Source organism: Ammodytes marinus (assembly GCF_949987685.1).
Source record: "Ammodytes marinus genome assembly, chromosome: 21".
Taxonomy (NCBI): Eukaryota; Metazoa; Chordata; class Actinopteri; order Uranoscopiformes; family Ammodytidae; genus Ammodytes; species Ammodytes marinus.
The window spans coordinates 20,276,225-20,419,053 of record NC_137225.1 but is presented as its reverse complement, the minus strand read 5'-3'; the positions used below and the strand labels follow the sequence as shown (position 1 = coordinate 20,419,053).

At 40.6% G+C, this 142,829-nt stretch overlaps 10 protein-coding genes across 14 annotated transcripts in view; 5 read left to right on the top strand and 5 right to left on the bottom strand.

The window, feature by feature from the left end:
- Positions 1-13,661: 13,661 nt before the first annotated feature.
- On the bottom strand, positions 13,662-20,482 carry nell3 (NELL (neural EGFL like) family member 3). The gene is made up of 5 exons (XM_080050496.1): positions 20,364-20,482; positions 19,291-19,989; positions 17,637-18,196; positions 16,948-17,014; positions 13,662-16,759 (listed from the first exon to the last, which is right to left on the bottom strand). Exons 2-5 carry the CDS (start codon positions 19,943-19,945, stop codon positions 15,228-15,230), a joined length of 2,814 nt encoding a protein of 937 aa, XP_079906622.1. The 5' UTR covers positions 19,946-19,989; positions 20,364-20,482; the 3' UTR covers positions 13,662-15,227.
- Positions 20,483-24,304: 3,822 nt separating this feature from the next.
- apbb1ip (amyloid beta (A4) precursor protein-binding, family B, member 1 interacting protein) lies at positions 24,305-49,875 on the top strand. The gene is made up of 14 exons (XM_080049963.1): positions 24,305-24,495; positions 31,970-32,029; positions 33,462-33,549; positions 34,901-35,187; positions 36,903-36,980; positions 38,957-39,116; positions 43,927-44,048; positions 45,236-45,310; positions 45,429-45,572; positions 46,044-46,154; positions 47,978-48,076; positions 48,184-48,307; positions 48,399-48,460; positions 48,900-49,875. The coding sequence occupies exons 2-14, from the start codon at positions 31,970-31,972 to the stop codon at positions 49,557-49,559; spliced, it is 2,070 nt and encodes a 689-aa protein (XP_079906089.1). The 5' UTR covers positions 24,305-24,495; the 3' UTR covers positions 49,560-49,875.
- A 502-nt stretch (positions 49,876-50,377) lies between these two features.
- Positions 50,378-55,485, bottom strand: LOC307267757 (protein adenylyltransferase SelO-like). Its single transcript, XM_080050146.1, has 20 exons — positions 55,361-55,485; positions 54,704-54,967; positions 54,497-54,615; positions 54,282-54,410; positions 53,911-53,975; positions 53,754-53,810; positions 53,517-53,615; positions 53,096-53,163; positions 52,907-52,994; positions 52,724-52,793; positions 52,374-52,446; positions 52,202-52,285; positions 51,983-52,112; positions 51,605-51,649; positions 51,425-51,506; positions 51,233-51,325; positions 50,972-51,048; positions 50,784-50,824; positions 50,615-50,694; positions 50,378-50,515 (listed from the first exon to the last, which is right to left on the bottom strand). Exons 2-20 carry the CDS (start codon positions 54,921-54,923, stop codon positions 50,393-50,395), a joined length of 1,743 nt encoding a protein of 580 aa, XP_079906272.1. The 5' UTR covers positions 54,924-54,967; positions 55,361-55,485; the 3' UTR covers positions 50,378-50,392.
- Positions 55,486-55,630: 145 nt separating this feature from the next.
- Positions 55,631-60,499, top strand: pdss1 (prenyl (decaprenyl) diphosphate synthase, subunit 1). The gene is made up of 11 exons (XM_080050152.1): positions 55,631-55,917; positions 56,587-56,642; positions 56,853-56,985; positions 57,170-57,300; positions 57,480-57,621; positions 57,724-57,835; positions 58,279-58,388; positions 58,492-58,572; positions 58,763-58,876; positions 59,025-59,105; positions 59,597-60,499. Exons 1-11 carry the CDS (start codon positions 55,762-55,764, stop codon positions 59,735-59,737), a joined length of 1,257 nt encoding a protein of 418 aa, XP_079906278.1. The 5' UTR covers positions 55,631-55,761; the 3' UTR covers positions 59,738-60,499.
- An 87-nt stretch (positions 60,500-60,586) lies between these two features.
- On the bottom strand, positions 60,587-104,470 carry abi1a (abl-interactor 1a). 5 transcript variants are annotated; one of them, XM_080050147.1, is made up of 11 exons: positions 104,278-104,470; positions 92,061-92,228; positions 79,284-79,460; positions 74,430-74,533; positions 73,591-73,743; positions 69,182-69,276; positions 68,017-68,154; positions 66,114-66,383; positions 64,194-64,280; positions 62,879-63,067; positions 60,587-62,333 (listed from the first exon to the last, which is right to left on the bottom strand). In XM_080050147.1, exons 1-11 carry the CDS (start codon positions 104,392-104,394, stop codon positions 62,158-62,160), a joined length of 1,674 nt encoding a protein of 557 aa, XP_079906273.1. In that variant the 5' UTR covers positions 104,395-104,470; the 3' UTR covers positions 60,587-62,157. The 5 variants fall into 5 exon arrangements, with proteins under 5 accessions (XP_079906273.1, XP_079906274.1, XP_079906275.1 ...); XM_080050148.1 differs by lacking the exon at positions 64,194-64,280 and having other exon boundaries at positions 60,589-62,333; XM_080050149.1 differs by lacking the exon at positions 68,017-68,154 and having other exon boundaries at positions 60,590-62,333.
- A 1,371-nt stretch (positions 104,471-105,841) lies between these two features.
- acbd5a (acyl-CoA binding domain containing 5a) lies at positions 105,842-114,349 on the top strand. The gene is made up of 13 exons (XM_080049960.1): positions 105,842-105,933; positions 106,264-106,401; positions 107,685-107,805; positions 108,449-108,521; positions 108,958-109,081; positions 109,813-110,049; positions 110,399-110,593; positions 111,116-111,210; positions 111,320-111,527; positions 111,859-112,061; positions 112,672-112,731; positions 112,877-112,986; positions 113,071-114,349. The coding sequence occupies exons 2-13, from the start codon at positions 106,305-106,307 to the stop codon at positions 113,081-113,083; spliced, it is 1,536 nt and encodes a 511-aa protein (XP_079906086.1). The 5' UTR covers positions 105,842-105,933; positions 106,264-106,304; the 3' UTR covers positions 113,084-114,349.
- Positions 114,350-114,952: 603 nt separating this feature from the next.
- On the bottom strand, positions 114,953-120,725 carry mastl (microtubule associated serine/threonine kinase-like). Its single transcript, XM_080049859.1, has 10 exons — positions 120,586-120,725; positions 120,394-120,482; positions 120,192-120,298; positions 119,919-120,078; positions 119,555-119,703; positions 118,155-119,156; positions 117,707-117,842; positions 116,492-116,605; positions 116,197-116,298; positions 114,953-115,752 (listed from the first exon to the last, which is right to left on the bottom strand). Exons 1-10 carry the CDS (start codon positions 120,720-120,722, stop codon positions 115,595-115,597), a joined length of 2,154 nt encoding a protein of 717 aa, XP_079905985.1. The 5' UTR covers positions 120,723-120,725; the 3' UTR covers positions 114,953-115,594.
- A 1,572-nt stretch (positions 120,726-122,297) lies between these two features.
- On the top strand, positions 122,298-130,060 carry LOC307267922 (ATP-dependent zinc metalloprotease YME1L1-like). Its single transcript, XM_080050402.1, has 18 exons — positions 122,298-122,498; positions 123,591-123,707; positions 124,329-124,497; positions 124,676-124,777; positions 124,875-124,984; positions 125,250-125,400; positions 125,531-125,614; positions 126,062-126,235; positions 126,371-126,523; positions 126,755-126,887; positions 126,987-127,049; positions 127,226-127,338; positions 127,557-127,712; positions 127,864-128,015; positions 128,124-128,250; positions 128,391-128,464; positions 128,861-128,947; positions 129,076-130,060. The coding sequence occupies exons 1-18, from the start codon at positions 122,463-122,465 to the stop codon at positions 129,214-129,216; spliced, it is 2,142 nt and encodes a 713-aa protein (XP_079906528.1). The 5' UTR covers positions 122,298-122,462; the 3' UTR covers positions 129,217-130,060.
- Positions 130,061-134,656: 4,596 nt separating this feature from the next.
- On the top strand, positions 134,657-141,409 carry pks1 (polyketide synthase 1; the record flags this gene model as incomplete). Its single annotated transcript, XM_080050082.1, has 6 exons — positions 134,657-134,714; positions 134,812-134,965; positions 135,055-135,215; positions 135,311-135,514; positions 135,619-135,800; positions 135,914-141,409. 6 exons carry the CDS (start codon positions 134,657-134,659, stop codon positions 141,407-141,409), a joined length of 6,255 nt encoding a protein of 2,084 aa, XP_079906208.1.
- A 1,304-nt stretch (positions 141,410-142,713) lies between these two features.
- Positions 142,714-142,829, bottom strand: part of LOC307267699 (phthioceranic/hydroxyphthioceranic acid synthase-like) — a gene marked incomplete at both ends in the record, with an annotated part of 7,874 nt that continues 7,758 nt past the window's right edge. The window contains one exon of the mRNA XM_080050081.1: positions 142,714-142,829. This exon is cut by the window's right edge and continues 5,425 nt beyond it. Within this exon, the coding sequence (XP_079906207.1) occupies positions 142,714-142,829 (116 nt within the window).

Genomic DNA, 142,829 nt, shown 5'->3' with positions numbered 1-142,829 from the left:
TAATTCCCCAAACTTTGTGAAAGGTTCCCAGATGGCTTGCCTCATCTTTTCCTCTCAAACACAGAAACACACACAGAAGATAAAGAGGAAAATACCACATGGGAATAATCGCCGTTTTTCGCTGACAAAGACTCAACCTCAGACGAGGAATTACTGTATTTGTTTTTATAAGTGACATATAGGCTATTTTCGATTTAACATCTGGGAAGCACACTATCAACTGGCTCTGAATGAAGCCGCGCAGAGGAAATGGATGGTTTTAACATTATACATACAGTATGACATGTAATTATTCACTTATTAACTGGTTCCACACAGCTGTTTAAGTTGTTTTGCATGTTGAGGTCCAAGGTAGTCCTCCGCGGCCACTGATCAATCTCTCACACCTGATTAATCCACAACAGCACCGTGTACAAACAGAGGAGGACTGATGTGCATCTTTTGAAGCTTCAGACTCTGAGCCCCTCTAGACACGATGCTAGCATGTAATCAGGTTGACAACTGTACCTAATGCTCTTCCTGTGTATAGCTGTATGTTGATAGGTTGCAGCTACCATGTGACAATGTGTTACTGTGTAACTTTCCCACAGCTAGATGGATAATTACACATGTGGGTATATTTTACAAAACCAAAATATACCCACATGTGTAAATACATGTCCTCTTATGTTTGCTTCGTGGCAAAATTGGAGAGATGAGTCCCAGATAGTGCTGTGCTGATAGCCAAAGGAGGCTGCAATGTTATTCAAATCCCACAATATGAAGCAGTTGAAGGGACGGGCAACATGCTGGTGATAATGTGTACAAGTTATCCTGATAGGGGTACTTAAATGGTACAGTCTGTAGAATGCATTAGCATTGTTCTGAACTTGATATAAATGAATTTATAAAGGCTTGAAAATCAAAGTTTTTTGTATTACCTTAGAATGAGTGTTTTATATGTACATGGGACTTGTGCATCGCGGTGTTGCACAGAGAAAAACTAAATGGCCATACTCGTTTTTGTACAGTGGGTGTCCCAAGGAAATACACCTGTTGAAAGAGGAAGTACTGTAAATAACTAAATACATCTTCACTTCATCACTTGATATTTTGGAAAAAAAACTTGAGGCCATCTTTAGTAACTAGCTTCTTCTCCTTGAAGGCCACCGTAGCTTCTGTAAACCCCTCCTAAGGGAGGGGTTAGCAAGGGAGCATAGCAATCTAAAATCTCACCACTAGATGCCGCTAAATACTCCAATACTAAACACTGTACCTTTAAGGTGAGCTTTATCCTTTGGAATGAATAATGGAAAACTGTCTGTCAGATATATGTGTTGTACAAAAACATAAAACACTACAAATGCAATTACCTATAAATGAGTAGACAAGGTCTCAATGCACACATGAAGTCATTATGTGAGCGAACAACCCACATGGGAGAGTGTAACGATCCACTGTTCTTGCTGCAGTGCCACACGGAGACAAAATGGCTTGTCAGCTCGTCCTCCATTAATTATCATCACGGAATTACCTTGTGTGTACTCTTTGACATCACATTTAGGATGCATGGTGTCGTGGGACCAAATTAATTTCAATCAACCTTGGCGGCGCGCTCGAGCTGCCTCTGCAGCAGACTTCTGCTTCCGTTATCTCCCTGACAGGAAACTCAGTCCTCCAACACAGTGTAAATAATTCCATCACACATTCAAAGTGAACCCGAGGAATAATCAAGAATAATGACTAAAAGACTAGGTCTGACATAGAGAGAGAAAGAGAGAGAGAAACAGAGAGAGAGAGAGAGAGAGAGAGAGAGAGAGAGATCACCCTGCAAACTTCTGTCCGCAGATGTTGAACAGTCCATCACCAGCAGCGTCACCTGCATGGTCTGTTCAGTGTTTTGCATCAGGCCCGACCATGTGGAGCCAATCAGAGCCCTTGTAAAGCCCCCAACACTCTAATCCTACATGTGATGACACAGACAAGAAGAGAGCTGCTCAATCCAAACACCCGGGGTTGCAGAGAGGAGAAATGTAGCAAACATGTCATAAAGTTTAAGTCCGAAAGAAGTCACTCCTCTGCCCGAAAGTCGGCGGTGATTTACGAGCAAATCCAACAGATGTTAAAATCCGTGTGGCTGCTTGGCTTTGAGTAAAAAAAGGCTTACCCAAAGCATTTTGACAGAAAGACCAAAAGGGTTTCTCGTGCTTCCATAAACGACTGAAGTCTTTTGTGAAAACAGACCGTGTGTTCGCGCGCGCGTGTGTGTGTGTGTGTGTGTGTGTGTGTCAGAGGGCGACTAAGCCGAGCCAGATGTTGCTGGTGTCTGTTGAAGCTGGTTGCGTTCACCTCGTAGTCTTTAAGAGCCATTCGTTACCTGAACCTTTAGCCCCAAAATGTCAACCCAGAAGCTGGTATGTCATCCGTTAGGGTTTGGTTTCACTCAAAAGCTGCTCACCTAACACATGAAAGCCTGGTCACCTTAGGGGAGAGGCCGCGTGCTTGGCTGACAGCACATGAAGCTGTAAAGACGATTTTTTTTCCCCTCCATATGTCGTGTTGTTTATCAGGGGGGATCCAGAAGATTGCCAACGACGCATGGATTTGTTGGTTTGGAGGTCAAAAGACATGTAAGTCATCAAGGTTTTAAGCTGCCCTAATCAGTATTTTTAAATTAGCGATGGATCAAATGTGTGATTTATAAGGGATCACGTGTAGTGACGAGCACACACTTTTCACTCTGCCCTTGCCCTCAAGCATTACAGATGGTCCAGGCAAAGTTTTTTTAACAATCTCCCAAGACATCCAAACTGATTTGAAAGGGAACTCAAGGTTTACCGAAGGACTCCTACTTCAACTTTGACCAACGGCTCTTGACGCAACTTTTAATGCACAATGTGGAATACATGACAACAATTTAGTGCGGTGCTCACTTCTGCTTTTAGCTCCAAAAAAGGACAGAAAAGCGTTGAGGCTAAAGTATGATTGTTCAGATAAGAAGTTGATACTGGAAATCCCTGGATTATGTTCTATGACAGGGAGCGTGTCCATCCTCCCCACTGTCCTTTACCTGCTACTGGGAGTATTTAGAGAACTGGTCTATTTGCCCAGTACACACACAGGTAACACTCTCTCTCACACACACACACACACACACACACACACACACTGGTAACACACACTGACACACACATACACAGACACACACACACACTAACCCAATTCATACCTGAATGTTAAAACCACAGTGGGTAGAGCATGCACGTTATTGACTCAGTACTTAGTTTACAGTTTTGAACACTCAACACGACATAGGTTGCATTGACGTTTTTTTTACAAAAAACACAAAAAAACTACATAGGTTACACTGTTGTTTTTACTTAAAACAAATTTTTTCATATAAATATTTTGCAGTCACTATGAAACTTAACACATCTCAGGGTTTAACATGAATGTGTTCCTCTGTGGTGTAGTGGCTCTATTTGCTACTGAAATTCTCAAAAATGCAAGGTTGCAAAAACACAATATAACAACATAGGCAGGGCCGCCGCTCCCTATACGCAGGGTACGCAGAGTGCGTAGGGCACCAAGTTCCTGGGGGGCTCCCAAAAAAAAAAAATTATAATTTTTTTTTTTTTTATGAAAAAGGAAAAATATATGATCCGGGGGCCCCCCAACATTGAGGTTTTTTAAAAAACTTCATGATGATCATTACATTACAAAAAATATATAAATTAGTTATGAACAGGCCCATTGTTGTTTTGTCTTAATTGTGCAACCTATCCAGGGGTGGATTACTGCACAGGCATACCAGGCACAGGCCCAGGGGCCCAAGGGCTCAGGGGGGCCCTTAGCCAGAGATACTGATAGTAACTTTTCATGTTGCATAGTCAAAGAGCTCTGTCACTGATGTCAATAACAGGGTCAATAACAGGGTCCAAAAAGGAATAGCCTAAATATAAGTATACTCATCAGAATGTAACAAGATAGAAATCATCATGGGCCCCTCAACTAGTAGGAGAGAAATACAAAGGCAAGTTAAAAACAACAGCATTACTAGCTCTGTGTAAGGGGCTCCATGAGGGGCCTTGAAGGCCCCCTCACACATACACAAATAAGCTTTCTATGTGTGAATTCTAAATTGTTCATAAAAGTAGCTATCCACCCTTTATCTGTTGAAATGGGCCCCTCCATCATAGATCATGGATCTGCAGACCAATCTACTGTACTGTTTTTACAGTTGCAGAGTAAGGAGTGCTGCCTGTTTAAGAAAAATCTGAAAAAGAATGTTCCTTCTGCATCTCAGGAGTTGATATAGCCTCTAAAATTTCCTCTCAAAGTGCACCAGATTGATGCATTTTACTTTAAAAAGGTAAAAAAAAATCCGGGGGGGCATGCCCCCGAACCCCCAACAATATCCCAAAATCCTATGGGAAACACTGACTTCCTTAATATGTTTTTGCCATTAATTGTATATATCTGTATGGAAATATCAGTGTACCTGACTGGATATTTACGAGTGGGGGGCCCTTTAAGAGTGTGTGCCCAGGGGCGCATTATCTCATAATCCGTCTATGAATTTATCACTCAATTCCTTTGCAAAGGCAGTTAGTAGGATACGAGGCAACTTTTTTCACATGGTAAGCTGTTCTTTCTATTAGTAAATGCTGTTTGCAAAAACTCATCACTACAGCAAATGTGCCAAAAAGTAGTCGCAGAGATCTTGCAAGGGCAAAAAATTTCCGCCTGCGCCCTGCGGGTGCGAGTATCTTGGTGTTTTTTTTTGTTGGGTGCGGGGGGGAGGGGGGGGGGATGGGGGCACCACTGACAATTTAAGCTTAGGGCACCCAAAAGCTTAGCAGCGGCCCTGAACATAGGTTACACTGTTGATTCTTTTATCTCAAAACGTCATAGGTTACATTGTAGTTTTTTCATATAAATATTTTGCAGTCACTATGAAACTTTACACATCTCTGGGTCTAATATGAATGTGTTCCTATATGGTGTAGTGGCTCCATTGGCGACTGATGAAGACACTGGTTGCTGGGTGCCTGGTTCAAATCCTGTCGCAGGTTTTAGGGTGTATTCACACTGGGAAAGTCCGCTAGTGCACTTGCTTTGGTCCAGACCAAATAGAGTTTTGATTTTTTTTGTTTGGTGTGGTCCACTTTCATATTGCCCCTTTTGCAAGTGAACCAGCATTACGAAGCAAAACCACACGTGATCTGAGGTCATTCATTCATTGGACAGACATTCTGGGGTGGAGAGAAACAGGAAGCACGAAGTTTAAACTGCGAAATATATATCATTGATATAATATGGGGCTAAAAATAATAAAAGGGCCTACATCTAACCTATAAATAAAGAGGAAAAACATCAAATTATTGTTGTTTCATATGGTCATAATGTGTAGCCTTATGTCAATGCCACGTTATGTGGCTTGTAGCCTACGATGTGAAACATCATTTTTACTGTATTTTTGGTGCTGGATGCGCGTCACGCGAGAAGAATAGGCTCAAGCTGACACTCAGCTGATTAAGCTGTGTATCAGCTGGGTCGGCGCAGTTCAGCTCCAAACTGACACGGGGATAGTATTGACGGTCCCGTACATGGGAAGCAAAATAAAAACACACACTTCGTGCGCAGCGTGAACCTGTTGGCACTGTGCGAGAGACGCTCCCCTCTCCTTCATCTGATCGCTGAACACATTCAGCATTTATATTGTTCTGGGCTCCCGGTCAAACCACAACTAATCTTCCTAATAATGGTGACAACAACACTTTCCCATAATGTGAAGCTGACGGCTATTTATTAAAAAAGAAAAGAAAGAAAAGGCACAGTGCCTCCTGCATTTGGGTCGGATCGAGTCCGAACAAATTCACACCACAAACGAACTGCAGCAGAGTGCGTTTGGAAACGCATCGAGACTACCTCTTCAGCTGGGTCTCGGAGCGTTTGTTTGGTCCGCACCCGAGTGCGATTGCTGTATTCACACCTGCCTGAAAGATGCGCACCGAAGGCAGAAGTGCATCTGAGTTCGTTTCAACCGAACTAAACACGGCATGTGTGAATACACCCTAAGTGACAAATGATGTTAACGTGCCGGTGACCAAAGGAAGGAATGAAACTCTCCAAAAACATAGAGCATTTCTCTGTCTGAGTAGCTCAATAGTTGAGGCCACTTGCTTATTGACCCAACGGTTGGGTGTTCAAAACTTTGTCTGGACAATGAACATTTTTCATGTCAAAAACCCAAAATAAAAGAAGAAATGAAAGCGCTCTTATAAAGGTTTCTAGCGTGGAGAGTCTCGTGGCTCATTCGGTCCTTTCAGGGCCAGGGAGCGATGCAACCACAAATTACACAAATAAATATCTTGAAAAAGATTGTCTTTGCCATTTTCTGTGTGAGGCATTTTAATCTTTAAAAAAAAATATTACAGGGGGCTCTCCATGGCACAGTGGGTAGAGCGTGCACCTTGTTGACTCAGTACTTAGTTCACAGTTTTGAACACTCAAAACGACATACATTACATTGACATTTTTTTTTACAAAAAACACAAAAACGACATAGGTTACACTGTAGTATTGAGGGCCCGTAACTTATTGTTATGCACCATACATTTTCTTATTACTTTTTCTTACTTCTTATTTCTTCCGCCACATTTTCTAACTCTATCTCCTCCCACACCGTTTCACTTAGACATTCCAAATTTTCACCGAACGTATTTTTCATAATTTTACAAATATTGTATAAAAGTCGCATTTGCTCTTTTTTAAGATAATTTACAGATTTCAACAATAAAAAGTCAAAAATTGTAAATTTTTCAGATAATTTATAAAAAGATGAAATTTGTTAATTAAAAAATATTTTTTCCAAAGTCGTAATCTTTTCATTTTTACAGATTATTTTTAAAAAAAATTAATTTTGTTATTTTTTAAAATTATTTATGAAAAGTAAAAAATGAAGTATTTGCAAATCATTTATAAATCAGTTGGTGTTGTCCGCTCTGTGTCCTCTTTGAGCTTCCGTCCATTTGTTCCCCAGTAGATGATATAATTGTTAAGATTATCTATTTTCTTTTTTAAGATATGTAAACTCTTGTATCATTTGAACATTGTGGTTCCACTTTAAAAAAAGGCAAAACTTACTTCATAGCCTATCTCCTGCATGACTTTTTTTTCTTCTTCTTCTTTCCTTTTTTGAAACATTTTCCAAAAATTATAAATTGTAAGGTATGCAAATCAAGGGAAATGAAGATAACATATGGTCCTTCACCATTCTAGGGTACAAAAAACACATTAGAACCCTAACCCAGTTTGGATGTCTCCTGAAGTTACCATATATGGTCCCTTGTGCGATAAAAGGAGGATTTTTTCATTACCAAAAGAAATGAAAACCCCAAACTTCAAAGGCAGTGTGCAGATGGCGTAAAAACTATTCCTTTCAACCGAAATTAGTCTGGTTAGAATATCTTTTCACCTGTAAATCTCCATATTCATGCTTGCTGGGCTGCATCAGCTTCAATAATATAAATGCCGGACTATTACACTTTTGTTGAAGCCTACTTTTGCCAAAGATACTATACTCTGCAGAGCCCAGTTCATTAGTCAAAGTCAGTCGTACTCATTAGCTTCTCTGACCTGGCCGTGCACCCTGCTACCTAAGCACACACTATGTTCTGATGCAGACCACTACACACACACACACACACACACCAAAATCCACTCCACTTATTGCGGTATGTGTGTGCAGAGTCATTTGTATGGATGCATTCAGTGAGATGGTTTATCTGTAAGCGCCTGCCGGAGAAAGCAATTAACCTCACGTACCACCGGGGAGTTGATATGAGCGAGAGAGCATCTCTGCGCCATTTAAATATACACCAGAGGGACTCGCTCGCTCACTCTGGACCAACCTATTATTCACCATCAGCACTTTAAATGGCCTCTTCATGAAGACAGCAAGACAGGCCTCACTCCCTATTTCACTTATACACAAGTATATTGTACACACACACACACACACACACACACACACACACACACACACACACACACACACACACACACACACACACACACACACACACACACACACACACACACACAGGTATTTATTTCCACACCCCAGACGGACTGATCCCCATGGCTCTGAAGTTTCGGATTGCCCTTGACGCAGCAATGATTAAGGTCAGCTAAAGAACAAGAAAATTAAATGCTGCATTCCTGGTGATCAGGGAATTTACCAGACAGTGGAGAGGAACTATGCGGAGCCCCTTGCCAAGTCTGGAAGAAGAGGGAGATATAGCATGTTCAGCATGATTATTTTCAATGCCAGTGTGAGTTTCGCCATGCCAAAAGAAAATCTCCTATAGAAAACAACAGAGGCTTATAATATACTATGAAAGAATCCGTTTTTCTTTAATAGACTTTGGCCCTGTTCAGTGACATAGAAAATCTAAGGAATTTAAAAAGAGCTTGGTGGTCAACTTTTTTTTCTGTTTGTCAGACAGAGAAACTTTTCACAGGCTGTTCAATATGAATCCCACTTTGTGTTTGTGGCTACTGACCTGCCAGCCCATTCCCTCATGCATCAGTGACTTCTCTAATGAGGAGAAAAGGCACCGGCGCAGATGGACGAAGGAGGGGAGGAGACTGCGACAGATGAGTGGATGTGCAAGACAAAACCCAAATACTAATAACCCAGGGATACGGATGGAGTGGTTCTGCACCTGAGACACATCTAAAGGCTGGACTTAGATTAGACAAACTACTCTCAAAGGCAAATAAATCAGAAACAATCTCAGTGTAACCTCAATGATTTCAGGGGAACAACCATATTTTTAGGAACACTGGAGACTTGGCTCTATGGATGGCAATATCTTTAGGTCGGCCCAGAGTAAAAGACTTCATAATTGTAGCAGCCAATAATGCAATAGAATGTCATAGGTTTTCAATTATTTCTGTAATAAAAGCAAAAAAAATGGATCAATACAGTATTTCTGATTCTGATTCTGATTCTGATTAGTTAATTGCCAATAGTGTATTACAATCTCTGAAACATTAACGCAGTAACTTTTTGCCCATAATGTTTGTGTGGTAAGGTCTTAAAGCCGGTATTTGAAAGAGGCACAAGTAAGGAAACGTGATATTTATAGCCAATAAATCAAACTTACATGAAGTGATATAAGTGTATTAATACATTGTCGACACCAGGGTAATACTTTACAATAAGGCACACAATATTGTAGTAACTAGAACATAATTATGCTTTATCTATTACTTAACTTACTAAAAAGAAACACGTATGTAGTAGGTAATGCATAACTATGTAGTAGTTACTAAACATTTTTTCTTTAATTAATTTAAACGTTTTGGGGTAAGTTATGCATAACTATGTAGTAGTTACTAAAAATATGTGATGTAGTAGGTAATGCATAACTACAGTTTGTTGTAGTTGCTAAAAAACATTTTTTAAAGTAGGTAATGTATAACTAACTACGTAGTAGTTGCTAAAAAAAATACAAAAAAAAACGTTGTAGTACGTAATGCATTAGTATGTAGTAGTTTCTACAATGTTGTGTAGCTTATTGTAAAGTGTTACCGGCTCCAGTTATTACATTTTTAAAGGATGTTTTAAAACCCAGCCAATACAACCAGTAGGCTAATCATTTATTACATTATAGGGAAAAAGTTATTTAGTTATTGGTTCAGAAATTTGATTATGTTGTTGGCAAGTCCCTACAATATCGGCTTTCATGACATTAAAAACTGTAAGATTATTACATTATATTACAACAATTATGGAGATGATTGCCATGACATTTTGAACAGGCATCCACGTGTCCCTGAAGAGGCGTCTGAATTACATCATAGTTCCCTGACTTCTCTTTTACCACGATGAGGTTGACATTTGTGGTTTTGAATAGACTGTCAGTACTACTATTGGATGGATTGTCAGGGGAAATTCAGACACTCATGTTCCACTCAAGATGAATAGTACATCTTTGGTCATGCCGTGAACTTTTTCTCTAGCGTCATTATCTGATCAAAATATAATTTGTCCAATACTTTGACCAGATAACCGCAAAAACTGCTCACGTCCTCTCCAGCCCAGAATGTACATCCATCATTTGTTCGGAGCACTTTGAAATACTTTGACCGCACAGAGAAGGAGCAGTGTGCAGCAACACCTCCCTTTGAACTCAAAGGAGAACATGTTATAAGCTCTCAGGGCAAACGTCATCTGGAATCCCACCAGCTGAGTGATGTAGCTCCATACTTTTGACTTTTGAACAGGAAGGCTCTCCAATTGAGGTACAAATTAAACCATTCAGTGTCCCGTCTGAAGGAATTCATGTACCTGATGTCATCTAACCAGTGCATGCACTTGGTTTTAAGATTGTGGCATAAACAGCAAAACAGAAAGACGAAAACATTATCAAATCAGGGATTGTAGGCCATTAGAACAAACTTAAAAAAAAAAAATGCTAAATTGGCTCCGACCTAAGACAGTATAAATGGACAATAGATTTAATTTCCATATTTAGGCAGTTTAGTGTAATTAATTCTCATGAGAAACCACCAAGCTGGATTTAAAAATCAACAACACCATTAAGAACTGAAATCACACCCCATAAATCCATTGTCGGGTATACCACTGTAAAACTGTGTGCGGAGGACTGCAGCATCAAAACCCAACCACATGGTCTAAACATTTCCCTGTAGACACGAGGCCTTGGCTCTTTACAGTAACATCCGCTTCTGATTAAAGCGAGCCCGTCTCCGGCTTTGTCCTTTTTAAGTCAACATCGGAGCAGACTGGGGCCAGGTTTGGGTTAGGAGGGTGTTCAGCCCCACCGCAAATCACCGCGACTACAGTCCCGCTAACATGACACCATGTTGCATTTTCCTCAGCACAAATAAACAAATGATGAAGACGCACATTTAGAGTATTAAGTTAAATAGTTTCCAAACATAAGAAGGGTTTCAGTTGTGGAAACAGTTGTGCTTTCTTGGAATGGTTAGACGTTTCTGTCGACTTGAAGTAACTTCATTGCATGTCATTGACTGTTTGAGTGAACTCCAAACACCAAAAGCCCCCATCACAAAAGCAGATAGATTCACAACAGATGCATAAGAAGATAAATGATGTCTCTTTGTTTTGCCACTGATACCCTGGCATGCAGGTCTGCAGCCCATCAAACCGCATGGGACCTTTAGAGTTTTTACATCGCAATACTAATGCATTGAATTTCTGAATTCTGAAGTTCTTTGGTTAATTAATTCACGTTGATTTAAGGCATCCAATTTGTGCCAAACTTGTATTACCCCTAGTTGTATGTCTATGTATGACAAATGAATGTATACAGTATGTAATGAATGCATCTCACATACAGCTTCAAGGGGCATGGAATTGGCTATAAAATCAATGTTTTTATATAAACACAGCTGGATCATGTGACTTTTTGTTTTGTATTTTAGCAGTTTAAGATACAGATATTTTCTTTAGGAGTTGAGTAAAAAGTGAATGAGTCATTATTGGACTCAAATTGAACAGGTATCCAGAAACCTGACGAGTGTAAATATGTAGCATTTTGCTAACAAACATGCCTTATTAACTTGTTTCTACTGCAAGAATAAAAGCTGAAAGAACGTTTCAGGTTTGGAAATACGTATAAGGTGGTTGTTTTGGATTTAAGCAATTTAAAAATTACCAGCAGGTGGGAGAAAACTCTGTGTAAACCAAGGCCACAAGAAACAAATATTTTAGAAAAATCACTCAACCGCATTGTGAAGCTTGAAAGACTAATACATTTGAAATAAATTGTCCATTACATATCTAGTAGACACAGAGCAACACATTAACGATAATTTGTTGTTGTAGGTAAATTTACGGCTTGAGCTGAGATCATTTTTGTGGGGTTTGACAAGCGAGTCGGTAATAAATACTGCTGACTGGCCGTGATTTCTGTAGTCTGGAGATTACTTGTCTCTGTGGATGCCTTCTTCTCTCTGTCTTCTTTCTGGAGCGTATCGCAAGTAGTTTTCTAATTTGCACTGTTGATCAAAGTAGCTTCTGGTTGCTCGAGCATGGAGCGGATGTGTGCTGACTGCGGTATGGACTGAGTTACTGGACAGTTGCTAGCTACAAGAAAGTGGGTAAAAAAAAAGTGGTTCAATCTTTGTCTTTCAGTGCCACCATGATTGATCTCCGTACATTAGGTCTCACTACAATCAGTGTGCCATGCCCCTAGGGTCTGTTCCATACTGTCTTTTATCTGTCTGGCTTCGATCCATTGCAGGAGAGAAATTTCTGGCACTTTACAATGGCTGCTGTACGTTTAACTTGCTGCTTTACCAGCCCCTCTTCCTTTTGGTGCTATAGGCGGGTGGCATGAAGTGAACTTATCAAAGTTTTTTCTTTTTTTGGCTGGAAAAGGGTGATGGTCTCTGGAGGCGGGGTTGACGACAGTGGAATTTGTCGACCACACAACCATTAAAAAAGGAAATAAAATAATAATAATAACTTTATTTATAGGGCACTTTCTCATTACAAAGTGCTTTACAAGGTAGAGTAAAAGCTTGTATCCTGTGATAAAATAACAGTTAAAACAGCTTGGTGTATAATATCACTAAAATTGATGTAATGAAGAAAATGCTAGAACATAAGATAAAAGCATTTTTTAAATGAACTAAAAGACAGCTCAAGGGAATCAAAAACTCAAGTAAAAGCGTGGAAGGCTCCCTGATAAAACAAATTAAATAAACATATATAAAAGGCTAAAATAAGGATCGTGGAGTTTGGAGGAATTACATAACTGGGTGATAATTCTCCGTGGCTTTGTCACCAAACGCGAGGCCCTTTCATGTTACATCACAGCCATCTGATCTGTTGTTAATATAGGAAATATTGATTAGAGCAGCTTTAAGGCTTTAAAGTTGTCATAATCCCATCTCCTCTGCAGTTTTTTCTCTCCTTCCTGCTCTGTTTCTCTGTCCCCATTTCTCTCTCTCTCTCTCTCTCTCTCTCTCTCTCTCTCTCTCTCTCTCTCTGATGTCTCTGAAAGTCTTCAAGTGCTGTGGGTCTCATTTGATCTACAGCGTCAGACATCTGGAGCACTGCAACACCTGTTTTCAATTCAGGCAACCGACAGAAACATTTGATTGTTTCTCACAAGCAGACTTTCTCTCCACTCCGCTCCCCTCCCCTCCCCTGCCTCCCTCTCATTGACTCATGGGCTATTTGTTATGTTAAAACCAACCAACAGCTCTCTTATAGGTAATAGATGGAAGAATAATTTGAACTTGATTAAGACCAATTGAGAGGAAAATACATTGTATGATTTTCCAGGTATTTATGTCTGCTATTTTGGCACCTTAGCTGCCGAATAAGGGTTGCGTTCAAATAGGTTCAGCATGTTCGAGATTACACGGAATGAGTAACGTCTGAGGGTTCAACTTTTACCCCTTTCACTTTGACTTAATGGAAAATAATAGCTGTTCTGGATTGTCGTGATAGGAGGTGATCGGTATAAAGTTAAGTTCAAGGTATTGAATTATGATTACTAGATGTGGCTGGACAGGAATGCTTTAGGTGCAAAAAAAAACAACAAGGCAAGAGTGTGTTTTTTCTGGAAAAGATATGTACATTTTATTTGGTGTTGAACAATAATGCATGCATTGACGTTCCAACAAGACGTGCAGCAATCCCAACTACAGGGAGGAGGAGGGGGGGGGAGGAGAAATCGCTAAATGTAATGAAGTGAGGCTAGAACTGAAGAATTTCAGTGGCGGATTCGCTGCCAACTCCCTGAAACACTTAATTGTGCCTAATTGTTTGGAGGACAGAACACACACAGAGGCAATTAGGAATGATATGCATGGGCAGCTATTCACAGGGAAACAGCATTTAGGCAAAAGAATGTTTTGTTCATTTATAATACTATGTGTGCAAACAAACGTATGGCATACATTGCATGTATTTGCATATCAACACTCTACTCAGTGCTTTACCATACACTTGACATTTTTCTATATTTTTCTCATGTTGGACAAATATGCATTCTACTGTATAGTACAAATATGACATATAAATATCAACATCAGATACCAACTCCTGCTTATTTAATACTTATACTATTATTTTCGTAATGATCTTCCATGACAAGCTATTCAGAGCTCTAAGGTTTTTCAATAGTTTGACATTTTGGAAATGTGGGAATGCATGTGTTTGCTTTATATGATTAGGGAAGGATCTAATATGAATATATCCTAAATGTTTATATATGAACATGACAAGAGCAGATGCTTAGCACAAAGACTGGGGACAGGGAGAAACATCAAGCCTGCTCTGTCATTTATTTTTTTCTTTTCTTTTTATGTTTGTTTATTCCATACAACAACAAAGAAAATGGTGTAAATAGGACAATTCATCATTTCAGGAGGGGTTAATTGTTTGCTCTGAGCATTTGCCAGACCAGTGAATAGACTGCAGGAAATTACTAAGTTAAGTCTTTGCCAAGAAATAGTCTGGAACCAACATGCTAACTGGCGAAAATGCTTGGATCCAAGTTTTTGAACGGATTAAACAAACGAGTTATGACCTGTTGTCTTTATGCTAAACTAAGCTAACTAGCCGCTTTTAGTGGTGTTGATATTCAAATTGAACTCTCCTCCAAAAAGAGATTGAGTGTATCTTCCAAAATGTCAAACCGCTGTTTTAAATGTCTAATATAATACAAAAGGTTTTGTTACATACAGTACGCAAGTATTAAAAATATTATACAACTTATACGCATATGAAAAAGTAGGCATGCCCAGTCAACGTGTGTGTACACAGGCACATCCTGTACATACAAACTGTATAAGCACCAATGCACATGTATGTACACACACTCACACATACTGTACACACACTCACAACCCACACAAACACATCCATCCATAAAGAATTGGTCACTGCTCAACCAGCCGAAGTACTCCAAGCAAAAGCAGTACTTACAGTAGGCTATGTAATTCATATACTCAAAAGAGATTTCACAATACAGGTTTAAACAGGTGATGAAATATACATTTAAAACAATAATATGACAAAGTATGTGTAATAGATGAATAACATTGTTTTTCATCAAGCTATATTCTTCCTTAATTTGGTAAATTGTTGAATCTGCTCTGCAATTCAATAGTGTGCAAAACTGTCTTTTTTACAAAGTGTTTCATTGACAAAGGCTTCATCCCATCTTGGGTCACACTGCAACCCAGAGGATTGAAATGTTTGTGCCGCCTTCATGTGTTATCTGGTTAACCCGTCCGCGGATACAGTCCAGAGTCACAAAGACAGCTGTGCCATTCTGGACCTGAAACGAGGCCCTCAGCCCGATGCTGGCCCACTGGCTCCCTTCAGGCATAGATCCAGACACCTGCTGAGCCAAGGGACCCGTCTGTCCGCCCTGACCTCCAACCTGCTGCAACGTCAGCTTTACAACATTGCAAGAATGTATAAGCTTCAGGTTAAGGGCTACGTTCGCCGTCCCTCTCTCGTGGAATATAAAGTTCTTACGGCTGTTGGGTTCCCCTGAGCGGGCCAAGTGAACCTGAGGTGTTTCCGGGCTGACCTGCTGGAAGAACAGCGGTTTATTCCTGACTGCTCCGGAGGGCAGACCAGTCTTGGACACAGTAGCAGTCAGGGCTGTAGACACTGCAGAGGGGATCCATATAAGGCTCATCATACTGATCCCGGTGCTGTCCCCAAAGTAGCGAACGTTGCACTGCGAGGGAGTCGTGATCTCAAAGCTAAGCGTGTCGCCACTTTCAATGCTAACGGCTCCAGAGAGGGTGATGGAGGTGTCCCTGTAGTTGACGCCCATCTTGAAGGCTTGCATCGCCTCTTGGCCGGTCCCGTTGCGGTTGGTGTAGGCGATCAGGGAGAAACCTTCTTTAATGCAGGTGTGGCCCATGGAGTAAATCGCCTGTTGAAGGACGAACTTCACGATACCACTCTCCGTGAAGCGCACGCCGCGGTTGTCGTGATTTAGAATGATCATATAAGGGTCAGACACCGAGGTTATTCGGAAAGTCGGGCGGTAGCTGGTCTGGTAGTGCGCCATCAGGGACATCTGGGCCGTCATAGCAACAGCACCGGTATCATGAGACAACCAGAGCAGGCTGAACGAGGGAGTGGTGACCTCGTAGACGTGAAGATCCTTGCTCTGGTTGCAGTGTTGATTGGGACTCTTCAGAAGGAGAGTGAAGGTGTGGTTAGGCTCCACCTCCACTCCACTGCTCACGCTGACACCCTGGAAGTACTTCCCATCAGGCTGTTCAATGCGGACCCCACTGAGGTCCTGACTTTCCTCTTCCTGGCTTCCATTGAGCCTCATTCCCACTTGAAGGAAGTTCCTGCAGCTGTGCTTGATCGCAAAGTTATGATCCAACCACACCAGACCGTGCTGCAAGAACCTCACCTGCCCTCCCTCGTTGGACAAGAGGTCGGTGGTGTCTTTGCCTCGGATGTTGAGTTGAAGCCCAGAGAAGACGTTGGTAGTAGAGGTCCGGGCATTGGGAATTGCCACATTGGCCGCCCAAGACTGGGAGAGTCGGCTCTCTGAAGTCTGGCCGCAGACAGCGTCACTGATGGCCATGCAGGGAACGGAGATGGGCTCTCCTTCACAGTCAGAACAGGCCTGGCACTCCTGCAGCTCCTGGTTGTAGAAGTAGTCGGGACCACACACACCCATCAATGCTTCTCTCTCAGAAACTCCGAGACACCTGAACCCCCCTGTGTAGTTAAAGTCCAGAAAGAAAGAAAAAAAAACAGGAGCAAAAACAGGGTCGATATTAAGTCAGTGTAAACAAAAAGCCTCAATTATTTCTGTTGTTCTCAATAGCAATGTTTCTTTTACACAACCCACTATTAGGGGATATATTGCGTTGATTATTGTTTTTATTTAAATGTGTTGAACTTACCTGGAGTATTAAGGCACTTCACTCGCTCTCCACAAATGTTTGGTAATTCAAGGCATTCATCCCTGTCCTGCAGTACATACAAATTAATATTACCATCAATAATACATTTAGAATTTTAAAAACAAGGTTCAATAGATTTTGATTGATAGCAACATAATTGCTTTCATGCTGAAGCTGATATTTTATGCTCGGTTGGTTTTCACACCTCACAGAAAACACCAATACAGGACCGCAGACAATCATGGAAAAGTTGTTGCTCCAACACTCTCAGAAAATATAGCACAATATTGTACCTTTAGGGGTTCAGCTGCTTGTCACTTGGGAAATACCCTTAACATTGGTGAACTTATTTGTACCCCTGTCTTTCATATCTACTTAATAAATGTTGATTTATTTTATTTCAAGGCTACTCAACCATTGCCTGGATATTCAGATGTACCTCAAATAAGTAGAAACCTTCAAAGAGGTTTTAGAAGAAAGACTTCCTATATATTATGTACCTTTCACTGCTTGGAAAACTTTTTTGGCTATAAAATAAGATACCTTGAGGTCCAATAAGTGTCCCTAGGAGGTACGTTAGTGTAGATTGTACCTTGGGGGACAGAAATTGACTCTGATTGTACCCTTATTTCTGACTGTGAAGGATGTGAACACATTAACCAAAACACCATATTTTCAAAGCACATTACCTGGCAAATCCTATCCGCAGAGGAAGAACACTGTGAGATCAGGAAGAATCCCGGTGGACACATGGTGCACTTCACACACTGTGCCGGTTCCCTCTGAAAATCACAGAACTCCTCTGGCCCACAGGGTGTAGGACATCCCAGCAGAGGCTGGGGGAACTGAGCCTCTCCCACTACATCCATCATCTTGGTGTCCACTTCCATCTTGTGGACGGCGTAGGACTTCTGAAGGTGGCTTCGGGCCTGGCTTTGCAGACCTGCCAGGTGGCTCTCGAAGTAGCTCTGCAGCTCATTCTGAAGGCCCTGGAAGGACACCTGTTTGACGGTGTCCGATAGGAGGCCGTATTGGGCCTTCACTACGTCCATCTGTTCGTACATGCCCCGCTGCTGCTCCAGGATCTCCCTCTGTTGGGACAGTAGCGCCTCCTGCTGGTCGGCTAGCTTCTGCTGCAGGTCACGGATGACCACCTGCTGCGCGCGCAGAACCTCCACAAACTTCTCCTGCCCCTTGGCCAGCTGGAGGTGCAAGATGAGGGCGTCTTCGGAAGGAACCTCATTCTCCCCTGTAGGAGGGAAATAATGCAGGTTTGGTTGATGGAATGGGATCAGACACACAAATATTTAGAGATATTTACATGCACTCCAATGCACATTCTGTACATCCATTTGCACTATTTCTACATAAAAATGTACTATGCTGCTAAAATATTTACTGTGTTGCTTTTCTACCTAAAATTAATTTATTCTTCTTCATATATGTACATTATATCTTTTAATGTTATGTATTTATTATTTGCAGTATGCTCTGTTCGTTGTTGTTTTGAGCACCTTGAAATTAAATGGCAATAAAAATATTCCTATTCTGATTTAGAATGTATTGTTGTTAAAAACTGCATTTGCGGAGGTGATTAAATGAGATTAAGACTGATTCGATCGGAGTCCGACTTCTGCAAAGCGTGACCACCCAGTGACCCCCGTCTATTGGTCTAGACATGGAAAGCACAATGAAAGTTTCCCTTAATGGACCAACATCAAAGCACTCCACATTTTCTGCACAATTGACTCTCAGACATTTTTCCAGTTCAGCTGCCCTAGCCGCTCTGCAGATATCATTTAGGGCTGAAGGTCAACAGAGTCTTGCTTCCATAATCCCCTCTTGTTGATCATTGGTAGATGAACCGGGTTAAAGTAGTTATTTATTTATTTATTTTTATTTATTTACCATTCCTTGTTATATTAAGCTTCTTTCCTCACTTATGATGGAATTGCATCAATTCAGTTCAAGTCATTGCTTTGGGTGTGGATGGGTGGATGAGGGGAGGGGTATTGTGTATGTGTATGTGTATGTGTGTGTGTGTGTGGGGGGGGGGGGGTATTGTATGAAGAATTTGCTTGCATGAAAAGTGCTACACATAGATTATAATCGATTGGTTGATTAATTGATTGATTGAGTGAAAGTCAATGAGCCGTATTATGCATTTGTTAAATTATAGACATATTTCTTCCAGTACCAGATTATAATTGATCAACTTCTTCTGAAGATTTCCATTCAACCAGAATATCTCGCAATATTCCAAGAAAGTTAATCATCTAAACACAACAGTTCAAATCTTATATGACAGTAATGAAGTTGATTGTGTTGATGATGGAAACAGACCTGGCTTGATGTCACATGTGAGCTGGACACCCAGAGGCGCACCGCCAAGTTCCGGCGACGGATATCCTAGCTCCGGAAAATCTCCCAGAAACTGCGCGGCTCTGTCGGACAGATGGACGGGAGGAGAGGAAAACTGGCTCGCCTCTGAACCGGCTAGACATCCCTCTCCCACACAAGACTTCGCCCGTGCTTTTGGCCGTATCCTCGGTGGCAGTCTGCACTCGATACCCTTACAGTCTCGAGTGTCATTGGTGGTGGGCTGAAATTGTTTCACAAGAGGAGCGACGCAGTCCGCATCGGTGCACCCTGCTGCGGGGGAAACTTCAGGCGCTCGTATCCGTGTGCCAACGCCGGTACTGCGGACTGGCTGGACAGCTGGATAGGCTTCCGATGCTACTCTTGGAGAGCCCGGGTGCGCGTGGTGATGTTGGCTGGTCACTACCTGCGCCGCTCGCCCTCTCTCCTGCGCTGCCTGGTTGAATTGCCTCGGAGTTCTGGAGGATCTGCTCCCCGGACAGTGCGCTCCTGTGCACGGTCTTGGATCACCGGTTTCCCCGCCGTAGCAGTGCGTCCCCCGGCAAATGTCAGCAGCAGCTTCTTGCAGTGATGCCCAAGACAGCAGCAGCAGCAACAGCACTGGTGTCACTAAAACCATTTTGCATCAGCTATCTCTCTCTCACACACACTCTCTCTCTCTCCCTGAAAAGGAAGCAAAATGAGAGTGAATATTTTCATTCACAAAACTGCTCTAAAAAATCTTGAAGTCCATTACTGATTCTCTGTAGCAGTGCAGAATGCACTGGTGTCACTAAAACCATTTTGCATAAGCTATCTCTCTCTCTCTCTCTCTCTCTCTCTCTCTCTCTCTCTCTCTCTCTCTCTCTCTCTCTCTCTCTACAAAATAAAAAAATAGTAGATCTTTCATTCACAAAACTGTTTTCTTTTTTTAAGTCTTCAAGTCCATCACTGATTATCAACCTTCTCTTTCAACTGTCAAAAGCTGAAAAACAAACTTTATCATAAGCGCTACTTGACACAGAGACTCTTGATGTGCGGCCCCTGACACAACATACCTTGAGCTCCAGGGTTTGGTGAGACTGACTTCTCCCGACTGTCAGTAAGGAATACAAACATTAGACACAAGCATCACTGCTGCTGGCTCTCTCCATGTCTGAGCCACTCTGAGGGCTACTTCTTCTTCTTCTTCTGAACTACAATGTATGTGGCATTCCTAAGACTTAATTAGCATCAGGTTTCCCCGGCCACAAATTAACCCTTCACTGTCCCTGCACTCCTATTCAGGAACTCTCCCATTGAGGTGGAAGGAGGCAGAATTAAAGATTTGTATGTAATGCTGCTTCCATTTTTAGATTAAAGGTGGAGTTAGTGATTCTGGAGAAAGCTTGTTGACAAAATCACTTTTTGTCAAAATCAGTGAATATCTCCTCACCACCTGTCATGTGCACTGAAAAAAAAGCCTAGGCTTTGTAAACCAGTATGTAAACAAGGGTTAAAGGGGGCCCAACAAAGCAGTAGCTAGCAAAATGCTTGTTTACAGAGCCTAGGCTGTATATTAACATTTTTTTAATTTTTTTACAGCACACAAACTGTACGAACAGCTAGCGGAATGTTTGTTTGACAACAAGCATCCTCCAGAATCGCTGACTCCACCTTTAATAGAAATAATGGTCTAATTGACCATTATTGAGGAAATGGTCTCAAAATGTAATGCCCAAATAATGTTCTCCAGTCTGGTCATTTCTTTCCCGATGACTGTCACTTTTCATTTCGCTCACTGTTTGACTTTCCTATGACCTTATGGCCGACTAAGTTGCAAACAAGTGACAGTGGTTTTTGTTTCGCACACCCTGAATGTTGAGACAGCTGCTGTTCCTCAACCCAGTGTCCTCCATAGTATACTGGCCTTGTCAACACAGAGCGCCCCTCTTTAGACAGAGCCGACAGAGGTCAAACTTTTGTTGTCGGGACCTATGGCAGGAGTCAGGAATGTGAAACCCACAGCTGGTTTTTGGAGCCTCTCCTACACTTTGGTTTTTTAACCACATGTCCAGTGGGAGGTTATCTGAGGCTGGTGTGTGTGTGTGCGCTGGGATGTTTGTAGTTTTGGGACAGGTTCTGATGGGATTTTCTGTTTGATTGTTCAAGCTCGGGCAGGTATGGAATACAATTTGCGCCAAAAACATATCTTTAAAAAAAAAGTGAAACATTTGACGTCATAATAACAATTAAACGACAAGTAAGCAAAATAGTCTCTTAACTTTAAATTAGAATATTTCAATCTTGATGGGAAATTCCAATCATTGTAATTGAATAATTAATTTTTTTTTACTTATCTTAAAGTGTTGAGGCATAATATCATAATGTTGATTTAGTATATCGTCACATTGACGTAATATTGTACTTATTTTTGACTTATCTGACAATTTTGCCTTTGTTTTTTCTATTTTTCCATATAACATGACCTCATAAGTTTGGCCATTTATCTTTTTGTTGTTTTAATTTCCATCATCTCTTTCTTTCTCTTTTTTTTTTTACTAGGGATACGCTTTCATATACAGGCAAGTTTGACTCATATTCATCATCTTTGTTTGTTGGATTCTGTTTGCATAATACATGTAAATCCTGCCAGGCCGAGTAGAGGGGCCTGATTGGAAACTCAAATGAGTTGCATGCATAACAAAAGATCCAGTTAACGGTTGGTTATTTTCCACAGTGGATTGGCGCTCCATAGAGAAAAAATAAGACGTGCAGGTGGGTGTCACAAACTGCTCTGTACCACCCACTGAGCTGAGGAGTGTTTGGCTTGTACAGTACATCAGAGTACACACAGAGGGCACCACAACACTCCCGTACGCATCACGTTTCACATCATCACAGTGACATATTGTCCTCCGCTGTACCAAGTTTGACAAATGCTTTATTGTTTTGCAAGGTGCCCACTGGTTTTGTCATTATCACCCCATTTGGCTTTTAGTGCAGAAAAAGCCAAAGGAAGGTATTTAGTGGTGTGTTGGAGCATGCTGGAGACATGATGGAGACTAATGGCTTTAAAATATGCCCTCTCTCTCACACCTTACCATCTGGGGCTCTGCAAAACTTCAAAACCTCGAAAAACGCTGCTGTTTGTCAAGTAGGGCTTTGTTTTGCGACCTGTAAACGGCTAAAGGGTGACTATATCACTTTGGATGTGACAGAGAAGTTACCTTTCCTAAGGTGTATTCTCATAGATGAATGAACAAATGTTCCCTAACAGGGAAATGTGATCCCTGGAACACTGTTTGAAGTTAGAAAGCTACTGGAGACAGCAGCAGGACCCACAGTTTTGTTAATAAACAAACATATTCTAGTCTTACGTTCGGTTCCATTTGCCTAAAAATTAGTTTTGTAAACTAACTGCAGGCCATAAGTGTATCAAATCTTCTCCCGTGCTTTTAGTTCATTTGAAACCCATACAATGTGATAAACGCATTAGGAAAATAACAATATTCTTGTACAGATTACAGTACAGTACGTGAGCAAAAAGAAGTTACGCATATCAACTCTGTCGGACCACCCTTGGTGAGTATAGAGTGGCTGCAAAAGACACAACAGAGCAGAAAAATCACCGCTCTGCACAACCGTTAATAAGCGTATCTATTCGAGAAATGTTTCCACCGGCCTGCAAGTGTTTAGTAGATTGCTTGGAGCCAATGGGAGGCTTGCCTTTCGGGGGTCCCATCTGTTTGTCAACCCCTGAGGGAGAAGGCGGAAATGAGTAGTGGTTCAGGACAGGACACGCGCCTGTACTACCTCAAGTGTTTGTTTCATACATCACCAGTCATGAAAGACTCGTTGCGTTCAAGGTTATTTGGTTTCCGTCCCGTGGTGTTCGGTATGATTTTGCCACAGAGAGGGTGGCCTGCCATCCCCCATTGGAGGCAGAGGAAGCAGCTCTTAAGGGGAAAAAAGGACACAGACGTGATAAAAATAGCAAAATAATGCAAATAGAAAACTAATATTTTCCTTACGGGACAGATTCAGGAGTTGAAAATGAGGCTAGCACTACAGGGAGTTGACAGAAGCCTGATAATGGGGCTCTTTGTAAACTGAATTTTTCTTTAATAAAAGATGTGAGATCTTTGTTTTCCAGCCCCCCCAGGTTCACTCAAGGAGAAATGCAAATAAATACAGCTATCTGTGTCTGCACGGTCAGATAAGAGCCAGAGGCTTTTTCATAGCTCGACAGCACGATTCCTCTTCCCCCCCCCCCCCCCCCCCCACCACCACCTCCCTCCCTGAAGATTACTGGCCTTGTTGCACCACACACCGCCAGTGTCTCAAGATACTTCCTGATTTTAAGCAGCAGTGTGTGTGTCTAAAGTGTATTCCGTATGCTTGAGTGGCCTTGAGTAGGTGTGATATAACTTATTCAAAAGTTCTTCTAGGGCCAAGTTATTCTCAGTGTATAGTGGATGGATCTTCCCTGGAGGCGACACACAGTATTTCGTCAGAAGAGTTTGCGATCGACCGGAGTTCTCAGCTGGAGTCTGGTAAACTTCAGCGGTGTGACAAGGCGCATTAGCCCCTCCTGCCTAAAGACCTGTGCTGCTGTAAATCAGTTTGCAGCATGAGGTGAATTATTAACCGAGGCCGTCACATTCCTGGTGTGCTGATTCAGCCATTCTGTCGTTCACACCCGAGACATGACTTTCTCTTCTCTCCCCCCCATCTGCTCAGGGGGCTGTCAATCAAAACCATGATTTGGAAAGTCACTCACACTCACAGCAAACTTGACTTTGACGTTTTTTTTTTTAGTTTTCTCCTGCTCTGTCCATCCACGTCTGCTGTGGCTTTTTTGAACAAAGTTGCAGATAAAAGTGGCTGTTAAAAGGGGGACGGCCCAGTGCTGGCCTAGGCAAGACGCGGGTTGTGAAAGTGTGTACAGAGAACTCAGCAGGAATGCAGTGACAGGCCCGGACCTGAACTTCCGCATTAAGCAGGAAGAAGTGAATAGTACAGAGAAAGAGAGAGAGAGAGAGACATCCACATCAACACACCCAAATCTGATTCTGTGTGACAGTTATTTGAGCTGGTGTTGAGCTTTATGAGAGAATATAATATATATGTTAAGGTGGAACTGATGTCTATGAAGCTGATATCTTGAAACTGTAACTGCCGAAAGAAGGATTTATACATTTTGAAAAGGTGAGTTTCATCTTTGTTACTTTGTACCTTCAGTTAACAGTGATCTTTCCTGTGAGTGTTCATGGCTTTGACAATTCCGTATATGAAGATGTGTTGTTCAGAGTTGATTGTGCTGTCAAAAACATGTTTTTTTATTAATCTGGAATAATAACAACGATAATGTTCATAAAACAGACTGAAAATCTTAAACTTCCTTTCAAATTTGGGATATAAATTCTCCCTTTGAAAGATTGTTGTTCTAATAGAACAAAAGTTATCACGCTAGACATTTTTGTACTCATGAGATGACACTTAATAAGGCTGCTGTACAGTGATAAGACTGTAATGTGGGGGGTATTTTAATATAAAATGGAAAAGTTAGTTCACATGTGTTATTGTCTGCTTTCCAACTGGGTGGACCCTGCTCTAATTCCAGCCTGCTGTATGACTCAATGACCACATGAAACCGATAGGGTTGGCCTCTTGTTTTACAGTTAATAGTGCTGTCAGTGTGTCCCCGATGATAGGAACATTCTGTACGTTTGGCTTTTAAGATTGAGATTCAATCACAGAAAAAAAATGGCCTGAATTGCATGATTGCAAGTGGCCATCTGGAACGACAGCGTACAAAACATTTAGTTGACGTGGTGTTTTTTCTGTTTTTTGAATGCTGTCAGGCCAGGCCAGAAAAAACTGTGTTCAGATGAGCCGTCTAGTGAGTCATGTCCAATGGGGGATTTTATGTCATAAAATATATACAAGTTTCCATGTGAATATGACCTGTTGGTGGAAATGAGTGTCCAGGTTTGATTTCAGCAAAAAGCACAAGTCGCCTTCGGCAAACACAGATATGATCTTGTGGATTTTTAAATGACAGTTATGATTCCATTTTTCATGCCCTCAGGCCAGGGCTGTACAGTGCGACAGTTTTGATCGCATTTGCTACTGAAATTGATCACGTGCGATGATGAATACAACTTCAATCGCACTCGTGCTAGTGTTGCCACCCGTCCCGTTTTTCCCAGAATTGTTCTCTTTTTTTCACCAGCTGTGACCCGTTTTTTGGGGAAAATGCCAAAACCTCATTTGATTTCCTTCCTTCGTTCAGTAGTTAAGGCCGTCTCACACGGGCCGAGGAGTTTGTTGCGCCCGCTATTGCATCGGAGAGGCGGGCGGGCAGGGGCGGTCTTAACGATCTCGGGGCCCGTTTCAAGACCCTGTGTGGGGCCCCACACTTTTTTTTTTTTTTTTTTTTAATAAATAATGCTTGTGCATGCTGCCCGCGAAAATAAAAAAGATTGTGGAAACCAGTTGGTTCATAGACGGATTATGAGATAATGGGCCCAGACTCTTTGTACCGTTTTAAAGTTAAATGCATCAGAGCAGAGGAACATTTTAATCAAATCTTGAGCTGCAGAAGGAACATTATTTTTCTTAAACAGGCACTCTTTACTCTGCAACTGTGAAAACAGTACAGTAGATTGGTCTGCAGACTCATGTTATATGATGGAGGGGCCCATTGCAACATATACAGGGTGGAAAGCTACTTTTCATGAACAGTATAGAATTTACACATAGCAAGCTTATTCCTGTTTGTGTGTGGGGGGCTTAGCTGTCCCTCATGAAGCCCCTTAGACAGAGCTAATAATGCTTTTGTTTTGCACTTGCTTTTCTATTTGTCACCTAGTTGGGGCCATGATGATTTATTTCCTTATATTTAGGCTATTCCTTGTTGGACCCTGTTATTGACATGAGTGACTGAGCTCTTTGACAATGCAACATTTAAAGTTACTATCAGTATTTCTGGCTTAGGCCCCCCCCCCCCCCCCGAGCCCTTGGGCCCCTGGGCATGGTTGCATGCAATATTATTCTCAAAGTGCACCAGATTGATGAATTTTACTTTAAAAGGTTGCATTTTTTTCTTCCGGGGCCCCCCTACAAGGTCCAGGGTCCCCACCCACCTCAGTCTCCCTATTTAGCCTATACTGTAAAAAGCACTGTAGGTGTGTATGGTTATTATAGGTCATTACACTGGTCAGTCTGAACTGGTAGCCTAATAATGGCCGAGCCCTCCGCCCCAAACATTCAAGTGTCCCTTTTTTTCCTAAATCCAAGGTGGCAACCCTAACTAGTGCGACAGCCTGCCAAATTGCAATTGGCAGGTTAGATTATTTTGTCTAAATTGCAATCAGTGCACCCCTATTAATTTTTCTACAATTATTACTGCACACACTAGGAAATAATATTAATTGAGAATCTCAAATGAGACCAAGATGACATGCTCAAAGGTAATTAGAGCGAAATACAAGGGTTAAGGTTATGCAAGTTTTCGATCATACTTTGTGTGCTACCAAATTTATTTTTGTGCTACTGATTTTTTTTGCTTGCTAGCACCAGTGCTACCACTTTAAAAAATAAGCGTACAGCCCTGCCTCAGGCGCTCTCTTACTGCTGGCAAGTCCCTTATTTGCCTATGTTACCGTACAGTACCTCCAGTCCTGTAAACACATCTGTCAAAGACTCAAGTATAGACATTTGATCTGAGTAACAGAGGGAGTTTTCTTTACATTATGGTAAAACATGCCGTGCTTACAGTTGTTGTCTGGTTTCAATTTTCTCGTCTGAAACTTGAGTTGCGAGTGTGGTCTAAAACAGAAAAAACATCTGAAACATATATGTAGATATTTGAGATTATTTAGGCCGTAATCGTTCGCTGCAGGAATGTAGAAGTCTATATATTTAGTCTTGTGTTATCCTTGTGGATACCAGAAGTACCTTGGACGTGTTTTCACAATGCACGGGCGCCAGATTTCATGCCCGAGTGTTTCCAATAATATTTATGAACGCTGATAAATCACATATTTTCTGAGCGGTTTCTGGCAAGAAAAGCGGTGCAGAGAGGCAGCGGCAACATACTTTCATGATTGTATTCCTTTCCTGCTGCTACGTACATCGTCTAAAGTTATGTGAATATGAAGCATAAGTACACATTTTTATAGAGTTATTGAAGTTAAATGACATTATCCTATCATTCTCTCCACCTCTCCTTAAAGGAGGATAATCTACAGTTGTCATCAGTTTGACCTTCATGTAAAAACATGTCCGATTAAAAGGGAAGATTGTGCTCACTTCAGAGTACTTTATGCATTGGTGATGGATCTTTGAAATGGTAATGGTCATGCCAAAAGTTCTCTTCCAACGAAAGCTTCTCCCATATTACTGATAACAATCTTTTCCGTGATTTCACAACAGACCCTTGTCAACCCGGAGCCAAAGATGTTACAGTTGAGTTTATTATTCATGGTCGTTTTTTTCCAAGGACTGCCACATTTGGGAAAATAGCTTAGCTTAGCATAAAGATAGGGGGAATTTAAATAAGCACCAGCAACTCTACAGTACAAAAGCCCAGAACGGCCATGCTTGCAATTATTGTTAATGCTGTTATCTTGTGATAACAAATTAATGAACCTGTTATCTCAAACATAAGGCCATTTTTCTCAAGATCAAAATAGATAATTCACTCCTCATCACGATAAAAAGGAGCTTTGTCTTCTCAAGATCACGAGGTGATTAATGAACATAAGAGGACAAGTCATTTTGTGATAGCGTGATATTTAACTAATGATCTTGAGATAACAGCATTTAAGATTATAAGTAATATGAGTAAAACAACCTTTTAGGTACTTTCTATCACAAGAAAATTTGCTTTATTTTCTCGAGATCACTTCCTCGGCTTCTGTACTAAAGCTGATAAACACATTATAACCCAGTAGTTTGTTCTATACTTTTGGAAAAAACAAGGTTAGCTTGGGCTAGCTTGTCCCTGTTTCCTGCCTGTGTGCTAAACTAAGCTAATCCCCTCCTAGCTGGAGCTTTAGATTTAACGGAAGGACGGATCTAGCCTCTGCAAGAAAGCAAATAAGCATCACTTTTCCTTTAAGTACAGAAATAAGCTTGACATCACATTTAAACTGGTGCCAACACCTGTGTGAATAACACCTTTTCTGCGGTTTGTCAGAGTGTGACAATGACAATGTCACACTTACAAAAAGGCCAATGACTAACACTAAGAATAACACTTCCTTCAGTTTAATGGTGACCAGCAGAGTAAGGTAACTTTGCCATTTGATTAAGATATTCAGCATTTACAGTATCTGCAGAAGAAGTTACAAAAAAACTCAGTTCTCGCACAAAAAGAGCAACGTTTGCCTCTATCAGCAGAAAGCCAGTTTGTTTTCAAGGTCTTACCAACGCTGCAATCCCCCCCTCCGACTTCTCTTTACAGTACTGGAGTTGGGAGCGCTCCATTTAATGCATTTGGCCTCTAAAGGCAGCTGCCGGCAGTGACCTGACTGACACTAATTTTATCCTTGTGTGACTTTAAAAAAATACACATTTAAAGTGGCATCGGCTGCTTGCAGTGTTTATGTTGCGTTTCTGCGTGTTTTCATGACACGAAAGGAAATGTTATACCATAGGAAGAGGAGGGGAACCGAGATAATGGAAAACAATGTATATAAATAATAGACATATACTGTACTATATATACTTTATTTTAATTTAGAATATTGAGAAAATATGCTTTAGTGTTTTATATAGACTGCCATCACTTCACAACAGGTTTTGTTCGGTCAATAATGCAGAATATCACACATGTTAACAGCAATCTATGTCCATGCAAATGACATTTTCAGACCATTTAAATTTGACATACTGTGAATAAAGAAGAAGAAAGTGAGTTTGCAGGTGGCTTTTCATGTCCCCATTTCCTCTGCTATATATTTCAACACTGCAAGTTGCAGGAAGTGTACCCTTTACCACTTCCTCTTAGGAAGCATTGGTGTAAAGCTGTAGAGGGGTGGGGACACGTGAACACATACATTGTCCTTTTACCAACATTTCTGTGACACATTAGAAATGGTGCCACTATGGAGAATACATGACTCTATTACACCCCAACCAGATAAGCCTATATTTATATTTGGCAAGTTTTTATAAGTAATCTTCCAAAAGATATCTGTGGAATCAGATTGTACATATAGTCTCTATTACAGTTTTTTTCGATTGCTAAACCACAGTGGGCACAACTGGAGCGACATGTGCAAAACTCTAACTACAGTATGCAGTGCAGCGGTTCATTCGGACCAAACTGTAGCTCGTTTTTCATTGCTTAAACACAATTTTCAAAACTCTACACCTATCTCATGGCTTAACCACAGCCTGCACAACACTGTGGATTTCCAGCACTTTTTTTCAAATGCTAACACACTGCTGCCACAACTGTAAACCACACATTCAAAACAAAATGAATGCCTAGTGCATTTCAAACACTGCAGATTGCAATTTCAACTGAAACACTAAGATGTCTTGTTTTAGACTTGTTAGTGAACATATATAGTATAAAGGGAAAGCTCAAAAAGATATATATTTTTTTGGAAATGGACCAAGGAAGACAGGTTGTTGGAGGGAGAAGAGTGGCAGTGAGAGTGTGGATGTGTGGAGGAAGACATACTGTAGAGCTGTAATGTCTGATGAAATACAGTAAGGGCTACACTGAAAACCCTGTTGTGAATCATGGTCTCTCATTGAGAGAGGCAGGGTTGAGTCTAAAGTTGCGTAATATGAATTTTCCAGCAAACAAACAGCTTAGAGTTGCATCCTTACAGTAAATGACAACATTACAGGAATTGATTTCTGTATTATAGAATATTTACACAGATAAATACTACATTTGGAAATGTTTTCAATAAAATATACAAAATGTGTATCATTGAAGCAAACTTCTGATTTTCATTTCTTTTTGTTTTCCTAAAAAAACTGGTATGTTATAAAATAAACAATTTCATGTAAAAGAATTTCACCCTTTCATCAAAGAAAATATTACGTAATTTGTGTGAAATAACTCAAGTTATTCAAGCTGTAAAGATTAAAAGTTTGTCATTTGTGTATTGGGGTTTGATGCTATGTGTTTGTACTCTGAGTGTGTTCTGAGTGACAGTGTGTGTTATCTCAATAAGGCTGGTTCATAGTGTTTGCTGCACTGAGCCTATTTCGCAGGTGAAGTGAACTATTCAGCTCCAGTGACTGTTGGTGGTGCGGACTGTAGTTAGAGTTTTGCACATTGAGCTACAGTTGTGCCCACTGTGGTTTAGCGATTGAAAAAAACTGTAAAACCTAAAACCCTCCATGCACATGCCATGTGTTAGATGTCAGAACCAGATTGATCAATTTCACATTCAAATGAGAAACATCATGTCACAGAAGTGAGTGAACTCTCGCCTGGAACACAATCAGTCACTCCTGTCTCCTCCACAGTGAGACAGTGTCTTGCTTTTGATTAAATCTCTGTACATTGGAGTTTTTTTTTCCTTTTTTTCAAATGTTGGATCTAAACGTTTGCTGAACAGATTCCAAAATGTGCTGAGTGAGAGCAGTGGGTTAAACTTTGATAACTTTGATAGATTTAGTCGGCTATGTTCAGAACAAAAAGTGAAGATTGGAGATGTTGTTATGCAAGAAATTCTCTGAAAGAGAGGGGACATCTCATTGGTTGGGTTAAACTAATTGAATTATCAGGTTTAAAACAGTGTCTAGGTTAGTGTTACACTACAAGAGAAGCCTATAAAAAAAGATGTGCATGTGGCGACAATGAGGTCTGTTTGAGATGTGCAGCATTCATAGCCCATTGATTGTTACCATAACTTTAACCATGTCAAACTCTATGTGAACCCAGCTATATCTAATTTTGCTCTGCACATAACCATATTCAACTTCAGCTCAAATGTAAGCATCTGAAGAGTTATTGTTAAACATAAGTAAGATTAAATAATATGCCGCAACCCCATCTTCTAGTGCAGACCAATTGTGTGTGCATACTTGCCAATGCATTGTTTAAGGAAGTATTTTCAGAAATATTCAAATGTTTTGTTTTTTAACATGTGGTATTTCAAATCAATTGTATTGTCATAATAAACAGGAACTTGAGAATTGTGACCTTACTTCTGAATCTGACAGAAAACACAAAAATGACACTGTATCCCACTCTCCAGTTCAACATGTGTGCAACAAGACACAACAAGTTCTGGCAAGACAAAACTGAATGCTGCAAAGTTATGCAAACATATTTCTCCTCGCTCGGTCTGTGTTGGAAGTGTTTTGCAAGAAAAGCACAGCCACAAGGCACATATTACAACAGGGTGAAGTTATGAGCAGTACCTTGTCTCACCACTGGCTTTGTCGCATGTCTGTGTATTCAACACTTGCTTCACCAGGCGGATGGATTTACCTCTTCATTCCTCACATTCCTTCGCTGTCGGTCATTTCTCTTGACAACCATATATTTCAATGAAAAGTCTGTGTTTCCATACAGCACCAATCAATACCATTAATTGATAAATGTGGCGCCCCAGAAATTGGCAATCAGTCTTGTCACATGGTAAAGTAGTTTACAGTGTGTATTTTCTGAGTGACAATTTGCTGTTTTTTCTTTAAACAGATGGACGACATTGACGCCATGTTCAGTGAAATGCTGGGGGAGATGGACCTCCTCACTCAGGTGAGCTAAGGCAGTTTGATTCAACCACTTTCCTACACTTTTTAAATACTTTAGCATTTAAGTATGTATTACTTGGTTATCTATTCTATCATTCAAACACTCTTTAGTATTGAAGTAATATTGTCTCTTATTTATGTGTGTTCTGTGTGAACTAATAACCAAATACCAGTCCTGATAGTTTGATTATAAAAAAGCTATATTGGTAAAGATTGAACACATTTTGTATTTACAGCTTATGTATAATACGTTATGGGTCTTAATTTCTTGTAGGCCTGTATTGAATCAACTGTCAGTGCAGTTTGTAAAAACATCCTAACAAACGTATAAAAAAAACCTGACAATAAACAACAAAACTAAAGAAAAAAATCACAAAGTTGAAAAATAAATACGTTTAAAAATGTACATATAATAAGTTTGTAAATATAAAGTGTTAGATGGTTCATAATGAAAAAAAAATTACACGCGTTGCTTTCAATTTGTTTAGGCCTATCAAATTCTGTGCAATAAGTTGGCACCATTTGTTCAAATTGTTGTCTCTAATATAGGTCATTGTATATATTTTTAAAGAACCTTTCATTCGATAAATATTGCAAACAACCGTTTTTTTCCCCAGCCCATGTTTAAACCCCAACTTAACCTTCAAATAGACTTCTCTTCTTTGGAGACAGATGACAAACTCACTAGAAGTCGCCATCGCTCACTGAGACACTCGACACTGGCAAGCACAACACACACAGCGGGGGGGGGAAACACTGTTTGTGGTCGCCCAACAACCGTAAATTACACTCGCGTTCGGAGGCGAGGTCAAATGGCAAACTCATAGGCCAGCTAGAGATTACGCTTTCTTTCCCCTCTCTGTGTAAGGCCCCGCTGATCACTTTGATGTTGTCACCCAACCCACCAGTCATTTTAAATCAATTCCATTTCCACAGGCTTGGCAAGGAGGAGGAGTGGGTTAACACAACACATAGAAGCCCTGTTAGGTGTAGTAGCTAAAAACAGATGTAACATTACACGTGTAAACATGATACTTTCTTACATAATGTTTGGGTAGTAGTCAAAATATTTTTTTTTGTCAAAATCAGTCAATTATCTCCTCACTCTATCTGTACAAACTGTGTGCACTGAAAAGAAATCCAGTGTTAAAACACAGCGTAGGCTCTGTAAACGGGCATGTTTCCATATACTGGGCCCCCTTTGTTTACATACCTGTTTACAGAGCCTAGGCTGTGTATTAACACAGGAATTTTTTCACACACACATACAGACAGGGAATCGTGAGGAGATGATTGATTGACTGATTTTTAAGAGTGATTTTGACAACCAACTTTCTCTACAATTGCTGACTCCATCTTTAACTCAAGGCGATGTAAAGATATTGTATCAATGCCCTTTATAAACACACTCTGCCCTTGTTCATTCTTCCCTGCAGAGTCTTGGTCAGGAAACGGTACCTCCTGCATCTCCACCCAGCATCGACAAGGAATTCAACTGCTCCTTCGGCTTCAGCGACCTCAATGGTGACTAAACCTTTTGTCTGTCGTGTGTTGGGTGTTGTAGTTGTTTTTCGATTGCATAACGACTTGCTACAGTACGCCAGTTGTGCAAGGCGGGAATCTTACACATCGCTCATCAATCATCTTGAGAAATCATCAAGATTACTTGGAGAGTTTGGTGAGTGACGCCAAGAGGTGGACGAACCGGCATTTGAGTCGCTCTGCAGTATGTCTGGCTACTGTTCAAGAGGTGATTTCAGACAAAGATTGAGGTCACTTTACGTGCTTATGACTTTGGCTCTTATGGGCTGTGAAACAAGCAGTAATAACGTTAAAGCAAGGTTAAGGCATCTGTTTTTATTATATGTCCAGTGTTGTTCCCTGTTGTCTTTCTAGTTGAAATGTCCCAGTGTACTTTAGTCTTGTCAAAGCACAAAGTGACTTCACAAAGACAGATCTACCTAAATCCAACTGAACAACAATGAATCACAAAAAAAACAGCACCATTTTCAAAACAGTCTAAACATCCACAACCAAGATATAGCAGTGCTTCCAATAGATAATGATACGTCATTCTAGCCGATCAAGAGGTTGACAAATAGACCAACATAGACATCTAGAGCCATGTCCAGAAATGCAACCTTTATAAAGAGTTAATAATGGCTGATTGACTGTTTACTGATGCTAAATCCCGGTGTAGCCATAAGCACCACCAACCTTTATCTATCCTGGAGCCCAAAGAAAGATGAATGAGGAATGAAATGAAAGAAAAACTTCGATATACTGTAGTTGCTGCGTTGCGTATTAAAAATAAAAACAGAAAAAGGAACTTGTAAAAATGAAAGCGCTTAATCTTAACGGGAAAGTACAGGCACGTTCAAAAAAAGGAACTTTAAATTAAAATGCTTCTTTTCTATGTGACATAACTTAATAGAATTTGCTCAGTGGTCAAATACTTTGAGTGTTAAAATAATACTTAAGGAGTACTTGGGCCCACTCAGAATTGGTGTTAAATCAACTCTTTCTACAGTGTTAAATCAACCCAAAAATGGAGTAAAAAATAAGAAAAGAAAATGGGGGTGTAAAGATTCAGGTTGCTTTTGAAATGAAAATCGGACGAGTACTTTAGTTTTAACACTCCATCTTCAAACTACAGACAGTTTAACATATAGCCTAGACTAGTAGGCCTACTCGGGGGGATTCTACTCAGAAAGAGCATGCACTTTCACACTGCATATTTACCCCGGGGAATTCCCTGTGTAAGCCTTCATAACACTTGATGATTATGAACCCTTTTTTCAAAATGTCAAATTCTTTAAAAAAACATACTGCAGATCAGTTTAGTCAAATAAACTGATTTTTATTTTCACACCAGAGTCCCTCAATGACCTTGAAGACACTGACTTGGACGCGCTCATGGCTGACTTGATGGCTGACATCAATGCGGCGGAAGAGAAAATTGCGTCACAGATAGACGATCTGAAGACGCCGACGCCTCCCGCCACAGACCTGCCGCCGCCGCCCACAGGCCTGAGCACCCAGCCTGCCCCCTCCCTCCCTTCCCCCACATCACCAGAGAAACGCAACAGCAGCAATGTTAGCAGCCCGGCCTCCTCTGCCGCATCCCCCTTACCACCTCCACAGGCAGCAAAGCCTTCAATGGTGAGTCAGCGAGCGTGTGTAAGGTTTGTAACATTTAAGTGAAGAAGCACCTCTGCAAATGACCTTTGAATAACCTCTCTACGGGGAACTGGTCCAAAAAATTTGAGAGTACCAATAAAGGCTTTTCACAGTAATAGAGAGTTGATTTGGGTTGCTTTGGGTTTAAGGAAAATGTCACAATGCTGGATGAAAGGCACTGAAGAAAGAGAAGTACAATTTCCAGGAATTGTTCCACACTGGGGAAGAACCTTGTTATTGCAAGCACTGGTCAATTTAAACAAAATGGTCTAAAATTTACATTTTGAAGATTATTTTACTATAACCTGTCCGTTTGCATCTGTATATTTTTCCTATACAACACACTTGAGTGGCTATTATCAATAATCAAATATCAAGTGTCATGATGACATCTACAAGCTATATATTTTACCATTCACCTGCAGTAGTGTCCTGCCTTAAAGTATAATATGCAAGAGTCACAATCTCCATTTAATTGGTGGCGTGTCTTGGTTTTATCACTCAGAGGAAGCGACATTTGAGCCCTTCGTGACAAGACGACTGCATTGCAACAAAAACCTCACCAGTTCCCAGCAGCATACTGTATATAAATCTCTGGTGAATTCCTTTTTTTTTGGTCCTTGTGGTATAGCTCTTAAAGCAGTTTTGACGGTGAGCTCATGGCGCAGTTGTTGCTGTACCGAGGCATCTGTTACAGTTAGAGAGACCGGTGAGGTGAAACAGTTGAGGGTCTGTCTGGAACAGATCAAACGCGCACAGCCATGAGGCAGGAAAACGTAACAGGATCAATAGCAAAGGTTGGAGTATAGGGGAGGTAAGTTGTGACAGTGGTGGTAGTGGTGGAGTGGTGGGGAGGGGGAGCCAGACAGGAGCTTATTGCTTTAGCAGGGCTTGTTACCTCATCCCTCTAAAGGTAAAAACACCAGCTGGGCCCAAGCAGAGAATGTGTCATTGTTAGGAGGTGTACCAGTTCATTAAAACTGCGCTGTAGGCAGGATTTTAACGTAGAAATGCAAGATTTATCAGCCAAAGAAAAGACGATCTCATCCGTATGCTTATTGAGATCCAGCTCATTTAATTCTTGAATGAATGATTACGAAATTAAATCAAAACAAAACAAAAAGTGCTACATCCACAGAAACAAACGGGCCACAGTTCCAGTGAGATCTTTTATTTCCCCTCATTAGCCTTTTGCTCATTCCGGGAACTACGCTTGTATTATTTTAGTTTTTGATTGGATACAGCAAACCGGGCTCTGTCCGACGGTAATAAATCTGCCTACAGCAGCACTTCTAAAACTCACTAATAAACATGTTTTATCTGGTTTGTTTAATGTGTGCAAAAAAAACAAAAGAGCAAAAATGACAAAAGTTGTGGTTTTTACGAGTGTTGATGTGCCAGACTATTTCTTGTGTCTCTGTGACTTCCTGGAGGCTCTGCTGGTTGCTCGGAAACTCCACAGTGACACCAAGATTCTAAAAAGTTACTGCTATTGGCCGGGAAATTGTCCGGCCCCGCCATTTATATACGATTTTGTTTTTATGTGGATTCAATAAATGAGATAATAAAGCTTTGGGAGTGTATTTCCCAAAATGTCCAATTCCACTTACACTACATTTTAACTCATGATGGATGACTATCTGTTCTTCACTATAACTCAGTTGTCTCATTACATATTCATATTGTCCTATTCCTAGGAGGAAATCGAGGCGCAGATGAAAGCAGACAAAATCAAGCTCGCTCTGGAGAAGCTCAAGGAAGCTAAAGTGAAAAAGGTAAGAGACGACCTCAGTTTGAAGTAGCTATGCTCCTCTGATCCTACATCAGCTGGCAACAGTAAACTTTAAAGACATCGTCAATTACGGCTACACGGACGTCACTGTAAAAGACGTAATGTTCCAACATAGTCCGGCTCTTTCTTTTCTTTTGGAAGAGACATCAATCACGGTAATGGATGGCCACTTTCATCCCGCCAACGTCCTGCAAGACAGTTTCCCCTCTTCGGGGTGATATGTGGACACTTTCCTCTCCTTCAAAGCAGTCAACAGCAGTGCAGACATGTGGGCTTGCTTGTCTCGGACACAAAGCTTCACACCAGGATCTGCAATTTTACACAAAACCAAACTATAGTTCCGTGCCCTTGGATGGATATCTGAGCGGAACAGGCCTGTGTGTGAAGAGACTGGAAACGTTTGTTGTTGAGAATTCATTTAAAAAAACCTACAAAAATACTCAAAACACACACAAAATGACCTAATAAGGATGGAAAATCACCACATACAAAACAATGGGAGACTCAAAATGATCACAAACCAACCACAAAGAGACACACAATGAACAAAGGCAGAGACATACCGAATATTGAGGTTCTATCCAACCACGTATGGAGACAAAGTAACCATAAATAATAAAAATGACCAAAAATATGCATTTGATTCCTTTGCTCTTATGTGTGAGGTATGGGGGCCTTTTACATGTCTGTGCCCAGGGGCCCATCATTGACTCATAATCCGGGCATGTCCGTGCCCAATGCAAACCAATATTTTCTTATCATAGATGATGTGAATACCAAGATCTAAATGTACACTCGTGGCATGGCTGATAAGTGTTATCACAGGGGAGATAGCCTTCATGGCCTGTTTCTCTGTTAGTAAAGTAATTACAAATTCTTAGAAGTCGCCTAAAAATCTTAAGAGAAAGAGCAAAACATTGCCATGTGTGTGCGGTTGCTGAGGAAACACAGACCGCTGACCACTTTCACAGGAAGATCTGGCCCTGGGTTTGTGAAAACGCAAAAGAGCAAGGTGCACTCTCTGTGGTTTGCCTGCAAAACTCAAGTTTCAGATATAAAGCCGCTGGTTCCGGGGCATGCTTTCTTCATGGATCATGTATTTTGTGGAAACCTACCTTGCATGAGGAAGTAGGCTCTACCGTAAGAGGAAGAATAACTTCATATTCAGTGACATTTTATTCGACTACATGCCACACCTGGACTGTTTTCAAGGGAAGGTCAAAACCGACATGTGACTCAACACTCCAAATCTTCTTTTGATAACATCTCTGGAACCAACGTTTTCATGACACAAGGCGAAAAAAATGCCTGACTGACCTCGGATCTGTGAAACTCCTCAGCTACCCAAAGCTGGATTTGTTTCAGTTGAGAGGAAGTGTGAAGCCATATGAGCCTGTGAGGAAAAGCACTGCTCCGCTCCAGGGCAAAATTAATCTTTGCCATCGTGTGTGTGTGTGTGTGTGTGTGTGTGTGTGTGTGTGTGTGTGTGTGTGTGTGTGTGTGTGTGTGTTGCACAGACTGCGAATAGAGAGAATTGATTCAATAGCCGAAGTAGCTCGTCAGAATCGAGTAAGATGTGTTTACGCTCCAACTCTTCCAGTAAAACTAACATTAGGGAAACAGAAGCCGCCAATTACTGTACACAGCCTGCAATTAAACTGGCAAATAAACAAGCTGTATGCGCTGTGAGGCTTGATTTGATGTCACCTGCTGCTGCTGTTGCCGTCAACAACATGTTTAAACTCAAATCGTTCAGCAAGATGACACAGAAAAACTAACGTTAGAACCAAAGAAATACTTGAATACGTAGTTTGAAGTTTTGGCAAATTGCATTCTTCTCGTCTAACTCTCCGCAAGAATGTCGAACTATTTCTTATTACAAAATTTCATACTGGTTGGAGTGTTTGTCTTTTGACTATAAAGCAAGGTAACGTAAAGTAAAATCATTTTTCTTCACAGTTGGTGGTGAAGGTTCTGCTGAATGACGGCAGCTCTAAGACTATGATGGTGGACGAGAGGCAGAACGTGAGGGAAGTTCTGGACCAGCTGTTTGAGAAGACTCACTGTGACTGCAACGTGGACTGGAGCCTGTGTGAGACCAACCATGAACTGCAACTTGGTGAGTTAGCCTACTGCTTAACAGATACGTGGATGATAATAAGACAGTACAAATAGACACAGAAAAAAAATATTAAAGACTAATGCACACAAAAATTTGGAATGATAAACGTCAATGATACAAAACTTGTCATAAGAGACACAATGGGGGAAATTGGTTCCCTCCATCTGGTCCTATCACCAAACCTTTACTGTTGCTAATTCAGAACTTCTTTGGGTAGATGAAAAATAACTTTGCAACACAAAAAAAAAAGATTTAGGGACCTCTACATAATTGTTGTTACCTTTTTGGGTTATTGTTATCCTATTTGAGCTGGAAATCCAGGTATGGAGATCCTACACCTACATGCCATTATATATTTTTTCCATTGCGGTGTGCCATTATATTGAGATAACAAGTTAATTAACTCATAATCGCGAGAAAATAGGAGTTGAATTACTGGATAACAGAATAGAAAAAAATGTATACGGGCATGTTCGTTAAGGGCTTCCGTATCCAGGCAATAATAACTCAAATATATTGTATCTGATCAGATGACATATATGCAATGTCAACTGATAGCAACACCAATAGCTGAAGCCCCTATCTCACTGGGCTGCGACTGTTTGCGACAAGTTGGAGACTGCATTCGCAAACGAGTCTCTAAACTGTCTCCAAATGTTCGCGGAGGTCTCAATTTCCTCGCATGAGTCGCAGAGCCGCGCAGTCTTGTCGCATGAATTTTGAACATGTTCAAAAAAAGTGTGCGACAAATCAGTCTCAAAATAGTCTCAGAGTCGTCGCAGGTGTGTCGCACGCGTCGCAAACCCTTCTCAATTTAGTCTCCGCGAGTCAGAAAGTGCGAGAAATGTGAGACAACTTTGCGAGGGTTTGGCGACATATGAAACTAAATTGCGACTGATTTGAGACAAAAAGGAGACTGACATTCCGTTCGTGCGACACTCGCCAGACGTTCGTGAGACATAAATGCGACCTTCCGGCAAAGACATTCGCAAACGTGTCGTGAGGAACCAACTCAGTGAGACTGCAAGTGAAATGTGTCGCACATTGGCACATTTTGTCGCAATTTTGTGTCTCCAACTGGTCGCAAACAGTCGCAGCCCAGTGAGATAGGGGCTTAACAGTTTCAGAAGTGTTTGAGTTTATTGAATCATGAGTGGCACAATTTAGGGGAAATAAAACCTTAACCCTGACAGCGTTTTTACTCTCTATGTCCATACACATATTTATTATACTATCTATGATACACACACAGGCTGAAGAGTGTTTACTACCAATGATTAATCCATCATCAGCCACCAGTGCTTTTAATGTATTACTACACTTGTTGATAAATCTGTGGTCCCTTCATAACATATTTGATGTGACAGGTTAAGTACTTTTAAGAGGGAAATAAAATAAAAAAGCTTTTTTTCCTGCAGTATTTTGGGAATAAATCAAAGAACTACTAAAATTGTATCAACAAAAAACGCACAAAAGTGACAGTGCTTTGTTGACAAGTGATTTCTGGTCAATTTAGTTCAGAAACACCACAGCAATATGTGCAAACTGGCTGGCACATATATCAGGAGAACCAACAAAACACAGCGGTGGTGATGTAGGCTTCCATTTGAACAACACAAGCCTCCAGTGTGTTCTTATACGAATTGTCAACTTAACACACACACACACACACACACACACACACACACACACACACACACACACATACACACACACACACAGGGTGGGATATTTCACTCGGCCCAGATGATGGACTGTGTTTTTATTGGCACGATGGCAGCCACACACTGCAGCAAGCTCACAATGAAACATTGATATTACTACAATCCATCTCTCTCTGTCTCTCACTCACACACACACACACACACACACACACACACACACACACACACACACACACGCACGCACACACACACATACACACACACACACACCAGACAGGTGGGTTTAATTTGCTGTATCGGACACTGTCAGTCATCCTCCCTGTCATTCGGAAATAGAAGCCTTATGATCTCAATCCCTCGTCTGAGTTCGTCTGTGCTATATTTACTCCAGCTGCTGGACTTCACCGCCATGATCAGCCGCTCGTTACCACCTGCTTCCTCTGTTTTTTTTCTAACTTTATCAGATTGTCACGGAGATAATACATAGTTTTGAAGAACTAATTTCATATATATGAATGGGGGGGTCATTTTACTCCTTCCCCAAACCTGTTTTAATGAGACACTGGTGGTAAACTCATTAACGCCCGTAACAGCAATAAAACCTAAGTCGATCTTATTTTGCTTGAAAATGATCTTAAAGTAATTTTATATGCAGGTAGCAAAGCTTCGAAAACAAGATAAGTCTGGAATGAATCCATATTTTTCTTATTTACAGCTAATTCCAGTAGAAGAATGTGCCCATTTAGCAATGAATCCCTATCCTGTCTGTGGCTCCTACAGCCCCAGGTTCATACTGATGACTTAAATCAAATGTAAACGTAAATATAAAGTTTAAAGAAAAAACTGAATTAGCTGGGCACTGTAACTAGCAGTAGTGAATAGGAGTAAACAATACATTTGTCGGGGACTATTTTTAGCAGCGGATTAACACACATTTGACAGCAGAAGCAGTGTAATAAACTACCAGCAGGACCCATGTTAATCAAGTTCAATGGTTTATCCCATTCATGTGTTTTCAATAGTTTTGCACAACAATAGAGCTCTATGGCACAGAATAATGAGATGTATCAGGTTTTGGATAGACAGACAAAACTTGTTAGGAAGATCAATTCATTGATGGTTCTGATTTTTACATGGGATTTGTGAAGGATATGAAACATTTTGGAATATCAGCACTGTTTGCTACAAATACTATGTCACGGAAAAGATTTATAGTAGGCTTTTTGGATTTTAAGCATTATTAAGGAATGCTAAAAATGTATTCCAGTAACTCGAAATCCTAACATGAAGCAGATTTTTCTTTATGGATAGGTCTTAGTTTTATTTTAAATGTATTACCGTACATCACACAGGGCTCTTACACACCTGATAATGTTAAGATTACAGCAAGTACAATAAAAACTGTAGATAAAGCATCAAAGGAGAAAACACCACCATTTAACATCTGATGTTTAAGACAATAAGTGCTCCCAGTGCAAAACAAAAAAAAAGGAAATAGGTGTTTCCCCCTGGCCATCACAGTTTATTTTTAACCCAAAGATAGCCCACTTTTAAATGAGCTGTTCCACACAGCTATTTAAAGCACATCACCCGAACGTCTTGAGTTTAGGTCACTTGACTGATGACACAGAGTACTGTCATCTTTGACTAACTCTAGGGAGTGCGACGGCCCCGGCAATGGAAACTGTCTGAGTCAATTCTCTGTAAACCCTGCTTTACGAACTGTGTTACATTCAATACTACGAATACTACTACTTTTGCCGACCTTTAATCTTTATCGTTAATTTTTAATGTTTTTAAGTCAAGGCGAGTCGTGCCCTCTTATATACAGCCTATGGCCTTGCCCAGTAAACGCCCACTCCGAGCAGCAACACCATCTTGAAACAAAAAGTTCAATGTTCGATTCTTCCATGTGCTCACCATGCACACCAACCCAAACGCACCATGTGGTTAAAGCACTTCAAAGGGATTTTTTTTTTAACTCCTAATAGCTTAGTCTAGCAGCAAAGTCACACCATCCGTTTAATGATTTTAATAGTCAAACTATGGAGTGGAACCCTGGCAGCAATTTATTTAATGCCTACCTCTGCTGGTATCCTGTAATTGGGGACCATGGCTAAACTACAGTCAAATGCCCAGTACATGATGGAGATCTATGGCACTGGCGTGAGTGTGGGTGGGCAGAGGAAAAATGCCCGTAATGTGTTTTGGATGTTTAGTGCCATTTAAAGCCCTTCCAGCAATTTGGGACGCTTGTATTTTTATTGAGCGCCCCGTTTATTCATCCCACTTGAAAGAGATATTGACTTTGAACCGTGCTCGGCTGATTTAAAGATTTCGTGACGGATTGAACTACTGTGCATGTGGCAGAGCATTTGTTTTGACATGTTCTTACGGTACAAAGCTGAAACAGAGGGGGTCATGGGGATTTATGAGGTGAGATCAAATACAGTTGTAGATTCTGGTTTGAATAATAATAGTGTTAATGAACTGTTGACTCAGAAAGTAAACTTACAAAGACTTGTTTAAATCCAACGCCAGAGTATTGACACTTGTGTTTGAATGTACTGAGAAATGATCTTCTGATCTTTAATGAGTGATAAAGAAGAGATGAGCTTTACTGCAGAAGTGAAAAGTAAGGAAGTATACATTTATTTAAGCTCTGTACTTGAGTTAAATTCAGAGGTACCTACAGTATATTGTAAGATAAGATACAATTGTTAGACTACATACTATTTTGAAACTTGGGATCATGTTCAAAAAAGGTTTATGTTGCCTTAGTTTAGAGAACGTATTTCTGACATAACTTCACCTTCTTTTAAGACACATGGAGAAAGGTCTAGAGTTCAGAACTGAGTCACACATTTAAGTTGTTCTTTAAGTGTTTGCTGGAGTTTTGACCTCTGGCTATATTGTCTCAACCATAGCACTTGAGTTGTCAGGTCAGGAAACACTTTTGAATCTTTTTTTAATGGTCATATGGATTTTTTTAAGGCTTTTTTTGACATGAAGAAGGAGGACTTGACATTTGAAATCACACTATTCTAATGTGATGACACCACTGAGTACAAGTTGTTAAGCAGATCATCTGAATATAACTGCTGTTAGTTTGCTGACAGCTAAGTGTGCTCCTATTTCGACAGAACGGACGTTTGAAGACCACGAGAACCTTGTGGAGCCTCTCTTAGCGTGGACCAGGGACAGCGAAAACAAAATCCTCTTCCAAGAGCGGCCGGAGAAAAATGAGGTTTTCAAATCCCCACAGGTGGGTCCCTTCCTTCATTGTATGCCACTTCTCTCCCTGACATAATAACATAACATATATAAAGCCATCAGAGGTGATGTGCGTGTTCTATCTCAAAAGTCTAACACTGCCAAGTGCATTGTTCTTGGCTTCGGTTTCGCGCAAATCTATCTCCACCTTGTTTCAGCTCAGCGCCATCTGGCTATTTTCTCCGTCGAATCGTTGTCTGAATTATGAGCTGTCTTTCCTCTGTGTAGGATGACCTCTCTTACAGTTACGTCCTCACTATAATACATCAGACAAAACAGCTTCAGGCAAAAGACATCAAGATCTTGGCATGTTTGTTGATATAATGGGAACCCTTTTTTAATCTCAAGAGTGTTTAATGGATTCGGTCTGTTGGCAGAGACAAATATACGGGGTTGGAAAAACCCGTTGAGATATTATAATTTCTAAAAGTACTCCATCATGTCTTCCACATCCCCAGGCAAAAGACGAAATCTGTTTCATGCAGTACGTCCCGATCAATTTACTGTTGCAACGTTTGACAAGAGCCACCAAAATAGAATTCCCATTTGGGCTCTCTTTCAACACAATGAAAACATAACCCAGATTATGATATGAATTCACATTCGCCCAATCACGAGGGGAAATAGAGTCGGTTTCTGCTAGACTGATTATGACTTCTTTTTTCTGGGGAGGAAACTGATAGCCAGAGTTTTGTGCTGAGATTTAGTATGTTTCAATTTGACTTAAATTAAAGATTAAAAAAGTGTTTAGAGTGCACAATATAGTCCTCATTTAATGAACTTTCTTTTGCAAAAATCTGGATGATACATATTTGAAGGAAAGATACAGCCATGCTAGCTGCTGTGACTGTACCGTGAGGAACAGCAGCTAAATGAGCTAAATGCTAAAGTGATCTGGCCACTTAGTGCTAAACATGAAATACAGCTGAGGCTAATATGGTAATTTATAAATGTATTTTGTAATGCTTAAAAGTATTTGATAGATGATCAGCCAACATTTCCTGGCCATTTCAATTGAAACCGCAAATGTAAATCCGCCAGTGCGGCGCTAGAGGAAAAGTAAGGCGAATCACACCGGAGCTATACTGCTAGCTTAGCAAAATTATGCCAGTATATTGTCAAATTGTCATATCGGCCTCACTATAATTTATTAATGCATTTTATGTTTTATTCCTGCAGAACTTTTATCTATGGAAGAAGGATAAGAAAGCCCTCAAAGAAATAAAAGACAAAGACAAGGAGATATTAATACAGGTAAAATTTGTACACAAACCATGATTGAAATATTAGGATTTTCAAGTGACAGTTTTCCTTGCAGGGAGTTCCTCTCTCTCTGACCCCCTCCTTTCATCCCATACTTTAACCTCTGCAGGAGAACTTCTGTGGGACCTCCATCATCACTCCTGACCTGGAGGCTGTGCTGCACCTCAAAGAAGACGGCAAGAAGTCCTGGAAGCAGCGGCTCTTCCAGCTGAGGTCCTCTGGGATTTATTACGTGCCCAAAGGGAAGACAAAGGTCAGCAGTCAAAGGGGGACATCAGTTTGTGGCAAAGGCCAGACCATAAACACAAACTCCAACAGCTAACACTCTAATCCAGGATACATTCAGTTTAGTTAGGCCCCCGAGCAAGTGGTGAAAGATGGAAATCCAGCAGATCTAGAGATACTCTTGCAACTGGGAAATACAATCATTTTGTTTTTGTCACTGGGACTACAAAGTCCCCTTAGTAATTCTGCTTTATGAACCGCATTCTTGTTTCACGCAACGTTGACTAGTGTTTTTTTTTAACTCCCAGCTGGATTCCGCATGGCAGCTCTTACTCCCAAACACACAATTCATACACGTCGACATTATGCCCAAGATATTGCACTCGTTGGGTAGATTATAAACTCAATGGACGGACAGAACAAGAAAATGGCAAAAACAGAAAAGAAAAAAATAGACAATACTGATCATGTTGTAATATAATCCTTTGTTTCTTTTCAGTCGTCCCGTGACCTCGTCTGCTTTGTCCAGTTTGACAATGTAAACATCTACTATGGCAAAGACGTTAAAGGCAGATACAAAGCCCCAACAGACTTCTGCTTCGTTCTAAAGGTAAGTCCGCTTTAAATGATTATTATCATTCTATTATTAATCTAGTTAAAGTGAAGGCTCCACAACCTTTCATTGCAGAATTGATCAACAGAGAAGCTGCAACTTCCTCTAACTTTGATTAAAAAAACAACCTTGACAGTAACACTATTGTTTTAACTTAGTTGTCACTTTGTATTTGTGGTTTCTGAGTATACGGTTAGCTACACAGCTGCTAGCTTTACTGGAGAAATGCAATAAATACTTTAATTTGCAGAAGTGAAAGGCGACGGTTTAATCCAATTTAGCTGACAGCGGTGAGACGGAGAAGTGAACAAGATGACTTTTCTAGCAGTTCCTAATATTTCTTAAGAGGGAATAACTGTACAGACACTGACTGTGCATTTAATTAAAAGTTATTTCGGATGGAGAGTATTAACATTGATGGGAGGTACCTTCAGCGCTCATTTAGGACCAAGAAATGCTGACTGGACTGAAAAGAAGGCAAGAGATGGGTTGGTGGTCAGTCCTAAAGGGATGTGAAAGTCCATTTCCTTTCTTTCTTTTCCCCTATCTCGTCTCGGAAATACTAGAATCAGCAGATACCATTAGACTAGTTGTTGAGGATCAAAGCGAAAAACGCTTAGAGAGGCAAATAAACTGAATTACCTACACCAGTGAAAGACAGAGTTCTCAAGGTTTTGGCCGAAGGGAGGAGACTTTTAAGGTGCTGCCAGCCAAGGGCAGAGGAAAATGTGTCACAGTGGGCATCACATGGTCTCTCGTCCCTGTTGCTTAGGAACAACACAGTGTAACTTGCTCCGAGTTGTGGTAGAATGGTATGAAGATGATACGATAATAACTGCAGCGTGTGTTGAGTTAGGGTGTGTTTTGACACATTGGCGGGGTGTTGTTGTTTACTGGCTGCCAACACCTGCAGCAATTCAAGGACGACAGCAAAACAGTTTGGCTGTTTCTCTATTCAGAAGAGCTGCCTGAGGCGTTCCTTAATGCCATCCACGTTATTATGTACACCTGATATTATGACAATATGGAGCCAGCTTCCTCATCTGGGAAAAACATACAGTATAATCTTTGTCCAAGCCGATAATTAAGGCTATTTAAGACACAAAACATCCAGTATTTCAGTGGATAACAGGATATACTCAACAGCACACACTCATTGACCTTTAAGTTTTCTGGATTCTAATTCTATAATCTATTCATGTTGAGAAATGCTGACAGGACTACTCTAAATGAAAGGAATCTGAATAAAGCATCCATTTAATTAGAGCTGCTGCCAGTGAACACTCCGATTTTAAGCTCACTCTGCCCCCTTGTGGTTAGCATGGGATAGCCATAAAGGAGAACTAATGAATGTACACATCACAGTCTGTTTACAGGTCTTGTCGAGCAGTTAAAGGTTGGGTAAATAGCCCCAAGTGATGTTACATGGGATGTTGTGTTTACCTGAATATATTAATACACTGATGAAATGCAGAAGTGTTTGGACAGTTGGACAGTTCATAGAGTGTGTCATCAAATACAATTGCACGGGGCGCCCTTAGCTCAGTTGGTAGGGCGTCCCCCCCATGGGCCTCGAACAGCAGCGGACCCGGGTTCTATTCCAGCCCGCGGTCGTTCTCTGCATGTCACTCCCCTCTCTGCCCCATTTCAACTCTGTCTCTACACTATCATAAAGCATAAAAATGCCAAAAATATATATATAAAAAAAAGACATCCTACATACAACTGTTTACAGGAATCTCAAATATGTACTGTTTATATTGGACTTCGTTATAAAAAAGTGTTTTACTCACTAGTACTACTTTGATTTGTCTCGACAGCATCCTCAGATCCAGAAAGAGTCTCAGTACATCAAGTACCTGTGCTGTGATGACGCTTGCACCATGAACCTTTGGGTAACCGGGATACGGATCGCAAAGGTAAACTGAACCAGCCCTGTATTTAATAATAATAATAAAATAATATATGCAGTATATATCCATTTGACCCTAGCTTACGGTCTTCGGTGTGTTTCTTGCACTTCCAGTACGGCGCGTTGCTCTATGAAAACTTTAAAACAGCAGAGAAGAAGGCCGCTGTCAGCACTGTGTGGACCAACCGCAGCACCCCATCCAGCTCCAATCCATCAACACCCTCACCCACCATCAAAGGTAGCAGCACCCTACTCGCTGAGTGTGTCCCTGATGTTAAACCGCCCTGTACAGTATGCTCACCCATGTTGTTTTCTCCTTCTCTGCCCAGCTAAAACACCAAGCCACGCCAATGGTCATGCTCCGAAGCCCCAATCGAGACCGGTTTCTAAGGTACAAAACTCTTCATTAGGGGATATCATTTTTAAAACAAACAACTGCATTTTTTATATCTTCAATTGCTGACCTCAATTGTTATTTTTTTCTTCTGCTTCATTAATTATTTAAAAAGGGTGATTCAACAGGTTATTATTGCATTCATAAAGTTGGGGGACTCATTATAGAAAGATTAACAAAAGAATGATCAAAATCAAAGAAGCAGAGGTTGAGATATCCTGACATTTAGTCCTTTTGTATGAGCCGAGCTAAAATAAGGAACATCCTACATTTCCCATAATGCATCCAATAATATAGATTCACAGTCGACCTTCTGTGCCTAGTACACAACTTCATCTTTCAAACCCCATACCACCAATTGGCTTTTGATTAAACAAATGCAAAAATGCGTCCACCTCTTGTAGATGTTTCATTACATCATATTCTGTCTTCTCAGGAGTTTGGAAACGAACCACTTCCCCCTCCGCCCCCATCATTTGGTGAGATGCTTCCCCCACCACCGCCTCCGGACCAGGCCTTCCCTCCAGCACCACCTCCTCTGGCTCCCAAGAGTTCCTCTAAACCCTCACCTAGACCTTCTCCAAGACCCTCCCCATCCCTGCCTCAGAGACACCTGCCGACCAACTTTCCTCCACCTCCACCTTCCATGGACACCCTCCCTCCTCCGCCGCCGCCCCCACCCAACGACGACTCTCCAGAGGCCCCGCCAGACTTCCTTCCACCCCCTCCTCCTATGGGTTGCTTTGGTTCGCTGCCACCTCCACCTCCACCGGTGGGCAACTCCCTCCCGCCACCACCCCCTAGTTTCGGGGGTATGAACCACGGATCCTTGCCTCCTCCACCACCAGCTCCATGTTTTTTACCCCCGCCGATGTTCACGGGGTCCGGAGCACCACCTCCACCACCGCCACCCCCTCCGCCGCCCCCCGTAGCTGCCCCGAGAGCAGCAGTGGTGAGGCCGTCTGGCTCGGTGAAGAAGGTCCCCCCTACTCCGCCAAAGAGGACTACACCATCGCAGGGAGGAGGTGGAGGAGAAGGTCCAGACTTAATGTCGGAACTGATGATGAAAATGAACAAGAGGCGTGCCAATAATTAAGCCCCAAGCAAAGGGATATGTGGAGTATAAATATAGTACGAACTGCGTCCAACCCAAACCAAAAACATCTACTATTTACATTCTCAACAAAACTCAACATGTTCAACATACTGTATCTGTTAATGTAACAAACATGAGGTGTAATTTATTCTGTTGCTGTCATCATATTTCAAACTGAATTGTACATAAAGTCATATGTTTGCATAGAGGGCTGTAAATAAATACTATAAATACACGTTCCCAGTTACTTGGGCATATTCAGTGTATGTAGTTACCGTAGTTTTCTGAAAAGTTGTTGCCTAAATAAAAACTTGAATCCTTAAAGAAAGTCCTGGTGTTGTAAGAACTGCATGACCTGAACGACTGTACAACCTGCTGCCATTGGGCATTTGACAATAACACACGGTATACTGTATGTCTCTCTAAAAGCAACAATCTCACTCATTGGCAGACGTCTCATAATCAATATAATTGATTGGATAAATTGTAAAATCCACAGATATGAAAATACCGGTAAGTGCATTTTGTAACAGTCATTTGTGTATACTGTGTTTGAATTAGGTGAAAATATCGTTTTTGTAGAACCTAGAGCTATAAAAATCCTGTAGAGCAGTCAAAATTAAAAATTATGAGCAAAATACTATTACCTGTAGTTAAGAACTACACTGTTTCCACAAATCATGGGTCAAATCAGTAGAAGGGGACACTATAGAGCCATGACCTTGACATGTATGACCAGCACAGAGAGCATTTACCAAAATAAACTTCAAAAGCTAGGACAGGTTTTCATTTTTTCTTTATTTTAATATTTTCCTATATTCAAAGGTGTTTGCTCAAGAGGAACAGCTGACCATTAACCTCTCAGCCCACAGTGGAGGTCTTGCTGCATAGCCCGCCTCCTCTGCAGTCTCTTGTGTAACAAAAGGAGAAGATAGGATGTGGTGCAGCAGCTCCACCTAGTGGAGGAAGATTAAATTACACCAGGTTAAACAGTGAAGTGCTGTTGGGTGTTTCGATTCATTGTTCAAATTTGAGTTAAAAACTAAAACACTCACTTCAGAAAAATCATTCCTCTCAGCTTTCCTTATGGCCGACTCTGCCATCCAGTTCCTCAGCACATATCTAGGATTCACATCTGTAATAAGAAGATCTACCATTTGAAACATCATCACATTAGATATTGCATGGTCAAATCAGCACAAATATGTAGATCTAGTGACTTACTTTTCATCCTGTGTTGGCGATCCGAATCTCCATTTTCTTGTCTAAACGGGCAGAAAAAAAGAAGTCCAAATATTGCTTAGGTAAAGACCAAAAACAATCAAGACCTACATTATGATACAAATGGAAATGTCAGAGTATAGAAAGTGGTTTCAGAAAAACAACGTCTGGTGTTACATCTTCATGCTTACCTTCTGAGCCGGAGCAGGTACATGCTGAGCCAATCAGAGAAGAGCTTGTGGGATGACAAGTCTTCAAGGGCCCACATCTTATAAAAAATAAAAATAACAAACAAAAAAAATCAAGAAAGGATGCCTTATAACCTCAATTAAACTTTGCATTATTTTTTGCAGTTGCATTTTACAAGTTGTTCACCAGCAATTATAAAAGATGTCACCAACTTCAAAATTAAATTTAAAAACAGTGATAACATATTTCAGCCTTAGCTCCACCTGTGTGAAGTTCCTGCTGTGAAGCTGCTCGGCTGAAACTTCACTGAGCTGTCTGAAGGTCATTGTGAAGTCTGGCTGTGTGTCCTCCATCATCTGGGGGAATAAAAAGATTGGATTGATTTAGTAGACTGAAATGAAATGTGTAAAAAATGCTTATCACAGAGAGCATTAGACCTATTGTCATTGACTTGCCTTAAGCAGGAAGCCAATGAGGTAGCCATCATCCTCCTCTTCACCCACAAGCCCCAGTTTAGCTTTAAATAGCTGATGAATCCTGAAATACACACATCAATCAGGCTACAACACAACACAGTATTTCTATCTCTGCTTGGATAAAGCATTAATAAGACGAAGTATAAAAACCTTTCTCACCTCAGCTGGTAGATTTCAACGTATCCTTTTAAAATAATCTTCGCCCTGAAAAGAAAATCAAAGATGTCGGTCAAAAATGATGCTAATCAAAAAATATACATCTAAAATGTCAAGGGGTAAAGAGGAGAAGAAAACAGAAAAAAATATATTGTATGTGTGCGACATTTTCACAAGGAAATTATATATTTTTTTATTTTTCAGGTATTTGCCAAAGTGAGATGTAGAACATAATTTTAAGACACTTGTACACTGTAACTGTGTTTTGAAAAGTGCTTTACAAATAAAAGTTTTTTTTCTTTTTTTGGCAAACAGAGGTCAATAAAAGTCACATATAACTCAAATCCCCCTTAATATAAACAGTTATCATGATATTCTTACTCTTTCCGCTGTTCTTCAGAGAGCACAGGACTGAGAGCCATCAAGAGCTTCTCCAGGTTGAACAGTCCGACGTCGGCCTGAGCTCCGACGCTGTATCTGCCCTCATCGTCAGACGTGTTGGGCACAAAATCTGCAACGTTACAGCTTCGTTTTAAAGATTTGACAAGAGCAGGGCATCAGTTATTTCAATGTAACACGGACATGCTTCATCATACACACTGGGGTTATAGGACTCCATGAAGCCAAACGGTCCGTAGTCGATGGTGATGGACAGGAGGCTGAAGTTGTCCGTGTTGCACACACCTGTCACAGTAAAACACAGTAAATATCAGCAGATGGTAGATTGGTACAAACTGTATGATTAAATATTCAGGCAGGACGTAGCTCTCACCATGTGCAAACCCAACAGACATCCACTTGGCAATCAGGTGTGCTGTTTCATTAACAACTGTGGAATAAAACACCTGGAAAAATGAAAATACAAAAAAAACACATATGAAAAAATAAATAAATAATATTCAGAAGTAACTCCAGGATTATGTTATTGAAAAGTATTAACTTTAACAGCTACATTACATGTGGATTCAATATTTAACTATAAGTCTAACACCATAGCCATAAGGCACTAACACCATAGCCTCATTATTTTGCTCATTATTTACTATATTTAAGTTTAAACCTTCAATGACTATAACTGTGCCATATTACTATTGACAAACATGTTATGTATTTGTAACTTACCAAATATTTATCTGGGTCATCTGAATTGATCGAAGGAAAATGTTCATCAATCACAAAGTTCAACAGCTTTCTAGAATCAACAGAGCATAAGCATTATGTTACTATCTGCAGTATATTATGTTAAATATAAGGCCGCAGAATGAGAAAACTATTGAAAATCACTGGCATTATGAACAGACTCACCTTAGGAGATCTATCTCGCCGCTATGAGCCAACATTTCTAAAGATCCGATCCGAAACCACGACTTGGCTAACCGGAGAACAACAGCTCCTGGTAATAAAGCATATATATAAAAGGATCGCCTAAAACATAAAGTGTAGCTGATGAGTGAAATTATAAGTTGTGAAGTATTTTTTCATGAATCTCTGCACCTCTTTCTGTCTTCACTTTGCCATTGTAGAATGGATCCCTCAACACCGGCTCGTCACTTACAATTAGACTGAAACAAAGCAGAGTGTTATCAGATCAATAACACATTTATGGATTATGCCCTTTTGCAGGTGTCCAACATGAATACTGGCCTTCTGCAGAGTTCTTAAACATCTAATTGGAAGTAGAAAAAAACTAGTGTACCAATTTTCAAGTCCAATTTTGTCTAATACATTGTATTTTAATATATTGTTTTTGTCTCTAAAGCCCTTTCAAGATTTGTGGTTTACTTTGTGTAAGACAATACTGTAAGCTAGGAAGTAAATGGTTCAGCTAATAATTATATTGCTGTGTTATTATCAATATACATTACAAAACAAACAAAAAATATATTCAGATCTTTTCATGCATCATCCCTCTCACCTTGCCGCCCTGCTGGTTGGAACACCCAGGGAATGCATGGCTTCACTGCAGAGGAACTCCCTGACAGAAGAGCGGATCACAGCTCGACCATCTCCAGACCTGCATTACACATGTTCAAATGCATATTGAAATCTCAGTTTGAAAATAGTTCCCCCTGCTGCCAATTCCATTTCAACTAACATGCAATGTTGCAAAATGAGTCAAAGTTAAACAAGGAATAAAAAATAATATGGATACCTTGAGTAAGGTGTTTTCCCCGAGCCTTTAAGCTGCAGCTCCCATACTTCTCCTTTCCTGTGTTACATTATGTAAGGAAATTACTTTAACTGGCTATGCACTTTAACATTACAGTCATTTGAATATAACAGAACATTAATAAAAAAAATATTCTTACTTGTTGGTGTACTGACCAAGCAAATGTGCTCGACCGTCCCCCAGCTGACCGGCCCAGTAACCAAACTGATGGAGATGGAAATATTCACCAGTAAATAAAGGTCGCCAACTGTGTGTATGGTTTTTTTTCTCAGGTATTATTGACTAGTCTTGGCTCCTCCAGTTGATGACATATCCATTGAGGTTATAGAATACAGGTATTTTGTTTATTGTCAATAAAAAACTTTTTTTAATTAGTTGCTTCGAAACCGTCAAATCTCACTACTGTCTGTAATGAGTTTAAAATCTATTGGTTGTTTTTCAGATGTATATATATTTAAGGCTATGTTTGAGACACTTAATCTAACACGAATCATTTGGAACAGACGCTACCTGATGACCTCCATATCTGTGAGCGAGAGGTACAGATCCCCTCAGCAGTCTGCCACCACTGGCATAGAACAAGAACTCATCGCTCTGTGTTAAAGACACGTCCACATCTAAGATCCCTTCAATGACATCCTGTTGAGAGAACATGGACATATAAATGGATTCTTGGGTTGATAAATAAACATTATATTTGATTTAAATAATGATTACAACACTACCTTTGAAACTGCTGCCAGTCTTAGCGGGCCTTTCAGAGGGGTTGGAGTGGATTGGGAGAATATGCAGTTCTTCACAGCGCGAACAAAGTTGCCATCAACCTCATCTATTGGGAATGCTTCTGTAGAGAGATATGTAGATTATTACTTTAATTGTATTAACCTCTACCCAAAAATACTGACCTGTAATAATGCAAGAGTCTGTTTTACCTATGAGCTTCTTGCAGGACACTCTGAACTGGTCCAGGTCTTGTATGAGGTTTGAGTGGTTCACGTTCCACCTGGATTTGACAGCGTCTGTGGCAGTGTTGTCATGACTGTGGCAGTGACTGTCAGCACTTTGACAGAACTCCAGGAGATATACAGGTGAGACGATGGCTGATGCTAACACTAGAGCAAGAGCTAACACTGTGTGGATAGCATGGCACATTTCCAAAGACACAGTAGTGGCCTGCTATGGAAGCAATGATGTAGCTGTAAAATATAATTAAGAAAAGTGCACTATGACTTCCAGTTGGACCTCATCATGAAGCAAACTACAGTAAAAAAGTGCGGGAGTGAATACGTTTTAGAATTATTGTAAGAATAAGTAGCATGGAAATAAAAGTATAAATGGCTTTTGAACAGAAATACTCAAGACCAACAAGCTACATGTTGTACTCGGATACATTTGTAATAGTAACCTACTGTTATTAGACACGCCAAACAAATCATTGTGAACAAATGCTTGACTCCGTGGATATAAAAATGTAGGAATGTTTTATAATTCAAAATATCCAATAATTCAGTAGGCCTAGCTGTTTTACAGACACCATTTAGCTACAGTTAGCATACATATACCAATTATTTAGCAAACATTTGAATTACCTTCACTTTCTTTCAACTTTTGTCAGTTATTTGGGTAATACATCAACAGATATGAGTAAACCCATCGTAAAGTTAGGCTGTTAACTTGACTGTGGACAAATGTAGGTAAACACAAGTCAAAATATCCAACAATATAGTGTTAGCTGTTAGTAGACACAATTTAGCAGCTACTAGCATGGCCCCAAAATTGTATTTTCTGCTCAGACTACCGTAGTCTCTTTCGTTGTATTCCCGATAAATAAAATAATAATGTTGAATGAATTTACTGATGTTGCTCTTCACTTATTGCATATCTGTGGCTACTTCCTTGTTATGGAACGTCACCAGCTGACGCACGGTTACGTTGTTCCGTTTCCGCTAGCGCTCATATAACCTGTCCGTGCACGCTGCTGCTGGGGAACATGGCGGGCCCGTGGTGGAGCGGGTGTAGGAGATTGACTAAAACTTGTACTAGCACCAGTTTATTCGAGTCCTTGTGGCATGTGAACGGCAGGCCTGTGTCGCTCTCTGCGTGCTCTCTGGGGCCGACATCATGGAGCTCCCGACCCAGCAACGAGGTGAGGTTTAGCGGCTATTGAGCAGGAGGAAACCCGGTAGGGAGGACTGTCAAAACCGCAGGAAGGTCATACTATGCTGCTGAGCTGTCAGACAGCGCCCAATGAATAGGGCTTTATACTGCATTGTCTGTGACATTTCCTGGCAATGGAACAGTCATGCCTATTGCAAAAATTATTTTGTGTTTTACAAGAATTTCTTTGAACGAGTTGTGACTTGTTGCTGTGGGTGTTGGCTTGTTTCAGTGGAGCTGTTATAAAGGTCAAGACCTTTTATATAAACAGCACATATACATTAAGCAGTGTCCTTCACTCGGATAGCCGACCAACTCAATCCAACCCATGACTTGTCAATTCCCAATTATTTTTAGTTTTTCATTCATTGGTCATTGCCTCCATGTGTTACAGATTTTCATGGGGCCATTACTGCAGGATTATTTACACATTTGAGTAGAGAGTTGTGTAACTGCATCTTAATCCGCGTTGTTGCCTGTAAGCAGATACATCTAAATGAGTACTATAATCTCTGAATGCGTAATACATTTGATTATCTAACACAATGTCATTTAAAGACATATCCACCTTGCCAGGAATGCTGATGTTTGTTTGACTAGGCTACAAATAGTTACATTTTCTAAAATAATTTGGTATCATGTCCTTTTTTATTTTCAGCGGCGGCCATCGGCGTTACCAGCTCAGATAAACAGGAACACTTTAAACTTTACCAGGTGAGTTGTCTTAATCAAAGGGTGTACACTGTATGTACTACATTTGTGTGTACTATTCCATGGTCGCCTTACACCACCAGACCCTTATTATCCCTCTATGATTCAAGCAGTATATGGTTATGATTTGCATTACCACATGACATTGCTGTAGTCATTTAATTTCTCTATGGACCCTATCTCACCATTGCTGTTTGTTGTTCCTCTCCCTAGACACAAGTCACGGTTGCTGAATCCCACACTACAGCCCCACTGCTGCAGGAGTGTACACAGTGATGCCAAGCTGAAGGACCCCTTCACACTGGCCCAGAAAGATTTGAAAAGTTTATACGATGACATCAGAAAGGTACATTTCTAATACAGGCAGTGCACTTTGCTATGCATATCTACAGTTGAAAATGAAAGTGAGTGAGCTGTCTATATAACATTTTGGTTAGAAATGGCCAGAAGACATTTTACTATCTTGAACGCAGGCTGATGTTATGATTTGAATAAAACAAAAATATGACTTTGATTTCTCCCCTTCTCAGGAGCTGTTTGTTTCCAAAGAAGAGCTGAAGTCTTTATGTGACTACTACTTCGATGGCAAAGGCAAATCCATCCGACCAATGATAGTCGTCCTGATGGCCCGGGCACTAAACATTCACAGCAACAGAGATGGGTAAGAATGGAACACTCTACTCCAGACATACTGTACATATTTATCCTCTTTTATCCACTGCAACTACTAACCCACAGTGACCTTTGATACAGTTGTAAGATTGAATATGCACCACACCCTGTATAAACTCTTGAGCTTTTATATGAAGCAATCTGTCGTCTGTGTTTGTCCTGTTGTAGGGATTTGCTTCCGGGGCAGAGGACCATAGCTATGATCTCAGAGATGATCCACACTGCCAGCCTGGTGCACGATGATGTAATAGACGGATCCGATAAACGACGGGGGAAGACCACCATCAATGAGATGTGGGGTGAGAGGAAGGTGAGGGAAATTGCCTCAGTGATTCCTCACAACACATTTTCGTCCGGTAAAAATTCATTTTCACAAAATATAAATATAATTTATTTTTGTTCTCTCTTCCAGGCTATCCTGGCCGGAGATTTCATCCTCTCAGCTGCCTCCATGGCCTTGGCTCGTATTGGTAACATCACAGTGGTGAAAGTGTTGTCCCAGGTGATAGAGGACCTTGTCAGAGGTACAGTGATCATATTTTTTTATTTAGCCACGTTATTCAAGTTTCAGCTATAGCTGGATAAGGCAATTCTCACACTGGAAGCTGTCACTTGTATAACAGGCTGTTTTAAAACATCTTAACTTCCAGTGGTGGAATGTAAAATTTACTTGAGCACTCTACTTAAGTATACATTCAATGTACTTGTACTTTACTTGATTATATGGCAACTTTATACTTTTACTTTTTAGCTAACAACTCCAAAAATGGGGGACATTAAATGTGAATTTTTGTGATTAAACTCAAGGATGCCGTATGTCTTTATGGTTTAAAAACAGTTGTTTTCTGGACTTACGACAACATACGACTATCTTTCAGAATATGATGCATTGCTTTAGATTAAACTAGTCAACAGATCATAAAGGAGTTAAATGAGCTCAACCTTAAACTGTCGATTGTGCCTCTAGGTGAATTCATGCAGCTGGGTTCCAAAGAGAACGAGAACGAGAGATTCAAGCACTACCTCGAGAAAACCTTCAAGAAGACGGCCAGTCTTATTGCAAACAGTTGTAAAGCAGTATGTACGTTCTAGCTTCTCACGAATACCACAGTGTAAGAGAGAAGCCTCGGTTTCTACACGCAGTGTTTTTTGTTGACTCCTCTCCTGTGGTTCATTCAAGGTTTCCATCCTGGTCAACTCTGATCCTGAAGTCCATGAAATAGCCTTCCAGTATGGGAAGAATGTTGGCATCGCATTTCAGGTCATTTTCTGAACTTTTTGAATCTGTTAAAGCATGTCAGCAATCTTTGGTTTATCTGAAAAGTAAGATCCCAAAGCTCCACTAAAAATTATGAGAGAGGATGTCTCACTACATTTGTCCTTCATCCAACTTTATCAACTTTTTAATCTAAATTAAGTGATCTAAAATGATGATTTTTTTTTCTGTGTAGCTCGTGGATGACGTCTTGGACTTCACATCAGGAGCCAGTCAGCTGGGGAAGCCCACGGCCGCAGATCTCAAACTGGGCTTGGCCACTGGGCCGGTGCTGTTTGCTTGTCAACAGGTGAGACTTAAACATCTGCATTTTTGTAGGTTGTGTGTACACGTTTATTCATAGAAATCAAACTTAATGAACCGTTAGCAGAACACACATTCACATAGCTATTTGCTTTTGCTGCCAGTCTTCAACTCCAATTTCTTTGTCGTTTCAGTTTCCTGATCTCCACGCAATGATCATGAGACGCTTCAGCTCCAAAGGAGACGTAGATCAAGCCTGGCAGTACGTCCTTCAGGTATGACCCATAATGCATTTGTTAACAAAATTAAGATTTGAAGGTTGCTGACATAATTGTATGGCCTTGAAACATCTTAAATGCTCACACGTTTATAACAAAAAATTAAGTCATTTGGAATGGTCTGCTTCCTGTATGAGATGTTGTTACTAGATTGCTAAACAGATGAACATTAAAAAAAATCGGTTTAAGACATATTGAGTAAACGATATGACCAAAGCCTTTCTTGGTGATGGAAAAGGGGGCTTTTAATTTGCAGAGTTCTCTTTTTGAGGGTTTTTGGTGCCAATGCTGATATGCATTTTGCACGATAAATGGCACATAAGTGCTCTCTACACAAACGGCTGAGTCACAAAATGCTCTAAAAATGCAACTAGGGTTACGGCAATTCATTCAGATTAAGTACAATATAAAATTAAATAACTAAGCCTTCCCTGGATTGACAAGACTTAAACAATGTGACAACCCCTTTCTTCTCCATTTGATTTTAGAGTGACGGCGTGCAGCAGACCAACTACCTGGCCCAGCGTTACTGTGAGGAAGCCATCAGGCAGATCAGTCGACTGAGGCCGTCGGCGGAGAGGGACGCGCTCATCAGGCTCACAGAGATGGTGCTCACCAGAGACAAGTGAAGAACGGTTAGAGGGCTTCACTCCAGGCAGCTACCTGTGGGGACATCAACAGAGAACTGGAACAACAGCTGTGAGAGAAGCGATGGGACTTTGGTTCAGGAGGAGACCTGGTGCTGGTTTTTCGTGCCAACTCTGAAAATGGTGGCAGAACACTTAATCAAAATCAAGGGAACAAAACGGCACGAAGGGATCTTTTTGAACTGATATATGTTGTTTTGTGGCTTTCTCAAATCACTCCCCGAAAAAATATAAAAAGACGAGTTGCTAAATTATGTTTAAATACACATGGGTTTTAGTGCAAATCCTTTGATTCAGTTTCCTAAATGGTATCAACCATTAAATTATGATTTGGAAAATATATATATATTAATATAAACTGATATCAATGGATGGCACTGAGAATCCCAATCACCTCTTCACTGCTTACAGTACTGTAACTGCAACAATGTCCCGTTCCTCAAACTGGCCAGCTGTGTCCGACAGTTTGTTACATGCTGGTGCTGAATCTGCATTGCAAAATCTGTGCAATTTCCACAAACACAAATGGAAGTGAGACTGTGTCATTGGTGTGGTTGTTTGGATCCACGTTACTGTCTTTCGAGATCCGTCCTCACACAACTCACACAGGCCAAACAGAGTCATGCGTCTCTTTGACTCGGGGAGAAATGTTGCAACAATACTTCCCTGTAACAACCAAAGCCTTAACATCTACAATACAATGACTGTGTGCTCAATAAACCTCCCATGTTTTGTTTTTTTTAATTACTGTGCCATTTTCTTCTTTTTAAATTCCCTCAGATTGACCACACATGCATCTTGTACATAGAATTGTTTATTATAAAAGACTGTACATTAATTTTTCAATCAACATATTATATGTACAAATGAAGGGCAGACATCATGGACAGATTCTCAATTATTCTACCCGTTACAAATTGAGCCGGATTTTTTCTTTTCTTTTCTTATAGTGGAAAATACTAAAGCAAACGGGCAGAAAATCAAGGCATAAGCTGCAGCATCATGTAATGGTTGGCAATGACCAAATGCATTTGGAAGTTATAAAAAAAGAAAAAGGAAAACAAATTAGAACATGTTAGATGGGCCGACAGAAACAATACAATGTTATTCATTTGAGATTTTAACCTGAGTGAAACCTAATATTGATTGGCTGATATTTAGAGTTGAAATATGTACACCACCTACATGGTCCTTGAACCCAGAGCAGGCTGTTGTTGCTTGGTGAAGACTGAGGAGGTATTAAAGTTGTTTATTGGTCTACATTACTGAATTGTCACATGGCAGTGTCAGGCACAACTAGTCCCAATTCATCACTATTGTACACCATCCCGCCATCTTATCAGAGTCCATTATTGCCAATGTTTACCAATGTATCCTACAGGTTTTATGTGGATTAGTACAAAGTTAATAACAGTGATGTGACATAATCTTAAAATAAGCCGATATAGGAATGTGATCTTGCTAAAAAAAAAATAGTCAACTCAATTTCATTCTTGTGATGGAAATCAGCATTAAGAAGGTGAGACTGTGGGAAAGCCTGATATTCACTTCAGAGTCTTAACAAAAAAGTTCAGTGATTTCAACCGTGTAATAAAAATGTAAAAAAAAAAGGGGTGAATACATTTAACATAATGGAAGCATAATGGCAATAGAGTTTAAGATTATCTTTCTTAAAATGTTGCATGCTTGAACACCAAGACTTGGTTTTTACCAGAGGAAGTTGTTTGTCTTTGAAATACCATATTATAGAGTATTGAAAAATTACTGAACAGGCCAAATAGTTCATTTTACCAATGAGCCTTATCAGAGGAGGCGGGCACCACTAATGAAAACTATCATAATTGACATTCACTGAATTCACATTACATAAACCCAAAATGGCTGCAGCTCACATTATATACAACCAACAGTACAAACACTTCAACTGAAGGTGCTTTTACTTGACATTAATATTGTAATATTTGTTCCATCAAACCTAATGCTCTTGTTCGCGAAGGATACAGCTCCAAAAATCAAAACGTTTTTTATGTCCAGGCAAGATGATGTCGTACATCCTTCAGCTGTGTGATCATCGTCTTTGAGTTCAACCGGCGTGAGCGCGTGCAGTCCAATTCTTTAGAAACTTTGATTTTTTTTGTTTTGTTTTTTTAATACATATTCCATAAATGTCCCCCAACCCGCCCATATAACACCAAAATAAACTAAATAGATATTACTTTTTCATTTTTATTTGCAATCAGTAAGGGAAAGAACATTCTGTCATATCAAAAGAAGAGAGGGATCAGATCATACAGTTATGTCTATGCGTCTCGGGGGTCAAGATGCCAGCGGTCAGTCGTTTTCAGAGTGGATTATGATGATATGACTGAATAAATAGACTGTACTGTTGCTGCGCGGCCCCTTCAGTCGGCGTAGTGCATGATGGACTCCACGTAGTTGCCGGGGAACAGTCCGGTGGTGCCGTTGGCGACGCCCTCGAACCAGCCGTCGTCGTTTTTCTTGATGACGTAGATGATCGCCCCTTCATTGAAGCTCAACTCATCTTCTTTGTCTTTGCCGTAGTCGTAGATGGCCACCACTAAAGACAGGAATATGTTTGTTAAAGTCTATGTAAACCTTGGTCTAAAATAGTAAAAAAAATCAATATATGATCAAGTCGGGTGCCTGGATAAGCTTTTTACAAAATTCTTATTGAAAATACATTATATTGTGAATGAATATTGTAGAACTTGGTTAAAAAAAATGCTTTATTTTTTTACAGGGCTGTGTAGGCGTGGCCGTATCAAACAGTCTCCGTGTTAGCAGTTATTGTTTTTATAAAACGTTTGGCCAAAAAAACTGCCGTGATTGGTTCAAAATACTTATTGTGTCATAAGAACCAGAGCACGGCTGCCTGCCTCATCTAAACCAAATTTCTGTTTTAAAGTCTACCAAACTTAAATGACAATATCTTTAATTTCGATTGATAAATATGCATAACTCTATTTAGACGCTTACTATCATGCAACTAACTCCAAATTACATAGTGAGAAGGATTTTTATGGATTCGGTTTTTACAGGGGCTAGATTAGTAATGAGTATACAGTTATAGACTTCCAGAAATGGGTTGAGTTTTGAGCCAACCTTTCTCCATGTAGATCTTGGGTGCCCACTGTGGGTCTCCGTCAGCGTAGGGGTCGCTGTACTGCACGATGGCTGCGTCCTCTTCCTCCTGGTAGTCCACCGGTGGAGGCGGCGGAGGGGGGGGAGAGTCATCGAACATGGGGATCTCATCCGGAGGGGGAGGGGGAGGTGGAGTGGGAGTATCTGCAACTGTTGGAACAGACGTGGAAAGTTAGATTATTTAGGAGATTTTCCATATTAGGTTGAGAAGGCCAAGAGATCATTCGTCAATGGGAGTCTGGTACAGGAGAGGGCGGCGGCCGAGTCATGCAGTATTAATGATGAGACATGCAGAAGAGTGTGTGTGTGTGTGTGTGTGTGTGTGTGTGTGTGTGTGTGTGTGTGTGTGTGTGTGTGTGTGTGTGTGTGTGTGTGAGTGTGAGTGAGAGAGGTTGCCGGATATTCAATTCATCCGGCAGGCTGCATCACTGTTAGGACAACTTCTTGATCACTTGAACAATAATGTGATACATTTGTATATTGAAAACGTCTTTAGTGGCTTGTGTTCTTCTTGTTGTGGCTGTGAAAATCCATTCAGACATGCACACGATTTATAAATTCCTTCAATGATCTTCCGATTATAACCAGCCAGGTCATGCATACATAGTAAGTTACAGGTTTGTATGACAGCATCAACATTGGGGAAACGAAACTATAAAACATGTATGTAGATACATACAATGTACATTATAATTGCCTTACACTTTGTGGGTTTAAATGTCAACAATAGGACACTTAAGTTGCTTTTTTTTCATGAAATAAAGTATGCTTCCCGTACTATGATTCTTTTTGATATTATTACAGGTTTAAGACCAGTAGGGGACAGCAGAGAGCCCCAACTTCTCCAGTCATGTTTTGCAGAGACCTTTGGCACTTTCCCCCCCTTAAACATTACTATTCACCTCAGCTCACCTCTGCAGTGCTACAGAAAACATGCTGCACATGAATACTAAGCTTCCCGGCTTGACACTCCACAATCTCATTTGCTTATTCACTGGAATTGGATCTTGCCCAAGATATAGCAACACAACTGTTTCATAGCCGAAGAAACAAATCTGTCCCCAAACAGCTAGATAAAGCTTCTTAAAAAGTTACATAAACGGTAGGGTTCTTGGAAGGTTCATTGTTGCAAAGAGGTTGGTAATCATTGTTCTCAACAGACATGGGTGGGGGTGAGGAGAGGATGAACGAGCACAAGGCATGCTGGGTATTCTGGAAAGGAGGAACGGTTGGCACGCATAGGGAGGAAAGTAATGTCTTTAGCCTCTTCACTTACTGCTCTCCTGCATCCTGGCCACAAAGCCAGTCAGAGGTATCTGTGGAGTCAGCTGGGGCATGGGGGGAGGAGGAGGGGCCATAGACACTGAACGCCAGCAGAGGAAAAAACAAGAAAGGAAAGAAGAGGAAGAGAGAGAGAGAGCCCATCAGTCACCAAGAAGGTAGAGACGATAGTTAAAGGTGGAGTCAGCAATTCTGGAGAATGCTTGTCGTCAAAATCACTTTTTTGTCAAAATCGTTGAATAGCTCCTCACGATTCCGCTTCCTGTCCGTACTGCGAGCACTGAAGAAGGATCCAGTGTTAATACACAGCTTAGGCTCTGTAAACGTGTATGTTAATAGCAGAACCTTTTGTTTACATGCTAGTAAAGTAACAGATCGTGAGGAGATATTTACAGATTTTGACAAAAAAAAATGATTGTCTCCAGAATCACTGACTCCACCTTTAACAGTGCAACCCAAACCCAAGCAAACACCCACACACTGACAGACAAGACACAAACACACTGCGACAACTGTGAGCTTTTACACATCTATCAGAACAGAACAGAGTGCTGTGAATCAGTGACAGATTAAAGTCAAATGAATTAACCCGTTGGCTAAGAGAGACTATAGATTTCACAGATTGATTTTAAACGCTTTAAACTAGAAGATTACCAATGATTGAAACGATAATCAACAGATTCATTAATCCAGCTGTCCGTCAGCTACTAGGTGTTGACACAGATCAGACACAAATGTTCTAAAGGCTGAAATGTCCAGTCTGATGAGATTTGCCATGGTAGCTGCCTGGGGATCACTGAGGCCGGAGGATAAAAGCACGGATTATGTCTGATTTCTGTCGATTTCACAGTTCTGACTCATGGTTTTGTATAAAGTGAGGGCTGCTAGTGGCCACAGGGAGGCACTGTTTGACTCGAGTGTCCCTTAAACTCAACCCCACTGCCTTCAGACCTGTTGTAGTCATGTACAGAGTGCTTTGAATTCTTATTTTGTAATTTTCAGACCTTCCTACTGATCATTTGGTCAATCTCAGGATGGGGACACTTATCGACTGTGGCAAAAACACATTAAGCCCAGTGCTGCAGTAATTGCACATCCAGGCTGATGATTGTCTCATGGAGATGAGGCATCAAAACACCATTTACACCAGGCATTAGTCTGTCTCCATGGATATCCTATCCGGGCGTAAATACATGCAGAACACATTGTGACCGGCCACATCTGGAGGCGGTCTGGCTCGCATTGTCATCTGATCTCAGCCAGGTGCAAATTTTGCTTCTTCGTGCCATCTAAAGCTGCAAGTATTGGCACTAGCTAGGAAAGCCTTCCCTTTGAAAACGTTAACATTCTTGGCTCTGCTTTTCTCCACCATCTTGGCCATGTTGCTGCTACAAGCGAAAGGGCCCTTGATCGGATGTGATCGTCCAGACAATGTTTTCACATATTGAACATATGTTAATACCAGGTGTACATGGGGAACACATTTTAGACAGGATCAAAACCTACATGATTTACAGAGAAATACATTTTACAGATTAACTTCTGACCATGCTTTAACATATGGCTAAAAACTATGACTATACATTGTTAGCAGACATCGGTTGTCTGCATTGTGTCTGCGGTAGAAATGAAGGATGAGACATTCTGCATGAATACTGAATAAAAAAACGCCAGTTGAAGAAAAACTAACCTGCATTTTCAGGCTGAATAAGAAAAGTCAATAAGTTTGACAAGAATGCAGCTCGGCCTTCAGAAAGCTGTGACTCACTTGCAAGTATGAAACATTGGTCTTTCTTGCTACAAAATGTTAGCTAGCTTTTAGTTTGTGACTGCATGATGTGAAACAATGTGAAGTGTTGTGCCCTTAGTGGCAGTTCAGGATCTATGAATCAGACTGGAGACAGAAGGGCCTTACTTGAGTTCTGGCCGTAGCCCGGAGTGCCTCCGTTAATATGAGGCTGTTGCTGTTGTAGTTGTTGCTGCTGTAGAAGTTGCTGTTGCTGCTGTAGTTGCTGCTGCTGCTGCAAGGAGAACTGGGAAGTGACCGAGGGCGCCCGGCGGTAGGTGCCCGTGGCCGAAACCATAGAGACAGAGGAGTTGGAGGGGTTGTGCCGCGAAATCTGCCGCGAGATGGTTCCAAACTGGGACATTGGAGCGGGGCCCAGACCAGGCCCAGGGGCCACCACTAGAAGAAAGCACCCAAAGATAGGCAAGGAAGAGAGGGGAAGGATAGGCAGGACCACAGAGGGAATAGGGGGGGGGGGGGGGGTTACATAGAGGAGACGGAAAGGGGAAGAGGAGGAAGAAAAAAAGAACCCAAATATGAATCATCAAGATCGTAAAGGAGAATTTTTAAATACTGATCAGAGCCCAACACACCACATGAAAAGACAATCAATAACCAATTAGAGTAGGCAGATGAGCTGGGGAGGCCCCGCAGATTGTTAAATGATATACTGTTTGTCATACAGGTATTTCACAAGAGGTTAAAAGAAACATGATGAGTACAAAAAAAGTAATCAGAATAAATCTTGCACCTATAGGGTGTTTCTAGAAATGTAGCAAAGGAAAGATTTGGCGAGGAAGCACCAGAGAGCAGCAACAGAACAGACTGATCCTTCAGGTTTCAAAAGGAACTGGCAGCGAGAACAACTTCACACACTTTTCAAAGACGATGATTATAAAAGGTCTACTTCACCATTCACAAAGGTTCGTGATTCGGTTAACAAGTGTATCATTACGCCGGCTGTCTAAGAAAAATCGAATGATTCTTTCCGACAAAAGCATTATTACATTCAATACGCTCAACCATATGAACATAGTAGCTGCTGCTGTGTGTGTGTGCGTGCGTGCGTGTGTGCGTGCGTGCGTGCGTGCGTGCGTGTGTGTGTGTGTGTGTGAGAAAGACAAAGATAAAGAGGAGGGAGAAGGGTCAAAGAGAGTATTTCCTGTTGGCATTTCTGGATAACACACTGTCTCTCCAGAGAGGCCGTGCTCTCAGATAGAGATGGGTGGAACCAGAGGAAGTAAAGATTCAGAGCAAACAAACATCTCCATATTGTCTCCAGCAGATGTAATGATAGCCAAGAGTGTGTGTGTGGATGTTTTGAGGAAAATATGTGCATGTTTCAAGAAGCCATCTTGTTTTGGAGATTACAGCAGTGGATCAGATGCATCAGCCAATGTACAAATGCACTTACACACAGTAGTTGATAGCAATCAAACAGGATGTTTTTCAGCCATTTAGAGCTAACATAGTCAATTCACAAATATGAATACAAGTTACACCACCCTTCTGGTAAAAAAAAAAGTGAATTAAATAACTCCAATGAACACTGCTGCAAAAGAAGTCTCATCGTCCGTAAGGTGAATATATATTTTATATTTTTTTATGTAAAGTCTGCCCACATTCTGCCATTCCTTCGGCTTCAAGGGCATTAATGTCATTCTTAAATTCAGGTAGTTAAAGCTACCGTCTATGTTAAGGTCAAATGTGCATTAAATCAGCAATTTTAGAGAGTATGCAGACAATTAACTTGAGCCAGGCCTTGGGTTGCCTAACATGAGACTTCTTTATTAGCCAATTATAGCAGATTTTTGCAGAATAAGGAAGTACCACCACCACCAGTGAGGATTCAGAGAAATGTCATTGAATTGAATAGTAAAACAGTGTGAATAAACGGTGAGACGCCCCATCAACATGCACACCACCCTGATTTGTTCATCTCTCCACCAAGAGAAAATCCCAAATGTGCTGATTATCCACCGTCCGGGCACCAGAGGCGATTGAAGCAGCTCCAGGGATCGGTGAGTCTCACCTATGTGTGTCCCACCTGAGGGGGGCAGCGGTGGAGGTGGTGGGGGGCCGAGCCCGGCCATGGGAGGAGGAGGAGGAGGAGGAGAAGGAGGGGGTGGGGGAGGAGGAGGGGCCCCCGGGGGAGCGAACATGGGCGGGACTGAAAGGAGTGTTTACATTAGTAACCGTTAACAGCGTCAGCCCTCCTGCAACTCCAGCTGTTACATAACATCACATCACGTTATAGCTCCGGAACCCTGTGGGCCCAGAGGAGCACTTTGACTTTGCACAGTGCCGCACACACACACTTAAGACACAATTCTTTGTGGTATGAATTGAGTGTTTCCATGGCGACCAGCTTCCAGGGGAGAGCTGTGGTTACTTCAGTGCTGCTAGCCTGATCCTCACATCCTCGTGAGGTATATATATAAAAAAAGAAAAGATCTAAAAGGTTTCTTGTTGAGCTGAAATCAGTGGCTGAAGTTGGTACTATCTTTGTAGTAACTAAGGATTGTGCATGGTGTAATGCAGTGCTATGTGTAGCTTGTGCACTGTGTCATGTGGGGCCTCTCTGTTCCACTATAAAGCATCAGGCCGAACGCAGCTTGGCCTATTTACACAGTGGGATAGAGAATCAGCTGTGCTTAGGACACAATGGGCCTCCATAATCCCTGTCTGGTAAACATAGGCTTTATGTAGCGTAGATTCACTATCTGCAAATACAGTAGCATGTTACATTTACACCTTGTTAAGTGATTCCTACTATTGATAAAAATATGTCAAGTTATATTCAAAGAGATAAACTTGTTTCCCTAATGCTAGTTGCTCTAAATTTCTATATTGTGTACAGCTATTCACTTTGGACTTAAGGTATGCAGCATATAGCCGTAGTGGTTACAGTAGTGTTTTGTTGTAGTTATGTGTCTACTGTGCAAAGAGCATGGCATGTATTCTTATCATCACCTGTCAATGTTTGAAGAGTGTAATCTCATGTCACACAAGTCAAACAGACCAGACTTTATATGAAAGAGTTTTGAGTGCAAAAACAGATTTTTGTTGTAATATAAATAGCAGATATTTGGTATTTTTCTTATAAGGATACACATTCCTTTTAACCAGTATTTGGAGGAACAGCAAACTGAATATGCTGACTGGCCTGTGGGTAACTGTCACTGCATTAATCTCACCTGAGTTTGGGATGGAGGGTGTAGGCACGGCGATGGGAATGCCAATACCACTGCTGCCGCTGTTCTCCCGACTGCTGCTTCCCCCACTGCTTCCACTGAGAGAGAGAGACAGGAGAGAGAGAGAGAGAGAGAGAGAGAGAGAGAGAGAGAGAGAGAAAGAGAGAGAGAGAGAAAGAAAGAAGACATTGTTTTTATTCAGGCCGACCTGACAGAATACACAACAGGTAATATTGCAGATAAAGGACTCTGCTGTTTATGTCCTATTTAAAAGGAAGACGCAATATTAACCTTCAATTTTATTTTTAAATTCACTTTTCTAATGTGTATTCATTGCTTGACGTATTTTAATCTTGATGTATTTCGTGACACTGTGAAGCACTTTGAGTGGCCTGAATTGTGTCTGAATTACTCAAGCATCCGACTGTACATATTTTCCACATCTCCTCTCATTCTGATTATTTTCTGTCGATCGGTTTGTTAACGCTGAGCTGAAGAGTGACACACCCATTATTAGACTTGAGTCCCTCCATTGAAGAGTCAGAGTAACACAGTAAACTAGAATATAGTCAAGGAGGGTTATAACAGATTTTTCTACTGTACTTTTTCTTAAGCAAACCTCCTAAATTATCTTGCTTCAGAATCTCTTGATTGCCCCGGGACACTTCTAAATAATTCACGGTGATTATCACACGCTCTGTGTATTTAATCTAATATTATGTTTTTGCTTTCATCTGGCAGCTGATGGCAATTGGGGGTGAATCAAAGGTTACATTTAAAACATAATATGAGCCTTTGCCAAACAAAGCATAATGTTTTAACGGAGACATAACAACATGGCAGCTTCATGAGAACAGTGTTCACACATGGATTTGAGGTGCAATTTACTGTACCAAACTGTAGCCAACTGTTTTATATGTTCCAAACGACATATTTCATAATTTATTTCATCTGAAATTCATATGAGGTGTGACTTTATACTAAATTTCTATTCCTTTTTCCACGTTTCACATGACAAATTCCCATCTGCATTTTTGATGTTTCAATATTTTAAATTGAATGTTCAGCTTCTGAATGAAATCATGTATCAAGCAAAAATAAATCCCTAACATTTTCCAGTTTTCTTAGTGTAATATCAAAGTGAATTGCATATCTGCCAATATGCCCATATGAAAAGGCTGCAATAAACTAGAGGGATTCAGTTTATTCACGTCAGACACATCCAGGTAACTTACATAACAAACAATAAAATAATAATAATAAGCTTGGCCATCACATCCATCAGTCTAATACCTCTAATATAGTGAACATTGCCCAGCCCTAGCCTTTTGAGGATAAAGGACCTGTGCATGTAGTATGTATGTCAGCACTATAGCCTTTATAAGCGCTGTTTCGGCCTGTGTTTGACCCCGGGGCTCGTACATCAATAGCCTGACTGACTAAATCCCCCCCTCCCTGCTCTCACTTTCTCTCTCTGGGGTCTGGCCTTGATCCTCATATCAGCTTCAGCCCCTCCCACCCTCCACCTCTCCTCTTTCTGCCTCTTTCATCCCTGCTTTTCCTACTGATCCTTCTGCCTATCTCTCACCCCTCACCAATAACCATCCCTTCGACCTCTTCCTCTCATCTCTCCATTGCCTGTAAAGTGATTCCCCATTCGTCTTCCTCACCCCCACATCTCTCCTTCCACCCCTGTGTGTGAACCCCAGAACGCTCACACACCTCCCCCCATATATATCTATCTAACCCCCTCTTCCCCCCTCCACTCTGATCCATGTCAGTCGTGCCCTGGGGTGGGTTGCCCCTCTGAAGTGGTGTGTGTTGGTGGCAGTGGGACTGTAGTGTCTATGGGGGATAAAGGCTAAACAATACCGTGCCATGCGTCTTTTGAAGAGAACGCAGTACTTCACCCCCACATCCGCATGTTGTGGTGGATTTATTTATTCTAATCCCAACAGTAATTTACACGCTCCTTCGCTAACCCAGTTATCTCTCACCAAAGCCTCTGCCCTCCCCATCCTTTCTTATTGTTTATAAAATGCTCACTGTTAAATAAATAACAGCAGCTCTGTCTCTCCAGTTTTTTTTTTTTTAAAGATATTTTTTGGGCATTTTTATGCTTTATTGATAGTGCAGAGAGACAGAGGTGAAATGGGGCAGAGAGGGGAGTGATATGCAGAGAACGACCGCGGGCGGGAATCGAACCCGGGTCTGCTGCTGGGCCCGGCCCGGGAGGGGGACGCCTTACCGACTGAGCTAAAGGCGCCCCCCTGTCTCTCCAGTTTTACCCAAATCAAACTCGACTTGCTAAATATTTTGAGGTTATTTTCGATTTACTTATACAGTGATCTTTATTTTTCTGGTTGAAACGTGCAAAACTATCAATATAATCCAATATTTATAGAATATATATTTACCTCTGACGTTCTGCTGCTATGCTGCCTAATTTAAAACATTTCAGTAGAGCTATTCTACCTTCACAGATTCATAGGCAACTTAAATGCACCCTGTTCCGTTTGGAAGCAGGAATCCTGGGGCCAAATGACCAGGACTAACACATATGTTCCTAAAACAATGATACCTGTATATGACATTGTAATCTTGTCCCATGGGAAGATATTAGGTTATAACAGGGAACAAACAGCAGATGCCTACATATTGGATTTAGACCTCAATTGAGGATAGCGGAGATGGATGAGCTGAATAAGCACAGGCCGACTTCAAGCTTCTGTGTAATCGAATAGCGATGCCACAGCGATATTAGCAGGGTGTGTGCAGCCGGACTCTGAGGGAGACAGCAGTTTGTTAAAGGGACATGAGGGCTGCTTCGGAGTCAGCGATTCTGGAGAATGCTTGTTGTCAAAATCACTTTTTGTCAAAATCCTCGAATATCTCCTCACCATACCTGCTAGTACTGTGTGTGCGCTGAGAAAAACATCCAGTGTTAACACACGGCCTAGGCTCTGTAAACAGGTATGTAAATTAAGGGTATGTAAACAAAGGGGGCCCACCGTACCTAGCATCATTCCCGTTTACAGAGCCGAGGCTGTGTATGAACAATGGATTATTTTGATCGCACACACAGTACAGCCAGGTAGCAGATTGTGAGGAGATACTCACTGGTGTTGATAAAAAATATTCTCTTGAATTACCGACTCCACCTTTAATTAAGCATGTGAAGGAGATAATTGCAAAAAAAAAAAGTTTGGTTGGAATTGATAAAGCAGCAGCAGAACTGTGGAACTTGTGAGTGACTGCTTTGTGGAAACGTGCTCGAGCAAAGAAAGAGAAATTTGGCGAAGGGTAAGGAGGTAAAAGTTGTGTATTATTTATGAGCATCACCGTCAGCACAACAGGCTTTCCAGCTAATGAGGCGACTTCGCTCACTCGTAACTCAAATTTGATGAAAGCGTCGCCGGCTTTCTCAGCACCGAGGCTTCTGGGTAACAATCCTTGAAAGCTGCAGTTGACTTAAGAGTTCTTTTTTTAAACAGCTTTATATCAGAGAGGCTTTTACAGTTATTAATATCAGAGAGATTCAGGTCGCCGTAAGAAAACCCGTCAAGCCTTGTCAGATAAATGCTAGAGCTACGGCAGCAGGAGAGGAGGGAGAGAGGTGTGAAAAGTGTTTTAAGCTGCTGAACTAAACGAACGGATTAGAAATACCTGACATCATAGAGGGGAACGGGTTCTTTTGGAGAGATGCTTTTCTCTCATTAGTGAGACATGGGTGTACACAGTTAGTCACTAGAACACTAATTCCACTCATACTTATCCAAAATAATGTGTGTGCGTGTGTGTATGCATTTTCCTGTTTTGCTGTCCATTAAAAGTTGTGCAAAGTTGATTAAAATGTTGAAACATCAGACTTTTTATCCATAAAGTTTGTGGTGAAAGATTATATCTCAAACTTAATTGTATCATCAGGGGGCAACAGTTTGATATTATTACAGACTCCGTATTATCTGTGTCGTGATATTGTTACTCCCTTGGCTGTAGAATGTAAAGCCATTCTGTTATTGTCTATTAATAGTATATCAATGTACTTCTTGGAAGTATACTGTTTGTTGTAATTCTACTACCACGTCTACTTGACACTTGCTGCACCCACTGCCGGTCTGTTTTGGAAAAGCAATACACCCTAGATTTTTCTACTTTACTGACTTTTTGGGCGAGTTGTTGGTTATATAAATACACCAGATTTGATTTTAGCCCATGACGGAACCATTCAAATGTTCATTTGTCTGAAGTTGCAGTTTCCAAAACCCAAAGCTATTTAATTCACAACAAAATAAATCTCACATTTGAAAAGCTGGAACCAGTGAATGTTTAGCATTTGTGTCTGATAAATGACTTAAAAGGTCATCGACTACTTAAGTAGTGGATTATTAACGTCCTTTTTTCTTATGTACCTGTGTGTGCGTTGCCTCTGGTTGAGTGAGGCGGTGCGCCCGGGGCTGTGCTGCTGGCTGTGCTGGCTGCCTATTCGGGCGGGGCTGGTCATGTAGTCGTTGGGCACCGTGGGCGGCTTCACCGGCTCCAGGGTCTTGTAGGGTGTGTTGCGTCTGCAGCGGGAAAGGGTAAAAAATGTATAAATAACTGAAAGGAAAATGATGGTGATTTTAGAAAGGGAGTGATCATGATTCAGTGCAAATCCTAGTATCAAAACTATGACGCAGTGTTCACTAGAGCGTTGTAAATCCTGTCAGTTTACCCAGCTGGACGCTACAGGCTGTATGTGAGTACATCAACAGTTTACCCTTGGACATAATATCTGATTAGTGTCGCAGACTGCTGCTGTGCATCAGGCGCCGACAGGGTTCGTCAGGGTGTGGGCGCTGTCTCTCACTGACAGATACAAGTATTTTCTTTCCAACATGTCTTTTCTGTGGCTTCAATAACATCACATGTGTCATTTTGGGTGTGTATATGAGCCAAAACCAAAAAACCACGGCCATCACAACCCCAGTTAAGTTAAAAAAATAATGTTCCAAAGCATCTTGTAAGCTCCGTGGTTAGTGTTCATTTACAGTGATTTTTCGTGTTAGTCTTAAGAATAAGAACACATGTATATATTTAGAAAAGTACAAATGCCCAAAAAAGCATTAATACATACAATGAAGTAAAAATAAATAAAAAATAAGCATGGCAAGCGCTGTAGCTGCATGCTTTATTTCCCCCGCATTTCATTCACTGGTTGATAATCAGATGTCTAATCCTTCTTTCACGGTGACTGAAATGTAAATCTCACCCGAGCGTGCCACGCCCTGACATGGGAGGGCTGGGTGGCTTCTGCGTCGGCGGATTGGTCCTCGATATCGTTCCTCCTCTAATTGCCTGATTGTTTCCATGTTGCTGTGTTTGGAAGAGGGAAAAAAAATAGTTATTTCAACAGACCAATCGTGGATGATTGCTACTTGTGTGTGACACAAATCCTATGTTATAGGCTTCCCAGATGAACACTCATCAACAACACACGTGTGTACAGTATTTCAGATGGTAATAGTTGGAATGTTACGTAATGCCATTCCAGTTTGTATTTAGGTCAGATGGTGTTTGCAGCTGATTGCAGGTTAGAAACCTTGTTGTTTCAACAAAATGCCTTGCAAAACACTCGTATCTAAATAAAGAATAGATAAATAAAGCTTTGACTTTGGCAACATCTGGAGGTGCAGTATTGCAAAAACTCCACACTATTGTTTGTTTTGTCTGGGGAGCGTATAAGGATCATACTGGGGAACTACGGAACATTTATGGACAACTACACAACATGTAAAGTAGAAGACAACATTGGTAAACTGACAAGGAGGGGGTAACAGAGCCTGTAATCTGGGCTGAGGGGACTACAGTACAAGCCGGTTAATGGGTATAACGAGGGAAATGACAACAATTACCACATGTCTAGGGGTTTGCTGTGAAAGGGAGTTGGAGGGATCTATCAATAATACATTAAGGTAAAATGGGTCATGTGACAAACCAGACTTACCTTGGCTTTTAACCACTTATGTGAGCGAAGGAAGAAAAAAAACACAGAAGAGAGAGAGAGAGAGAGAGACAGAGAGAGAGAAAAAGGGCATGTCAAAACGGCCGTGTCTAAACAGATCAGTGGAAGTCAAAGTACAGGCGAAGCGAGCAGGAGAAAAATGACTTCATATTTACACTAGGTAAACATTTAACAAGACCTTGGTAGATCAGCCGTTAGGAGACATAGGAGCAGAGGGAAACACTGTGGCTCCTGACTGTTGCTCTCTACAGTGCCACACCCAGTGCCACAGTCTGACTGGAAGGAAATCACAGGGATCTGGTGGCACTGCTATTGTGCCCAAGTGAAACAAAAGGTTATAGTGTTTGACACAGTAAAGAATTGACCTTTTTGCACATGTAAAAGCTCTCTCACAAATATATAGTTTAAGTCCACCGAGCACATGTTTGTTTATTTGATTCATATTTGGTACATATACTCAAATAATTGCACATGATTATCACATTACTGGAGGCAGTTACAAAAATAATGATGTTGTAGTAGATTGGGCTGATGTTTAAGAGAAAAAAAATATAGCAGAACATAGAGTTGTGGGCTTGATCTTCAGTTTGACATCTGCAGAGTCAAGTGGCTCATCTATAATGCAGCTTTCCCCAGTGGCCTTGTGCAGAAAGCAATGTAGCATCACAAGTTCCACAAGAGAAATAGCAAATTCTCGGCAGAGGTCAGTCCAAAAGTGATCTCTGCCTCTTTAAAAAAAAACAAGAAAACACCTTCAGTTGACGGGATGTGAATGGTACATTTCACATTCAAATTTCACCCTCCCCGTGTTATCAGAGCAAGACCAGATTCAATTTACAATCTGGGTCATGCTAGACACGCCAAGACCTACTACTGCCTTCCCTTATCTTTCCTGGCGAATGCTGTATCTCGGTTTCTCGGTCTATGCACAAATCAGACTGTCAGTGTGCAAATGCTTTAGTAACGTCCAAGTTGCATGGACAGACAGGTTCAGGTTAAGGGCATTATCAAGCCCAAAATCCGGGGAATTGCAGGCTGTCAGAATTGAGCGATTAGTGAGGTCAAGTATGAAGAATATAGGGTAGACTCTCAGGCTAAAAATATAGTCCATACAAGATGACAAATATGTCCTGACATATTGTAGATTTGAGCAGGAAAAATATCAAAATCCCCACCAAAAAAAAACTGCCTCTCCTTTCAAACTAATCTTGTAAACTAATAACTGACACAACAGATCAAAAGGACTGCTATCTAACTACACCTGACATCATCTTTCCTGGATCTCTAAAGGCCCAGCTGACTAGATTACACATCAGATGAATGGAAGATCAAATCTCATCTTTCGTATTAAAGCTAAAAAGCATCATGTGCCCGTCAGTCTGCCTTAAGATACAGGGAAATCCAGATGTGTCAGCTAGGAAATTCTACTTGTTATTGATAAGACACTGCTGCGTTCAGAGAAATTGACAAATTTCACTTCCTATTATCTCTCAATAGAAAACAGCTTATTACCAATAATGTATGTCAGCTCTACATGCTGTCTCTCTGATCATGCTTTGGTATTTAATTATAACCCTGAGTGAGGCCGTAAAACAAATTGAACATTTAGGCCAGTGCAAACAGTCAGGGCAAATGCAGTGATTTTCACGGTTAACTGGAGGCAATAGAAAGTGATTTAAACTCCCATTTAAGTATTGATTCTGGTCAGTAAGTAAACCATGGCTATAGATATTCTACACAAGCCTGGCATCAGAACAGGATACTATATGAATTAATATGGAGTATTGATGGTGAGTATTGATCGGCTCTTTGGCTTGTGACAAGCATAGATGAGAGGAGGAGATTGATGTATGACTGCAGCGGGAGCGTTAGTGTGTGTGTCTGTGTGTGTGTTTCCCTTCACATTCACTAACAAAATGCGGCATATATCCAAGATATTTATAAAAAAGGAGAAAATCCACTGAGATTAAGCCCAGAGTAATATGTGATGTTCTTAAAATAGATGCATCAAACACTCTCAAAGCAGCTGTGAAGCACAATGGTTTCAGTAATGTGATGCTGTAAGGATGTAGTGAGTCCAAAAGCAACTCCTTACGAACTGTGGAAGATTCACATGGTCCCTACTGGGATAATTTAAATTATCTGTTGATTCGAAGTCCAAACAATCTAACCCTAGAGTCAATTAAGCAGCTGTATTTGAGCTTCCGATCACATCAGTTTTTTTTTTAAATTGAGATGAGGTGGGATTGTTTTGAAACCATAGTTTTTAACCATACTATAAACAGAAATAATAAATCGTTATTAAAAAACTTGGGAGTGATATGATTATGATTAAAGCAAAAGTTTTAGTTTTATGTAAAAATACCCTCAATCACTTTCTTGCTGGGAGTTAGAGGTCTAAGCACCAACTATGGAGCTAAACCCGGGAGTCAATTATCTCTACCCAAAGTTCCTAAATCTGCTTACCAGTACCTCGATTTTCTGTAACTTATGTGTATCTCTTTTGTTTAACCACTACACAAACACAAGTTGTGATTTTATGTGCTGTTAAATGCTACAATTATTTATGGTCCTCCATTAAGTGCACCGGTCCTCAAGAAATAATTACAGCACATGTAAGAGATACAACGTGTTATTAGCTTAAAAGGTCAATCAAACAGTCAAACAAACTTTATTTATACTCGTGAGATCATTCATCGGTGAGCCTCATTTGCAATGACATAGAGTCAAACTAAACAATGCAAAATAAAAACGTTCAGAAGTACAAACAGAGTGAAAGCGGTCCCACAACAAACTGATAAAAAATAACCAAAACTATTATAAGCATTGAATGATTGTTACAATTTTAAATATGTTAAAGGTGCTGTTGGATGAAGGATTTAGGAACTTTGGACAGACCAGGTTTACAATTTCCTTTTATTCTTTGAGTGACAGCTTCTGCCTCTACAATTTAGTGGAATCGTTTTTCTGCAGTGAACCTCGACAAATTAGAAATATTATTTTTTTGTGTTAAAACATTTACAAAATGTTCACAATGATTGGCAAAGACCTGGTCCCTGTTGTGAGAAACACACCAGAATGAAAGTCTTTGCCATTGGCCATCATGATGGAAAGGTCCAATGCATTCCCTAGGGTATAGTGTGGGTGACACAATGGCTTTTATCTTGCCACATCATTGACGGTAACACTACGGGACAGTACTGAAAGGCCTCTAATCCAATCTGTGTGGAAGCTGCAATTGGTTGGTTGATTGATGGGCAAAAGTGGGGGCATGATGGAGGTCGCAAAAACATGCCTGCAGCCATCAGGGAATGATGTCATTACCAGGACTGTCAGGACGACCCAGTGACCCCTTAAGCTAGCCCTAATGGCACAGAGATAGTTAACATGTCACACTTTGATCATCCGAGTCTCTACTCTGCAGAGTTTATGACATGAAAATCAGCTCCATGCCCGCCTTTGAGATAGTATTGATGTGAGAATAAACCAAAAATCTAATTGTAACAACATAATTCCTCTTCAAAGGTTTAGAGAAACTGGAGAACGTGATTACGAGGGCGGTCTGGGCCTAAGTGCCTTTAAAAAACATTCTCACAAATGTGTCTCCCCTCGCCATTTTCACAACGCTCTAAGAATAGAGCTGTTCACTGAAAGCTGAATGATGTAATCCCTTTTTTCAGTTCATCTCAAAGCCCCCACCCACCAACCCTCCAACCCAACCCACACTGAAACATATTCCTGTAGGGTCAGAACAGGGTGCTTTCAGAAGATGAAAGAGAAGGCACAAGAGATGGGAGTGTGAGCCAAAAAATGAGGCACAGTGGGAGAGAGAAGAGAAGAAGTGAGATAGGAATTACCTCTGGCAAGAGGAGGAGGGGGGAGAGAAAATTAGATATAGCAGACCAAGATAGAGCCAACAGAGATAAGATAAACTAACTGTGGTGAAATCTGATCTAAAGCATCTATCTATCTATCTATCTATCTATCTATCTATCTATCTATCTATCTATCTATCTATCTATCTATCTATCTATCTATCTATCTATCTATCGCTGATAAAAACGTAGGAATCAGGAATAATAGAAAATAAACTCTGCTCACCTTAACGCCATGTCCGACATCGTCCAGTACATTGTAGTCAATGGGTTTCCTGATGTACCTGACCGGCCGCTCCATATTAGCCGGCGCTATGATCTTGTGGGTCCTCGCCGTGTTCTTGTTAGTGGTCAGGATCCCGATCTCCCGCCTGGCCACCTTCTCTTTATGGATGTCCACCGTCTGTAAGGCACACAGTGATGACAGAGAAAAGGATGTTATCGATGCCACGGAGGAAATATGGAGATGTACGGTACAACAAGGGACCTCTGGGATTGAAGCGACTTGTTAAACAGCAGCTTAAGATGCTTTAATTCAATCATGAGGCTGTGCTTTTCATCACTGAGGTCGTAATCTTTTTACAAACAGCCAGTGCACGTTAATAAAATCGATTGCGGTAGACACCAGGTCCTGAACAGATTAATGACCTAAGCATGTGTATCTGAACATTCCCGACTTCATAAATGAATAGATGAGACCGATTTTACTGGCCCCTGAAGCTTGAATAATTCAACTGTGAATGAAAGAACGCTGCATTCATGTATGTCAGAAATATCAAGTTAAGTCCATTGTGTACAAGTATTTCTATTAGCAGAAAATTTTTTCTTTGAACTTTCCTAGTTATAAAATTCTAGCGACAATGTACCAATGTTCGATTAATTACCCTTGACATACAGTGCATACGTTTTAATTTACAAATCACTTGGTTTTCTCTGACTAACAACACCAGACCCAGAGTCCAGACATTTGTAATTAAAAAAAAATAATAGGAGACAATTCTCACATTTGAGAAGTTTCTCAAGCAATTACTTGATTGTCAAAAAAAAGTGGACAATTAAGGAGCATATGAAGGAAGAGGTTCAAACACTACTGTCAAATATTCTGATCTCAACATCATTGCCACTGCATTTCCATTCTCTGCTCTCCCTTGAAACTCCCACTGAGCAGATAAGAGCAGCTGCCCTTCCTCTGGCAGATGAAAGGTCGCAATGTCTGCAGAGGGCAGACCAGTAAAACGATGGTCTCTCACAGAGGAGGAGGGGAGGGGGGGGTGGTCCTGCAACCAGGCCCAACAGAGGATTCCTTTCATGCCACAAGGATCTGGAGCTGGACTGAGCTCTGTCTCTTTACGCTGCACTGTTCCACTGTATGGCCTATTTAGCCTTCAAGTATCACCCATCCCGGAGTTGAGGGAATCAACAACACTGGTGGACTTATATTTAGTCTAGCAGAGTGTAGTCAATGCTGTCATCTCTGGACTATATCAAGTCTAATGGTAAACTGTGACTTCAACGGGATATAGGCCTGAAAGCTAACGAGCTCTGGTATCTAATGAGAAGCAGATCTAAAACACAAGGGTATAAGAAAGTGGATAGTTCAAAATGACAGAATAAAAAGAGAAATAAATATTTCATAACCGGCTAAACATAATTGCTTCCACAGAGACTTCCCATACAAAGGGGAAACATCCATTCTGTTCCAATACTCAGTTATGTCTGTTTGAGTTAAGAGGGATGACACAGTGCTGCTGACTACAGTCATCTGTTTAAACCTACGTTTGGGCTGCCAGAGCATGAGAGGCTCTTAGTATAACTCTTAGTACAACCCAATGCACACATATTCCATTTTAGCAGCACTTCAGACTACAGTGTGTTACTCCACTACAATTGGATTTGAGCTTATAGACTCCACAGCTCAGAGATAATGGCCAAGTTTTAAACTGTCATAAATCATGATCATCTGGAAAAAACTGGGCCAAGATCTAATCAAATCTTTTTTGGCTTCCAGATGCATGGAAGTGATGCTGGGGTTCCCTGATTAGTTACGATGGGTCCAGACAGGACTAAAGGAGGACTTGGGAATATAATTATTCTGGGTCTGGTTTTACTCCCAACAACACATATTAACCTCATTTCACCTCACTGTGACAACATACTGACCTCTCCCAGAGACCTGGTATACTTCTAGGACATTCATTGTTATCGTAAGATATCAGGGGTATGAAGCCGTTTTTCAGCCAAGATTCAAAAAGAGGAGAAGATCCACTACAAACCACTGAAACAAACTCCTCCAAAACAAGAGAACTGCTGTTGAAATATTGAAGCTAAATTGGGAAAGCAGCTGGTCTTGGCTTGAACACATTCCGCTTATCAGAGAGCAGAGCAGTGTGCGGACAAACATCATTGCAGCTGGCAATGGAGGGAAGTGAGAAGGCGAAGTGGTGTGAGTTCATCTCCTTCCTGTATGTTGAGAAAATAGCCCCGCTGGAAAAGCCCGGGCCGATCTTACACAGGTGTTGATGGACGGGTAAATTCAAAACCAAAACTTTCACTCAGCGAGCAGTTACACCCCGCGGAGAGCGCTTTTCTAATCTGCTGACGAGTTCCCAGAGAACGTTAAATGGATCTGACAAACATGCAAATGTCTAAGCAGAAAAGCACATTCTAGCTTGACCCCTTTCGACTGACCCAGTAGGGGAGCTCCAATCGGAGCAATGGCCTGTCTCTTCCATGACTTTTCATCTGGCACCAAAGGCGTTTACATGATCTCAATGGTCCGTCTGTTGGATGGAAAGAGACTGAACTCCGAATACATTATCCCAAACTGAAAGGTGAATCATTCACATGTGTTTTCAACCACACTGTCTCCCATATGTTTGAGGCCTGTGAGCATTTTCCCCAAAACATTGAGCAGTTTTGGCTCTGGTGTTTGGCTTGTCCAACAGCTACAGGCTTTAAAGATTTAAAGGCCTCCATTTCTTGCTGCTCTCTCTTTTTTTAGAACTTCTCTTTTCTACTATACTCTTTCTACTCCTCTTATTCCACCAATTCACCCCCAACCTATATAATTAGTTTGAGGATAGGCCATACATTAGAACTGCTGCCAACTCCATCACTGTCATCCAAACTTTAAAGCCAGACAAAAAATAAAATAAAAAATTAAGTCATGATCATTTTGGCCTGGAAAGTTCTTCCCGTTTTAGGATGTGAGTGAGTCAGCGCAGTGGTTGCCACGATGAGAGATTCTTGCAGTGTTGTTAGTAGCAACAAGTGCCTAAATATTTGTGATTTGTTATTTATTTTTTTAAATCCAGATTGTTGCCATTTTGGTTACGGCTGCAGTTGGAAAGTGTTCAACTCCAAATGGGACACAGTGTCGGGTATTGTAAGCGCTGGGATGCTGGCAAAAGATCCAGAGTTGTAAAATACAGAATCCTCCGGACAGAGTAAATGCTGATTGGGAGACAGTCTGTAAACACATCTAATCTAATGTATTCATTCAGACAGAGAAGATGATTCCAATCCGCACGGCCCATTTCTCTTTTTAAACAGCCACAACTTTTGACTTGGTCTGTCATTGTTTACCGAGGGTTTTACCAAGTGGCGGGTGAAATTCTGTCCATCCCGGCAGACTGGAAGAAGCCTTTCAGTAACTGCCTGTCATAAGCCGGACTGCCTGATGACAATTAGGGTTGAATAATGTATGCATGTATGTAGATGTGTTTATTGAAAAAAATATTTGATCACTGCAGGCGCGTTATTGAATAATGGCTGTTCCTCCATTGTGTAATGTTCTCTGCGCTTGGTATTCCTGTTTGACTGAAAGCTTAGACAATAAATTAGGTGCGTGCAAAGGAGATAAGACTGCAGGTGATTTGTTTTCATTTCACCGACACATCTTTTTTCTATCCACCAGCATACTGATCGTACCTAAAGATAAATAGTTAACATGGAGTACTAGATTCTTCCCACGGTGCACTTCTTTGACCCAGGCTATCTCTTCCATACTGATTTACACTGCTCAGATTAGGGTGAGAGTCAGCTAGGGTTGGAGTATTTAGGAAACAGGTCACACATTGACATAATGAGTTCAGTCCACACAAAAATCAGCAAAAGGGGCGTAAATCTCTCAGTACTGTGGCACAACAAATCAAAAGACCGGGAATGGAATTTTGAAGCCTAGCGCAAACGTAACCTAACAACTTCCCACCAGATAAACACACACTGTTTTGGAGGGTGAGGTAAGAGGAAACCAGAAAGAAGAGAAGAAGAAAATACGTCAGTAGACTTTGATATGGAATTGAGACAGCTGGTTCCACTTCAGCACATGTTGAACAGAAACAAAAACAGCCTTTTCAGCTCTTTGGCAGACTGGCCCTGGGATGATATCCTCAATAAAATGCCAGCTATGCATAAAAGCCGGACAAACAAAAGCGGCTGCACAGCAGGTAGCATAGGCGTAGTAGGAAGCTTACACACAACATGGGGAAAGGCCTGCTACTAAACAAACACACCCTACATACCAATGTGTCTGTGTGCATGGGTGGCTCACCAGACCAGACCAATGTGCCAATGCTTAATGGTAGTGTACGACTAAAGACGATTATAAGACTTAAAAATATATCAGCAAACTGCCAGCAAGGCATCTTCTTCCTGCTACTCTGACATACCACACACACACATCACGCTGAAAAGTACTAACAGTGCGCTGTCCAAGAACTTTAGGACATATTTTTACTGGCTTGTAATATCATAAACCGAAACTACGCGATTATGAAGTAATACATCGCACATGGTCTTATTAAAAGGCCATTCCAGGCTGAGAGCTAAAATAAACTTGTCTTAACAGCAGTCAAAATGAAAATCCTTGTTTTGTGGGATTACAAGGAGATAATCACTGAATCACACGTCCTTTAAAACATGTTTGAACCTCAATGTTAAGCCGACTGTAGAAGAGAATTTATCGCGATGACCGGCACAGCTAACAGGTGAAGACAGCCGGATGGGGACATGAACATCTCTTCTTCTGACATTTTCTTTCCAGGAAAAGGTTAACAGAGGGTGAATGCTCTTTGTCAGCTAAGCCCTGCTTCACTCTCAAGCTATTAGCCATGTTCACCTCTGAGTGCAGATTTGAACTATTGGTGATAAATGGAGTGTTCCAGAAGTTATTTTATGGTGAAGGGCTGCATGTGCCTTTTCTGCCTGATTGGTTTCTATTTGATTTACTTCCCACATTCATGAAAATGTCTTTCTCAGATGAGGGTCCTCCTGAACATGTTACTTTGTGGCATCTGGAAACATGGACACATGTAGAGGTTGGTAATGTGGTCTTTCAGCTGTGTCATTAATACATCATGTGGTTTTGTTGCATCAGTGTGTATGGAGAATCCAGTTGGTTGGATTGGAGAGCTGACTGCATGAAGCGATGCCCGTGTTGGCAAGGTTTTACCACTTAATAGTCTAATTGAAACCATGTGAAATGTTAGATGTGGCAATGAGCTGTCAGTACAGTAAAGACTGTTTCTTGGAAACCTTCTCAAATGGCTTAATATGAATACGGCTCAGTATTTAACTTAAATACTTTTTTGGTACCAACCGAGGTGTGTCTAGCACTGAGTTTGCTTGTTCAGTTGTATAGTCTCGTTAACTTACCATTTGATCAAGTCGTTTCTGATTTAGATCATAATCAAGCCATTATCTGACAGTATTCTGTGCAGGTCATGTTCTTGTACAGTTGCCTTTTACCACCATAAAGTGGAAAACTAAAATTGTTACACTTTGTTTTACATAGATTAAACTTACATGATACACTGTGTTAACAAGTGACCTCGAGAGACGCTGGGTTTTGCTACCTTATGGCAGAGCCATACAGTGTTTGTGCTAAGCTGTGAGATGTGTCAATTTATCAAAGTAATTATCTGCTAGAAGGTTAATAAGCAACTTTCTCAAAATGTCAAAACTGTTCCTGATAACACATGTTAGTGTTAAAAAATGTCTTCCTCTTCGTTGTCAATCATCTCATCAACAATAGGGGTTGCTCCTGGGACCCATTGGGGAAACCCTGCGATGCCACTGCTCCAGGGAACCTTAATGTCCTAGAAATTACCTGGTAAACTCCCAGGTTCATGTTTGCTTCTTGAGCCTCTAGGCTGGTGTAGCACAGTGTGTGCTTCAGTCTTCTCACTAAGTCCGGCAATTTAGCACTCCCATTTATGCTGTGAGCCAAAACGGCAAATGCCTTTTTGTCTGGTTGGTTTCTCAGCGTGATTACAGTCAGCACATCCAAAGCCTGTCATCTGTGGACAGTTGTCCAAAGGCCCTTCGGGGAGGCCTTTTCTCTGAGCAGTTATGGCTATACACAGAAGTGTCAGAACTTCTGCACTCGGAGCCAAAATGGGAGGTCAAACACCCCCAGGGGAGTTGACAGTCTGGCAGCTTCTTGTTGAACATCCCCCAAAAAACTGGATTCTGCTGGTAAATCTAACAACCCATGATGGTGTAGTATGATGAGGCCAGAAGCGGAGGTTATGATAATGGGAAGTGTGAAACCTTGGAGGGATAGTATCTCCCAGTAGACAGAGAGAAAACAAAACTCTGATAAAAAGAGTCATGCCAGCATGATGCCAAGGTCGAAGCCTTGCTTGCGTACACAGCACATATGGAAACACCTCAGCTGACTTTAGCAAATCTAACTATTGGGCTGAGGCCAAACAGCATTTTGATTGAGCTCGGAGATTGACATACAAGCTCAAAGTAAACCTTTATAATGCCCAGACTTAGAGCTAGACGAGAACAGAGACAACAAACAACAATAGCTAAATCTCAGCTGCTTCTGTCTTCTGTAAGAGGAATTAAGTATTTCCTAATCAGTGTTGTTTATGTGGAGCTGTCAATTGTTTGCACACATTTCTCTTACAAAGGGGGGGAACAAGGTGCAATGATTAGCTGTAATTGCAGAGGGTTGTTAAGTGTGGAAGAATGTACTGGTAAGGATTCTCTGCAGTGGGGAGGGGAAGAGCAGGGAAGGAAGTAAGGACAGGGCTGGGGAGCTGATGAGTCACTGAGGGATATCCACTTGTCTTACTCAAATGTAACCTCTATTCAAGCAGGACAGGAGTCACGACCATGTGCACGCAATGCCACACTTCACATTCAAGGCGTTACAACTCAAAAACACATGCCTTCCAGGGAGAAGGCCTTCAAAAGGGCAGTAGTCCTGAATTGAGTCCCAAGGGGCAGGGCCAGGGTGTGAGCTTTATTTTGCTCTGTATACTACAGCAACACACTACTTGGAAGGTTGATATAGTGTTTATTCACAGCAAGTGATAAAATATTTTTTAATTAAATGATTTTTTTGAGTGTTCTGGGTCAGAGAGCTAATTTTCAAGCTGATGAAAAAGCTGCCTTCCCTTTACAATTTTTCCAATTTTCAATCTCCCCCCTACAGACTCTCATTAGCTGCTCAGAGATGTGGGTTAATGCAAAAAAAAAACAACTGAAGCCAAATAACACCAAATGGAGCTTCATTTTTATGATCGATATCTGATTTACTTTTTGCAACCATTTTGATAATCCATTAAATCTTTATGGTTGCTTGAAGCCTTACAAATGTTACAGTTTCGCTCAAGATGCTTTATATACTCCAACTTGCTTGGGATTTCAGACTGTTGTTTGAAAAAAAAAAAATCGTTGGGAAATGTCACCTTGGTAATGGCTTTTTCATCTTGAATCAAAGTAATATATTCAAGATTTCATTTTAAGTAAGACTCGTCTCAAACAAATTATCTTGAACATTTTCCTATATCAGACCCGCCGTCCCGAATAACAACCGCCCAGAGGCAAATTGACCTCACAATGACTCTGCCACACACACAGACGCATCACTATAGTCTGCTGGAAAGAGAACAAGGCATGTAGACATACATATTCAACATTCAAAATACAAAAAACTCTGCATGGGACTGTGCATGTCACAGACAGAGAGACCACCAGGAAAGGCAGGAGAGAGAGAGAAGACGATAATACACAGGCAAGCTTTGGGATCAGCAGGAAACACACACACACACACACACACACACACACACACACACACACACAGGGAGACCTATAAGGCTTCATTTCCTGTTTGGATGAGTGCCATTCTCCCTCGACGGGAGGTCAAAACGCCAGCACTGCAGCACAGAGGCAACCCTAAGTCTTTGCATGCGTGTGTTCTTCTCACGGCAATACACACTCTCTCACACACACACACACACACACACACACACACACTTTAGCAGCCTAGTGTAACAGCAGCAGTCAACTGTACAACTGGGGAATGAGCGCTGGAATGTAAAATAACCAAAACAATGAAATGCATTCCAGGCTGAGATCACAATTACAAACCGAATCCCACTTTGTAACACAAACGTGCGTTGACTCATGTCATGTGATCAGATAAGAATTTTGTGTAACCGTATAGTAAAAGCAACTCTGTGAACCTCACAGATGTGAGAACAGACTGGGAGTGTAAAGTAGGTGTGTGTGTGTGTGTGTGTGTGCCAGGCTGCTTTGTGCATCCAGCCAGTCTTTGTGTTGCTTCATCACTGTGGTTACTGGGTTCAGTCGGCACACTGGCCAGCTCCCAATGTAAGCCATTGACATTGTTGTAAACACAGCTGTACTGTCAAAATAATGAGCCATTTAATGTATTTTCTACAATTACACCCATAAAAACATGGGTTTATTTTAACGCCAAATTGTCAGCTGTTCTCTTAGATGAGCGCAGATTTCTACAACAATAAAAGGCCAGTTTGTGGTAGAACAGTAGTCAAATTTTTACAATTTGATACGATAGATACGCCTCATTGAAATGTGTGTGTGTTTATCTCACTTAGAAACAAATGTCTACTCTGTCTCTGTGCTTTATTTCTAAAGTATTGTACTGATGCTGTATTCCGTTTATTGCATTATAACCGTCTGTTTGGCTGACCAAAATGTTCCACAATTGTTCCCAGAGACTGACTCAGAGCTTCCTCCATGACACTGACATGACACAGATGCGTAAAAATCAGTGATTTGTTCCCCATAATAATGTACCAAAGAACAACTGAAAAGAATTTAGCAAGAACTGAGGGGACTTTCAAAGAAGACGAAGAACAACTGAGAATAGTTTTGACCTCACGCATACAAAACAAGACAAAAGCTGTTTGTTTATAGCTCAGCTTGTGTTTGGCTAGTTAGTGTGAAAGCATCACCGGCTATTTTAGTGCAGCGTCTCAAACGGTGACCCCTGTATTGTGTAGTGTGCTGAACTTTGAGCTGAATGCACTGTTATTCCCCTAGCATGCATAAAGCAACAATATGTATTGTTTTTCTTCTTCCTAGTCCTCTCCCTGTTATTCTGAGTTTCAGTATACACCTGAGGTTTCTCCTGATATAGTTGTGTTTATTCCTTTGTCATGTCTTTTTCCTTTGTCACACAAACACGCCCTCTATGAAACTGCCACAGGCTCTAATACTATGACTGTCTCAGGTGAACGACAATGGCTTTGGTTATTTTCATGTGGCAACAATGCCAATTTCAGATTAATAGTTTGAAATACATGCAGCTGAAATAAACCAAATTGTGTGTGTGTGTGTGTGTGCACGTGTGTGTGTGTGTATGTGTCTGTGTGATCCTGCGCACACACACACCCACTCACCATTCTCCCACTTGTCTAGCTCTAATCGGGGTATCACAGAGAGGTTTTCAATGCAAGGTTTTTCCTCCGCTGGACGGACAAAGCGCTCCCTGTTTCGCAGCCTCTTAGCAGCCACTTCACACACAGCACAAGGTGGAAGCCCCCCCGAGCTACTCTATTTTCCCATCAGCCCTTCCACCTCTGTGATGCAGAGAGCCCCGCGGATTTGTGAATGGAAATGACGGCAGGGGAGGTGACACCTATACAAAATACCTGACAACAACACAAACATTTGTGCGTCTGTAAACTGCACACGTTTTGCTATTGAGTCACACTGCAGCCAGACGTCCACTGAATATCAATAAGCTATTCAGGTGGAGATTTCTAAAAACTTTCATGAAACACACTAGTGCATACGATTTACATTCTGCAGACACTGCCATAATTTGAAAATGCTGATATAAGTGTACAACGGTTTGAACTGGCATTATGATTAATGTTGCAACAATCAGTCAATTAATCAGTACATCAATCAACCAGGGGGTCAGGAGTCAGGACCCACAACATAAATCTGAGGCGTCTGAAAATTATGATATGGATTGAAGAGCAGGAATATTTGTTCAACACAAATTCATGTTTTCTAATCTTTGCTGGGAAGCATTCTTTTGGCAACAGTTGTAGTTGTTTATTTGCTAAAGATATTTAAATAGATGCAGGCTCGTATGACTTGCAACTAGACTGAATAATGCACCTTGGTTTTTCCTTTTCTACCTCTTCCTTAGTAGACAATATCCATCTTGCCTCACAGCTTATGCAAACTATAAGTTACGATGTGCAGTATAGTCCAACACCATCATCACCCAACTGAGAATGGTGCATCAGTTCCAGTGGGAGAGAGGCCAGCACTAAGCAGACACACCCTGACCAGAGTCAACCCCCTGTAACTGTGGGCAGAGTGAAGGAAACGGCCCTGACGCCAGGCAGCGTCTCACCACACACTGACTGACACGTTAATGTAAGAGAGCCACTAAGGTCTGTATGGATGGATGGGTAACACCTAATGACAGAAGCTCAACAATACAATGAATGGTACAGAAGTGGGCAGATGAGTATATATAGCATGTATAGCCTATTTATTATGTGAAGATACATTTGAGAAAACTTGCTTTCTACTGTTAAAACAACAACATATTCCCTATATCAGCTACAGGCTTTCCTCTCCATTACCCTTTCAGCAGAATGTATCATCGGCTTCCAGGGCCAGCGCTAATCATATAACATGATAATGATCCACCTCTGTACGGGACAGTGGAGAGCAATAAACACAACCACACAGCCTGCAGAGCCTAACCTCCTCATTATTTAAACAGAGCGACGCTTCATTACAGCAAACACATTGGTACACCCCGCCCTGCTCTTGCTTACCCATACAAATAAATAGAAACTTAACTAGACAGAGATGAAGGTGGTGTGTGTAGACGAAAGGCATTAAGCATTCTGTGTTTTATGGTTTTCCAGTTATCTAGGCAAAGCTGTTAAATCAGTCACATTTCCCAGGGAACAAATAGAGAAATATGAGAAAGATCAGAGGGGTAGCGTGTTGTTCTTGATAACCAGCTGCGATGAAAATCTGTTTGTATATTTTCAACTTTTCAGTTCGAGATGTATTCACTTCATTCTATTTTAATTTTTTTTTTACTTTTACTTTTCTGCACTTTACTGACCTCAAAAGAATGGGGAAGACGTTTTTTCTACTGATCATCAGCTGACACCATCTAGTTCATAGAACCATGACAACGCAAAGTACACAACAAACATGGGCATAAATATAAGCGGAGGGAGATTGGAATTTCCCATGCACAAGAGACGAGAGTCAGTGATGAGCACTTGCAATGGAGGCAGTCAGAAGTCAAACAATTTAGACCAGGCCTGGAGTGCTTTACCCTATGGCTAAGGGCTTTCTTTATTGATCTATTCTAAAGCACCGTGTCTAACTCTCTTTCATTTTCTCTTTTGACTCAAGCCAAAAGGGAGTTGTCATGGAAACCGGAGCAGGCATTGGCGTCATTGTGACCTTGGTGTCGGCTGAATGCCATTCGTCAGGATATTGACTCAAAAACCGGGAGTGTAAATATGCCTTTTTTAGGTCTCTCTCTCTCTCTCCTTCCTTTCTTTGCTTGTCATCATCCATCTTCCATTTCCTTCTGCCTTCCGCTCGGATATCCCACTTTTCTCTCTCTCTCTCTCTCTCTCTCTCTCTCTCTCTCTCTCTCTCTCTCTCTCTCTCTCTCTCTCTCTCTCTCTCTCTCTCTCTCTCTCTCTCTCTCTCTCTCTCTCTCTCTCTCTCTCTCTCTCTCTCTCTCTCTCTCTCTCTCTCTCTCTCTCTCTCTCTCTCTCTCTCTCTCTCTCTCTCTCTCTCTCTCTCTCTCTCTCTCTCTCTCTCTCTCTCTCTCTCTCTCTCTCTCTCTCTCTCTCTCTCTCTCTCTCTCTCTCTCTCTCTCTCTCTCTCTCTCCCTCCAGTCTAAACTAAAAAGTCCTCTTCCCCTTTGTTGCAAGTTAAGTCTGACCTTCGGTTTTTCCGGAAAGAATTTCTGGCACTCTTTGCAAAATCTTTATCAGAGGAAAAACAAAGATAGCGGACATGGGAAACCAAAAAGGAAGAAACTCCTTCCATCCCACACCGATTTCACCACTACCACCGTATAGAATGTTTTCCAAAAAATTCCCTATTTATTACAATTAATTCAAAGGTTTTCCTATTGGACCACGAGCCTTCCACGTCTAATCTACGAGATGTCACATCGCTGCAGCTCTTTGTTTGATATGTCTGAGCTCTTAATGCCTTCATTGGATGAGTGGAGGGATTTACCTGCACATGGCAGAAGCCTTATGCTATAGCTAAGGAAAGGGTTAGTTATCGAAACAATATCTACAGGGTATAGAATTCATCACTACTGGGAAACGGATATATCTATAAATACGATTATGTGCATGTTACGGCAGCTCAGTAAGCAGTAGTGCAGAAATAGACCGATTGTGGTAAATGTAAATGTTTCCCAATGTCTGTGTGTTTCTGAAGAGACAAAACAGACGAGCAGTCAGGAAGCCGAATACACAGTCAGTCAGACAGACACTTGGACAAGACTGAAACTAATAAAAAGGAACCATGGACACTATACAGTAGACCTCGTACTGTGTCTGAAAATAACAGTGAAAGTCTGTGTGTGAAATTGAAGAAGAGAAGTGGGAAATGTGGGGTACCATTCTTCACAGCTGTAAGGTCTGTGGTGTGTGTGTGTGTGTGTATTGTGTGTGTATATTGTGTGTGTATTTTGGACCTGGGAGATGTGGTTGATGGAGGACTCCATGCGCCGCAGCTGCGAGGCCTGGATGTCCAGCAGCTGCAGTACATTGTTGGCTAAGGCATTGATCTGGTAGGCCACGCTGGCCAGCGACTGGGTGGTGTAGGCTTTGGTCTCCTCCAGGGCTTTCCTCTTGTCCTGGGCCTGTGCACAGAAAAAGAGAGCAAGAGGACAAGACGTTAGAGGAACCCAATTAGTGTTACTATCACTCAGCATTCACATCCCATCTTCTGGCCTCACATTGAGGTCAGGTTTGTGGTGGATTCAGGCCAATGGAGCAGCAAAGACACACTATCCAGAATGATATTGACCTTTAAGGGTGTATTCACACATGCCGTGTTTAGTTCAGATGAAACGAACTCAGATGCACTTCCGCCTTCGGTGCGCATCTTTCAGACATGTGTGAATACAGCAATCGCACTCGGGGGCGGACCAAACAAACGCTCCGAGACCCAGCTGAAGAGGTGGTCTCGATGCGCTTCAAAACGCACTCTGCTGCAGTTCGTTTGTGGTGTGAATTTGGCCGGACTCGATCCGACCCAATTGCAGGAAGCACTGTGCCTTTTCTTTTTTAATAAATCGCTGTCAGCTTCACATTATAGGAAAGTGTTGTTGTCGCCATTGTTAGGAAGATTAGTTGTGGTTTGACCGGGAGCCCCGAGCGAATATATTAGGCCTACATTTGATAGACAGGACGCGTAAACATGCTGATGTGTTCAGCGATCAGATGAAGGAGAGGGGAGCGTCTCCTGCACAGTGACAACAGGTTCACGCTGCGCTTTGTATGAAGTGCGTGTTTTTACTTTGCATCCCATGTTACGGTACCGTCAATACCATCCCTGTGTCAGTTTGGAGCTCAGCCGCGCCGAACTCACACCCAGCTGACACACGGCTAAATCAGCTGTGTGTCAGCTTGAGCCTATTCCTCGCGAGCCGCGCGTCCAGCAGCAAAAATACAGTAAATATTATGTTTCACATCGTAGGCTACAAGCCACACATTGACACAGGCCTACATATTATAACCATATGAAACAACACAAATTTGATGTTTTTTTAATTTTATTTATAGGCTAGATGTTGGCCTATTTATTTATTTATTTATTTATTTATTTATTTATTATTTTTAACCCCATATCGTATCAGTTATATATTTCGCAGTTTTCACTTCGTGCTTCGTGCTTCTCTCCACCCCAGAATGTCTGTCCAATGAATGAATGACCTCAGATCACGTGTGGTTTTGCTTCGTGATGCTGGTTCACTTGCAAAAGGGGCAATATGAAAGTGGACCACACCAAACAAAAAAAATCTAAACTCTATTTGGTCTGGACCAAAGCAAGTGAACTAGCGGACTTTCCCAGTGTGAATACACCCTAAGAAAGCCTTTGTCCAGCTTTACTGTCTTCTAAATGTATTTGGTCATCCAGTAGAAAAAAGCAATACTCATCAAAACACCAGTGTTCATTAGGTGGCTGAACTTTCTTTTGTAGCATTGCACCATATTTGCTTGGTCAGAAATGACAAATGCCAACAGATAGGTCAGCAAGGTCAATTTTGACAGTTACTACCGGGTGTTTCTAGTGGTAATTGTAAGCGTGTACTAAATTAAATTTAAGGATTATTCCACCTTTCAAGCCTACAGTCAATTAAGCCCATTAGCATCAGTGGTGGGTTACATGTAATGACCTGCTGGCTGGTTAGTGGGCTACGAGTTTGTTTAAGCTGGAAGTCCTAATGCAGTGAGACAAGCTAAAGGCTAAAGCTTAGTTTTCCACAATACCTCAATGTTAACACACAACTATCAACTTATTTGACCTGTTTAAGTCAATGGCATAGACCTCCAATATGGCACCAGCCTTCCCTGCCTGGAAGTAGCTCTAAAGCATTAAAATAACAGGCTGTGTATGAGTTGTTCTTAGAATGGGCATGTCCTGTACAACACACTGACAGTTACACAGTATAAAAAGGAAAAGTGGGCAAACCGGACAAACTGTGGTAATGACGCGTCCTAAAGAGCCAGCTCACATCAAACAGACTGAGGCAAAGGGCCAAGCTCCAAACTGAGCCACCATGTTTGATCTCTGTGGGCGCTCCCCAACACTGCTCACTAATAAAAGGTCCAAAGAGCATTGCCTGGAGGGGGGACACTGGCCTTTGATACCAGGCTGCCGTAGCAGGGGGGTAAGTGGTGGTGGTGCCAGTGAAGGAGGAGATGATTATTGGTAGAAGTGGTTAGGGGACAAAACAGGGGAAAACAGGAGATTTGAAAACAAGAGGAAGCTCTCTGACAAACTGAAAACAACCATGTTGCTGCTAATCCAGAAACAATCTGTGTGTATGCATTAGTAATAGCACGTCATCCAGGTCACAGTCAAACACAGTAACTATAGCATTGGACTAAGCTCCTATCATGATGGACTTTCTTTTAGTGAGAACCAGAGCAGCAGATGTTTGTGAGATAACAGCATCAGGAAGGAGGAGCCCTGGAGCAAAACAGGCCATCTGTAACCATTCATGTTCTCATGCATTGCAGACACCTACTGACACTGCATAATGCAGCGTGGTACAACAACAGCTGCAGGGAAATATATGAAACACAAACAAAACAAACAAACAAAGCAGCCTTATATCTGTGGAGGCAATATCTAAACTGCAACAAGATGCAGTTTTTATTTACTGTAGAGAAGTGAGATTTTAAACAGATTACTGAACAACAACATGTGCTGGCCTGTGCAGAAGAACTGCTGGCCTGCATATCAAACTGCAAGTCAGAGATCTTTGTTATGCAAACTATGAAAATTTCTCAGCATCTGAATTGCATACTACTGCTTAGTCCTTGAAAAAATGTTCGGCGAAACTCTGAACTTGGGACAAAGTAAAAAAAAAAAAAAATGTTTTTGCTGCATTTGGGGAAATGCAGGATTCTCAAACTAGGGACTTAAAAGTCTGGCTCTGCTGCTTCAATTTCAACCAATCCTTTTTAATATGTTCCTTTCGAAGCATCCTCCAACTGAAAGTGACAGAGCAATACATGTGATGGTGTAGCCGCCCATTACCTTGGTTGTCAATAGCTTGCAGCTGTACATGGACAAACAGCACCATTGATGTTGCAGCTACAAATGGCCAACTGTGATATGTAAAAAAAAGATTTGAATTGATTTACAGAAATGTAAACATCCTCCAATTCAAATTTCAGCATAAAGAAACTCCACTGTTTAAAGGGCTTTGAGAATATCTTGCGGCTGCGACGTGCATAGACAAACATCACTAATGACGCCGAACTGTCATCTCTACAGAACTACTAACATACACCCTGCATGTGTAACAAAGCCTCACACCCAAAGCACAACATGTGATGTTTTTCAGTCCATGGCTGCAATTGATACATTTTTTCAAATGTTTCCAATCAACTTTCATATAATTTGAGAATATCATGTATTCTACATGAAGACTTTCTTTATTTCTCAACCAGCAGAAGAACTCTTGCCTAAGAAAATGGCAATACCACAATGACCAGACATAGTACAAGGTAAAAGAGTACAAGATAAGTCAGTGTTTCCCCTAGAATTTTTTTTAGGCCCGGTGGTAAGAGCTGATAAAGAGTATGTGCGCCGCGTGCGTACTACATTTCTAGAAGAAATTGACCAAAACGTTTCTACATGTGGTGTTTCTCACAGGATTTTTAGATCCTGCTGGGTGAGAATGGACCTTCTAGGGGGGTCTGGGGGCATGCCCCAGCAGAAGAAAACCTTATCCTTTTAAAGTTAAATACATCAATCTGGTGCACTTTGAGAGGCGAAATCTGTTCAATTCTGTGCCTGGCCTGTATAATGGTAGGGGAAACACTGTAAGTTTGCCTGTATCGGTAAATGTAGGCCTAAAAATTAGTCTGCCCAATGCTATTAACAGTCATCCTATCTGCTACAGTTTCTCAGTTTTTCTTTCCCCTCTGATAGAGTGACTGACTATCTACAATTTAGAATGATTAATTTGTCCAGAAAGCTGGTCCAGAAAGCTGATGGAAAAGGGTTGTTCTGACCCAGACAATCCCCATGCTTTCTTGGTTAACATGAGGTCAAATATTAAGCCCACAGTTGTAATTCTCATTCAATTCCAGAGTTCAGTCTGTCTGTTGCACAATTATTTTTTTCTTAAACAATAGACACAGACATAAACTGATTCATAAATGGATTCAAGATGTCAAATAACAAGCCACATGGTGATATCAACTTCTTGTGAATTTCCTTTGTATTTCTGTCTGAACTGATCCACACTGCATGCTGCCAGATCTGTGGTGTGATGTGAGGTGGGCGTTGGGTGGACAGACGAGACACTCGGTTGCATTGCATCTTAGAGCCGTCTGCTCTACTTAAAGCAGCCCTCATGTATTTGTTTGTCCACGCCAGGGCTGTGCAATTAATTGAATTTGAACAAAAATTTGATTATTGATTTTTACACAAAAAGTTTATAAGCCAGGTCAGTTGTACATGTACAGTGCATGCTTCTTAAGTTAAGGTAATTATTGTGTTAATTGGTGATCTCAATATCAATCAAAATAATCTTGATCTTAATTTTTTGCAATAATCGAGCAGTCCTAGTTCACGCATCAGAGGTCGGGTATCCACAAATCCTAAAACTAACCAGATTTGTGGTACAATTCTCCAAGAATTTTAACTCCCTACGACACCCATCTACAGCAAGAGAACTGCAGGAGTACAGTAGATATTCAAGACACAGAACAAACGGTGCTTAAGGCATTCGCAAGGAAGGCAAAAAGTGTGTACAACAGGTAACTAACCGGGGCATGAGTGTACCCTATCACAACAAGAATAGCAGGGAATGACGTAAGCTAGCAGAGAGGTTTAGCGGGCGCTCCTGGGGCACTTTATCTCATATTTCTGCGCTGAGTAATGACTGCAAGACGCTGTACAATATCCAGGCAGTAGTAGACAGGCTGTCAGCACCTCAGCTGGGTTTGAATTTGAAAAGCGACTACAGAGGAATGCACGTCGTCCCTTGTAAGCAAGCACAATGAAAAGTAGTAGCTGGGAGCCGAGACAAGCTGATTCATCAAACATCCACTTGAACTTGAATAGATAACGACAGGGCTGGTGTAGCAATGCTTGCGATATAAAAGGAAAAAAAATTGCAAATGCTGTACGTGGGCTGATACATCTGAGAACAAGGAGGGAGTGGCAGCCAGTCAGAAGAATGGATCTGTCCCCTGGGAGGTTTTTGAGAAACACTAAACTGCTGAAATACTTCAATTTCACTCAGTCACCCATCCAGTCTGGCAGGATAACGGCCAACAAACCGCAACTGAAGCGCAGCCGGGCTTTTTACAAACAAGGTGGTGCATCGCTTTAAGTGACAGGAAAGCTCCAGACTTCCTCCCAGAGGAGAAGAAGCTGTTCACCCTCCACCCAGAAAGCTGAACACAAGTAGGAGGCGGACAGAATGAGTATTCCTCCGAACTGACGACTATAGATAGACAGTGTAGGGAAGTGAGACTAAATACCCAAATAAAAACTCAAAAGAGGTTTTCACTTCATCAACGCTGCAAAGTTTGGAACATGACAACAAACCAAACCCCTCTCTTTGCTCAGGAAGTAAAATAAAATGCTTGACAACAAAAACAGGCTGCATCTGTTTAAATGTTCAAACACGCAGGAACAATTTGAGGACATTACAACTCAAGAAAAACATTGTTTCCACAGTAGAATCTGCCCTTACAGCTGACAGGCTCGTTTGCGTTTATGTGCTCCCACTTGTCCGGAGGGGGAAATGCTAACGGAAAGAAAAAAAAAATTTCAGGAATGTTTGGAATTCTTCAACATGTAACACTTTTTCAAACGATCAAGTGTTGCTGGAGAGCTTCGGATTCAAAACCGCAAGTGTCGGGGACGAATGGAGCGATAAAGGAAACAAACATTGTAACGGAACCACACAGGATTTATTTTTCTAATGGAGAGGTTAGAAAAGAAACAACATCGTTTTTGACAATCACCCAACTTTTTCGACTTTGGAGGTTAACATTTCATAGGGAACACCTCAGTTTGGAGCGGTGCTTAAAGCCCCTGTTAACATGAATCCAAAAAATCCTTCTATCTACTGTATGTAATATGGGGAGTTAGTTAGTTGCATGATAGAAAGCGTCTGAAAAGTTAGGTTTATTTATCAATCCAAATAAAATATATTGTCATTTAAGTTAGATAAACTTTACATAAATGTGGTTTTGATGGAGGCAGGCTATGCTCTGGTTCTTATGGACACAATGAGTATTTTGAACCAATCACGACAGTTGCCTGCCAAACGGTCTATAAAATCAATGACTGTTTCAATGAAGACCGTTTGATACAGCCACACCCACACAGTCCTGTCAACCGGTATATTTGTTAATAATATATATTTTATTACGTTTTATAGTATTTATGAACATTTATTTTCCATCAGATTTTTTTTAAAGATTATTGTGACACCCAAATTTGATATTTATTTATTTATTTATTTATTTATTATTCCGGACAATTACACATAATACATAATTTTCTCATTGCATATTCATACATATTACTTTGTGTTATCGTCCGAAGGGAAGCAGGAGAAGCCAATGTTTTATTATTTTAGACCAGGTTCCCTGAGGCTTTAAGGGGGAAAGCAGTGTAGTCTAGAGGGCAGAATGAGTGTAAATGCAAGTGGTTTGCATGGCACTTTGCTGTGTGATGTTTCGACCACAGATTGCTGCAGACTGGACAGAATGAGATATAAGAGAGGCAGCTGCTCTGTGGGATGTTGTATTGACGTGGCCGTGTGACATCCAGCAGCTCAATGGGAATAAGGTGGAGCCGATGGATATGATATTACAAGGAAGACAAATTTAGGATCTAAGCGTTCCTCAAGCCATTTTATGGTCATTTAGTTCCTTCTGATACAGCCCTGCAGTGATATATTACAGAAGAGATGAAAGGTAAAACCCAGTATTGACTTCCATAATGCCTCCAGTGTCCTATGAAAGAAGAAAATGTGTCACTTTGATCAGTTATATGAGATCAAACATTATCACATGAAAGGACAAAGTTCATAACAGAGAAATTCCAGCACTTTTAGGCCTGAGTCTATTTTCTCCATCATGACTCACCACGTCTGTCACACAGACTTAGGAAACATTGACTGGGAGCCCTATGGCTGGCAGATCAAATACATAGGAACCAGTGATCTGATGGTGAAATGTGATTATGCTGAATCAGCTATGCAGGGTTTATCAAGAATGCTTTACTTTCGATAGTACTTCGATATTTTTTTTTTCTCTTCCTATTTTGCATTAAGGATAAAATTAAATAAACTAAATAATAGTTTACAGATTGGGAATGAGGCCATGCAATGCATCAGACAGCCACCTGTTGTTTTAAATATTCTAGCCCATTGAATATTCCATTTTTTACCACATTCAAATAGGGAGTTTGAATTTCAAAGCCCTGAAGCAGTGTGGGGATTTCTAAGGGAATACTTCCTGTCTTCAGTTCACCCTTCAAAGATAAGTGTTTGGGTTTCTGTTAAATTAACATCTTTAGCAGCAGGAGTCTCGTGCTTCTAGCCCAAATCATTATTCCCCCTGAATCCACATTTGACTAAATCTCTTTAATGGAGAGAGCGAGTTGATAGTTGAAGTCAATAAAATAAGAGAGATCTCATCAGAAAGCTATTCGTCTTGGATGGGGGAGTAACTAAACGCCCACTCCAGCCACCTGAGAAAGACAGACGAGGGCAGTGAAAGTGAAACCGGAACGTGTACAGAATGAAGAAAAACCTTAACAACTCTCCAATCCTTTCTTAAGTCTTTAAAAAGAAAATACCTCAGCAGTACACAGTGTGAATTCTTAATTCCTGTTTCTCCACTGGGGCAGATGGAGGCTGCCTGAAGGGCCATAAGGTCTACCTGACCTTGAAGAAACTGCCAGCACTACGATTAAACATTCCTTCAGTATGTCAGGGAACAGGCACAAAGGGGAAGTTGGCCCAAGGAGGGAGCTCATTAACCTTTTCTCAAGTGTCTCTTTAATTGGTTGGTCCTGGCAGAAAGGCCCTGTTCACGATGCACCTGGAATAACATTCAAATGAAGCTATTTCTTAGAGAGTCTGAGTTGGAGGACATCTTTATTTTCTGTTGGCTGGGTCACCCTGACACTGAAAGGTTATTCACGCTTTTCTGCATGTGCGTGAACGATCCGCGCAAAGCCTGCAGGCCTACGATTCAATCTACTATCAGACCATTAAGTTCAAATGAATCAATAAAGCACATTCAAAATAAAAACCCTATAGTTGACCAAAGTGCTTAACAAGCTCAGGCTTTCTAGTGACAATAACAGTATGCTTTTAATTCCCCCCCGAAACTCCTACACTCTCTAGCATGCAGTAATGGATCAGTCCAAAAGCCCGGACCAAACCAAACGCTAGTCATCTGAGGGGGGAGCAGTGACAGGTGGTCAAAAGGAAAGAACCACCTGTAACAAACTGCCCTTCAGGGTCAATAAAGATTATAAAAAGGATGAATGGGCCTGGCTGGGATTCTGGGAGAAAAACCAGGCCAGTGCACAAAGACAGAAAGATACAGCAGGAGAAAGAAGGACAGGAAACGAGGACTCAGGCTAACCCTAAGAGACAGAACAGTGTTAGGAAAGAAATGAAAAACAAACTCAATATTTGCCACCTGCTCCTGTCTGGGGGTGGGAGTCACATTAATCGTCCAGGGAAAAAAGCTAAGGGCAGGTACACCAAGGTTATATGGCCAGAGCACAGCCTTCCAACTCCATTGACACAGGATGCTACCTGTCCTGTGCTGTATTGATTCAAACACTTCAAAACTGCTCATTTAGCAGCAGCGGTGTGAACAGAAAGCCCACGTTGGCATGGGGCTGGCTCAGCAGCAGGCACCGCAGTCACATGCCCTGCAGAGCTTGCAACACTTGACCTGATCCCGAGTCTGACCTCTCGCTTTTTCCACAAAACATCTTACTTCCATTTCCCCATTTCTTCTTGTTGTTACGCCAACATGTTTTGTTTGTGGCATAGGCATGTAAGACATTTTTTCATGCTGTATTTATACTTTTTCTGGAAGTTAAATGATGCTACATTAAGATATAATCCGTTCCCATTTTAAGCCCAGTACAAGTGCCGTCTTAAAACAGCCATAGGAGAACCCAATTGCTCTCAGGGTTTCCCCAGTTTATTCCAGGCATGGCGGCCAGCCATGCCTAAGATAATAGAGTATCATATGACAAAGAAAAGGTAGCAAATGAATCATTGAAAAAGTTAAAGTTATCATTAAAACAATTATAAATCAATTTTCAAAATACTTAATATTCATTTTCCATCAATAGTTTCAGTGCTGTATAACTATGCAATACAGCCTGAGCAGCACAACTGCTAAAACCAGTATTTAGGTATCACTGTGTTTAACAAAGCAGCCAGCCAACAGGCCTTTCAGTGAGTCCTGCCAACAGGACCAGGTGGCCCACTTTACATAGACTGCATGTGTCCTTGTCACAGAGGTTAAACACACACGCTGCTGACAAGCATCAATGAAAAAAGTAAAGTACATTTCAAGGGGGCTGCAAGGATAGGTTTTTATTCCTGTCACTACATGCCATTGCTAGAATAAACAGTGCAATATTAAAATACTAAAAAAAACAGAATAGTTGGAACAATCTCTGTGGATTTTTTTTGGGTCCATAATTAAGACACTTCCTGACACAGAGAGAAGGCATTTCCAGGAGCCAGTGTTCAGAGTCAGCGGGGCAAACAGGAAACATAACTCTGACCTGTCAATGTGTCATAAAGCCCCCCCCCCTCCACACACACACACACAGAACAAGTCACTATCAAGTTGAGAAAGTGGGGCAGTGATCCGTTCTTGTCTAAACACAGTACCATCTGCTGCAGAACTGCACTACAGTGACTACAGTCCACACCACACACCAACCAAAAACCAACAAACCAACAACGCTGTCATGACAAGGAGAGAGAGAGAGACAGAGAGAATGAGAAGAGGGAGAGAGGATGGAGGGAGGAGTGCAGAGAGGGCACACCGGCTCAAGCTGAGGCATGTTGATATGTGCGGGCTGGGCTTCCCTTCCTAGTGTACAGCTTTATGTTTGTGAGGCAGAGAGAGAGGGAGAGAGAGAGAGAGGTTTATAAGAAGTGCACTGTTAGTCTGTCACTTGCGCATGCCAAGACAGCGAAGTTTGCTGAAAAAAAAGCTTAACATTTTACAAGAATTGTATGAATTTTTTGACTTTAGGGCTTTCAACCAGATGCACTCTGCTAACATACAACAGGATCCCCTACCGATTAGACATAATAGAATTTTTCATGGGGTTTTAGTTAAAGTGACAACTGAATTCAGATCAAATTCTGTATGGCTTGTAAAAACACCATCCATCATACTGTGCCGTTTACTGTGAGCACCTTTTTCACATGTTACATCTCATTAGTTGGGCTCTCGGGGGAGATTTTTCATCCCACCATGATCTCAATGCTATTTTTGGAGCCTCATCTGTTCACCAAGAGCAACATTTTGGGGTGAATCACACTTTATTGTCGTCATTATAGTGGTAAAGAACTACGATTTAAAGATGCCTGACCCAACTTTTAAAAGATACATTTTCTGATAAGATTATTGCCTTGATAAAAATGGCAACAATATTATCTAAACTAAAAAGGACTACAGGACTCCAAATGACACCAAGCATTTGATGCCTCCATCTCATGTCACAACTGCAGGAAGGACAAACAGTCATGTCCATAGTTTTTCTTTATCTTGCTGTATGTAAACTATCACAAAGAAAACATTGCTTTTCTGAGTGTGAGCGAGGCTATAAGTGGTACAAAGCTACAGAGACGAGCTTCTTGATGCCAAATAGTCACTAGGACTAGTGGGAAGAAAAACAAAATTACAGGGGGGGAGTCCTCAGGGAGCACAGCTGGAACGGACACACCCTCTGGAGCTGATACGTGGGTCGTCTCCCTGCTGCAAAAATGTTTTCTCACCAACCGCTGTTTGTCTGTCACTCAGTTTGTTCTCAAAACCCAGCTGACTTTCTTTTTTTTTAGCTGCGGTTTACCACAGTCAGATATCATGACTAGAATTTGAAGAAGAAAAAAACCTATGTGGTCATCTGTTTCAAACAAGCACTATTTTCACTGCAAGCAAATTTAGCAGTGAAGTTTCAACTGAAATGTTGCTAAAAGAAGATCACATATGAGCTACTTTTACAAGAAGGGAAGCCAAATACAGGCCAGTAGAGATGAAAGCAAGAGCTGTTCCCATGAATGAGTTGAGGGAAGGGTGTGGGGGATCAATACCTCCAGCCTTTATTGACCAACTAACAATCGCTTTACATTCCTCCCTCTGTCGCAGGCGTGCAAACCAAGCTGAATGATATTAAAAGTAAAATAATTCTAAAAAATAAATAAGACTGCATCTACTTTAATTCTTGTTAAGAAATTAAAATTAAAAAAAATTAAAACTAGGCTATCTTCTGAAGATTTCCAATCATGCATTAGGCTTCAATGTGGCATTATAAATGAACACAAACATCATGCATAAACGATAAAAGCCATGCACTGCCATTATAGCATGTGAGTGCTAAGTGAAGACACTGTAATATCCCTGTCGTATCCCAATGGGCACTTTGTGGTATCAAATGGTGCGTTTAATGACCTTATGGACTAATATTCATGTAGTTATAGTTTTAATGTGACATGTAGGCTTGTAACCCCTCTCGTATAGTTGTATAGGCCTAATTAATTGAAGCAAACAAGCTGCAGTAACTTTTATATACAACATGTTTTCTAGGAGCTTAAACTGTAAAACAAACAGGCCTCCATATCAGTAGTGAGAGTGGAGGCAGTTTTGAACCGACTCAGTGTAATAATAGTGGCCAATAAAATAAAAAGTAGACACACCCTCAGTTTAAACGGGATACTTATATTACAAATGGTGAAACAGGCTACATATAAATCTCCGACGGTCTTAAAGAAAAACATTTAACTGTTGTTTGTAAGAGCTCCAAGCTTTGGGCGGAGAGCACCGAGCCCAGTTTCTTTATCCACATTTCCTGTCCCAACAACCATTCAACCCCGGAGCCTTTCCGCAGAGAGAGAGAGAGATAGCGTGGCGGGCGGCTCGCGCTCTTACCTGGACATAATTGTTCTCGCAGTAGTCCGCGACTCTGGTAAGGTTTTGGTAACTCTCCACGAGCGCTCTTTTACCGGCCGGAATCTCTTCCTCTAACAACATTTGTAGCTCTGCCATCTTAACATCTCTCCGCAGAGCCGCCCTACCACTCTGCCTTCCCCCCTTTGATTGAAACAGCCACCAGCGACCAGCCCAAGCTCTGCCTGAGAAAAAAAGAAAAAAAAGTCCTCTCCCAGCTATTGTGGGATTCCTGCCCGTCGGTTTGGCGTAACCTCATCACGAAGATCGTCGGTGAAGGCGAAGAGGACTTACTCATTACTTTAAAAGTGAGACCAGTATTTGTTCTGCAAGCAAGGCATCAACATTATTATCATGTTTTTAATGTGTTATTATTATTATTTAGCCTACTCAGGTTGTGTAATTTGTTTTAATGATTGACAGTACTTTATGATTATTTATTCGATACAGTTTTTTGTTTTGTTGTAATTGTTCTTTCAACTGTGTTCATACAAATTACACAATATATATTGTTTAAATGTATTTACTTTGTCTCAGTGCATTTTGCATTCATGTGCACGTTCTGTGGTCATTGCTTTAAACACTTTATTGCATGTTTTGTTTTAACAAACAACAACATATGAATTCATATACTTCTTATTGTAAAATGTAATTCTTTGTTTTACAATTTTGTTTGTGATTTGCATTTCTCAGTTTTTGCTTTGCATCAAAATACCAACGCACATTTGGTGTATGAAACAAACTTGGCAATAAAAATGTCTCTGATTCTGACACATTGTCATGTATGAAATGAATAAGGCCTATGCATGATCACAGTAAGGTTGATACTATAATAACAAATTAAATACAACTTTTTATTTAAAATCTGTAGTACATGAAAAACCACAAAACAAATAGCATCAAAAAAAGACTATCAACCCAGGCTCAAATATAAGTTCATCATCATACCTAATGAAGGTGGGATCCCTTTTTTTCAACCAATAGTACAAAATCAAAATATATGCAATATAAGACTAAGAAACGCAGCAATTCCTCATATTAAATAACTAAAAGTAAGTCATGTTTGGCCTTTTAACTCAAAAATACATTAACATTTAATCGATTGTCAAAATGTATCTTTACTTATGTTGACTGACTTAAATCAACCAATTTCAGATGCAGACATCTGACATCGACCAGTGGTACTCAAAAATAAAGACAGAGTGAGAGCTCTTACTAATCTCTCCCGTCTACCTATCACTCTTCCAACTGAAAAAAACATGGATCCTGACTAGAGCATATTGGGATGTGTAGTTTTGCTCTGAACCTTCGTTAAAGTGATAACATGTCGTGAATTTGTTGTGAAATTTCATAAAATTATATTTGTTGAAATTCACATCTTCATACTTTGTGGTTAACTCAGTGAATATATTTTAGTTTCTCCGTAAAATCCGCTCTTGGGCCATTAAACCGTTCTATGCTTGAAACTACATTTTAGTAGACGCGGAGGATTATGGGGCTTGTCGGAAATCTAGTCAGAAAAAACTACAACTCCCAGAATACATATTTTCCAGGCTCTTATGATATTGTTCATGGCGTCTGGTCGAGAGGTAAAGACAGGTCGCCGTCTTTCTGACAGATAGGCCGTTGACTTTAACGGTAAGTGTCAACTATTTTAAGCTTTTCTGTCGACTGTTGGAAAGTATAAATTATTATTTAGCGCAAATATCCGGGCAGTTTGACTTGTGTCGCACATTAAATGGCGTGTCCTATAAACACAACCTCCTCCTACTGGTGGACATAACATACTGTAGAAACGGTAATTTACAAGTTTAGCTAGTCGCATTTAAGATGCAAAAAGTCTGGATTTACAGCCTTAAATAGCTATTTGGAGATAACATTAATGTAATTAGATGAGTCAGCTTTATCTGTGTGTTCTGTGGCGCATCTTTTATTGCCGTTGTATTAACATTTACTGTCCGTCTGCAGGTGTGTGTGTGTGTGTGTGTTGACTGTGTCAGTTTGACACTATGGAGGTGGCGAGGGTCTCAGAGGAAGATGAGAGGCGTCTGGTCCTGATAAGGTTTGATGCTGCCGTCAAAGTGATCAAGAGTTTACCCCCGGACGGTGAGTGAACACACACCAGTATGCCATCTTCAGGATGTTATGTCGTGTTATTATTGCTAGATGGGTTCAGATCCCCCACCACAAATCTAGTAATAAAGCACTTAAGATTAAGAAGACATAATTGAATGACAATCCCAAAGGGGAAATACAATTTTGACTGTGTTGTTGACACACAGGCCTGAAATACACACATGCACAAACAGGACCTATACATTTCTTGATAGAGAAGGCTGCCTGTTTCATAATAGAGAGAGAGCAGTTTGGGGACTGGTGCCTTGCTCAATAGTTACCTCGGCAGTGTCTACTAGGAGGTGAACTGGCACGTCTCCAGCTATGCGTACAAACTCCAAGTCTGTTCCCATGCTGTACTTGAACCTACCGTTTCCCAAGCCAAAGCCCCTATGGATTGAGCAATCGTCTGCCAAGTCTGGTCTTTTTGTAGATTTACTTTATAATGCACAAATGCAAAAAAAAAACAAGTTTATTGGGCTGGTCCCAGGAGCAACTAACTGGACTACTCTATTATTTCCTGTTCTTCATGAAAGTATGCTGATGATTGCATAATCAACCGTTTAACAAGATCATAAGGGTCTTTTTCCTTTCATATTTATGTGGTGTATGTACATTACCATCATTACCAATATAAAGTAGAGCGTTTGCAGTCTTGCGGGTGTGACATGGGGCTTCAACAAAATGGTATCAGGCTGGGTCAGGTGCAGTGGAACAGCTTGGTCTGCCTTGGATCTTGTGCGATTTAAAAGAGGCTTAATCCACTTTACTAACAGTGTGCATAGAGAGACACTCACCTGCTGTCTGCAACTGAAAGCAGGGATCCCAATAGTCTCTAATGAAAGGTTGGGCCTAAGTTGTCACAGAGCCTTTTTTTTTTTTTTCGCTATTAAGTTGTGTATTTTGAATGACCTGAAATAAAATAAAGGCATACCCAATTAAACTTAAAACTTAAATATTTTTTTTACATTTGAAGTAGTAAAAAGTCATGTTTTCTGCAAACTTGTCCCTAACCCAAAGTAATTGATACTTTGTGTGTACATTTTCGGTCTTTGTGAAATTGGCATATAATTCCATTCCGAGTGGCATTAAAAAAAAAGTCTTAAATGCAACTAAATACAGTAGCACAACAGTCTGTAATGAAAGGCTGTGTTGTCTCTGATCCCTCACATACATGTTAAAGATAGAAAAAAGAAATAAATAATAGCAGCTTTTAGGGAACAGCTTTTTTGCACATTTTAATTATAGAATGTCCTTTTTTATTTCGCCCTCAGGTCCCTTTCAGCCGTCCAACGACATGATGCTCAAGTTCTACAGTTACTATAAACAAGCCACCGTGGGAGAGTGCAACATACCCCGGCCTGGCTTCTGGGATGCAGTCGGCAAAGCAAAATGGTAACAACAAAAAGGAGAAGTACTCTCTATATGTTATTTCTTTTTGTTGTTTTTTTTTAAATAAATGTTTTTTATTAGTATAGTAGTTTAATTTCTGAGAGAAATAGTAGTGTTTTCAAGTGTGTTCAAGGCAAATCTTGAAATTGACTGCAACTCTGTATAAATCGTACAATGCTGTAATCGAAACAGTGTTAAATAGGTGCACATTGCTCAACGTATTGCCTTTTGCCCACTTTGTCCTCACTGAGCATAACAACTCTCTCCCCACTCTCCTCTCCTCTCGCTCTCTCCGGTCTCACGTTGTGTTAAATGATCTCTGGACTCTGCTAGGAATGTAACCTCTTACCCACTCTGCTGGACAGTTTGAGTTCCTCCCCCCCACATGGTCCCACACAAAGACAATAATCCACTAATTGGGAAAACAAATAATTTGGAAACAGCTCTAGTTACTGATGAAGGGGTTAAGTTTCTGTCGACCTTTGACCCACAGCGAACAAAGAACACACTGACCTCAAATAAACTGTTAAAAAAGGTCCAAGTGGTCAGAGCCGAATCCTGGTCACAGACTTATTTTTTGCTGATCGTTTTACTTTATGAAAGTGATATATTATAATTAATTTTTGGTTTGATTACATTTTTTCAGGGATGCATGGAATTCTCTTGGAGAAATGCCAAAAGAAAAAGCAATGGCAGCCTACGTTGATGAAATGAAACTGGTACGTTTTACTCTATTAAAGTTACTCTGATAGATAATTTTAACAGTTTGCATCAGCATGTTTCTACAGTTGCACAGAATGGACTAAATGAATGGCCTTAATTGTTTCTTGATATAGTGGGTGTTATTGGAAAATGCACCTGTCGGAAGAGCAAGAAGAAGCACTATAGAATAAATAACTAAATACATCTTCTCCTCATCACTTGATATTGTGGAAAGACTTGAGGCAGTGATGGGTGATGCCATCATTAGAAACTAGCTTATTGTCCTTGAAGGCCACTGTAGCTTCTGTACATTCTCCCAAAGAGAGGGGTTAGCAAGGGAGCGTTGCAATCTGGAATCTCACCACTAGATGACGCTCAAAATAACTCCTTTATTCTACACTGCACCTTTCACTGTTTATGGATTTGAGCTGAACATCTGTGTTGTTCACGTAGATCCTGGAGGGCATGCCCATGACAGCCGAGGTGGAGGAGCTGCTGCGCGTGCTCGGCCCGTTCTACGAGCTGATTGACGAGAAAAACAAGAGAAAGATCACTGAGATATCTGACCTGAGCACAGGTGGGTTTCAACTCACCAGCTGTGGGAGTCTTTCACTGTCTTTGTGATGTTAAAAAAAAAAAAACAGCATGCAGAGCTTAACCTTTTTATAATTTGCCTCTTGGTCCGACGCTCAGCCCGTTTGACAAATTTTGCTAGGCAACTGGAAGGCAAGTACATTACTGTGTAGTTATATGTAGTCTCGTATTCGTCTGGTGTTGTAGTTTAGATGCTTATTGTGCTTTATAGCAGTCATGTCACGTATACGCTTCATCAGTGATACAGAACATTAAAGGTGATGTCAGCGATTATTGTCAAAATCACTTTTTGTCAACATCAGTAATTATCTCCTCTTGATCCACTACCTGTCTGTAATGTGTGTGCTCTGTATAAAACACAGCCTAGGCTCTGTAAAAGAAAGGTATGTACACAAAGTGGGCCCATCTAGCCAGAAACATGCCCGTTTACAGAGCTTAGGCTGTGGTTTTAACACTTGACTTATTTTCAGCGCACACACAGTACTTTCAGGTAGCGGATCGTGAGGTGTCACTGATTTTTTTTTTACAGCATTCTCCAGAATCACTGACTCCACCTTTTTAAGGTTTCTTTTGAAATACACCCTTTCACTCCTCATGTACACAGGTTGTTTTGGTGTGAATCCAATTAATAAAAGTATAATTTACATTATTTACTTAAAAATAGTATTGTTTAGGTATTTGTGTTATTCCAATACAATCCATTCTGCTGCACAGGGTTTGGCACTGTGCTGAAATCAATGCAGTCAAAGAGCGTCACAAAGAGCATCATCAGAACGATGGAAATGAACGGCTCTCTGGAGAGCCGTCCGCCCAGGAGGATCAAACCAAAGGAAGTGAAGGAACAGTCAGAGGAAGAGGAGGAGGAGGAGGAGGAGGAATCACAGGACGACGAGGAAGAAGAGGGGGAGGAGAAAGAAGAAGAGGAAGAGGTGATAAGGGAGGTCAGCAAAGGTAAAGACATACAAATTTACTCCATATATCCTCCCTACATTTGATTATGTAACATATTCAACCAGATGTATTTGAATTATTTTAATTAGTTATTATTTAGATTAGATTAGATAAGATTGTTTTGTATTTTTTATTATCTGATTGTTTTGATTGTGTAGGTGTGGTTTTCATACAAGCCTGTACATGTGTATATATGTGTACCCACACATTTTCTTTTTATGTTACATAACATTGTTATCACTATGTGTTTTATATTATTTATAAGTGAAATAAAACTAAAGAAATTCAGAAAATGTTGTAAAAAAAACTCTTCATTGATAAGTTTTTCTTTTTTGGGATTCAATTTCAGACAAGAACTCAGCAGCTTCACAGCCAAAGAAGAAAGGTTCGTCCAGGAGACACAAACCTGCTCCCTTGTCCAATGGTAAAGTGGCTAACGGGGTCTCGCATCTGACCAATGGGAATCATCCTAAAACTGCCCTGAACAGTGCTGACTCTCACGAGGGATGTGTCAGTGAACCGCTCCTCAACGGCCACCACACGGGTACGGTAACACAATGTTTCATTCTGGTTAAAAAACATGTTACACTCGTGAACTCCCTGTTCTGTTTGTATTAGCAACACATACAATGTTTCAACACGGTTACTTAGAACTGAACTCACCCTCTGCCTGTGCACCATGTGATCAGATAATCTGCTAATCTTCATTCTCAGACCTTGTTGCAACTCAGCATACGTAGAATCCTCACACTTCACATCCCGGCTGCTCCTGGAACAGTTGTAGTGGACTAAATTAAGGGCTCTGTTGAAATGGCACAAAAAGCCTTCAGATTAAATGTTCTCACCAGCATAGCTTCTATAATTCTTCTAAATGGAGGGGAAGGGATGAAGCATTGCATTCTCGAATTTCACCACTAGATGAGGACAAAATTATCCTATATTACCGACTGTACCTTTTTAAATGAAGGCTGGCTTTCTCCATGTCACTGTTAATTACAGTGCACCTTACTCAAGGCTAATCTGAAGCATTTTTGCTCTCTTTTTTTGCCCTTTGTACTGATCTCAGATCCCGTTGTTGACGTGTCTGGCCCCGGTCACGTCGCCAGTGACTCAGACAGCGAAGTCTACTGTGATTCTGTGGACCAGTTCGGCCAAGAAGAGGCACGTAGCAACTTAAATCCACCTGTTTATCTATTCTAAAGGGTTGTAGCTCTTGGTTTATCGTCCCTAGCATATTCATAATGTGCTGTTTGGTGTGCATCTTCTCCAGAACTCTGAGCACAACCGTTCCTATGACGACCTGGATGAGGAGGAGAACCAGTCCCAGCTGCCTCTAGAGGAGCCAGAGGAAGATGGCGGCGCTCCCTCACAGATGATCAGGTGTGGAGGAGAAGATGGCGAGAACGGAGGAGCGGTGACACAGAGACAGGGCCTGGATGAAGACAGGCCAGACAGCTCTCTGGTCAGGAGAGGGAGAGGTACGGTTGCCCCTTATGGAGCTTAGTTTGACTGTGATTTGCAAAATAGGATGTTCTTAAGAGGACTACTGTACTGTACATATTTGACATAATTTCCTTTCAGGCATTGTGTTTCATTGATTACAATTCTGACAGGAAAAGCTCAATTAGAAGGGTGAAAAGATGGCTTGATCAATTAGGAAAATAATAGGCGGATCACTCAAAAAGAAAAAAGAATTGGTAGTTGCTGCCGTACTGTCAAATAATCATTATTTACTGACGCGTGAACGTGTTCTTTTGAGGCAGGCATTGTGGGTTCATTTATTTTATCATAATGAATGTGTCTTTTCAGGCTCCAGATCTCCAGGCCTGGGCTCTGGCTCTCTGGTGCCCATGTATGGTGGTGGAGATGGGGACGGGAGCGGCTGGGGAGGAGCCGGGACCCCTGGAGGAAGTCTGAACGAACAGATAGTGGTGGCGTTGGCTAGACTACAGGAAGACATGCAGAGCGTCCTGGAGAGGCTGCACACACTGGAGGCTCTCACTGCCAGCCAGGTCAGACCAGCAATGATGATCCTAAAAAACAAGCACATTAATCAGATGATGGCAACCATTTTGATCAAGCTGGTTGTGTTCAAGTGCAAAAATGAATGGTACTTTGAAAAGGCTATATACATCAATAAAAAAGTGTAGTTGGATTTTGATAATATTGCACTACTCTACAGAGATTTTTTTTTTTTTTTAATTGTCAAAAAAAAAGTACGGCATATTGTAGAAGTTGTTCCTTTTTAATTAAGGGAATACATATTCAAATCAATATGAAATGAACTAAATCTATATACATGTAAAGGTTATTTCCAACTACGTATCGTGACTAATAGAAACACAAAAAATGTAGCTGCTATTGTGAAGCGTCTTTGAGCATTTGGAAAAGCGCTATATAAATCCGTATATGTATAATTAAAATGGCTGTGACATGGTGCACGTTGTTGTACCTGGATCCTGCTCAGTCATGATTGCACTGTGTAGATGAGGCTCGTAAGCAGAGCAGATAAAGGGTCTGTACTTTGGCTTTGTAAACAATCTGAGGATGGATCATCACATGATGTTGTTTACTTTCACCTTTTGATTAACTTTTTATGATTATTTTTCTTACTCTCTGCAGGCAAGATCAATGCCTCTGTCTCCAACGTATCCATCCCCCCTAGTGAAAAAGAGGAGTCGGGTAATTCAAGTTTTATAATTATAAGTGGGAACTACAATGCTTTATTCTTAGAATTGACCACTAGACTATTTTGACCCACTGATTTTGTTTTGAAATAATGCTGACTGTTAAAATTCCTCCTCTTTTTTTTCTTTCTATTTCCTAGAAACCGTCCTGGTGGCCTTTTGATATATCTCCGACCAGTTTGGCCTTTGCCATGATATGGCCATTTGTGGCTCAGTGGCTTATTCGCCTATTTCTACAGAGGAGGAGAAGGTATTCTTTTAGAAATAAATCTTCACTTGAATATGCAGTTTAAAATTGCAATACCTAATTTTAACTCCTGTCCTTCTTTATCAGACGAATCAACTGAACCTGTTATCACCCAAACACCCACGGGCCCGGAAGACAGAGAGGAGCCCTCTAAATGTCTATGAACGGCTGTAACTCCCCACTGCTTAGACCCACAGCCCTGTAATTTGCTTTTGCACTATGAAGAAGGCACTTAGAGTGAAGAGCGAGAGGGAGATATCCCCTCATGTGTGTTGTATGTGTACTATGGATGTGGAATCAAATAGGAACATGAATGTAAGGGCTGTGATTATACAACCTGTTTTTTCAACAACAACAAAAAGGATGATACCACTGCACTGGAGTCTTTGACCATGTAAGGAGAAATGGTTTGTGTTGAAAGAGAGAGGGGGAACTTCAGAGTTGGGACGTCATCAACTACAGTAGCCACACAGTTATTCTTATAACTTAAGCTTGGTTGCACCCAAAAATATGGGCCTAATACTATATTGTTTTGGGCATAATGCTTGATGTCGTTCTATATTTTCACAACTTACTGTTCATCAGTTGCCTAGGCAATGCTGCTATAATAAAATGTTGTAATAACTGTAGAATAGAAGGAAGGATTGAATGTAGAAATATATCAATATGTGAGATTATTTTGAAATTCTGAAAATAAGTTAATATTTATTGCTTTGAGCAGCAGTTAGGATGAAGGCATTTCTGGCCTGAATGCAGCTGTATAAATTGAGGTTTACGTTTAAAGTGACGGCTAAACGTGTGTGTGTGTGTGTGTACGTTAGACCAGGTTCTCATCACCATATCGGTGTGTGCTTTACGTCAAAGCGCTCTCCACTTAATCATTTCCCCAAATAGAAAAAGTGCCTCAACACCATAAGGTACATTCAAACTGTAGGTGGCATTATGATTTCCTCCATTCATTTACTGTAGCATAACTGTTCCAGTGCTGGACCAAATTCACATTAATCAAAGAACCTGGTGAGGACCCCCTATCAGCTAATCTGATCAATAATACAGAACTCGTCACTGTCTGTGTTAATGGTGCCACATTTGTGTATACTGTTATCATTTTAAAGTGATTTAATGTTAGTGAATATTGTGGAGAGATTTTGTGTGAGTGACTGTAACCATAAATTGTTTTGCAAAGCAGTGTGATCTATACAAAATTGTATATTATAACTGTACATAATGTAAAATGCAGTATTTTAATTGCATTCCCTTTGCATTAATATAGAAGACTATCATATTTACAAAGGTTTAAATCTGCAAGTACTAATCTTTCAGAGCCATTATGTTTTAATAAAAAATAAATAATTTGTTGACCTTTCTACTGAGATGTACTAAGGCTTTTTCACCCTCTCTGCCTGTGGATAGAGTGGTGTCTGCATGTGATCATCGAAGACGCAAATACAATTTTCATAAAGCATTTATTTGTCCAAATTATTTCAAATGTGTTCTATAATTCTAGGAATATGTATACTGTAGTATCTTCTAAGACATGCTTTTGAAGAGATTGAGAACACTAGAATGCCTGCAGTCAATATGTGAAAGTTAGCTTACACAAATAGCTGGAAATGGAGAAACAGCTAGCCTGGCTTTATCAAAATATAAGAAAATAGGACAAAATATGAACTCCTGAAAAAGATATTAAAAAAAAAACGTTTTGACAGAGCTCAACTGGCGGTTTTGAATCTTTTTTGCTAAGATAACTAGCTAACTGCATCTTTAAAGACACACGTTAGGGCTCAGTTATCAATCTTCTCATCTCATTTTAGCAAGAAAGAAAATGTTTTCCCAACAATTTACTATACATACAATTTCCATGTTATTGTAATTTATATGTTGATAATTTATCAGAAAAGGCACAAAGACATTATTTTACAAACATATTTTATTTGTATTTTACTTTTTTCAAAGATTGAACAAGATAAAAATGTCACAAGTAGAAGGGAACTCCAAGTGAACTTATCTTTAAAAGAAAAAAAATTAGTGTTGAAAATGGACTGGAGATAGCACATCAAAATAACACACAAATGACATAAAAGCAGCAAAAAACCGTCGTGTTAGAATACAACATTAACTTATCTTAAAACACTGAAAGGTAATCAACAAGACATACATATAAAATACATTATTTGGGAATATATTAGCATGTCTTTCTTCAGCAGTATGATGAACAGTGCAGTGAAACGTTGAGCTTTGTCTTAAATCAATATAATAACAACATCAAACCAAATCCTATTCGGAGGTAAAGCGGAAACAAATACTATTTTGCTAGTAGAAGAGCCCAAAAGTATACATTGTGGTAATACTAAGTTAAGAAATAAAAGTTTCCTTTCCACAATGCATACTTGTAAGTGACTGCATTTAAAATATCTGCTTCTTATGACCAGTGATTGCACATATATAAAATGTTTAAAATAAAAATGCTACAACTTCAGATCAAATCAGAAACTAAATTATTACTTTTTATTCATTTATTTATATATTTATATAATGAGAGATTTTTCAAGCCAAAATGTGTCGCCTGGTGTTTTGGTTAAAAACTCAAGTTGTTAATGTTTGTGTGACTCTATAGGCTGAAGCCAGACACAAAGATGTGCTGAGCGTTGTTTCTTGCCTCAAAGTACGAGGTGTCGGTTTCGTCTGCCGGTTGAGGAATGAAAGGCATCTCCTGGTTCTGCAGGTTGTCCCAGTCCAGGCCCTCGAACAAGGGGTGACGCTTCAGTTCTGGCAGAAAAATACAAATTTACCAGAAGGCACCTCCCATTTGTGTAGATACACTAACAATGGTTGTTGAAACTTAGCCAAATTTAAGAGATAATTCCCTGATTACAGCTGCGTATAAGATGGACCCACCCATAATTTTTTTACCACAGAAAATTAAGCAAAGTCTGTATATGTTATACAGTATAGGCCTCATGTGTTAACATGACTCAACATCTGGGAACTGAGTATGTTTTACCATGTTTTTTTGACATATGCATAGAATCAAACTATGAAAAATGTATTTATTTTTTAAACGATCCTGCACATTGACGACCCCTCCCACTCACATTATTAATGATGTTTTGGTCAGTGTAAAATTAATAAATGTTATGACATTCTAAGGTACAAACAAACCATATTTTGAATTTAGTAAACAAAATGTTAATGTAATAAAGTGGTCGTCACCCTTTAGACCGGCTCGTTTCATCATGTCCATGGTGAGGAGGATTTCGATGGCGTTCCTTGCATTGGCAGACAGCTCCTCCTCTCCCTCAGGCCAAGGAATATCTAAAAATATTGACAATGCACGTCATTAACACTATCAATTAATTTGTTCAGCTAAAACAGTCACACAATGGATAAGAATATGTAATTTTAGGCAAGTTTGATTATCAAATACAGGCTTTATGTCAGTAATATACTTTAGGGCATTTTGGGTTTAAAGTTTTGAAGCTCCTATGGAAGTTAACAATCAACCCACCTCTGTTGAGAATGTTCTGGAAGACCAGCGGAGGCGTCTCATCGTTGAAAGGTGGAACGCCTGTGAGGAACTCGAAGAGACACACACCGAGCGCCCACCAGTCCACCATGAAGTCTGGATGGGGGGGCAAAGAAAAAGTCACATGTCAATCAGCTGCTGACTTCAAAAACAACTTTTTTTTAAATTTTATCCTGCGATTATAGTGTGCACTGATTGTACTGCGGTGGCAGAAGCAAGGACTTAGTTAGACTGAGGATGGAGGGGTTTAACATCTGGGAATAAATGTTCACACATGGGAACACTGCATACACATAAGATGACCAGTAAGGATTGGCTTTACAGCAATAGTTCACTTTTAATGGATTTAAAAAGAAAATCCTCATTTAGGAATGTGAAACTCATACAAACCTATATTTTTGTAGAATTAAATGTTTTCCTCAATAAGGGCAATGAGTTAAAAATGACTTTATCTAATTATCTAATATTGGGACAAGAAAAATACTTAACATCCGAATAAATGATACCACCACACATGACCCTTCAGTTCACGGAGTCCCTATTCATGAATCCCAAGTAGCAGCAATCATGCTACAAAGTGGCATTGTGCAACTGACAGGAAATAGTGCCTCTTCTTAGCATGCTACCATTTAGATGAATAACAGCATGTCGGATCAATTCGCTATTATTAGATGCCATTTTGCATGTCAGTTGCTGAATGTCAAAAATAAAGCCGTACCACAGGGACTTTATTCCAGGATAACCCAACCCTACAGATCTTTAGAGCAGAAAACCCTGTTTATCCAGCATATCAGCTTTAACAAACCTGAATCCCAACAATGTTATTAGTTAAGTATTAAGTGATGATCCCATTTGTTCATTGCATATGCTGCCCTGCCCCCTTTCCCTCTGATCATGCCCACAGTTTATCCACCAATCCAAACGGGGCAGAAACACAACCAGTGGGGATAGGAGAATTGTGGAATAATCATTTCATATCCACTAGCGTATTAGCAGGCTGGGGGGGGAACATGCAAGCTTGCTTGCAAAATCAGCAACATGTTAGAAACTTACCACACTGACAACTTCCTGAAACTCAAAGAGAATGCCTGTCACAATGACTACAATTTCAAACATCCAATGTCAATACTATGAGACTGTGTGTTGGGCTTTGTTCACAGAAATAAGAGCTGTTGTGTTAGTGCTTCCTTTTCTTACCATGTGGTTTTCCCAGAAGAAGCTCCGGAGCCAAGTAGTCTGGAGTTCCTAAAATGGGTACGCCCTCAACAGGCACAGCACCCCTTCTGACACTCTTTGGAGTCCTGAAGGGTGTGTGCGACATGGTCTGAGGAGTCTGATGAGAGAGGGGAATACAAGTAAATGTGAAGAAATGGCAAAATGGAGTCAAAAATAACATGGCATGTAATCAAATGCTGTCAGTATGCTAATAACTCACAATGACAAAGCTATCAAAATGCTGTTTAGCCGGTATTTTTAACATTTTATTATAGTGCTGTAACATGCTGATGTTTACCAATTAGCACTAAGCACAAAGTACGGATGGGATTGGCCTGTTTTGCAGACATGTGGTCAAAAACCAACGTCTAACCTTTTTTCTCCAACTCTGTCCCTCTGTTTGAGATGAATCAATTTAGAAGTTGCTTACCCGATTGAGAGAGCTCATTGAGCTTGCTCTTTTCTGCACCGGTGTAGCATTGCCAGCCCCAGAGTAATAAGAATTTGCAGACACATCCATGGCTTCGGTGGACCCGATGCTGAGTCGGGACACCATAGACGTGCTGGAGCGGTTGATGGAGCTACAGTAGCTACGGAAAGCCACCACGTTTTGTGGCTTGAGGAAGGAGGGGGACTGGGCAGAATCCACCGCCACTCCGGGGAGCCGATGGAAGAAGGACGACTGAGATTCACCTCTAAGGCTGAAGTTGCTAAGTCTGGACATGTGTGCAGCGGACGGAGTGTGTTGGAGAGAGTCATTAATGGATGAGTCTTTATGATCCTCTTGCTTCTCAGGTGAAAACAAATTGCCGATTTTGGGAAGATCTTTTGTCTTGACAGATGTACGGCTGTCGATGGTAAGAGACGTTTCGTGCATGGACCCGTCGGAGTCCAGGCTCAAGCTCCTGCAAACCTCGTTGTTCTCGCAGAGCGGTGACGTGAGACTGGAATGAGACAAGTCTTGGGCTCCGTCTTCAAACACCTCCTCCGTCGGCTCTTCCAGTTCACACAGCAGGCTTTTGGCCACGACGATGGGGCTGGAGCGCTTCGGGACCCGGTCTTCGAACGAGCCAACCCCCTCAGTGGAGGCCATGAAGTCACCTATTTGGAAGGTGGAGAACGTTCCTGTGAGGCCGGTGTGGAACCGGGCAGCGACGTCTGGAATGTCGTAGCATCTGTTACAGTGTGCGTTACTCCTCTTGGCTTGTTTCTCCAAGTGCTCTGGACTTCTCTCCAGGTCAGAATATGTTCTCTTTACGGAGGAGGCGGGGAGACGGAAACCACCCCGAGCTGTACCGTGATTTGGCAGATCGTCCGTGGTCTTAGCGGAGGATCCAAAGGGGCTGGGTTTTGTGGCTGCACAGTCCTGTTCACGCCTTTTGGATTCAGACTGCTCTCTCCTCTTCCGTGATTTCATTTGCTCATTTTCTTTCTGGAGACGGAAGATAGAAATGGGAAATTCTTTGTCACGACAAGGAATGAACCGATCTGACATAACAGTGTAGGAGGAACTAATGATGAAGGCATATTTCAAGTATTCCGCAATAATGCCAATACAGATCCAATCCTTTCATGTAACCCTTTACATCTACAGTGGTATGTAACTGCAGACATTTTACACAAGGGGCTAAAATGTTTGCAATAGGGACCTATTTTAAAAAGGAAAAAAGTGTGACTTTGAATTCATAGAGCAACAACATTAAATGTCTTAAATTAAGATTCTGTGGATAAATAAAAAGTCAGGACCATAGACTGTAGTTAATAGATCAGGACAAGCCTTACACGTATGTTGTTATCTACGGATTCAGTTATAGGTCTACCATCACTGACCTCCTCACACTCCCACAGTGGACTGATGCCACCTTCAGTGTCAGTGGTGCTGCCCGCACTCATCGTCTCAAACCTCTTCCTGGTCTTCAGCAGGGAGTGAGTCAGATTTTTAGCAAGGTTCTTAGGACTAATCCCAATCTTGTGTGGTCCTACGGAGACAATTCAGACAAAGCACAACAGTTTGACACAAATATTTTCATTGCTGAGATCTCACAAGGGAGCTAAACTCTGCACTGTTTATTTTTTTTAACTAGTTTAAATGCATGCTTAAAGGATCTATGCATGATGAACAGGCATTACAGAAAGTTAATAAATGAAAAACAAAAATGGCCTCCAGGGAATTATGACATGGACCAAGACTCACCTAGTTTCCAACTGTTACCGTTCGGAGAGTACAGCTGATCCTTTTTCATCGACAAGGGAGAGCCAAGAGAGTTATTCTTGGGTTTTATTTTGCCACAGGACAAGGGGCTGGACAGGACAGACGCACTGCTGTGACGCTTGCCTTCTCCCGCAGGTGTATTCTGTGTATTTTAAATATCAAAATGAAGGAAGAGTCACTCAGTATGCCACATAAACTAGTTAAAGAAAGGGGCAAATAGGACAGTTACTCATGATATGATATACATTCACTTACAAATCCAAGCGAGCTGATTAAGGAGAGGACTTGACCCGGGGTGCGGAAGTAATCTTGTTTGGGTTTAGCCAAGGATGGGGTGGTGAGGATATCCATAAGACTCAGCTCTGAGAAAGAACACAGAGGTAACATGAAGAAAAACATTACATAAATTACTAATTGTTATAATTGTAACAAGTGTCAAAATAATGGGACTGCATACCTCTGTCAAGCTTGACTTTAGAAAGGCCAAAGTCTGTTAGCTTGATGTGACCCATGTTGCATATGAGCATGTTGTCTGGCTTCAAGTCCCTAAAAAAGTTATAAATAAGGTGAATTCAAGGTCACACAATACATTGCAAACAGTGTTGTGAAAAGCATTATAAAAAAACCTATAGAAAATGTTTCAAAGCACCTGTGGATAATACGATGTCGATGGAGGTAGTCCAGAGCCTGTGCAACCTCTGAAATGAATTTGACAGACATGTCTTGGTCGAAATACCCATAGATGGTAAGCAGAGATTTGACGTCTCCACCAATGAGGTATTCCATCACCTGTCAGAAAAATGCAAATGGGAATTGAACAACAACTATAAACATCACAACAGCACAAAGTAGTTACTGTAGTGAATGCGAGTTCTGTGTCATTATTTTGCCAATGGGTGTTACCAGATAGATCTTGGTGGCTGTCTGAAGGGAGTAAAACAGGTGAACAATGAAGGGGCTTTTGCTCAAAGCAAGTGCATCTCTCTCTGCCTTCATCTGGCCAATCATGTTTTTATCAACCATGTCTGCTTTCTTCATCACCTAAAGAAAAAAATAAAAATACAACATTTTAAAAAACTACTTGGGAAATTAGATATGCGGAAAGTAATTTATATAACAGTTTTAACAGGATAAATTAGATCAGTCACTCTGGGTTAGGGACAATGTAGCATAAAAAAATGACTTATTTTGGTCCAGTGAAAAAGTAAGGAGAGCTACTTCCAATGTCGAAATCGAAAAATATGTATTTATAATTTCGTATGTCATTATTTGATTTCATGTAATAAAAAAAGTATTTTTTAAGACTTTTGAAAGATTGATTCAAGGCATTTGAATCCCAATAAAGGCCTTTTTTTGAATTATTGTTATTATTCACTGTATACAATTAAAGTATTGTTTTATCTGATTACCACTTAACATATCGAAAGCATTATAAGACTTTTTTGGATATGTAGGAACCCAAAAAACTCACCTTAATGGCATACAATCGTGAATTGCATTTCTTCCGTGCGAGGTAAACCTTTCCGAAAGCTCCGCGGCTGATAGGCTTCAACACCACGAAATCCTCGATCGGAGGCGGTTTATGAATATCCACCGGTACATCATGTGTGCTGGAGTCGTGCTTTTCTTCTCCGTCCATGTTATTGCTAGTTTTTCAAATGACAGATACGCCTGTGTGTCAGAGAAATCTATTGCATGGCAAAACAACAACCTCGGGGTTTGTTTTGAATTTTTGAATCGTACTGCTCTTTCGCGGGGTCCTCGTTCACCGTTCCGTTTTAAGTTGTGCCACAAACTGCCTGTCTAAAAAGCATGAAACGGTCTTCATATGTGCTTCCATTAAATATTTATGATGATCGCAGCCATAAAATCTTCTAGTGTTTTAGCATTGGTCAAAATAAGATAGCTAATTGAACGTTTTTCATATTTTTATTGTTAATTGTGATCAGGCGGTAGAGAACAAACATGAGAAGTACGTTTTAAAATTGTGTAATGAAGTCATTTTCTTTTTTCCCCTCTCACAATTGTAATATTTTTATCAACCTACTTTATATTATAATTTATATCTTTTTAAATGTATATTATACGTGTGTATTGTTTTTGCACTTTCAATTAATAAAGAAAACAACCCAACTTCATGTTCCTCTAAGACAACTTGCTGACAAATTACATTGAATAACGTTTTTGTCATATATTGTTAATAAAAAAAGCTAGGCTAAAAAACAAACATGGACCGATTATAAGTTTATTAAAAACAAAAAGCTTGCGGGTGAATTTCATAAGTCAGGTGATGACGCAGGCGGCACCCGGTAGTAATTCGACTTGACGTCATTTTGTAGTCTCTCTGACCTCAGATGCCGGAGAATCCATTTGCTGTTGTTAGCTAAGCCGCTGAAAGTTGTGTAAAAGAAGGAGGATACAAAAGGACATCGACCACGGGAGGAATTGTCCGTTTAACTTATACAGAGGGTATCTCCTCACAAACAACCCTCCACGTCCTGAGATTGAATCATAATTCAGCTAAAAATGTTTTCCCTGTCAACGGCGTTTCAGCCACAGCAGGTAAGAAGCTTTTTGATTTAGCTTCTCTTCTTCTTCAGTCTGACAACCCAGCTGTGTTTGAGTTATAATGTCAAAGTGCCCGTGAAAGACTGTTATTGGTGTTACAGCAAGAAGAGGCTCATTCTATAGTTGTTTTTGTCACGTCTCTTCTTACGGTCAATGACAACTTAGCTCGGCTAATGTTAGCATTCACAAGTCAATGGGTCTCCGTTATCACCCCACGCTTACGTCACGTTGCCTCTTCCATGTCACGCTATGAGGCTACGTGCGGTTTCGTTCATGGCTTTAATCACATTATATGTGTGGAATAGCAAGACTCGAATTAAATTGAAAGGTTGCTAAGTTGATTATCTTAAGCGATGGAGTTATATAACTCACGTACAGCTGACTTGGGCAGGGCCACACTGGTTGGCTTCAATAACACTGACATAACAGTCCTGAGGCAGCACTGCCCTTAAATTCAGCTAAACGTAAACATACGTCAACCTGTAAGCGGGTCACAGGGTTCCACCAGGTTCTCCCAGGGCCTTATACAGTCTTAACAAGTATCGATTTCATATATCTAGAAGTAAGCCCTTTAATTGGTATGCAAATGTATAGAATAAAAGTCATGCTTAAAATAATACCTTAAATGGTATTGGTATTAAAATGTATTTAATCAGTCCTTCAAAAGTCTTAAAAATGCCAAGACATGGGGATTGGGATTTTGTCAGACACGTGATTATTCATTGTTGCTTGTTAGTTAGTATATTGAATGATCTGAAATAAAATAATGGCATACATAATTTGAAAACCAAAACATATTTCTCAAGAAGATCTTCATACTTTTTCCATTTAGTAATGCAACATTTTCCCCAATCCAAATAAGTTAATAATAAATAATAAATATGTCATTTTTGTCTACGGTTTATGTTTTTGTAAATTTGGTCATTATGTTCTGTCCGAATGGCATTTATTAAAATATGTAATCTAACTTGCCTTAAGCTGTAGGAATCCTGGTATAAAGTTCATGTTATAAAAGTAAGATTTTAAAACTATACACACATGACCAGACTGTTCATCACCCTCCTCTCTCTGTGCATGTGTCTTTAGATGATACTGCCCCTCAGCCAGCTCATCAATGCCCTCCACTCTCTGAAGAACTCGGCCACCGCTTCAGTCCAGACCCTGCACAAGGACATTCCAGACCACAGTTCATCTCTAAAAGAGGTGAGGCGGATGCTACGGATACATAGCAATATTGTATGAGGGCACAGCACATAATCATCAGCGGTCTGAAGTTGAACGTCTTCACACATACACATTTTTGTATTCATTTGTTGTTGGGAATGCTGAAAGAGGCAATTTAAAACCACTATACAAGTTACATCAGAAAAAAAAACTACAGTAAACAATATATCTGCATCCAAAAACATCATGCAATTTGTTCAAACACACCAGGCAAGACAAATCTCTTCTGAGTCAACTTTAGTGAATATTGCTGCTTTTCATCATTCATCTAGAAAGTTTATACTGTACAAAAACAGAAATTGTATATCTAAGGATGCACCAAGTGAACCATTTTACACACCAAGCCAAGAATTGTTTTCTTAAGCCCACCTTTACCTGACAAGTTATTATGTTCAAACTAATTATTTTGCCGATCTCGGGTTAAGGCAACAGATCTAACTTCTGTCATGTGTTTAATTCTGTATATCTCTGAAAATGTATATATGTATAACAGTTTTTCAAAAGCGGTAGAAAGTCAGGTACCCACTCTTGGGTTACTTTTCCATAACTATTGCCCTAAGAAGGTGTGAATAACCTCCTTTCGCTCTCTGTCTTTCTTAGCCCACTGTGAGTCTGAGGGAGCTTGGCCTATCAGAGATCAGAGGGAGTCAGCTGGATGAGCTGGTCAGCAGGTTGCTGCCGCCACCAGGACCAGAAGAACTCCCTGCTGTTCCTTCACTATGGAGGACCAGTCACGTGTCAGCTGACAGCTTCTATCACAACAAGCATGGTGAGCAGATCGGGCTCAGAGGCCATCCAACTTCTCCTTGAAAAATGGCCCGTGGTTAAGTTTATCAGAAACTGCTGTAGCTAAGATTATTTTGTTACTCGAGAAAACAACTGTTACTCATGTGTCACTATGCTATCATGAAAAAAAAAAAAAAACTCATGCAAACTTTGTCTTGCAGGTTTTGCACACAGAAGGCCTGGCGTAAATGGTTCCCCAATATTCCACAGACAATACCACAGTCCTCTAAAAGATGTTTGCTCAGAACTACATTTCTTGCCTGGTAAGAAACTCAGTGAGCCAGCTGTGTGAACGTTATCAATGTGTTCAAACAGCTTGACGATTAAAGTAGTGTGTAATCTTTTTGGTCTTCTATTTAGTATGGGTCCAGAGTCGTGGCTTCAAGACATTTAGAACCAAGACGAGGAGAATGGAGTCTGGTTATGACGGTCCGGTGGAGACTGATTCCTACACACCAGCCTTCCTCAAGGTCAGCATGTTTCACATCCTGTTAAGTAGGAACTAGAAATGCTACCTTGCGCGTATATGCTTCCGAGATACATAACATTGCTGAACAGTGAAAGTACAGTGGTTGTAGGCCATGCTTTAAAGAAAGTACAACTCCTAAGAAGCTACAATATGGTACACGGTCACCACAACCTGACAATAGTGGAACCTAGTTGTGTTTTATTTGAACATATAAAACTAAAGGCTGAATGTTAAGGCTAACGAACCAACTCACCTTCTGTCTGCAGGGTTTGCTTCAGAAGGAAAAGGGACCAGAGGTGGAATCACTGGACCAACTGATCAAAAATAAGAACCTTTCAGAGAACCAGCACGAGTCTTTCAAGAATGGTTTCAGTGAGGGGTTCATGAGGTCTCAGGCCTACACTCAGAGAACACAGGGTATGTGGCTCACTGATATTAGATGACCAAAAGATTCCTTGGTAGTCTGTTTTCTTCGAGAGATCCTTCCATTTACATAAAGACATTCTAAATTTTTTATTTGATTTGAATCTCTGATCTCTTTTGACAGACTCGCTGAAGAGAACCAGGCTGATCCTGTTAGCCCTCCTACTTGTCGGTATTTACGGCTTGTCGAGGTCCCCATTTCTCTCGGGTAAAGGCTCCTTTTCTGACGCTGGTTTGTTTCAGTTCTCCTTCTTTCCTGTTCTTGTAAATCATTTCACCACTCTTCATTAACACTGCAAATAGAACAACTCTTCTTAATGTCTCCAAGGATATACAGGGGAGTGTTTACCTTTTTAATGAATACCTTGCCAGCTGATAAGACATGATAGCTCTCCTGTGGTGTGCATGTAGAGTGTGACTGATTATTCTGCTATGTACCACTGTGTAGTTGTACTTAGTTATCTATATTAACTATTCATGTTTTTTATCAAGTGTGCTGGAACTATTCAAATAGTTTGAAGTGATGAAAACACTATATGTATATGTGTGTTGCAGTGAGCATATTGTAAACAGCACTTGTATTGTCATTTTGAGACAGTTTTAAGATTTGTCTGTTGTTGCTGTACGGAAACATTTGTTTTGGGTATTCTCACAGTGAGGTTCCGCACCACATCTGGTCTGGACTCGGCAGTCGACCCCATTCAGGTGAAGAATGTGACATTTGAACACGTGAAGGGAGTGGAGGAGGCAAAGAACGAATTACAAGATGTTGTGGAGTTTCTGAAGAACCCCCAGAGGTTCACTGTGCTGGGCGGAAAGCTGCCTAAAGGTATTGTATTTAATACTTTCTCCACATGTTTCATTTCCTCTTGTTTTAATTGTCTAGGAAAACAGCCCAATGCACAGATTTGACAAAGGGCCTTAATATACTGTTATTTTATCCCGATTTGTTTAATCCTCTTAGGGGTTCTCCTTGTTGGTCCACCGGGCACAGGAAAGACTCTGTTAGCGCGGGCTTTGGCTGGGGAGGCCGATGTGCCTTTCTACTACGCCTCCGGCTCAGAGTTTGATGAGATGTTTGTGGGAGTTGGTGCGAGCCGAATCAGGAACCTTTTCAGTAAGTCTCGGGGGTTTATACAATATATTTTTTTTTCCCCCACTGAGCTGTACGGTTCAGTTTAGTATGGTACACCACAGCACATAATTATTTGCGTTTACACTGTCAAAACTTGAGAATGGTACCAAAATAAGTTCACCTATTTTGGTCACCCTTTCGTTCTTCGGTGGAAGCGAGGCAAATACAAGCAACCACCAACAATTACAATATCTCCATTTTTGTGTTTTGCAGAAGAGGCAAAAGCTAATGCTCCCTGTGTCATCTTCATTGACGAGTTGGACAGCGTTGGTGGGAAGAGGATCGAGTCTCCTATGCATCCCTACTCCAGACAAACAATCAACCAGCTGCTGGCGGAAATGGATGGGTCCGTGTTCTGTCATTGACATTTTGAAAACTGCAGTGTGAATAAAATGTTGCTGTCAGCATTCTCACTTCCTGTTCTCAATGTTTTTGTAATTTACAGGTTCAAACCGAATGAAGGGGTCATCGTGGTTGGTGCTACAAACTTTGCAGAGGCTTTGGACAGGTATGTTAACATTTCACACATTTTTTAAATTTCTATTTTAAAAAATAACATTTTGTTGAATAAGCACTTTAAATTAAGGTATTTCCATACAGTATGTAGATATACTGCATTACATAGTTATTGGAATTCTGTGTACTATGAAGCTTAATCTAAACTATTTTGCTACTACTTTTCAGCGCTCTGGTGAGGCCAGGAAGGTTTGACATGCAGGTGACTGTCCCCCGTCCAGACGTTAAAGGACGCACTGAAATTCTCAACTGGTACCTTAGCAAGGTCAAAGTGGACCCTGGTAGGTCTCTCTGCGAAATATTCGGAAATATTAAGGTTATAAAAAGAGAAAATCCTGCCTGTTTTGCAAAACCATTAGCTCTCATTTTCAAGCATTCAAAGCTGTAAGCCTGTGAGAATACCTTTTGTTTGTAGTTTCTGTAAAGGGCACCCTTGTTTATTGAACACTGATCACCTTTTATAAAGAAGGCATTTTCTATTGTGTGTGTTCCCTCGCAGCTGTGGAAGCTGAGATTATCGCCCGGGGCACGGTGGGCTTCACGGGGGCCGAGCTGGAGAACCTGGTGAACCAGGCCGCCCTGAAGGCAGCCGTGGACGAGAAAGAAATGGTCACACTGAAGGATCTGGAGTTCGCTAAGGACAAGATCCTCATGGGTGAATACACACATTAATTAGACCTACTCTGCATCACATGAGACGGATTACATACATGCACTCTAGTTAGGAGACTGGAAGAATGTCTAGGGGAGCTGACATGAAAAAGAGTTTTTGTTTTAATCACTTTTTTTTTTAACCCTCACACCAGGCCCTGAGAGGAAGAGCGTTCACATCGACAAGGAAAACCAAAGAATCACAGCCTACCATGAGTCTGGACATGCCATTGTTGCCTATTACACCAAAGATGCAATGCCCATCAATAAGGCCACTATCATGCCCAGAGGCCCAACTCTTGGCCATGTGAGCTCTAGTTCTGGATCCACAATACATATCATACTCTTTTCCAGCACTGTTGGTGTCCGTGTTTAATTGAACTAATCAGCACTGTCCTGGTCCCTGTCCTCCCAGGTGTCCCTGCTCCCAGAGAATGACCGTTGGAGTGAGACCCGAGCCCAGCTTCTGGCTCAGATGGACGTCAGTATGGGCGGTAGGGTGGCAGAGGAGCTCATCTTTGGAGATGAATACATCACCACTGGTACTTATACTTCCCCTATGTCGTTTTAAAGAAGTCTAACAGCTTGGTATCCTCAAGATATATACATATAATAATCAAAACTTTTTCTATCAAGTAGTAGATTTTGAATTGAGCTTTTCCTGCTTTTTTGTGTGTTTTAGGAGCATCAAGCGACTTTGATGGAGCAACCAAAATAGCTAAAATGATGGTGACCAGGTTCGGCATGAGTGACAAGGTAGATAAACCATTGCTGTCTTGGGGGCCTTTACTGTAGACATTGCGGCACGTTTTATATACATTATATATATATATATATATAATAAATAGCAAGTACACATACAGTATAAAATAACATCTCTTATCAGTGTAGTGTGCTTCTTTATTTTCTTTACATACCCAGTTTGTAACTACGAACCCCTTAAGGTTGTTTCCATTCCAACACCAGAGTAGCTGATTGGGAGACTGGGACAGTGATTGTATTGTTAAGTTTAAATGAAAACCTGCTGTCGTCTTACATAATTACACCTGAGACAAAGAAAAGTGAACAACGGACCCCTGACTGATGCATTTGAAGGTCTATTGTTCATTCAACCTAAATATGTAATCTGCATTTTCTTTTCTTTTTTTGCAGCTTGGTGTCATGACCTACGGTGACGTAACCAAGCAGAGCCCCGAGACACAAGCAGCGATCGAACAGGAAGTCAGGGTTTTACTGAAGGTGAGCCTTCCCACTGAACTCTCAAATTGACTGTTTAATTTAATTTAAGGGTATCCTTCGCAGTTTCATACAGATAAGAAAATCATTTTTTTAAAATGTTTTATTAATGATCTTTCACTTCCATGCAGGACTCATATGATCGTGCTAAAAACCTCCTGAAGACGTACAGTAAGGAGCACAAGACGTTAGCTGATGCCCTGCTACAATATGAAACTCTGGATGCCAAAGAGATCAAGTTGGTAATGGAGGGCAAATCACTGGACCACTAGATACCTCCATGGATATTTTAGACTCTTGTATCATGTGTATGTATATAAAGCTGTGCTATGATGCATAGGCCTTTTGGAGGCCTTGTCTTTCATTTATTTGTATCCCTCTTATTATCTATTTGAAGATGAGACTGAAATGACTCCGTTTCACCCATTACCCATATTTTTATTTCATTCAATTTAATTTGTCTTGCATTTCCTGTAGAGAAGACTTTCAGTTTCATAGCGATTTTTAAAGTTCTGTTTAATTGGATTAAGATAAACATTTGTTGTCCACAAGTTTGTCTATTAAAGTGCAAAAATATATTTGATGTATTCTTGGGGGCTTACTCTAAAGACACTTGACTTTTGTGGTAGTTTTATACCTCAGTCATATTTTGGTATCATAAGAAGGTCATATGAATTTGACGAAGATCATGTTTAATCAAGCTCAGATGAATGATTTAATTTATGTGTCTGTGTGTCATTTTAGATTTGTACATTGGTTGAACACCATAGGACCTTAAAGTACCTCAATCTAGAATGTACCAATTGGCTGTAGCTATACATGTGACACCGCTGTTCACTGTTGAACTGTTCATATTAGGGGTTTATTTCTCCAAATGCTGTCTTTCAGTTGCACCTACCATATGCTATCTATATTGTGTGTTCTTGTTTATTTAAGTGCCCAAAGATGTGTCCTTTTTTTCTGAAATTAGTCCTTATTCTAAATTCACCTATAACTGTTAAATGAGGGGAAATGTGTATATATATACTATGAGTGTGTAAAAGGATTGGGTTTGTGCTTCGGTTTGTCCCTTTAGACAAAGGCCTTCTTCAAGCTCAAATAAAGGTTACTCTTACTCATAAATGTGTTGTACAATATATGACTCAAATCGTTTGGCCACTTGGGGCCAGCAGAGCATTCCTACACAAAGCTGACATGGCTAATGTGTTACACGTCCAACCATGGACCTATGAAAGGCCTCCAACAGACACAAAGAAACACCAGTTAGCATTTGGAGTTGTATTGCCCACATTATCAATGTAAGTAGAATGACAAAATTATTTTTAATTTTGCTCTCTGTTGGCAATTTCCTGAGTTAAATATCTGGCTGCTAAATGCTCCTCTGTTCACAAGCTAGTAACTAGTTGCTAACTTTGTGAGTCTGCTGTTAGTGTGGATACCTATCTAGATACTTGCTGATTACAGTGAATTCACTAAAGCTTTTTCCCTTAATTTAAGAACAGGACACATTAATCAACATTAGTCAATAGATGACAGTGCTTCGACTGATTTCAAAAATAATTGAAAAACTATAAACCCTGAGCACCAAGACTCTCAAAAAGTTTGATTTGAAGTTAAAAATGTTGAGTTTAATTGCAGAGCTAGGGGGTAATTATCGGGTTTATCAAATTAAGCATTGCCACTGTCGAGACAGACATAGATTCATAATAATATGCATAATCTCTTTAACCCTTAGGGCCCGTTGGTCCATTTTACGGACATTTCATTTTTCTTTTTTTGGATAATTTTGGCTGTGTTCATGCATATGGCATGAAAACTGGTAAGGAAGTGTATTTTTATATGATAATGTTATTTCCAGCTCAGCTCCTACAGTAAGGCTAAAATACACTGTATACAAACAAGAGTTACATTCAGACTGCTAAGGTCCATACAACGTCCATTAACACCCATTCAAACACCATTTTTTCAACACACTGCCATTAAAGCATAATTGATGCATTTTTTTATATCTGGGTGTCAATCTGGGCTTCTACCTTGGAATTGATCATTTTTACTACTCTCCACCATGTTACGTCATTATGACCTTTGGCATATGGAGAAAAAACAGGCTATTTCCACTAGATAGCACTGTAACAATCCCCCCTTCCTCTCCCTTTAGCTTTAACCCTGAGGAGTGTGTGTGTGTGTGTGTGTGTGTGTATGTGGGTGTGTGTGCACGTGTGTGTGTGTGTGTGTGTGTGTGTGTGTGTGTGTGTCCATGACCTATGACATTATGAGCAAAAGGCTAGTGGTTTTCAAGTGGCACTGTTTTCATTTACTCTGAATCCTCCTCCAGAGCTGGGATGTTTCCTCTGACTTTCAGTAGTGGAGAATTCAGTTGGCCCCACCAACACCCATACACAGAGATATACTCCTGCAGCCACTGGAATGGTACAGGGACCCACCTGTTACGCGTTAATGGAGGTTTCAGACACAGTGGTTGCGTTCCGAATCTCATACTCTTTCTTTTTTCTATTCTACATACTACATCCGATGATAAAAATAATCTAGTTAGGATGCAGTAGGCATACTATTGGGACATACTTTACTCTCTTATTTCATCATAACATTGCGCCTTGATCTTGCCTCTTGCTTTTATATCCGTCGCATCCCCGTTTGTTTTCATATGGAGGCTTCGTCGATGTTACGTCACTTCACGTGCGCACTGGATTGTGGGTCAGAATCGCCCAAATAGGATGCACTTTTCAACACTAACAATCTTGGCCGCATGAAGTAGGACATCCGGGTACTTCTAACCATCCTAAATCCGGCCATAAGAATCGGGACATCCTAAATCTTTTTTCTACATACTATATAGTAGAAAGTATGCGATTCGGAACGCAACCATTGTCTGTGTCAGATTCCTATTACTCGCTATCAGAATCAGACTCCATCACTGTTTCCAAAGCTTTATGTACTTCTTGTGTAAAGGCTCCCTCCATATTGCCAGGTAAGAAATAACTAGTTCCACAGTTTGCTTTGTATAAACTCTGGTTTCAATGGCAGCTGTGTAAACAGCTCAACGACTTGTTATGTGTCTCTGACGGCTGCACCTTTGATGTGATTGAAGATGGCCCATGTTTTAACTTATTTGAAGCAGTGCACTGCACATGCTTGTGTGTATGGACCTCAGGTAGGTGTGTGTGCTGTGCATTTATACAAAGTCATCTTTAGAGGGATTTTGAACCTCTGCATGAAAAACTACACATGGAACAGAGTGAATGAAAACAGTGCCACTTGAAAACCACTAGCCTTTTGCTCATAATGTCTAGGTCATGGGGATACACACACACACACACACACACACACACACACACACACACACACACACACACACACACACACACACACACACACACACACACAGTCTCTCTCATACACACAACTTTATTTAGCCAATGATGTCCCTGTTACACTGTTCTTGGCCCGTTCACTGTTCACTGTTCACTTCTGGATTATTATAACCTTTATTTAACCAGGAAAGTCTTATTGAGATTAAAAATCTCTGAAATAACAAACAAAAAGAGTGGAAAATGTGCATGGACTGCAGGTGAGGTTCTTTTCCTAACACAAAAATTCAATTTATGATTAGTACTGATGTTGGTTTAAAATTCAAGCCTAAAAAAGTTGGAAAAATATCGATGTATAATATTTTTTATAGCTACCTTTTTCAAAAGTCCATTTTACGTACCTTAGCGGTATGAGTGTCTATTACACTGTACAAAAAATAATAATGCCTAAATATCTGTGTTGCTGCTCAGCATTGACATATCCCAGGCCTAATAATTCAATACAAAAAAAATTAGTTTGCATGTAGTATATTGAAAATAATAAACATTTTCAGTTTTTTCCTCCAAAATACGATGTCATCATGACCAAAACCTGGCAATTAAAGGGTTAACATCTTTTAAAATTCATGACTATTTTATATTAATAGTTAGGGCAGATGTAGGGGAAAATAATTGGCAAAAAAAAGTAAAAAAAAAGATTGTATAACATTTTTTATAGCTACCTCAATGAAATGTCCATTTTACGGACCTTAGCGGTACGAGTGTGAGTATTTGACACTGCACAAAAAATAATAATGCCTGAAAATCAGTTTTGCTGCTCATCATTGACACATCACAGGCCTAATAATTCAACACAAAAAAAATTAGTTTGCATGTAGTATATTGAAAATATTTCAGTTTTTCAGTTTTTGTCATCTAAAATACGATGGCATCATGACCAAAACCTGGCATTTAAAGGGTTAACATCTTTTAAAATTCATGAATATTTTATATTAATAGTTAGGGCAGATGTGGGGGAAAATAATTGGCAAAAAAAAAGTAGAAAAAAATTAATGTATAATATTTTTTATAGCTACCTCAAGGAAATGTCCATTTTACGGACCTTAGCGGTACGAGTGTGAGTATTTGACACTGCACAAAAAATAATAATGCCTGAAAATCAGTTTTGCTGCTCATCATTGACGCATCACAGGCCTAATAATTCAACACAAAAAAAATTAGTTTGCATGTAGTATATTGAAAATATTTCAGTTTTTCAGTTTTTTTCATCTAAAATACGATGGCATCATGACCAAAACCTGGCATTTAAAGGGTTAACATCTTTTAAAATTCATGAATATTTTATATTAATAGTTAGGGCAGATGTAGGGGAAAAGAATTGGCAAAAAAAAAGTAGAAAAAAATTAATGTATAATATTTTTTATAGCTACCTCAAGGAAATGTCCATTTTACGGACCTTAGCGGTACGAGTGTGAGAATTTGACACTGCACAAAAAATAATAATGCCTGAAAATCAGTTTTGCTGCTCATCATTGACACATCACAGGCCTAATAATTCAACACAAAAAAAAATAGTTTGCATGTAGTATATTGAAAATATTTCAGTTTTTCAGTTTTTTTCATCTAAAATACGATGGCATCATGACCAAAACCTGGCATTTAAAGGGTTAACATCTTTTAAAATTCATGAATATTTTATATTAATAGTTAGGGCAGATGTGGGGGAAAAGAATTGGCAAAAAAAAAGTAGAAAAAAAATAATGTATAATATTTTTTATAGCTACCTCAATGAAATGTCCATTTTACGGACCTTAGCGGTACAAGTGTGCCTAATATTATAACGGGCCCTATTAAACAAGTCCTTGTTTTCTAGAAATCTTTTTTTAAGCATAGCGTTGTCTTAAATGAAAGAAAAGTATCTTCTTGTTTGTTTGACCTCTCTAACTTCTAAATAAATGGCATATCCACAGTAGTGATACAATGTTCAGGAATATATGATATAAAAACATTATTTCCTTTAAAGACAATGTGGCCACAGGTTGCAGTTGAAATGAAAAGTCAGATTCTTAGTACACACTGTCTTCTTTTGTCAATTCACGATCAAGAACAAAGGTTTATTTACTGGTCTGCTGCCTTTCAGTTATTTTAAGTATAGCCTATAATAAGTGTATTTAGCTCCTCAAGAAGCCAACTACAATGCAACAAGCCAGAGCATTGTTGTGCCCCATTTCACTGATGCCTGGCTCAGTGTTTATAAAGAGTGAAAGGTACAGACGCACTAGTTCTGACCAAAGACAGAGACATGGACTGAACATTAAGCTTCACTATGGAGAGGCTTGACATTTCATGTTTGCTTTTGGAATAAAAATTCTTCAAAGCAACAATGGAGGACGCAGAAGATGACATAGCTGTTATCGGGATAGGATGCAATTTCCCCGGAGGTATGAATGCTTTATGATTCTGTTGCAAGTTTTTTTGAATTTCTTTTCCAGTCGTCTTAAGGTAAATTACATGTGTCGTGGTCCATTTTGTTTTAAGGTGAGGGTTTGGACAATTTCTGGAAGGTCTTGTTGGAGGGAAAGAACTGTGTCGTGGACATTCCTGTGGAGAGGTTTGATGCCACTTTTTGGTATGATGCTGATGACAGCAAACCCGGAAAGACACAGACAACCAAAGCAGCTCTTATAGAAGGGTAAGCATAAACTGGTTGGACTGAGATTCAGTGTTAATTCTTCAATTGAGAGATCTTTGAATTATGCTGTGTCTCTTTTTATATTTTAGGTTTAATGAGTTTGATCACAAGTTCTTTGGCATATCTGAAGCAGAGGCTGATTTCATGGACCCTCAGCAGAAGCTCCTTCTGCAGTGTACATACAGGGCGTTAGAAGATGCGGGAATAGCTATGGAGAGCATCAGTGGGAGCAGAACTGGGGTTTACATAGGTAACCACTCTCATTCTATGACACATTTAAAACTTAAAGCACAATTTCGTTACGCATACATTGTAACATACTCTGCTTTTGTAATGGGGTTGCAGGTCTTATGAACAGGGATTACGAGATGCTTCGAAGTAACACTTCTTCTACAATCACACACTACAACGGCACTGGGACGGCCATGAGTGTGGCTGCCAACAGAATTTCCTTCACTTTTAATCTCACTGGTCCTTCATTTGCCATTGACAGTGCCTGTTCTTCCTCTCTGGTGGCTCTACATTTAGCCCGACAAGCTATAAAGCAAGGTATTATATTTTCCTTACTCTACAAATGCCATTTTGCCTAAACGCAAGGAAATAAAAGCAAAATCAAATGTTCAGTATATAATTTTACTCTCTTTTTCAACCAGGAGACTGTGAGATGGCTTTGTGTGGGGGGGTGAGCTGTATCATAGAGCCAAGAGTGTTCGTTGCCCTCAGCAAGGCGAAGATGATATCACCTGAAGGGACCAGCAAACCTTTCTCCAGCAGAGCAGATGGTTATGGTAGAGGGGAGGGCTGTGGTGTAGTTCTCCTGAAGCCTCTGAAAAATGTAAGTATTTTAATTAAATAATGTGTGTACTTTCAGGTTATTTCTGATGATAATTTAATCGCATACAGTAGAGATAATAGATAACCTGCTAATAGTGTGACTTTCTATACAAGGCCATAAGAGACTGCAACAAAATATGGGGAATCATCAGTAAAACAGCGGTCAACCAAGATGGTCACTCAGCCACTCCAATCACCAAACCATCCATGATTCAACAACAGGAGCTGTTACAAAGAATCTACTCAGACTCTGACCTTGCAAATGTCCAGTACATAGAGGCACATGGGACTGGAACCCCCATTGGAGACCCAACAGAGGCAGGAAGCATCTCCAATGTCATTGCTAAAACCAGACCTCCTGGCTCAGAGACACTGCGGATTGGCTCGGTGAAGGGCAACATTGGACATACAGAATCTGCTGCTGGACTTGCCGGACTTATTAAGGTACTCTTAATGATGAAGCATGCAACCATTGTTCCCTCAGTTTTCTACTCAGAAGACAGTGCAAGTGTAGATGTAAAGGCTCTGTGTTTAAGTATTCCAAAGAAAGCTGAAACATGGGAGACAAATGAGTCATTAGAAAGGTTAGCTGGGATCAACAGCTTTGGTTTTGGAGGCACAAATGCACATGCAATTGTGAGAGAGTACAGACAGACCAATGTTCCTACACAGCTGGCAAACAGTTCTCCAAAAGTTTTTGTAATATCTGCTGCCACTGAGAAATCACTTATCCTGTCTATCACTGACACCCACCAGAGACTTTGCAGCTATGAAACAGTTGACCTACAGGCGCTGTCATACACTTCAGCATGTAGAAGGAGTCATTCTAGGCACAAATATAGGAAGGCGTTCGCAACATCTTCCCTGTCAGATTTGAATCATCAGTTGACATCTGCACTAAAGACAAAGGTTGATTCAGTAAGGACTGACATCCAGGTTGTGTTTGTGTTTTGTGGAAGCGGGGTTGCCTACAGGGGTATGTGCAAACAGCTCCTGAGAGAGTTTCCTGTTTTCAGAGATAAGGTCAGAGAGGTTGAGAATCTCTTCCAAAGTCATAAACGCATCAGCATCAGTCAATGGCTTACTGGCGAGTATGATAATGATGATTTCAGCCATCCAAATGTTGTCCACCCTATTCTATTTGCTATTCAGGTTGGCATTGCCACTCTCCTAAAGCACTGGGGTGTCAGACCTAATGCCGTGCTAGGACACTCAGTTGGTGAGGTTGCTGCTGCTCACTGTTCTGGTCTCTTGTCTCTTGAAGATGCTGTTAAAGTGTTGTACCACCGCAGTACTCTTCAGAGCAAGGTCACAGGGGGAAAAATGCTTATTGTCGGTAACGTGGACGTGGAAAAGGTTTTAGAAATTCTTCCAGTCTTTTCTGGGAAAATGTGTGTTGCAGCGTACAACAGCCCCCAGTCCTGCACTTTGTCAGGGGATGCAGATGCTATAAACGCCATCCATCAGAGGCTGAAAACTGAGTTTACAAAGCAAAACCTCTTCCTCCATGAGTTAGATGTTCCAGCAGCATACCATAGCCATATGATGGATCCTATACTAGATGACATTGAAAAAAGTGTTGGTCAATTGGATGTCAACGAAAAGGAGTGCAAACTTTTTTCAACAGTGACTGGAGACAGTTGTTCAGATGATGACTTTAGAACAGGCAGGTATTGGGCAAGAAACATCCGAGAGCCTGTTTTATTTGAACAAGCCCTGCTAACTGCCACCAAAGGCAATCAGTCAAGGAGCAATGTGGTCTTTGTGGAGATTGGACCTCGTAGGGCCCTCCAAAGGAACATATGTGAGACTTTGGGAGGTAGCGCCATAGTTCTTTCCTCTATTCAGCCAGAGAGAGATTATGACACAATCTTGTCGACTGTGACAAAACTATTTGAACTGGGCATAAGTGTGAACTGGCATCAGCTCTACAGGGGTTGTGAAATATTGCCTACAACTCTTCCTGTCTATCAGTTTGTCAATACAAAGAAAGAATCAAATTTTGAAGCAATGAGAAAAGGTGATGAACGATCTTCTCATTCTCCCCATATGCTCATTTCCCAAATAAAGCAGTGTAACAAAGAGTACATGTGCAACCTCTCATTAGAGACGTCACCATATCTTTGGGAGCATAAAAACAATGGCGTTCCGATTGTGCCAGGCGCGTTCTATGTCGAACTAGCTTATGCCTCAGTGATGGCAAGTTTAAGGCCAAAGAAACCTGTTTCTCTGCTCCAGCTCAGTGTTAGATTTGAGAGTTTGTTAACACTAACCTCAAACTCTTATCAGTTGAAAGTGACACTCGATCATGCAGAGAATGAGGCTTCATTTAAAATACAGTCCTCTGTCACAATACATGCCTCCGGCACATACAGGTGTATAGATGGCCAGCCACTGTTGGAAGAACCAAGTATTTGTATTGACATGATCTTCCAAAGGTGTAAAATGGTTATGAAGAAAAAGGAAATTTATTCAATTCTTTCTCAAGCGGGATTTGAATATGACTCAGTCTTCAAACAGCTTGATGATGTGCATTTTGGAGATGAATTCAAGGAAGCTATGACAGCAATTCAAGTCCCTGTTGAACTCCTAAAACACCTTCATGACTATTTCATTCACCCTGTGTTATTGGACTATTTCTTGCAAATGACTGCTGTGGTAGCTATTGGACGGCTAACATCCAAGCAGGGATTCCCCTCAGCAATTGGTAGTGTAGCCATATCAGGACCACTACAAGAGGAAATGCTCATGTACTTAAGAACCACTCAGGAGACTCCAGACTTCCTTGATGTATGTGGTTGCTTCTCCAGCACAGATGGCCGTGTACTGGTGGAGCTTAAAGGTGTGAAGATCTCATTTTTGGGCAATTGCTCAAATCGTCTTCAGTCCCTGTTCTTCCACAATGAAATAATTGCAGTTCCTAACCAGAGAGACTCGCAAAATTGCCAAATAAAAGCAATTGTCTTTGAAGACAAACTTGGCATTGCTAAAGTACTGAGGCCATACATACACCCAGAGTCAACACTTGTTGAGAGCAGAGAGCATTGGGCGGCAGACCAAGTTCGAAATGTGGTGTTCCACTCACTTAACACCAATGTGGATTTAAAAGATATCCTCTTCATTTGGGGTGTAGAGGACCTGAGTCACTTGTCGTCTGAGAAGATGCTGGACCAGTTGGTGAATTGCTGTGAACTGTTACGCCAAATAGTTTTAGTCTTGAAAGAGAGAAAACTCTCTTGCAATGTCCGTGTCATAACCTATAGATCAACTGAGGCCACTGTGGACCATGTCAGTCCTGGTTTTGTGCTGTCCGGCATGACAAGGGCATGTGCAGCCGAGATTACGGGTCTCTCTTTTCACTTGATTGACCTTGCTTCTGTTACCAATGAAGACATTCAAACGCTGGTTCATGTGTTAAACAACTGCACACAACAAGAGGTGATGATCAGTAAAGGTCAAGCATCAACAACAAGAATAGTACGGACCTCCATAAGAGAGGGTGCAACATGTGAAGGTGATATGCACTCAGTTAATCCGAGCAACTTTGTTCTACAGACAACTGATCCGTACAGAATAGCTCACTTGTCTGCCATCCCCTATGGCACAAATGTAAATCCTGTCCAAGAGAAGTCAGTTGAGATTCAGCTCACCAATGTATGTGTGCATTCATCTGATTACTTTCCTGTCACTGCTTCACATTTGAACTTCGGAAAGACAATGTATTGGAACAAGCATGCATCAAAGAATCACAATCTTCTCGCTTTAGATTTTAGTGGTATTGTGACAGCTGTTGGGAAAGATGTTCATAATCTAAGAGTGGGAGATCATATTGCTTCCTGTTATCCAGTTGCTGCCACTGCAAAGATTATTATTCCTGAAGCCGTGTGCTACAGCACAAAGAGACTCCCATTTCTGAAAGAAACTCCATGTGTGTCTTATTTCTTTCTGGCATGGGAGATCCTGCATAGAAGGCTGTCTCAGGTAAAACAACAGCACAGAAAGCTGGTAATTATCTCCTCAAACTCAGCGTCTGCGCTGATGAAAGTTTTGGCTCTGACCGCAAACAGGTTGGGCTGGAATGTTTCTTCTGTGCCACATTGCAGGGGAGAACCTCCATTTTTTGATGAGAATCATGCATTTGTTTTTCTGCCCCCATTTGAACACTCTTTGAAGGGGATGGTTGACAGTCACGGTCTTGATAGACACGTTATTTTTGTTTGTAGCAATCACATGTCATCCTCACTCTCAGCCAACATGTTTGCATTGAAGAGTGAACACATGCATGTTCATACACTTGATGTGGCTAATGTTCTCCAGAGAGCCAATCTGCAAGAACAAAACAGGAATATCTCCATTTGGCTGAAGTCATTAGGATTTGATATAGCATCTCTACCTTTGAAACGAGCAACTTTTAAATTATTGAGCACAAAAGAACCTCAGACAAATGTAGATGCTGATTCCTACTTCACAACTAAGACGGTGTACCAACTTGTTCTAGATCACAGAGAATCTGATCGCCCTGTGTCTGATATCCCTTTGCTAACAAAGCCTGGACAATTGTTTAAACAAAGCTGTGTTTATATTGTAACTGGAGGGCTCTCTGGTTTGGGACTCGAGACAGTGAAGTTTATTGCCCACAATGGTGGAGGTTGTATTGCAACACTCTCCAGAAGTACTATGACTGATGAAACGCAATGTGAAATGGAACTCCTCCAGAAAAGATATGATGTGACAATCATGAATGTCCAGTGTGACGTATCTGTGTCAATGCAGGTTGTAGATGCAATCTCAAAAATTGAACAAAGATTCCCCTCTTGTCTAATCAAAGGTGTATTCCACAGTGCTGCAGTATTACATGATGCATTGATTGAAACCCTTGATCAGTCCCTTTTTCGAAAGGTGCTACAGCCCAAAGTGAGTGGGGCTATAAATCTTCACTATGCAACACTTCACAACAAACTTGATTTCTTTGTGTGCTACTCTTCAATCTCATCATTCATTGGCAATCCCTCCCAATGCAACTATGCGGCAGCCAATTCTTTCCTTGATACCTTCTGTCATTATCGGAGAAACCTTGGACTTGCTGGACAATCCATCAACTGGGGTCCTTTGAACCTTGGCCTTTTGTTGAACAAAGACCATTTCCAAAAGTTCCTGGAGACAAAAGGAATGATGGTAATGGATGTATTTGATGTTCAAGAGGCACTTGAAAAGTGTATTCTAATGAACAGACCACAGCAAGTCATATGCAAGTTCAACTTCAAAAATCTTAGCATTCATGTACTTTCACAAAATGCATCTCTAAGAGAGCGGCTGTCAACATTAGTGGAAATTGAGCTCAAAGATGGCGTGACTAATGAGCCCAGGGTTCAGCATTTATCTTCCGCACATGAACGTGTGAGAGCAATTGTCAGTGACGTCAGCAATGTTAGTGTAGATGAGCTAGATGATGACTCAGCTCTGTGTGCTCTGGGTATTGACTCAATGTTGGCCATGACTCTGCAAAATAAGATTTTCCAAGACACAGGCGTGAATGTACCTTTGGTTAGATTATTGGACCCCAACAGTACACTGGCCACTTTGACAGCTATTGTAATGAGTGATTATTAATTTCATATACTTGATCAAAGAATACAATGATGAGTAAGAAAGGTTTTGTAAATGCATTCAAATATGTTGAATTCCTTATTTGTCATGGCTATTTCTGTCTCAATGCTATGGTATGGTTATTTTAGCTGTCATTTTTTTTTTTTTGCAAAAGTTGAAGTTGTTTTACTACTGACATCTTAGCTCAGTCACACATTTGTTAATTCAATACTGTGTTACCTTATTTTTCTTATATGGATATTTATGTTGCTGACACATTCTCTGCAAAAGATTTGTACAATACTTGTCAGTGAACTACTGTATGGTGACATATCCTGTGTATGTTGAGAAAAAAGTGTTCTTAGTCAGCGCATCATAGTTTTACATAAAAAGATAAGCTTAATCATGTATTAAGACAAAATGTTAAAATGGGGAGATGTTATTTTATGCAATTTTGACTAAATATGAGTGAACATTTGTAAATAAACCAACTTTATCAAGTGTAAAGAGACATTGACAGATTGTTTTATTGTGTCATAAATATATTTAAATAACAGACATGTTACCATGACAAGATGTAACAATACATTGGTTTCACATTTCTCAATATGTTTTTATTTTTATGAATGTCATTTATGTCCTCATGGTGGCAATGTCCTCGAGAAAAACTTCCTTGTCCACATGATGTAATAAATTTGTGATTCAAACTGCCTCAAAGAGTCTCATCATATTCATGCATGCCCAATTGATCATTTATGGGATATGCCAGTTTACTGTATCACATGCTTTGTTCCATGATCATCATAAAAGGGGATAATCAATTGGGTGCAGAGATAAAAAGTGACGATGACCTTTAAGAGTTGAGTACATTTCAAACAAAAATAAAAGTAAGTTGACATTTTTATGTGGACTGCATCCTGTTACAGACTCAAAAAATTAAAGACAAGCTTAAACATTTTACATTTGTAAAAAATTAACAAAAATATTTACTTAATTAAATAATTGAGTCACTGTTAAAGTCATAACAACCTGTGTATTTTTGTAATGCTGACTGTTTTTATCATTGACATATCAATACATAGAATGAGTAAACTGATACAAAATATGAATTGACAATTTAGCATTTCTCAAAATGGTTATGGTTATGCAATGCAAAGTAACATTTAACTGAACCAACATATTTGAAAATAAATTCAATGCAATGCAAAATAGGCAAAATACAGTATGAATATGTGACATTGACACAAGAATACGGTTGTACAACTGCATTTCTCTATTCAAGCCAATGAGATATACAGTATACCTTCACATTTCTGCATTTCTCATTTTTACAATCTGGTTGAAACATCATCCATCTCTTTGCCTGGAAAAGACTCTGTGCCATTACTGACATTTTCACTTTGACCTTTTTCACTCAGTAAAGCTACTACTGTTGACATTGTGG

What these genes read in the sequence shown, in the direction of transcription:
- nell3 (XM_080050496.1), bottom strand. Translation starts at nt 19,945, where the DNA reads ATGGTTTTAGTGACACCAGTGCTGTTGCTGCTGCTGCTGTCTTGGGCA. An exon ending in CACATGTGACATCAAGCCAG is followed by an intron (nt 18,197 to 19,290) that starts GTCTGTTTCCAT and finishes TCCCTCCTACAG; the next exon opens with GGGAGAATGAGGTTCCTTCC. An exon ending in CTGCGGATAGGATTTGCCAG is followed by an intron (nt 17,015 to 17,636) that starts GTAATGTGCTTT and finishes TATGTACTGCAG; the next exon opens with GACAGGGATGAATGCCTTGA.
- apbb1ip (XM_080049963.1), top strand. Translation starts at nt 31,970, where the DNA reads ATGGACGACATTGACGCCATGTTCAGTGAAATGCTGGGGGAGATGGAC. An exon ending in AGGCAGCAAAGCCTTCAATG is followed by an intron (nt 35,188 to 36,902) that starts GTGAGTCAGCGA and finishes TCCTATTCCTAG; the next exon opens with GAGGAAATCGAGGCGCAGAT. An exon ending in TGCCCAAAGGGAAGACAAAG is followed by an intron (nt 45,573 to 46,043) that starts GTCAGCAGTCAA and finishes GTTTCTTTTCAG; the next exon opens with TCGTCCCGTGACCTCGTCTG.
- LOC307267757 (XM_080050146.1), bottom strand. Translation starts at nt 54,923, where the DNA reads ATGTGCCATGCTATCCACACAGTGTTAGCTCTTGCTCTAGTGTTAGCA. An exon ending in GTTGAAATCTACCAGCTGAG is followed by an intron (nt 51,507 to 51,604) that starts GTGAGAAAGGTT and finishes TGTGTATTTCAG; the next exon opens with GATTCATCAGCTATTTAAAG. An exon ending in TACCTGCTCCGGCTCAGAAG is followed by an intron (nt 50,825 to 50,971) that starts GTAAGCATGAAG and finishes CTGCCCGTTTAG; the next exon opens with ACAAGAAAATGGAGATTCGG.
- pdss1 (XM_080050152.1), top strand. Translation starts at nt 55,762, where the DNA reads ATGGCGGGCCCGTGGTGGAGCGGGTGTAGGAGATTGACTAAAACTTGT. An exon ending in ATTCACAGCAACAGAGATGG is followed by an intron (nt 57,301 to 57,479) that starts GTAAGAATGGAA and finishes GTCCTGTTGTAG; the next exon opens with GGATTTGCTTCCGGGGCAGA. An exon ending in AGATGTGGGGTGAGAGGAAG is followed by an intron (nt 57,622 to 57,723) that starts GTGAGGGAAATT and finishes TCTCTCTTCCAG; the next exon opens with GCTATCCTGGCCGGAGATTT.
- abi1a (XM_080050147.1), bottom strand. Translation starts at nt 104,394, where the DNA reads ATGGCAGAGCTACAAATGTTGTTAGAGGAAGAGATTCCGGCCGGTAAA. An exon ending in GCGAGAACAATTATGTCCAG is followed by an intron (nt 92,229 to 104,277) that starts GTAAGAGCGCGA and finishes TTCTGTGCACAG; the next exon opens with GCCCAGGACAAGAGGAAAGC. An exon ending in GGGCTACGGCCAGAACTCAA is followed by an intron (nt 64,281 to 66,113) that starts GTAAGGCCCTTC and finishes GCTGGCGTTCAG; the next exon opens with TGTCTATGGCCCCTCCTCCT.
- acbd5a (XM_080049960.1), top strand. Translation starts at nt 106,305, where the DNA reads ATGGAGGTGGCGAGGGTCTCAGAGGAAGATGAGAGGCGTCTGGTCCTG. An exon ending in GCAGTCGGCAAAGCAAAATG is followed by an intron (nt 107,806 to 108,448) that starts GTAACAACAAAA and finishes ACATTTTTTCAG; the next exon opens with GGATGCATGGAATTCTCTTG. An exon ending in ACCAGTTCGGCCAAGAAGAG is followed by an intron (nt 111,211 to 111,319) that starts GCACGTAGCAAC and finishes CATCTTCTCCAG; the next exon opens with AACTCTGAGCACAACCGTTC.
- mastl (XM_080049859.1), bottom strand. Translation starts at nt 120,722, where the DNA reads ATGGAATACCTCATTGGTGGAGACGTCAAATCTCTGCTTACCATCTAT. An exon ending in CGACATCGTATTATCCACAG is followed by an intron (nt 120,483 to 120,585) that starts GTGCTTTGAAAC and finishes TAACTTTTTTAG; the next exon opens with GGACTTGAAGCCAGACAACA. An exon ending in TAAAGTCAAGCTTGACAGAG is followed by an intron (nt 120,299 to 120,393) that starts GTATGCAGTCCC and finishes GTTCTTTCTCAG; the next exon opens with AGCTGAGTCTTATGGATATC.
- LOC307267922 (XM_080050402.1), top strand. Translation starts at nt 122,463, where the DNA reads ATGTTTTCCCTGTCAACGGCGTTTCAGCCACAGCAG. An exon ending in ACACACCAGCCTTCCTCAAG is followed by an intron (nt 124,985 to 125,249) that starts GTCAGCATGTTT and finishes TTCTGTCTGCAG; the next exon opens with GGTTTGCTTCAGAAGGAAAA. An exon ending in CTGCTGGCGGAAATGGATGG is followed by an intron (nt 126,888 to 126,986) that starts GTCCGTGTTCTG and finishes TGTAATTTACAG; the next exon opens with GTTCAAACCGAATGAAGGGG.